The sequence below is a fragment of the Pristis pectinata genome, chromosome 25 (assembly GCF_009764475.1).
Source record: "Pristis pectinata isolate sPriPec2 chromosome 25, sPriPec2.1.pri, whole genome shotgun sequence".
In the NCBI taxonomy this organism is placed as follows: domain Eukaryota; kingdom Metazoa; phylum Chordata; class Chondrichthyes; order Rhinopristiformes; family Pristidae; genus Pristis; species Pristis pectinata.
The window spans coordinates 13418893-13563071 of NC_067429.1; the positions used below are offsets into that span (position 1 = coordinate 13418893).

Consider the following 144179-nt stretch of genomic DNA (forward strand, 5'->3'; position numbering starts at 1 on the left):
CACAGACTAAGACTAAACAGCTATTAAAAGGATTGTTTCTTCATAATGATTTAGAAAGAGGCCATTTGGTCCATTAATTCTATGCTGGCTCTTCGAGCAACCCCATCAATTCCATTCCCCTCCCCTCCATTCTATCACGTGACTGCACTAGAGGTAATTTACATTGGCCAACTAACTGACCAATCAGCACATCATTAGGATGGGGCTGGAAACTGGAGGAAGCCAATATGATTAAAGGGAGAACATGCAAACTCCGCACAGATGGTACTGGAGGTCAGGATTGAATCCGAGTCTCTGGAGCTATAAGGCAGCAGCATATCTACTGCAGCACTGTGCCATCCTCCCGTTCCCCTTTATTGAAGATACTGGGGCAGATTTTCATCATCCTTTGAGCATCAAGCCAATATTGTCGATTGGTTGCCTTTTCCAGAACCAGTTTGATGGTTAACTTGAGATCGTCTCAGTGTAAATTAAATTTTGGCTGTTTCTACCAATCTGCCACACCAGGCACTCCAGGCAGAAGGAATGCTACCCAATAAGTCTTTCTGGGCTCTTGCTGGAAATACTCAGCAGGTTGGGAACTCGTCTGAAACATTAGCTCTGCTTCTGTCTCCACAGATGCGGCATGATCTGCAGAGAATTTTGAATATTTTCTAATCTATTTCAGATATCTAGCATCTTCACTGTTTTGCTTTTGAACTCTTGCTGTGTATTGTTTTGGCAGGTGATGGGCCATTCTTCAGCAAAGCCCTCCAGTTACCATTTGTGAGGTGGGCACCTAGGGAATGAGCTTTGACAGGAAATTCCACCTCAGGGGTTATCACATCTTAACTCAATCCAGTCCACTATGATGCCTACAAGCTCGCTCTTTCCTTTTTTATAGGTTGGCTGACAGCAGCAGTCTAAAACAACAATTTCAACCAATGTTCTCTCACTTAGCTTGTGGATGTTCACATCAACTGTAACATTCAAGTGGTGTCACAGCAGTGATTGGATAATTCAGCACCATCTTGAACCTTCTATCTAAAGGAATTGAGTCCTGGGGCAGATCAGCCATGAATGAAGAGGCAGACTTGATAGGCCAGGTGCACTGTGATCTATGTCACTCAATACCTATTCAACTGAATGACTCCTGTGAGCTGTCACAGAATGAGTTCAAGTAAGGCCCAAATCTGTTGTGTCTCTACCACTATTTTACTGTGGCTATATATCACCAGAAGTTAGGCAAATGTTTTGCCTCTCTACACCCTTTCCCAGGCTGAGATCAAAACTGACAGGGTGTTCACTTTCAGAAATCCTGCCTATTCTACCTCCTTACTAAGCATGATTCGCTCGATAGCGCTCTTGCCCCTGAAAGTTGTGCATTCAAACTCCTCCCTGGAGGGCTGAGCATGTTTTCCAAGCTGACACTTCAGTGAAGTACTGAGGGTGCACTGCACTGCACAGTAGTCCTTCAATGAGATGTTAAACTAGAGGCCTGAGATCCCTCTCATATCGGTGGCGAGGATGCCATGGTGCTACATAACGCAGGTTTTCACATGCCAACATTTCTTTCTCAAGCATCAACACCAAACGAAAGTGTCTGCTGTTTCTTCCATCACCATGTTTTTGTGGGATCTTGTTGTGCATAAATTATCTGCCATATTCCGTACATCACTTCAGTGACCTGACCTCAAACCTTGCTAAATGACTCAAAACCTGATGCAGGGTCTTGACCCGAAACGTCGACTATTCCTCTGCCTCCACAGATGCTGCCTGACCTACTGAGTTCCTCCAGCAGTTTGTGTTTTGCTCCAGATTCCAGTGCCTGCAGTCTCTTGTGTCTCCATCCCTAAATGACTGTAATGTTCTCTGTCTTATCTCAAGTGTGTGATGGACATTGCGTTAATTCAATGACAGGATTGCTTGCATCCCATTGCAATATCTGGTGGAAGTATTCCCCAAAATATTGGGTTCCCAATGGAATTGCAAAAAATGGCAAGGGCAACTTAGAAATTCATGAATAGCTCCATAAGTATGGAAGGTGTGTGAGCATTGTAAAGGGTACGGACACCCACTCCTGACATGTACATGGTCAATCTCCAGGAACTGGGATGAAGTCAAGGCCAGGATTGGCTGGCCAGCTGATAGTCTGGACCTTTGCCTTCAGTGAATCAACATTGGTATTGGTATTGGTTTATTATTGTCACTTGTACTGAGGTACAGTGAAAAACTTGTCTTGCATACTGTTCATACAGATCAATTCATTACACAGTGCACTTAGGTCGTACAGGGTAAAAACAATAACAGAATACAGAGTAAAGTGCCACAGCTACAGGGAAGTGCATTGCAGGTAGACAATAAGGTGCAAGGTCATAACAAGGTAGATTGTGAGATCAAGGGTCCATCTCATCGTATAAGGGAACTGTTCAATAGTCTTATCACTGTGGGATAGAAGCTGTCCTTGATCCTGGTGGTATGTACCCTCAGGCTCCTGTATCTTCTGCCTGATGGGAAAGGAGAGAAGAGAGAATGACCCGGGTGGGTTGGGTCTTTGATTATGCTGGCTGCTTCACCAAGGCAGCGAGAGGTATAAACAGAGTCCATGGAGGGGAGGCTGGTGTCCGTGATGTGCTGGGCTGTGTCCACAATAGGAATTACAGGTCAGATACGTGGATTTCTTTCTTTATATTGAGTGGATTGGACTGTGAGTAAATACAAGCTTTCTTCATTAAAAATAAACTGGAAAATGTATAATCAAAAAACTCAGCATTTAGTTAGTGAAATGTTATTGGAAAAAGTAATTAAATGAATAAATAGTTATAGAAACATAGAAACTTACAGTATAGGAGGAGCAAATTGTGCCCATGTTGGCTCTCCTTAGTTGCACTTTTGGTCCATAATTCCATAAATTCCTTTTCCTGAAGTATCTGTCCAACTCCTTTATAAAATAAATCCTGGAATTGCCTTCCACATTTCAGAACCTGATGACCTACAGGATGAAAAAGCCTCCTCATCTCCTCTCCTGAGCTGTTGCCAAGGGTACTGATTCCATGTCCTTTATATACCAACCTGTTCATCAGAAGGAATAATTTTACATGGTCTATGTTACTAAAGTTTCTTATCATTTTGAAAAGTTTTATTGGATCATTTCTTATCCTTCTCCTAGAATTTCAGACTTAACTTTTCCAATATCTCCTCATTACTCAGGTCCCTTGTTCCCGGTAAAATTCTGGTAAATGAAAAGCAAAAAGCTGCAGATGCTGAAAATCAGAAATAGAAACCAAAAATGCTGGAAATTCTCAGCAGATCAGGCAGCATCTGTGGAAGGAGAAGCAGTTTCAGGTTGATGATCTTTTCCCAAATCTGATGAAAGATCATTGACCTATAATTTTTACTCTACTTCTCTTGTCACTGATGACATCTGACCAGCTGAGTATTTCTAACATTCTCTGTTTTGTTTTATCTTTCAATCTTCTTGGCTAACTGTCTGTGCACCTTTACTAGGTGATGTTGAATTGAATTGTGATGGCTTCAACAGTCCACAGTCCTACAGCTAAGGTGTAACTAATGATTTATATCATTTTGACAAGATTGCTTTGCCTTTTTTTCGATCAAAATGGAATATCCTTTATATTGTTGACCCACTGTACTCCTGCCTTTTTTGTTTAAATGAAAATCAAGGTACTTCTGTGTATCTATGCTTTTCAAAATAATGTGATTTACCATGTATTGAGCTATAAATGCTATTGTGTTGCACATTTTTTATGCACTACTCAATGGATTGGAAGCTGGAATCTAATCAGTAAATGTGATTAGCATCTCTGTGGTTCTTCATACAAGTGTCAAGCTTACAGTTAAACAATACTGAGCATCAGCAGAAACATTAATCAATGTGCAATACATGTTTGATGTTGCTGCTGCAACAAATGAGATTGCACACAATGTTTGAAAATCACATGGACTTCAGCTGGAAGTGCAGTCATTAATGGTAGGGGGGATGCACACTTGAGCATCAACTTAGAGGGCTCCCTTATCTGAGTCATTGTCGGGGCATTTTCCACCAAGATAACTATCCAAATGTATCTAATGTTCAATGTAGGGCTTACTTCCTGTGGTGGGGAGTGGGCAGCACCCTCAGCCTTCTAATGTTTTTTTCTTTCAATCCCATAGTGTCCCATCATCCATCAGAGACACTTGGTGACTGCTTCAATCCCCAGCTCGCCATTCCAAACAAGAACTGAAGTAAATGCAAGCCACTACTTGGAGCAGTTGTTTTCAGTGAGGACAGAACAGCCACTTTAAATACTTCTGCCATGGAAGAACATTGGTGTTTTAAGTTCGTGCTTCTTGCTCAACTGTTCATAACCGCATGGAAGACTTGGGATTCACAATGCCTCTCAACTGAGGAAATTGCTCCCTCATGACACCAAAAGAAACTGGAGAGGGTCACTTGTGTAGTGCTGGTGTGCATTTCAATGACCATTAGAACCTATGGCTCAATGTCTTTCTGTAATAGTCCTCTCAAAGAACTTCACAATTTCCATATTAAACACCATTTGCCATGTTTCTGACCACTTAACCACCCTCTTTTCTCCTCAGTGATATTGGGTCCATGCTTAGTCCATGTGTGTGGCACTTCAATCATTATCATGAGATTTATTAGGCAATTGGTCAGGTGGCTTCCAATTCACTTCTTCACTGTGTAAGGTACAGTGGAGCAGTTCCCTCCTGTCTGAGTCCTGCTGCTGAAGGGGTCCTGCCTTGTTGGAGGTGCCAAATGGAAATTCCTACCCTCACTGCCCTACCCCATCCAATCATAGAGGCCCTGCACACACATGATGTCCAGAATAATCAGATACAGGGAATTCGGACAGGGTCAGTGGGCACAATAGAAGTCCTGATTCTTTTTTTAGCCCCTCCCCCCCACCCCCCCATCCAAATATTTCACGTCCTTTGCCAAGTTGAGCAATGTCTGGAGAGAGCTCTTTGCACTATTTACATTGGTGGTATGAGCAGTTTTGTATGAAAAATAAACAGGAGGCTTTACCTATTGATATAATATTAAAACACACACTAATACATGTATTGAATTTCTTAATTCCCAGAATCATTTGTTATTCATCTCTATACTCTCTCAAGACAATAATATTTTTGCTATTTTTGGAAATGACAAAGAAATCAACTTCAAAAAATAATTAATGTGGAAACAAAGCAAGTTATTACATTAGGTGAATTAATGCAGAAATGAGGCAACTTATTACATTATATAAAGGTCACCTGCAGTACTTGTGTGTTTACTGCTAGTGAGTGTGCAACAGATTATTATTTTTGCTTATGATCACAATGTGAATGATAAATCTCTGACAGTTGTTTAATATAAATAATGAAAAAAAACAGTCTCTTTTATGACTTTATGTGTTTTAGACTAGTAGGTTTCAGTTTTATGAAGAAATCTCTACCACTACTGTTGCTTGTGTGACTTGGGAATAATTCATAATATTCTTGCTTATTTCTTCAGATTTATTAAAAACAAGTATTTACAATAATAAGAAAGATAAATTGGATTGAGCTTTGAAATACTGAAATATGGAATTGTGCAAAATTATAAAAGAGTAAAATCTATCTGATTCGTGGAGTAAAATCTATCTGATATGTTGCAACCCTCTTTCATATTTTCCTTAGTACTTCCTTAAGCTTGTCTGGCAGACTATAATTGCTTAACATTAACTATTTACTGAAAATGAAATTGAAAAGCTGCAATAATGAACACCAGTGCCTTACTTTACTGGTTTCACGGTGCTGACTGCCTTTAGTTTAGAGTGAGTACTGCTTGTAGTAAATACTCCACCATAAAGTGGGGAAAAAAATTTTGGGGCACACATGTGATGAATAATCCCTGGTACCAAAGCCAGTATTTATCCCCCAACCAATACTTCGAAGCTGATGATCTGGTTGATATCGGATTGCTATCTGTGGCTGCTTTCTGTGTGCAATTGTCCTGCTTTGTTTCCTTCATTACGATAGTAACTATATTTCCAATGTACTTTACTAGTTGCAAAGAGCTTTGGGATATCCTATGGTTGTTAAGGATACTATTTAAAAGCAACACTCTCTTTCTGTTGTACCTAGGGACAAAGTCCACTCTTAATACCTCCCTAGGTGTTAATCCCATTTATCCACACCCTTCCATGTAAAACAGTTAAATCTAAAATGTATTAACCCTCTAAATGCACAACTTGTAGCAGCCTTCTGAAGTCTGCCAAGAAGAAGGAGTTAGATATTATTCTTAAGACCAGAAGGATCAAGGGATATGGGAAGAAAACTGGAGCAGGATACTGAATTTGAAAGATCAGCCATGATCATATTGAATGGCAGAGCAGACTCAAGGAGTTGAATAGCCTACTCCTGCTCCTATTTTATGTTTCTGTGTATCTAGCATACATCCATAAGATGCTGACTGCATCTGTAGGATAGCCCTGTATCTTCAGCTTTGCATTGTAAGGATTCACCGCCTCAACATTCAGTCCTTCTAATTCAGGATCCTTTTGCCAGTTATTATTTAGTATTTGCTTCATAAATTTACATGTTGGGATCTGCACCAGCTCACCATTTGAAACCCAGGTTAGTGATAACGTAAGCCACAGGTTTACACTATTGCTACTTTCCCCTTTGATTTGCATGAAATGGTCAGAATTGGATCAGTATATTCTGACCTTGCATTGGTCATTTCCAAAAGATACACACTGATACTTTCAGCATGCTATGTTGGCACCAGAGCGTGGCGACACTTGCGGGCTGCCCCCAGAACATTCTACACAAAGATGTACTTCACTGTGTGTTTCGATGTACATGTGACTAATAAAGATATCTTATCTGGAGCAGGGAGATAAAAGAAAGCATGGACATCCCAGCAGTGCAGTTGAGGGTGTACACAGGGATATTGCATATACCCACTTTCAAGGTGTGCAGATGTTTACTTGGCCTTTTTTAGTGTAATGCAAATAATAGCCTTATGCAGGTCATAGAGAATTACAACATCATGGATTGGCTGCAGTATCAAAGAAGGCCAATTGGCAATTTTGTGTCTGCACTAGTTCTATGTGAGAGCAACCCAGTCACTCCTACTTCCCACCCTCTTCCAATAGTCCTGCTTCCCCACCCTCTCCCCGTAGTCCCCCTGATTTATCCACTTCCTGTGCAGTTAGCTTTACTGGTACATTTTCTTTATTAATTTTAAGTCATTTCATTTCCATAAGACCATAAGATAAAGGAGCAGAATTAGGCCATTTGGCCCATCGAATTTGCTCTGCCATTCAATAACGGCTGATTTTTTTTTCAACCCAATTCTCCTGCCTTCTCCCTGTAACCCTTAAGCCCCCTTACCAATCATGAACCTATCAATCTCTGCCTTAAATACACCCAATGACTTGGCCTCCACTGCCCTCTGTGACAAGAAATTCCATAGATTCACTACCTTCTGGCTGAAGAAGTTCCTTCTCTTCTCAATTTTAAAGCTATGCCCTTGGACCCTAGACTCTCCTAGTAATGGAAACATCCTCTTCATATCCACTCTATCCAGGCATTTTGGTATCCGGTAAGTTTCAATGAGATCTCCCCTCAATCTTCTGAACTCCATCAAGTACAGGCCCAGAGCCATCAAAGCTCCTTATACATTAAGCCTTTCATTCCTGAGATCATTCTTGTGAACCTCCTCTGGACCCTCTCCAGGGCCAGCACATCTTTCCTTAGATACAGGGCCCAAAATTGCTCACAATGGTCCAAATTCCACTCTGGAAGGTCAAACTGAAGCTTTCGGGCATATCAGATTTGCATCTCTGATGTGATTTCCACTTCCTAGTTACATAGGAAGTCATCATTACTCCTACTGGAGAATAGCAGGAGAACCTGGGCCCTGGATCCATGACTCCACCCCAATGAAAACCGCTGTCTCCAGGGGCACGACTTAATAGAAGAATGTTCATCCCCTTTCCAGTCTCTCAATCCAATCCCCAACTATTGGCTTAACACCCCCTCTTCACCCTGCCACTCTGGAACCCTCCAATCTCTAGAACTTTCACAGGCTTGACTGGGCCTATTTCCAATGAGCCCTGGATCCTATCCACCAAAAGAACACTGAGCAACACATTCTCAGTGCCAAAAATGTGCAATGTCCAGTTCCCTGGGGCTTAAGCACAAATGAAGTTCTCAGCAAAGGACCAACAACCAAACTGGTGACAGGCATCCTCGTCAAGTTGACCTTGCTTCTCCATATTAGACCAAATGCATCTCCTGGATTTGCTAACTTGAGCATATCAGTGTTCATCCGATTTGGTCTGGCTTCACACTGATGCTACGGTTATAATTTAAGCACACAACAATCTTGGTACCAAAAACAGAAGAACTCAGCCAGTCAAGCAGCATCTGTAGAAAGAGGAACCAGTTAACGCTTCAGGTCAGTGACTCTCTCTTCTGTTTCTGTTTCAAATTCCATCATCCGCAGTTTCATTTGTTGTCCACAATTTTGGTACCAACTATGTGACCAATTTTTGGCATCAGTAAATACCAGAGTGGATTTTCTACCTACTGAAGTTCACCACAGCTTGAGAAGGAAAAGAGTGACTGGATGTCAAAGGGGTGAAGAACATTGACAGAGGTGCACAACATGGGTGTGAGGCACAGGTAAGTTATTCTACAAACTATGTTGTATTCTATCTCTTTTACCTATAATTTTCGATATTCTCTCCAGTGATCTGTTCCAGAGCTGTATTGCCACCTGGCATTGCATCTTGTGCTGATTTTGCCTCCCTCACACCTGGTCTCCCACTCCTGTCAACGTCTAGCAGCAGATTCAGATGTTGCTCTTCCCACTACTCTGGTGCTGCCTCCCTTAGCCCTGCCTCCTCACCTCCACCTTCTGCCTCCTTCAAGACATTCTGCATGTAACCTGGGAGAGCCTCACTTAATCTTTGCGTTCTGGGAAGTCCAAGAAAAACAGGAAAGACGTTCACACATGCTGGTATAGCCAGGTGCTCCCAATTAACACACTTATACCAGTCTGAGCTGGGCTGCCAACAATGGAGATTAAAAAGCTTATTAATGTGGTCTTGAAACCAGATAATGAGATATTGGAACAGAACTGATACCATAAAGTATGTCTCCTTATCAAGGCTTAAGTGATTATAAAGAAGAAACAGAAAAAATGTTTAAAATCAGGATCTCCTGTCCATCAGACTAATTAAAATGTGGCAATTATTGGCCTAGTAATATGACCTTGCATTGCTGTTTATTTCAGTCCCACATGGTTAAGAATGTACCCTTCCTAGAGTGAAATTCAATAATGACCTTTTCTGGATTGTTTGGTATGACTCTGAAATTTGCTGGCACTCGTTGTGATGGCACAAGCTAATTGACGCCATTTCCTGTGTGGTGCTCCATTTGGAATATTGCACGGAAAATTAGCCCAGGTTGTCCTATGAATGATCATTATTAGTCATTGCCAGGACAATTGTGTTTTCTTAGAACACCACCAGACTGGGACCTTACTTCAGTCATTCTGCTATCTGTCTTCTATACTTCAGGTCTTACCCTTGTGATACTAACCTCCGCCCAAACCATTAATCTCACCCTACCATTATCCCCAGTGTCAATCCATCCTACTGCCTGATTCCCCAGTGTCCTAGTTTTCCACACTGTTGAACACATTGATGGTCCAATTGCCCCAACACTTTGTTTGTCCCACGGAGGTCCCAATCTCCACCCTCTAGCTCCTCTCTTGAAAATTAGTCATGTACCTTAATTTAATTCATTGTGGTAATTGTTTGGGTCCTTTGGATGATGATACAGTGACCCAATTCAGAAACCTTTCAGCAAGGCCAGAAGGTTTTGCTACATGGTGGTATCAGAAAGAATTATAATATGAGGAGATGGTTTTAGGACCCTGTCATCAAAAGCTGAGAAGGCATTTCACAACAAATATTGGAACATTTATGATAAGTTATATGTTTAATTAAAAGGACATGCTGAGATCTCTGGGTGTATCTTAACATTTGGTTTATTAGCCTCAGTTTCAAACAGGAAGAGTATATGCATCACCACAGGGAAAGGTTGTACAGTGAAAGCTAGGAAGAAGAAGAAGCTGAGTGAAGAAAAAAGGCAATGATCACACATAGCAGCTCGTAACTGGAGTTTGCCCGGATGAGCATCCCAGAGGGAAGTAGAGCTGTCTGGTGCCATGGCAACCAGCCTACGTTAAGGGAAAGGTTGATCAAGTGCTCACAAATGGCAAATTTTAAGACTAAGAAATATCTTTAAAGCAAACCATTCTAAATCTATACTGCAGTCTCTGTGTACTGCAATGACTGTGTTGAATGGAGTTTCATTATCCACTTAAAGGATGGCTATAGTAGTTATCCACAAATTGAATATGGTGATGATCTGTGGACTGTCTGTTATTTTTATTTATTTTTGGAATGTGGGTGTCACTGGCAAGGGCAACACTTATTGTCCCAGTTTAATTGCCCCCAAAAAGATTGTAGTAAGCCACTTCCTGAACTGCTGCGGTTACAGTGAACATGCTGTCCAATATTTAAATCCAATGACAATAAAGAAAAGGCAATATACTTCTAAATTGTGTGTAAATTGGAGGCAAATTTGAAGATGGGGGTGTTCCCATACTTCTGTGCCTTTAGGCTTCCAGATGGTACAAATAGATTTGGAAGATGCTTTTAAGAATGCCATGGCAAGTTGTGCATTCTGTAGGTAGAACACTCTTGAGAAGTGGTGTGTAAGTGGTGGATGGGGTATCACTTGGCTTGGAGGACTGAGTGCCTAACACACTCGAGGCTTTATTCTAAGTGATGTCAAGCTTCTCCAGTTCTCTTGGAGCTGAACTACATCAAACAAGAGGAGACTATTCCATTACACTTGTATGAATCTGATGGAAGTGAGTCCTACCCTGATCTTCTCTTGAAGACATAATATTTAAGTAGGTGGTTGGTTAAGCTCCTGCTCAATGATGATAGTTAGAACGTCATTTTTTAATGGACATATTGGGGAACTTCTGTCAAGGGAGAGTAGTAGAGTTTCTCTTATTGGAGGTTGCCAGACTACCATTTGTATGGCAGATAATCTGCCAATTATCAGTGCTGTGTGCTAACTGTGATCTGACTTGGACTCACTGCATGCTGTCTGTGGAGCAACTGGAAGCTTCCTATAGATTGAGTGTAGGCAAATTGACAGTGGGATGACTGTGGACTAATGGTAGGTTGTCTGCAGATTGACTGTAAATTGACCGTGAGCTGACCATAGACCAACCATAAGCTGACTGTGGACAGTCTGTGGCTGACTGTAAGTTGACTTTGATCAGACTGAGGACTGACTTACATTGATCGTCGACCATCAGTGGGCTGATTGTGAACCAACAATAGATCAATTGTGAGCTGACCATAGTCTGACTGTGATTTGACTGGAGTTTGCCTGGATGAGCATCCTAGATTTGACGATCTTCTGACCAAGAATTGACTGCCCTTCCTTGTATATATGATTCAGCTCATCCATACATGCACAGGCCATCAGGGAAAATGAGTTAGTGCATTTTGCTTTGCACAACGTAAGTTGGTTATATTGTCATTAAACAGTTTGGTATCAGCCTACTCTAAGTCATTAGCAATACATCAAATCCACTGTAAATCCATCATATTTTTCACTTCCATAGATTCTCCCTACCATTCATCAGCCTGGAAATAAAATCTTCGACATCATTTACACCATTTTTATTTCTCAGTTGTCACACTATAGTGGTCACTGCTCACTGCTAATTATCCGTGCAACATCTGTAGGAAGAGAAACAGAGTTAATGCTTCAGGTTGAAGACCCTTTGTTGCTGCTGGGAAGGAGAGAAGACAAGTGGTTCTAAATTGCAGAGAGGATGGGACTCATTATTCACCTCAGGACCCACAGAACTGGAGTCATCCTTAATCCTGTGTGTGTGTGTGTGTGTGTGTGTGTGTGTGTGTGTGTGTGTGTGTGTGTGTGTGTGTGTGTGTGTGTGTGTGTGTGTGTGTGTGTGTGTGTGATATGTGTCCGTGTGTGTGCCTGCATGTGTATGAGTTGATGCATCTACATTTGTCATTGTGTCTTGTGAATGTATTTGTCTCTATGTGTTTCCTATCTCTGTTGTAGTTAAAACTGCTATTTTCTTTTGCAGCTCTCTGCAGAATTCAGTGAAGTAAAAGAAAAATAAACCAATGTAAGGTTATGAAGCAGCTGCAATGAGTTAGGGAGGCGGCAACCATGTCTCCAGGGGCATGAGATGTGACAGCACAATCGCATCTTCTTTTAAGCAGGCAACGAACTCCCAAACTCCAGGTTGCTTTAATGATTTTGGCATCGGTTTGCTTTATTTTTACTGCTATCATCACCCATATGGTACCCCCCAGTGCAGATGGCATCAGACAGTGCAGAGCAAACAAACTCGACGCCTGTGAGATAATCCAACACATGAATTTTCATGTCTGCTGAGATGTGCCGTTAAGCTACCGTGTTTATTGGTCCTGCAAAGGGACTGCTGCATTATGTGAGCAAAACCAGAGAGAATAACAGTCATAGGTCAGGATCTCCATCTGAGAGCTGTAACCACAGCACAGAAGTAAATGAAACTATGAACAATGATTGAGATGAAGCACAGTGGTTAGGATCAGATTGTTTAGAATTCAAAAGGATGTTTGATTCAGCAGATTAACATATGAATCTGATTGTCTTTTGGAATAATAAATGAACTGTTGGCTTCTTTAAGTTGGCCTTTTGTGCAAATGGACCAATGCACTCCTGCTGCTCTTATCTGCATGCTTTCGATGCGTATAATGGCTAACGTCAGCTATGTTAGTGATGTGCCCACCACCCATAGATTTCCAGCACTTGAATCTGAGCTTTGAAGGTAAACAGAGAGGAAAGTTTTATTTAATGCAAATGTGATTGCCTAATTAATTTATTTTTACTATTGTGTTTTGCTCAGATTTAAAGTTTAAGCCTATTAATATTTAAAACATCAGACTAAAGGAAAGAAAGCCATGTACTTGGTTATAAATAGATTGCAAGCTATTAGTGGGGAATAGGACAGCTCATTTTACAGACCCATTACGAAGGTAGGTGAAGAGTGTCTGCTTCAGACAAAATCAAGAAATTGCACCCAAAGAGCACCCAAAATTGCTGCTGCTTTGGATACAATTCCACTTTCTGCTGAAAAATAGATTTGCATAATAATTAACATAAGTAAATAGAAATTGGGTTCATTTGCACAAGTCTTTACGCATAAATCACATACTAAAGCTGTTTGTGTATATTAAATTGTGCTAGCAATCATTTCTGAGTCAATTAGTGACCATAGAGAATTAGCCTGTGCACTTCTGGACTCGTAGCATGTCTGACATTTGCCTGGTGTCAGATGCATATCTAATAGCGTCATTGGTGCATTCATTCCTGCAGCAACATCCATGCCCGTATTCACCGACAGAAATTATAAAGTGCAATCTAACAACCTGCATTTATAACACACAACAAAACATGGAGTGAACCTGCATCAGATCAGCAAGGAGATGTGATACAAAGGATCTCCGCTGTTCCATCGACATACTGCTCTCTGCATCTGCCTGCTTTAGTTTTTATTCATTAGCTTATCTCTAACAGCATCGCAGGGTGTGCCACAGCTCCCTTTCCACATAATTCACTGCACAGATACAAGCTGTGATCTCTGCCAGCACGATGGGCACATGCTTCGCACTGGCATGGGGCCACTCTTGGCACAGGATTCAATCTGTCTGCACAATCATGTGGTAGAGGGGGAGGGGCTTGGCCAGACACACTGGAGTCACGTGTGGCCCTTTCCCCTTGGTTTTCCTCATCTCTTCCTCTGCACCCCTTTTGTGGCTGTCATAGGGAGAGGTTCTTTAAGGCTCTGATTACCTATGCATGCTTCATAAGGACAATGATATGGCAGCTGCAAACAGCTGCTCTTGGGAGCCAAGCAGGTGAAGTTTTGTACATGAATCTGAGTGAAAAACCACCCTTATTATTTTATAACTGGGTTTTATATCCTGTTGTATTGGTGAATCAGTTCACCAAAGAAGAATGAATTGCAGTTTCTAGGCAAAACTCTTGTATACACACACACACACACACACACACACACACACACACACACACACACACACACACACACACACACACACACACACACACACACACACACACAGACACACACACACACACACAGACACACACACACACACACACACCCCCAGATAATGAGCTGGTTCTGATTTTCCAGATGTTCATAAGTTGGAAAATACACAGAAATCTCTCATATCTCCACAGTATTGTAAGGAATGTCATCAAAAGCACACAAGACTGATAAGAAAGAACAAACTGGAAAGAGAGGGGAAACTAGTACTGCCATTTGTAGGAAGGAATATACATACATACAGTATGTCAGACTTTTGAATTTAATATCATGGGAGCTTGCTTGTATGTAGAGGGGTCCATAAATTGCACGTTCATAACCTGGGGATGGCCTGTAATCAGGAAAATAATACCTAATTATTTTTGCTTCCTTTTAAAAGTCATCCCCGATACATGGGAGGGTTGTAAGAAATCCAGTTTTGTTGAGATGGAACAAATGACTCTATAAACAAATATTAGCTTTGTTAATAAAGTTGTCCAGTCCTCCACAAATGTGCCACCTTCTTGAAATTACTCAGTGATTTTATAAAAACTGTGATAAGCCATTTAATACTGGAGGTCACTGGCAAAGGCCAGAGGTCTCTAACTTCTCTTCTGCACCATCCCACATCAGAGAGATTTGTTTTGTCTGCGCCCCTCTCCCCAATTCAACTCACCTCCATTCTTCTCTCTGTTAAAAACATTCTTGATAATGTTACGGACTCGGTGAATGTCCCTTTAAGATAGAATTAGGTGTGTGTGTGTGTGTGTGTGTGTGTGTGTGTGTGTGTGTGTGTGTGTGTGTGTGTGTGTGTGTGTGTGTGTGTGTGTGTGTGTGTGTGTGGTGTGTTTACGTCACCCAAAGATAAAGGACGTAATGATGTTGTTGAAGAAGTCAGTCGAAGTCAGTCAGAGGAGAGAGAGAGAGAGAAAAGGGAGAGAGACACCAGCCTGCTAGTTTCTCTACTGATGGATGAGAAACAATAACTGTGTCTGTTACTACAATCCACGTATGGAAATTGGAAGTAATCCGGTGGAGTTCGCTTTGTTGCTGACCTGTAGAAGGAAACAGGTATTTGTGTGGACGGCCACGATTCGGATGCTTTTTGGGGTGAGGGAGTCACTACCGAGTAAACACTGAGGTGTCGTTTGGGTTCCATCGTGGAACATTTGGATTTCGTAATTACTCTCTCTATGTTCTCTACATCTACATCTTATCTTCAGACAACGGTGGTTGTTGAAGAAGCCTTTGTTCATGTTTTACCTTACGGCTTGCTGAACTGAACTTTAAGATTCCTGGACTTGGAGTTTGGGACTTTGCCACACACACACGACGAGTTTAGTTTTTGGGGTTAATGTTCAAGGTTTAACATTTTTACTTCTAACATACTAACATTTTTACTTTTATTTTTCTTATTATCATAAATAGTTATTAATAACGTAGTTTTTAACACTGAATCATGACTCAGTGTGTTTCTTTTGTTGCTGGTTCGTGACAATAACGATTGTGATCCCATAGTGACGGTCAGTGGTGGTGTACTGCACAGCTTGAAAATCAAGGATGTACGTTTGTCGTGTTCATTTTAATATGACAATGAGACGAAATGAGTGGTTTAATGAGCCATTTTGGACCAGCACAATCTCATAATTTCAACCTGGACATTTGGTTAGCTTGGCTGCCCAGAGACGATGTAGGCTTACAACAGTGTGTAAAAAAAAATCACCAAACATAGAAAGTTCTAGGCATGACTTGCATTTAAATTCCCCAGTCTTGTGCACTTGTTTAGTTGATTGAGCTGTAATCATTAGTGTCCACACTAGAAGTGAGACTCTGCCTTTCACGGTTCCTCCCTGCAGTGCAATATTAGTCTTACAGCCATTGTGCCTGTCTCTTAACAGCACCCTCTGCAGCAGAAGTGTGAAGTTGCTATTTTCTACCAACATCAGTTCTCCCTGGCCAAGTGGTGTCAAACTACGAGCCATGAGAATTTCTAATGATAAGAAAATGCTAACATTTCTTAGACTGGCATTAGAGTCAATAGCAATAATTAGAGATTATTTTCTTTAATTGAAGAAACCATCTCTAAAGCACCTTTCATGACATATCAAACCACTTACAAACAATGGAGTACTTTTGAAGTGTAGTTGCTGTTGTAAATGCAGGAAAGACAGCAGCCAATCTGCACACAGCAAGATCCCACACAAATAATCAGGTTTACAGTTAATATTGAGGGATAATATTGAGTAGATTATTGGGGATATGTCCCTTGCTCTTCTTTGAAATAGTGCAGAGGATCTTTTATTTTCACCTTGAAAGGGTAATGAGGCTTCAGTTTAACATGAGTACAAATAGGAACAGGAATAACCATTTGGTCTCTTGAGCCTCCTCCCTAGTTTAATAAGGTGATGGGTGATTGAATCTTTGGCTTCAATTTCATCCTTTTGACCAAACCCCATGAGCCTTGATTCACCTGCAGTCCAGAAGTGTCCTACCTGAAAGACAGCATCTTCAGCAGCGCTGCACTGTAGGGTCAGCCAAGATTTTTGGGTGTATAACAGAGTTATAGAGTTGTACAGCACAGAAACAGGCCCTTTGGCCCACCAGGTCCATGCCCGACTTTTCTGCCCATTTACACTAATCCCGTTTACCTGCATTAAGTCTGTATCCTTCGATGTCTTGCTTATTTCAGTGCCAGTCTAGATGTCTAAATGGACTCCACACTTCCCTGACTAGAAAAGCTAATGGTTCTGTTATAATTCCATTGCATTTCTTCTTCTTAGGCAGTGCCTCTGAATCAAGGGTGACTTGTTTCCATGTCAGCTCTGAGGAGCAGAAAATGCCGATGTGTGAATTCTTTGACCACGAGATGACTGTTGCACACCAATCACCACACAGTTTTAACAGAGCAGGATCTTGGTCCAAAGACAAGGAGGTCCATACCCCCTAATACTGTTCAATGGTTCTCTCAAACTATATCATGTTTAAACTTGGAAAAAATTAAGAGTGGTACTGTTGATCCTTCGCTTAAATTTAAAGATATTTGGAGTCCAGTTATTCAATATTTTCACATGATATAGATCCCTTTTCAATAACTTTCCAATTTAGAGGAACGGAGTTGACGACATAATATTGCTCTGTTTCTACTGAGAAATTTCAGTCCAGTCTTTTTTTTTCTTTTTTTTGTCTTTTTAAAATTTTTTTTTCAGTTTGGTTTGATATATTGTTTATAATTTTTCTTATTGATTTAGGGATTTTGTTTTCCTTTCTTTTATATACACAATAAATCCTTTTCTTTCCTTTCTTTTATATTATATTCATTTACTAAGAGATCGTTGGATCTACAGATTTTTTTTATATTTTATTGTTCTTTAGGATTATCTATGCCATGATTGTTCTCCTGATCTCTTCGTATTACATGTACAAACATTGATGTTTTGTATTTAATCTGTATTAATTTGGAAACTAATAAAAAGATTGAAAAAGAAAGATAAGGAGGTCCAAGTCAAATGCACGTCAGGCTCTATTGCTCAGGCTTTACTACGTACTCACGCATTTTAAATATACATAGATGACTCTGACCAAACACACACAAATACAGACAAATGATCTAACCCGCACACTTTTCTTCAAAACCCCCTCCCTCTGTTTCCCCACCTCTGACCCTCTTTCTCAAACTGCCTACCTCAGTCTCCCCTTTCCTTTCAAGTCAAGTCGAGTTTATTGCCAGAGGTCCTCACCTCCTTCACTCACATCCTTCCGTCTTAGACCTTTCCTTTACTCCATTGTTCACCGTGGTCCCACTTCTATACCCTGTGTTTTCCTTGCTATGCTCTCACAGTTTGCACTTCCAGAAAATTTCTGGGTCCACCTTTTTTTTCCTGAAGCTTCAGACCTGCATGAACAACATCGACTATTCCAGTAAACCACAAGATGTCTTGTTCCAGAATAATCAGGCCTATCATATTCCATTGGAACCTTGTTCAAATCAGTCAATTTCCAGACATAAAGAACTGTCAGAATTCCACAAATGTTTGCATCAGATATTTTCAGTCTTTGAAAGCTCTCCACTTTTTAAGCTTTCCACTTTTTAAGCTCTCGACATGGTCCAAGTAATATTTTCATAGAGTCATAGAGAGATACAGCACAGAAACAAGGCCTTTGGCTCATTGAGTCTGCTCCAATTTTTACTCTAATCCTCCCCAGCCATTTTATCTCCCCACATTCCCGACACTCCTCCCAGATTCACTCACTACACACTAGGGGCCATTTAGAATAGGCAATTAACCTTCCAACCTCACATTTTTGGGATGTGGGAGAAAGCTGAACCACCTGGAGGAAACCCACGTGGTCACAGGGAGAACGTACAAATTTAAAATTTTAGTTTTAAATTGTAGTGCATGCATTTGGCATGGGGTTTATGCTAATTAGTGGCCTTCAATGAATCTCAATTGGTCAATTGTACTATGAAATGAACAGAAAATGGCCAATTCCCCACTGAACAGATCATATAATGTGTTACAACACAAAAGGCACTGGAGGAACTCAGCGAGCTAGGCAGCACCTATGGAGGGAAGTGGACAGCCTGAGCTGCTGAGTTCCTCCAGCGCCTTTTGTGATGCTCCAGATTCCAGCATCTGCAGTTTCTTGTGTCTCCATGTAATGTGTTACAATGGATTGCTTATCCTAACATCACACATGTTGCTTAACCCTTGTCACCACCTTACAAATAGCTGTATGCCATCCAGAAGCAAAACTGTTGTATTTACAGATCCTTATTCTGGACATCTCAACTGTTGGAAATGGTCAATTTCTATATTAAATAAATAAAGAAAATACTCGAAACACTCAGCAGGTTAGACATTATCCATGGAAAGAGAAACAGGGTTAACATCTCGCGTCTGAGCCCCTTCGCCTGAGTTCAGATTTCCAGCACCGACAATTGTCTTGATCTTCAGTTATTGCTTCTCATTAACCTGTCATAAACATTCAGAATTTCTAACACGTCACTCCATATTTGTATTTCTTTTCAAAAAAACATAAGTCTTTCAAATCTTTCCTATGTTGTTTCTTCCATTACACCAAGGGGAACATTGGAAAATCTGCAACATATCACTTGCTGAGGGTAATTTCAGCCTGGCTCTGTGTAGAGACAATGCCATTCACAGAAAGATTGGGTAATTCCACTGTCAGTTAGTGGATGGTGACTGCAGTGCTGTGAGTGACTGAATTTGATGTTGTGCATGTCACTCGCATGTAACTATCCAGAGTTTTTCTTATCAGCCTGCGTGCTATCTTTAATGTCCTGTGAACACTTTATAACAAATAGTAGTATCATATTCCTATCTCTGATCTAAAAGCAAGCTTGAAGCCACATGTGTTTGGTTAAAACAGTTACTACTCCACAGTTTAGAAATGATTTAAGTACAATTATTTAACACACAGCGATTACAACTGTAGAATATTCAGGTGCATTGATCAAACTATGGGGCTGAATTTAGGAAGAAAAATTAACCCCCACAATTGTAGATCTACTACCAGATTTGATCAGCTAGACCTATGCAAACATGCATTAGAATTGACATAAATACAACACCATTATAATTTGGTTTTAACACTGAAACATGGATTTTCTGACACAGAATTTAAAAGAAAAGAAGAATAATGTGAAAGTTTGGAAGCTGGATAATAACATATCTATTATTTAATGTTGATTGCTCTATAAGCCGTTAATTACTCCAAAACATGAAAAATTGGAAAAGGACAATGAATGACTCATGAGTCTACAAACCCATCTAGTTTGTTCTTGCCAACATAAACCCACGCACACTCCAACCAGGCAATGTCCAGATAAGAAAAAAAGGGAAAAATGTATGGGCCAGAGAAAAGGGGGGTAGGAAGCATAAAGAATTTAGAAACAGCAAACACTGGAGAGTTATTCTATAGCTCACAGAGGTGATTAAGCAGATTCCAGGTGACTTCAGTAATTTATACAGTACACTAATCATATCTAGCTTCTCCTACTTTTTATATTCATGCAGATGTTGCTGGCAAGGCCAACATTAATTGTCCATCTCTACTTGGCTTTGATGTTAAATGGTTGCTCCATAGTACACCAACTGCTTTGGTCATAACCCCATTACTTTGAAAGTCAATAGCACCTGAGGTCCAAGGTGTAGGTTGCCACTAAACTGACTTCATGTGAGGCAAGGCATTTCTCATACAGCCTGCCCCAGTTCAAAGTATCTGAAGGATATCGTGTGATTGTGACCAGGGGTGGGGGTTAGGTCAAGGATAAGAAGTGGAGGGAAGCTTGATTGTCAGTGACCCGTAGTGGTGGGGGCAGGAGGGGCAGCCTGTGATCAGTAGTAGGAGATGTGTGTGTGTGTGTGTGTGTGTGTGTGTGTGTGTGTGTTTGGGGGGGGGGGGGGGTGTTAGGTGGTCAAAGGATGGAGACCATTAATCAGTGTGCCAGTGTTGGTTCATAGATGAGAGGTACAGTAGCTTGAGGATCTCATATCTGGGGGCTGGCAGTCTGCTACCAAAACTTTGGAGCTGCTAAGTATCTTGAAGGGAACCTAGCTGAGTTGGGTTCCCAGTACTAGGCTAGGATCTGCTCAAGGAGGCCTTCCTTAAGCCACACAGAAACATGCCTGAATGCATCACAAGCCTGCTCCTGCAGGAATGACCTTGGATGGCATGAGTCACTCAAGCAAGAATGAAAATCCTGAAGTGACAATGATGTGTGAAAGCCATTGCACATGTTCAGTGTGCTTCAGGCATTTGACACAGAACAATAAGCAATGAAAGTCGCAGACCTCACAATAAGGCCATAATGTCCATTCACAATTTATTTTTCATAGATACATGTCACTATGCATCTGATTTCTAGACAAACCACTTTGCAATGAGTATGGAGTCACAAGGGACCAGACTGATTAAGGATGATAGAATTCCTTTCCTGAGGACCATTCCACATCTCATAAAGTCCTCTCCTTGCATAAAGCCACAAAGCCTTCAGGATGGCAGAGTCTGTATTTGCTAACAGGTCCTTATAGGTCTGCATTTTTATGACATCTTTCAGTATACCCCAAAGTACCTTATAGCCAATGAAGCACTTACTGATGAGTGGATGATGTTTTGGGAAATATAACAGCGAAATTTTATAAGACAAGTTCCAACAGGTAACAATGTTGTTATGACCTAATAATCTGATTTCATTAATTTGATTGTGGGATAAATATTAACCAAGAAGCCAGGATAACTAATCTGCTCTATTTCAGAACAGCACCGTGGAATCACATGTGCTCATTGACAAAGTCAACGGTTTAATCTCTCACTCGGAACATTGATTAATGCAATGATCAACTAGATTATTATGCTAACCTAGATTTTTATGCTAAAGTCTCTTAAACCCTGAACCTAGTCAATAAAGACAAGAGCAATTGTCTTTAGGGTTGGACTCAATTGGCTGGACTCAGTGCAACAGAAGTGTCCCAACAGAAGACTGGAGGGACACTTCTGTTGCACTGAGTCCAGCTATGACTCAGTTGGGACCCAGTGCAACAGAAGTGGCCACCAGCCCACACTTAAAACCACATAAGGCTAACAGAAACATGAAGAAGTGTTGCCATAATACAAACACCTAAAAGCTTGAGGATAAACATTATCTGGGATAAAAACTCAATTCATTTTAAATGAATGGTGTCAGCAAGTGCTAATTTTGCATTAGTTTCTGCAGAGACCATTTTGACATCAAACATATCTATCAGCTCCAAAAAATCCAGCAGTGAAAACAGATGTAAAGTAATCACTCAGCAATAACACCAGATGTTGAGACTCTGTGCAAGTATTTCCTGCAGAGTCGCTCCAAAACCTTTCTGTGGTCTATGTTTCCCCTCTGACTCCCGACACAAACAGAAAAAATCAAAATAATTACTCCCAGAATACCTTAGCCAAATACTCTTTGGACTGACCTGATGGTAGAATTTGTTAAACTCAGCCAACCTCTATACCCCTATTAGTTTGATTAAAAAAAGCTTCCTTGAATCTGATACAACATATGCAGTGATTTAACTTATCTCCAAATATCTCCCTTAGATTGTATTGATTTAATATTACCAATTTCATCCTTTTAATCTGAGGGACATATGTGGATTTCTTAACAAAATATAAACCCTAAGAACCCTTATTTTATCGTCTGCATCAAAATTATTGATTGATATTAGTCACATTCTTTCCAATATCGCCTTTGGGAAACTAAGACCTTTGCTCTGTTGACAAACTAATATATTCATTGGAATTTGTAAGTTTAATGAGATGAACTATATATTTTAGAAAATGGCACATACGATAGCTAACTTCCTGTAATTTTATAGAAAGATTCTTGTTTTCCTTTGTTCAGCCAATACCTAGACTAGATCAACCTTTAAATAAGTAAACGTAGAATGGGTTTAAATTGAGATTAACAAAATGAAACCATTTTTATCTTCACCCATTGTTTTAAGCATTCTATCCAATTATCTCTTGCTAATTGACTGCTTTGTTTGGGTCAGATTTTTAATTGAGACCATGTAACCCATCAAATTACACAAGTGCCTTTCTCTTCATGCACCATACAACACAAACTCACTTGTGAAATTAGACCAAATACCCAGGGTAACATGAAACTAATACAGAACGTTGTTTCATCCTATCTTCTGCTGCACTGGAGAAACTTTCCATTGTACACAAAAACAGTAAGAAATTGTACTTCATAAAATTCCACAAATTCTTTTGTTCCATTTTGAATGAGAAGTATTTTCTAGGAATTTCACTAATCACAGGAAGAGCATTACAATGACAATATAATTTTTGGTTGAAGGACAGAACTATGTTATTCCTACTGGAATCCATTTCATATTCTCACACAAGTTAAAGCCAAGAAATGATAAGAAATTTTGGACTAAAAAGTCATGTGCTCAAAACAAATAAGTTAACATTGGCTTTTCCTCAAACTTTTAAACTATGTTTACAGCAACACACCAGTTTACATAAAGCTATACAGATGATCTCATTGCTAAATTGAAATGCATTACCCATTTTATGTAGAAAGTAGGGAAATTTCTACCCCAGTATTCCTGAATTAAATCATTCTCCGAGGGAATTATACCTCAAGATGGAATATTTACAAGGGTCTGGTTTCTGCAATAGGACGTGAGTGCATAACCTAGGCAGATACATTAGTGTAACTCTGAGGGAGTGCAGGAGAGTTTAAAGAGCTATATTTCAATTGAGACCCTTACATTAAGCTAAAGGAACACATAGCACTTTTTGAAAAAGTAAAGGAAGTTCTATGCCCCATCCAAAACTAATTCTGCAACAGGACGTGAGCGCATAAACCTAGGCGGATTAGTAAATTTGCAGATGACACGAAAATTGGTGGAGCTGTGGATAGTCAGGAAGGTTGTCAAGGTTACAGCAGGATATAGATCAGTTGGAAATTTGGATGGAGAAGTGGCAGATGGAGTTTAATCAGGGCAAGTGTGAGGTGATGCATTTTAGGAGGTCAAATGCAAGAGGAAAATATACAGTAAATGGCAGGACCCTTTGGAGCATTGATGTACAGAAGGATGTTGGGGTGCAAGTTTATAACTCCCTGAAAGTGGCAATGCAAGTGAATAGGTGGGTAAAAAAGGCACACGACATGGTTGCCTTCATCGGTCAGGATGTTGAGTGTAAAAGTTGAGAACTTCGTGTTGCAGCTGTGCAAAACTTTGATTAGGCCACATTTGGAGTATTGTGTGCAGTTCTGGTTGCCAAGGGTGTGGAGGCTTTGGAGAGGGTGCAGACAAAGTTCACCAGGATGTTGACTGGATTGGAGTGTATTAGCTATAAGGAGAATTTGAACAAACTTGGATTGTTTTCTCTGGAGCATCAGAGGCTGAGTAGTGTATAAAATTATGAGAGCCGTAGGTAGGGAATATAGTCAGAGTTTTTTCCCAGGTGGAAATGTCAAATACTAGAAGGCATAGGTTTAAGGGGAAAGTTTGCAAAGCTTTTGTTTTACACAGAGAGTGGTAGGTCTCAGGGGAGGTGGTGGCTGCTGATGCGATAGCAACACTTAAGAGGTAGTTACACAGGCACATGAAGAGGTAGGGAATGGGGGGGATACGAACCATGTGCAGGCTGATGGGATTAGTTGGATTGGTATCATGGTCAGCACAGATACAGTGGGCCAAAGGGCCTGTTCCTGTGCTGTAGTGTTCTATGTCCTGCGTTCTATGCCGCCTCACAGAAAGCTGTCATTGAACATGGACCATGGACTCTGCAACTGATCCGCAATTGGCTGCCTAGAGGTCCTGATCAGGCAGGTTGGTGATGAAGGTGCTGGATTGAGAGTCCTGCAACTAACTGCACCCAAATGCTTGTCTTCAGCACCTTGCTGCAGGGTAGGCAACAAACTGACCGTGGGCAGGGGATCCAGATGCTCCCAACCTGGAGTGGACTCGAAATGCAGCGCTGGAAATCTGAAGTAAAAACAGAAAACGCTGGAAATACTCAGCAGGTCAAGCGGCATCCATGGAGAGAGATGATCAGAGTGCAGCGCTTCTGTTTGCTGACTGGGTAGAAGGGGCCCAAGAAGCTAACTTGCTACCTAATTGCTCATTTCAATGACCATTTCCAGAAAGTTGCCCTATATTGACTGCCCTTCAAAATTAAGTAATTGACTGCAATGTACTTTGAGGCATCCTTAGGAAGCAGTAAAAGCTGGCCAAATACAATGCCCCTCTTTCTAGTTTTTCACTCAGCAAATGATTAAAAATAAAACATTCTGCATTGAATTGCTCTGCCACCAACTTTTGAAATGCCATTAAAGTGCATAGAATTAAGGAGCAAATTGCATTCTGTCTGCTACATATTCTAATTGAAAGAACATCATCTAACTCCAATCATTACAAGCAAACAATGTTCAGTTCAAATGTAGGGGTCAAGATGAAAGGTCTTCAACCTGGCATCTTAACTCTGTTTCACATCTTCAAAGATGCTGCCTAACCTGCTGGATATTTCCAATGTTTAGCATCAGCAAAATTTTGCCCACTAACCAGTTAATCAGATCCAAATTCTTGTCAAACTGAAATATAAGATAAGGTATTAGTCACATGTACATTGAAACACACAGTAATATGCATATTTTGTGTAGAGTGTTCTGGGGGCAGCCCGCAAGTGTTGCCACGCTTCCAGCTCCAAGATAACAAGCCCACAACTTCCTAACTGTATGTCTTTGGAATGTGGGAGGAAACCGGAGCACCCAGATGAAACCCATGAAGACATGGGGAGAATGTACAAACTCCTTACAGATAGCGGCCGGAATTGAACCCGGGTTGCTGGCACTGTAATAGCGTTATGCTAACCGCTACACTACCATGCCTGCCCTACACTACTGTGCCTGCCCTAATCTAAATAATATAGTTAGAGTATGTGTACTAGACTCAACAAAAATGACAAACTTTCTAACTTTTTAATGTTTTTTTCCTTCCAGATTAAGCTCACTGATCTAATTTGCAGCTTTGCATTTGTAATTATCTTCATTGCAGGCACCATGTCTTGCAGGCTTTTATATTTTTTGGCATTTCTAATTATAATCGTCAGTTTCATCTATAGTTTTTTTGTCAGCATTGTGCTTTTTTTCTGTCATCTTGCATATCTGAATCATTCCTGGTGTAACACAGAAGAGAAAAAGCTATTCCCTCTTATTCTTCTTATCAGTTACTGATTAACCTTGCCCACTTGACAGAGGTCCTGTCTTGTGTTTTCTCCCTATGACATTTCTGTACTAGGATTCAGGATTTTTTTCCAACACATTTTTTGTTAGCCTTCCTCCCTTTATTTCAATGTCATTGCACAATCCTCTTGAACTCTTGATTACTTATGTTCCCCTTTAGATCATTTCACTCATCTTTCTCTTCACTTCTGTCTTTCCAAGATCTCTGCACTGTAGTCTCCGTTCTAGAACTCCATTCTTATCCTGGCTGCTTGCTCATTCTGGTCCTCATGGAGTCCCAGTCACTTTGTTCTGCTGGATGTTGAGCTGACCATCAAATCCATCACAATTGCCATTACCAAGATCAGCTCTTTCTAGCACTGTATCATCACTTGCCTCCTCCTCAACCACTGCTGATGAAAACCTCACTCTTGTCTTCATCACCTGCAGACGCATTTAGTCCAATGTCTCCTTTGACAGCCTGTCACCCTTCTGTCTGACACCTCCCTTCCTGCCCCTCTACCTTTATCCACTGGTCCTAAGTCTTGGCCCTCCCTGACCAAGGTTATATCTCTTTCCACCTTACACCCCACCCCATTGCTTCTCATCTGTAACCCCGTCATTTCTCTTTGTCCAGCTGGCTATGGATTCTTTTTATATTACAATGGGTAAGTGGCTTGGAAATGACCAATCAGCTCAACCAAACAATGTAAGTTGTTGCTCTCTCCTATATATATCCAATGAAGATCAAAAGAGATACAAGTGAGAAATGTTTCACCCAAATAAGAAATGTAAGATACACAAGGACTGCTTCCAAACTCTGTATAGAGTCCTGATGCAGGATCTCCACTTGAAACATTGACAATTCCTTCTCCCCCTACAGATGCTGTTCGAGATCCTCCAGCAGTTGTTATTTTTCGCTCCATATTCCATTATCTACAGTCTTGTGTATAAAGATTGTTAGCTCCCTAGTATCAACCGCCTCTGGTCTCTTCTTCCTCTGTGAAACACTGAGGGACAATTCTCCAATTACAGATGACATAAAAATGTAAATAATTAATGCAGCATTTTTTATTAAGCTGAAATTGATATGTATTTTCCCCTTACTCAAAAGCATAGGAGACATGTGTCAGCACCAGTTTAACAGAACGGTGATCGTACATACATATTTTCCCTGGATGGAGGACAGGTAGTTTTCACTGTGACTGAAAGTGATGAATTACTACCCTACCTTTAATTTTCACTTTCTGGCTTTGTTCTCATCCTGTGGGCAGAACTTGGCCATTGGCACTGAAGCGGGAACAAAAGATGTAAGTCCACCTTCCACCACTTTGGGGCACTGTATGTTGGTGTCGAAACACTCACGGTTCTGCTGGTTCCTTTCCAATGTATATAGCTAGTAGGGGTGCCTTATAATACCATGATTTTATGCCATATTGTTTATATTTGCATTTCGCTTTACACTAAAGTTTCAAAAATTGACGGCAGATCATTCATATAAATTCCAGACCAGGTTTTCTGTCACGATCTATCCTGGTTCTGAAACATTTCTCATCAAAATTACTACTTTGCAGTCTGCCGTTTACAGTTTTTCGAGTAAAGTTGGAGACTTGATTCAGTTTGTCTTAATCGATTCATTTTAATCTAGTGATGTTGCAATTTAAGGCCACGCCCAGATGTCGCTCTTTATTTGCATATCAGTGGAACCCTGGCACTGATTGGTGATTCGCATCTGAATGAGGCGCTCCCGGCTCATAGTCTGAGAGCCCCGAGAGAGCAAGTCAGTCAGGTTGAAGCAGGGAAGTATAGGGAACCACGGTAAAGGGAGCTCCTCTACCGCAGTCTGGATTCTGCTGGATAGCTATTTGTTGATAAAAGGAGGCTCCGGCCACCAGGGCCAGAATCAAACCATGGAGAGTCAGATCGCTCGCTGCAAGATTGTTGTGGTTGGTGATGCACAGTGTGGAAAAACTACTTTATTGCACGTTTTTGCCAAGGATTGTTATCCAGAGGTTGGTATTTTTTTTACACGGGAGTAAAGGGGATTTAAGAAGGGGAGTAAAGAACATAATTCTTTACACGGGAGTAAAGGGGATTTGAACGCGCAATCTGGTTCATTGAGTAACCAGTTCACATTACGCAAGAAGGGGAACTCACGAAGTAAATGCGTCCCAAACTGGTATACAGATGCTGCAATATTACGTTCTCGGTGCACGAGCCCCTTCTATTTTAATTCACTAATGATAGTTGCACCAAAGAACTTTAAAAAAAATACGGAACTGTGAGGGATATATAAAATATGGAAATTTAGATTGAAGAATTACCTAACTTGCATTTTGCAAGTGGTGATCTTCCAATTGCACGGTAGCGCTCTATAGCAAGTTTTTAATACACTTGAGTGTTCTGGAATTAAGTCCTATCTTCACGTTAAATGAATTTGCTACAGATAGCTGTTAAATATTTAACTGCTTTTTTTAGAGTCACTTTATATGTTCTTTAATCTCATTTTTAATGCCATGTGTTGCGTCTTTCATTCCAGAATTATGTCCCCACTGTGTTTGAGAACTATACGGCGAGTTTTGAAATTGACAAGCAAAGGATCGAACTAAACATGTGGGATACTTCAGGTCAGTGAACTGTTTAGTTGATAGGTAGTCCTGTTTTAATAAGGACCAGTGCCTCTCTAGCCCAGTGTCTCTGCGCTGCTGTAACCTAGTTCCTGAGTGACTACTTGTCTCCGTGCTGACTTGTATTGGTTCAGCTAAGCTGAACGCAGACCCTGTGCGCCACTGCGCAAATTCAGCGCAACTCCCGTACCCTTTCAGAGGCAGATGCTGCAAATCAGTTCACTCTCCGCTTATTCCAACTGATTGGGGATCGTGTATCTCAAGACTTTTCTTTTGATGACATTAGGCAGAGTTAAACCATCTGACACAGTCACCGACAGGGCGTGCAACCGGCTCCCTTGTGGAGTACATCTGAACCCTTCCATTAATTTGATTGTGGTTTACATTAATCTGACGGGTGGGCAGATTGGCATTAAAGAGTCAATGCAGATGTGCAATGAATATTTTAGTAGATGATCATTGATAATCAAGAGGGATATTACTTAATTCATTAAAACAATCCCTGGGCATTTTGGATAGTAGAGAGTGATAAACGTCTCTCAATGATCCAGCAGGTTGCTTCAGTTCGGTTGTACAGACCGGGGTTGCGTTTAGCGGTGTCCTTGCCAGTGGGCTGGTGTTTGGTCTGTTCGACCAGACTCTGGGCTTTGCCGGAATGGGACTTGGGACAAAACGTGTAACAAAATGATTTCGCTTTTTTCATCCCAAGGCTTAGGATGGGGGAGATGTTGAGGGAGCGGGTTGGTAGTGAACGAGTAGAGACTGAGATCTATTGAAAGATTCACAGTGGAGACAGGAGGCAAACGTTGCTCTTGTGGCACGGTGTCCGCTCCATTCTCTCCCCAAACAGTAAAGACATTTCCCGAGACACAAGGGACTGCAGATGCTGGAATCTGGACATATCCCGAGCTCATTTCATGAAAACTTGAAGAGGACAATAATTTACGAAAACGAACTATTAAACCATTAGGCGCACCAAAGGTATTTTTGGTGTACTCTGCAATGGTGCAACCGGTTTTGTTTCCCAAGCGTCAGCAGTACAGCTCCGAAACTGGCCACAGAGAGGCGGTCGAGTGACTGTGAGGGGCATTTGGTGATGCATAGCCCTACTGGCACTGGATGGGAGCGTGACTTGGCGTGGCTGAGATTAGGGAAAGAGCTCCTCGTGGTTCTCCTTCAAAAATTATTAATGTTTCCTGCAACTCTTGGGGTATTCCAAAAGGAAGTCTTCTGGATTTGTGGGCTACATCCTTTATTGCCCCTCCTAAACTTCCCACGAGTTAGGCATTGAAGGAAGCTGTGAATAAATCCGACTGACCAGCATTGTCTTTGGACAGTGGGGCTGTTTAATTGTCAAACTCTTCCTGTTATTACATCAAATATATCGCACAACGATAACTTGTAACACAAAACGTGCAGTATAAGAGAAGAAAGTCCCAAACAGCATCATTTAAAAAAAACTTCAAATCACCTAGGGTGACATAAAATGGATGACAAGCCAGCAGGTTCGAAGGGGTGTCTTAAAGGAAGAAAGGGAGGCTGAGAGGATTAGGGAGGGGCCCTATAAGGTGCCTTGGTAGCTGACAATCTGGAGTGACTAAATCTGGGAGTTTACAAAAACCTGAGACTAAAGGAGTTTAGTGACCTCAGAGTTCTGTTGAACTGGAGGGAGTTACCCAGAAGCAAGCCAGTGCAGGTATTCAAAAACAAGAATGAGGATTTTGAAAGTTGTGGTGGTGCCAATCAGGGATCCGATGGTGCAGAGGTTTTTGACTTTAGGAGACTGGCCAGAAGAGAATTGCAATAGTCGGATTGAGCAGTGGAAAACTCACAGCAGCAGATGAGCTGAGACAGGAGTCTCCTTTAGCCCATAATCTGGTGTCATATGGAAGCCTTTTGGTAATATCCATCATTTAAACCACAAAGTATACGATTTAATTCTTTTGTATTCTCATAAAGGCCATGGGCTGTCCAACTTGCCCTTCATTCAACAGCTACTTCAAGGCCCAATCTCAACATTTTTTATTGTAACTCTCTATCCCTCTAGTCTAGAAAGTGAGCTTGGTTTGATTATTTGCCCCACTGTAGATGTTGATTCAAGTGTCCAGACAGATCTTGGGTAAAATAAATTTCTGGCACTCTGATAACCTGACTAAATAGTCACAAAGCCAGTACCTTTAACATTGCATGTATTTTTTTGGTTTGATGGTCAATTGCAAATGATATAAATGTTCCCATGCATTACAATAACCTTGCCATTCAGTTGGACTTCCTGCCCTCTGTGGCCTTCAACTCAATGACCTGCTGGCTAGAACCTGTCAATGGCTGCACTCCACAATGATTTAGAAAACAGGAGCAGGCTCCTATGGGCTGATAACTTGCAGCTGAGTATTCCCAGTCTAGAGTAAAATGGAAAAGGTGGTACTGAGAGAGCAGTTGATGGCCTCTGTTCCCAAAGGGGAAACAGAATCCTCCCTCTGCGAATTCTAAAGCTTGGTGTCTCCTAAAGACAATGTATTGATTTGCTTAATGTTTTCAACCTTGAGGATCCCTTTCCTGTGGCCAGTTGTCCTTCATCCTGGATGTTCAATAAATTATTTGAAAGAGCATTTTTAATTTTGGGGGAAACATAATGAATTTTGGGTCAGTGGCAAAATTATTAGTGTGTTCTTATCCTGAAAACTCATTTGCTGTACTTTTTATTATAAGCAAAGATACAATTGTGATTTTACGGTTAATGATTATTTTCATGCAGTATGATCTAGTGAATGATTTTCACCTCTAGTGGCTGCTATTTAGAGCATCTCTCTATAAAAAGAGACCTGCAATCAGGAATTAGGACCCAACAGAGGTCTCTTCCAGTGTAGCTGCTCCCTGCTGTCTCTTTCAGTGCTCTTTCATATGAGGAGTATTGTCTGAAGCTACAATGAGCCTTTCCAAAGATGAATTCCTGCATCAATAGCCTAAAGAGAGCTTGAAACCACTGCTTTTGCCCTTGAAGATCATCTTTCATGTTTAAAGTGCCTGATGTGTGTCATGCTGAAAGCAAAGGCTGCACTTTTCCATGTTTTTCTTCTCTGTCACTAGGGATTTATTTTGCAGGAAATATGAACTGCAAGGATTTGCATTGATTTACTTGGATTCAATGACCATAAAACCTGTTAGACCATAAGAGGGGAAATACTCTGTTACCCAGCCATGTTTAATAGGGTGAATTAGAGCAGTTGTAATTGATTTATAAAACAAGGTCCTAATTAAATTTAATAGATTTATAAAGGAGCTCTACAGCCTTTTTTTTCCCCACTAGGAGTTTTCAGTTAAACCAAATGCAACTCGATGTTTTACCTGTTCCTGTGACCGTTAGTGTAGCACTTACTAGGGATGGGTTACTCAGTTTCAGAGCTTTCCTTTCTAAAATGTTTACTCATTGATTAAATCAAGGTTAACTTCTAAAAACAGAAATAATCAGAATCAAATGATTATAACTACTCACTTTAAACTGGAAAAAAACATTTATTTATTAAATAAATATAATCTGACAATGCTGAAAATACACAACTGGTGAATAGGTGATTGAAAGGAGTAAAATTGGTCTGTTCTAACTGTGTCTGTGGTCAATATGCTAGACTGTCTTTTCTCATTACTTTACTGTTGAAAGAGCCATCAGTTTTTTGCTATTAATATTGCAGTTTCATCCTATGGTAGATTTCAATGAAACCCTTTTAATACATCAATGGCTTCCAATTAAATACAATGAATTTTGTACAAATGAACTATTAATTGCTTCATTGCCTAACATTCCAAATTATATAAGTACATTTGTTGTTTTAGTCTGTCTGCTACATCTAATTGCTTTTGTGTAATGTAACCACACAAATTACTTTTTTAAATTCTCTAAACACTGCAATAAATTAAACCTAGCTGCTATTTTCATTCATATAATGTTTTAAAAGCCCAAGTAAAACAGCTGAATTAAAAGTGTGCTACTATAATTTAAAAGTTCCATAAGGGAATTTGGTAGCACATGTGAGTGCACTGCATCATTTTCAGTGAAATGGGAAAATAATTGAATGTGTTTTCATCTTTCTGTAAACAAGGAGATTATTTTGGGACAGGCCCTCGCCTCACACAGGATTCTATAGTGTGGGAACCTGTGGTTTCTGATAACAAATTTCCTCGCTTTCTCTGCAGCTTGAGGAATGTTGATGAGATTTGGTACATGAATAGACTAGGGCTTAATTCTGACCTCTTGTTAGTTCCCAGAGCTATAGGCACCCAGTGTTGATAGAAGATTGATTGAAAGGGGATGCTAATAAACACAACTTCCATTTTAACTGCATTCCTCCCAACTTGCATTTTCATTAATCCAAAATCATACTGTAACTTCTTTGGAATGATTACTTTTAATCTTGAAAGAGTTTGGCAGGTACATGATGCAGCAATTTATTTGGGAATTGCACTAGCTTTTGTCACTTTTACTAACTCCTGTTTCTCATCATAGATGCAATGCAATGTTTTTTTCTAATGACCTTAGATTTCAAAATGCACTGAACTTACATTGCTATAGTTTTTACTTAATATAATTCTGGAATGTTGCCTAGATTTGTCAGAGAGTTAATGTTAATCAAATTCAGTTTGCAAAGGACCTAGAATTCTAATTTTAATGAGGTCACCCTGTACGTCCCTGATGCAGAAATCAAGTTGGGGGCACTAAGGGTGATTTGCACATAGAAATAACAGGGTGAATTTCCGGAGTGACACAAAATGACCCAGAAATAGTGTCTCACTTTGGAAAATATTGAGCTTTCAACTCATAATGTCAATAAAAGCAGCTTTATGCAATTGAATTTCCAGGGAATACTCATAGAGAGAAGTAGCATGGAAACAGGCCTTTCGGCCTATCGAGTCCATGCTGATCATTAACTGCCCATTTACACTAATAAGATAAGACTAGTCACATGTACATCGAAACACACAGTGAAATGCATCTTTTGCGTAGAGTGTTCTGGGGGCAGCCCACAAGTGTCACCACGCTTCCGGTGCCAACACAGCATGCCCACAACTTCCTAACTCGTAGGTCTTTGGAATGTGGGAGGAAACCGGAGAATGTGGAGGAAACCCACGCGGACACAGGGAGGACGTACAAATTCCTTACAGACAGCGGCCGGAATTGAACCCGGGTCACTGGCGCTGTAAAGTGTTATGCTAACTGCTACACTACCGTGCCTGCCCTACACTGCTGTGCCTGCCCACATAATCCTGCATTAACCTCGTTGTTTTTATTCTCCCCACATTCACATCTGCTCCCTCCAGCTTCTATCATTCACCTACATACTAGGGGCAATTACAGTGGCCAATCATCCAACCAACATGCACATCCTTCAGATGAAAATGGCAAAGCCAGAGGAAATCCAAGCGATCACAGGGAAAACATGCAAATTCCACACAGACAGCACCCGAGGTCAGGATTGAACCCAGGCCTTCTACACTGTGAGGCAGTGGCTCTACAGCTGTACCACGGTTCCACTAGTTGGCTGGAATTAACTAGCTGGTGATCTGCATCTCTCTGTTGCCAGTCACTTCAACTCCCCCTCCCACACTATCACTGATACGTCAGTCCTCGGCCTTCTCCACTGCCAGGAGAATTCCAAGCACAAACTAGAGGAACAGCACCTCATTTTCCATCTTGGAACCTTGCAGCCTAATGACATGAACATTGAATTCTCCCACTTTAAGTAATCCCCCCCCTTCCCCACAACCCCACCCCCCCCCCCCCACCATACTTCTTCCCTTTCCTAGCCTCTTTTATTTCTACCTCTTTTTCCCTTCTCTCCTTACCTTTGACCCATCCCCAGTGGATCTGCTCTCCCCTCCTCTCCCGCACCTGCCTATCACTATCCCTTAACTACATCTACCTATCACCACCCTGTGCCCACCCCGCCTCCCCTCTTTTGCCCACCTATCACTGCTCTGCTTTTCCCTCTTATATATTGGGTCTCCCCTTTTCCTATCTTCAGTCCTGAAGAAGAGTCCTGACCCAAAACGTTGACTGTCTGCTTTTCTCCACGGATGCTGCCTGGCCTCCTGAGTTCCTCCAGCATCATTGTGTTTTTCATCTAGATTCCAGCATCTGCCGTCCTTTGTCTCCCTAGTTGGCTAGAATTAGCTAGGATCATACTAACACATTGTAATGAGTTGATGCAGGCCTGAGCATGTGTTGTATCCTTCTCAGCATGTGTCTGGATGTTGGGACTAGGACTTGCTGGGGTGTCATAGAATTCCTTGGCTTCCAAATATGTATGCAGTAGGCCTTCCCATGAAGAATATGGGTTAGGCCCTGAAGAGCACTACATCCTATAGAACCACATTGCAGCACAACTTGTGCACAGAAGAGGAAAAGGTGGAAATAAAAGGTGTCAGAAAAATCAAACAAAAATACTATTTGGGTGTTTTAAATTACGATAATTACAAATGGTGCATTTCTCCCAACAAACCCACTTTCCCCTCTCTCCTGGCCCTTTTCCTGCTGCCTTCTCTCCACATGATGGGTCTCGTATTACGCCCCATGTCACATCTGGGCTGCTTCAGGAATTGATTGATTTGCTTTGGCCAAAACAGTGAGAAATCTTAACCTCGGAGAGTGGGTGGGTTTTGTGATGGCAGGAGATTAAATTCAGGAAAGCAGGCAGTAATTCAGATCTGCTTTATGGGTTTACTAACTTCCAAATTTAACTTGAGTATATCTGACAGCAATTGGGAAATCCCTGCCAGGGAGGTGTGTTGTTAATTTAAATATATTAATCCCTTATTAGGAGCAGCCCTGCTCCCCAAGCTCTATGAAACTCATGAGAAACAGAATGACGTTAGATGGGGGTTGAGAAGCTGAAAATATAATCTTACAATAAATTCCCTAGCTTCACATCTACTCTCCTAAGTGACTGTGAAAGATTTTCTTCAGAGGCATTGTGTTGGTTTTTTCCCTTGGTAAACTTTGGTGAAAGCATTGTTGTTCAGCGTCCACATTTTTGAGATGGCTTTGGAACTTGCCTACTGCAGTTGGCTGGTCTCCAACAAGATTGGAAGGTGGTGCTGCTCAGATTGTAATATTGCCCGACCCTGAGGAAGAATGGACCAAGTTATCACAGGAGCCTTAGGGTCGGCAGGAGTCACCTGCTGACCCAGCTGCGGCTGTAACAAAGAGCTTGTGTCAGAGAAGAGCTCAAAGGAAGTGACGCCCTACACATGGTATATTCAGAACAAGGCTCACTTTCCCCTATGTGCTGCAACAATAATATCCCAGGAGGCTTAGACCAGAGACTGGCAGATCTCCACACTGGCCTACTGCCATCCAGTTTTGGTGTTGACTGCAGTCTTTTCCTTCCCATGAACAGGGAAGATTATGGGCCTGTCCCTGTGAATCCATATGGCGTAACATCAAGCAGCAGAAGTCAACAACAGAGGAAATGGATTTAAGTTCATCGGTGGATGGATTAGAGGTGTGGGGGGGGGGGGATGTTGAGGAAATGTTTTTCACTTGAAGACTATCTGGTCTGGTGCTCTCCCTGGAAGTCTGAAAGATGCCGAAACCTTTAACACATTTAAAAGGTATGTGGATGAACAGTTGAAGAGCCATGTCTTTACCAATATTGTTTATCAGTTAGCATTGATGGTTCACCTTAGAAATACTTCAATTCTTCTGATCTTCGTCTCCCACTCCACATAAAGTCATAGAATTGTTATTGCAAAGTAGGAGGCCATTTGATCCACTGACTTCATGCTGTCTCCATTTACAGCAAAATCACCATTCTAGTTCCCTGGCACTATCCTGATTGTCCTAGAACTTATTCGCTATCAAGTGCCTTTCCAATTCCCTTTCAGAGGCACTGATTGATTCTGTCCCCACCATCCTTGCAGGCAGTGAATTTCATAACTACATCCTGCTTTTTTTTTAATTTATTTTTTTTCTCCCACTGTACATTTTGCTAAAAATTTAAATTGTGCCCTTTGGTTTATGAACCAGTTGGTAATGGGAGCAACTTCCCTCCATTTATCCTGTCTAAACCAGTCCTAATCTTTCACCCTTTTGTCAAATCCCTTTCAACTTTCTTTGCCCCATGGAGAAAGACCACAGCTTCTCCCGAAAACTGAAATCCCTCATCCCTGGACCCATTCCAGTGAATGTTTTCTGTTCTCTTACTGGAACCTTCACATGCTCCTTAAAGTTAGGTGACCAGAATTGGATGCAAAACTCCAATTTAGCTTAACCAATGTTTTATTCTGGTTTGACCTAACTTCCCCAACTATTGTGCTCTAAGCTTGTAGTTATGAATGCCAGAATGCTACATAATCTCACTTTTGGGGCAGTCAATAGACAGAATTGGGAAGTATATGTTGGCGCCGGAAGCGTGGCAACACTTGTGGGCTGCCCCCAGAACATTTTATGCAAGGACACATTTCACTGTGTCTCTCACTGTATATGTGACTAATAAAGAAATCTTATCTTGTATAAAAAGTAATTCCATCATTTTAGACAAATGTACAGTTCTGTTCTTTCCATCTATCATAAGTTGCTGCCATATCACTTTCTTTTAAGAATATAACCAAATGCTGATAGCTATGCAGGGACATAAAATCTGTTCCATTAACAGTATCTGTTGATGCCTTTTTAAACTATTTTTTTTCTAAACATTAATGACAAGCCTAACCCTGATTCTACTATGAATTACACTTGGGAGGCTGAGGGAGGTGGGTGAAGGGGGCCACAGAGAGGGAAGTCAATTGGGAGCTTACATAAGCAAGACAAGATAGGCATCCCCTCCACAGAGCACCCGGTGACGGCAAAAGCAGCACTTTGACCTGCTGCTAAGGTGCCCTAATGCTCCCATTGATGCATTTGTTTAAATGAGCTTCTCTGTTATCTCTAGTGGACAGGCAGTTACTTAATTTTTATCGAGGCACTCTCCACAGCCCAATCCAACCAAGGCATGGTCTGGCTCAGTTTTTTCCATAATAAACCAAACCAACTCCCACATGATTTCTGTGCTGTTTCATTCTGGGCTAACTGTCTGAACGTAACATCAGAACATGTGGAGTGAATTCCATTGACTATTGCAGTTATCACTTTGTTTTTTCCAACCGTTTTTTCCAACCATTTTTTCATTCACTTGATCAAGATAGTCACTTCCAGACTGCCGGGGTCCCAGAGCTGAGTGTGAGCAGCTTGCTATCAGAGCAGCTTTATCCAGGATTTTGTACACAAGCTGCTTATGTGTCCTGTCAGTTTGAGAACCTACAAAGGTCACAACCCCTTGATCCCTCCATGTGGCCTGTGTCATTCTGAAGCCAGATAACAGACTGAGCTTTTGCGCTCTTGATGAGCAATCCCGATTAATTGATCAAGGGCTTGGAATGCAGATTAATAAAGAGGAGCCAAACCCAAGAACAGTGGCTCAATTATTAGTGCATTGGAAGCAGCATAAACCACTTTAGCCCACACACAATCAATGCTCCACTTACTGAAAAAGATTGAATTGTGCTTTAATAAATCATAATCCTGCGGCAGAACCAAATGACACTAATGTCAATTTAACAGCAATGACCCTCTCCAGACTCTGACCCACACAGGAAATGTTACGAGGACAATACAACCCCTATTATGGTTTTCATTGGTCTCATTATTTTCACATGGAGTTTAAAAATCCTCTTGGCATTCTTAGTTGCTCACAGATTCTATAGCTTAAGACTTGAGCCTGGGACATAAAAAATAAGGGAATTCCTATGGTTAACTATATGACTGTGGCAATATTTGCAGATGGGTACTTAATATAATGTTCTTCTATATGATATTTTAGTGAGGTATTTAGTAATAGATTGTTGGATGTGAACACCTTCAGGTGTGAGTCAGTGGGTAGCTCTTTCTCAGAAGGTTGTGGGTTCAAATCCCTTTGCAGTTCCACTTAGAAATCTAGACTAATGTTCCTGTGCAATACTGAGAGGGTTCTGCACTGTCAGAATTGCTGCTCCCTGACAATAAAAAGAGGATCTGTCTGCTCTCTGGAGTGGATATAAAAGATATGAAGAAGAGAATGGGGTGTATTACTGATGTCCTGGGCAGTATTTATCCCTAAATCAAAATGATAAAAATGTCACTTAGTCCTTATTGCTATGCTGTTTCTGGGAGCTTGCTGTGCACAAATTGATGTGTTCCCTATGTAACAAGTGTTACTATACTTCGAAACTACTTCATGGGCTCTAAGGCAGTTTGGGATAACTTGAGGCCATGAAATGTGCAGCATCTCTGACGCTGCTGTACTTTCAGTACTGCACTGGCCTAGATTTCTAAATGAGACTGGAGAAGGATTTGAGCCCACAACCTTTGGAGAAAGAAAGTTTTTTACATATTACAAGTCCATCTACTAATGTAGTTATTGATTATTTCCAGCCTGATAAACTGCAAAGACATAAGTACATCTGTAGAGAATAATCTTGCTGAATGTGCCAAAGCAAGGAAGCTTTCACAAATGTATTTAGAGTGCTGCCCTACTCAACAACCACAGTATTTTTTAATCCTAAAATACAAGACCAAATCTGTAATGATGTGCATGTCAGAACATTGTGGAGATGCTACTACAATGTAATCACAGGTATTGGCTGTCGGTGAGATGTCATGCAAAGTCTTACTTTTTACAATGTAATCAAAAAGTTAAACAAAATCAGATTTTCCTATCCCATGGTGATGGTAGCAACTTATTTATTGATGTCCAAACTTTGGAGCCAGATTATGGTATTTGGTGTGCCTGCGTGATTGGCCATGTATCCTTTAACAGATTGGAGGGGGCAGTCTTTACAATGTGTTCCATTGTTTGGCTTTCATTGCTGCAGTGACAACTAGGATTGGATTTGGGTTTCCATCAGTGTATAAGGTGACCATATTTTCTTTGTCTGGTTCATATTTGGCTCTCCACATGCTGTGTAGAGGATAAAAAAGGAAATTATGAGTGGTGTAAATCTGTAATAAAAATAGAAAATTCTCTGAATGTTCAAGAGGTTGTTCAGTTTATGAAAGTGAATATGAGACAGTAGGTTAACATTTGGAATGGAATCTGCCTTGTTGCTTGCTGTCTGACCTGCTGTACATATATAGCACATTCTGTGTTGATTTAATTTACACCTGCTGAATTCCACATTTCATTATTTTGTTGAACTGGCTGTCTGTACAAAAGATGTTATGATGTTGAATACACCAATTTATTCATTCATAAGAAGCTTGCTGTGGATACAATTTACAATCACATTAAAACTAACTGCAAATAATTCAAATGGATTGCATGTTTTTACTTCGGGGAGTTTTGAAATAGCCTTCATTTCTGGGAGTACCAGACAGTTTGTTTTCTAAAATAAAAATTAAAGATGTAAATATAATAAGGGAATTCTTTCTGTCTAATCTTTACAGCTCAATGTTGCTTCAGCCTATGGCTGGATCAGCTGGAGTAATACATACACTAAGAAGCCTTTTACATCTGTCACTGTCATTGTGTAATGTGGTGTCTGGGAACTGGGGTGTGAGTTGCAGGTGGGCAGTAAGATACAGCTGCAGAGGACTGTGCACAGCTTGGCCCCATTCAATGTTCCAGTCCTAGTGAGTTATCAAATGCTATTCCACGGCAAGTTAATCTAAAGGGACTTTGCCACTAACCAAGTTGAATTAATGCATGTGTTCCCTTCAACTTAGAAAATTTTCTCTCCCCTCTCTTGCTATAAAGCAACCCCCTAACTTTTTTTAAAAAATTAATCATTGTCAGTGTGTGATGGAGGGAGAGTGAAGCTGATGGGGGGGAAAGGTGTTATGTTGTAGTACCAATCTTTTTTTTTATCCAAAGGATTTTACCTTTGATCCATAATCCCACTCAACGTGGCTGTAGGCCACAAATGGCTTTGAGTTTATCTCAAGAGTGCTGAGCAAAATCACAGTATTTATTACAAGAAGAGGAAGGCACACCCTAAAAATACAGTGTCCCTCAAAGATGTCTGCTTCAATTTTCTAATAAATCATCACCAAAGTGAGGGAATTATTTTCAGAGTACCTCATTTTTGCTTTTCTGTTCCTTTCCTCTTTGTCTTCATCTAAACAGGAGCATAAACTGTGGAAATTACCATAATATCTATGGTGGTGAGAGGATTTGTGATATCGGTGAAATACAACAACTTCAGGTTATATAGCACCTTTAACGTGGTACGACAACACCAAGGTGTTTCATTAATCAAAAATTGATGTGGAACTGCAGGGTTCACGGCAGATGTTCCAAAACTCAATCAAACATGTAGCTTTACGGAGTATACTGGAGGAGGAGGGAGAGTTAGAGTGGGTTGGAGGCCTAACTCCAGAGTCTTGGCAGCGATGGCATGGCTACCAGTGGTGGGGCAACTAAATTTGTCGATGATCAAGTAGCTAGAATTGAAAGAGGTCCGATATCTCAGTGGGTTATTGGACTGGAGTAGAATTACTGAGGTAGGGAGGTAGAATGTCAGCTGCAATCCTCCTTTATCTGGCCTCACCCCACAAAAGTTACTCATGAGTGAATTTTGTCTGTAATTAATTTGGCAACAGATCTTCTGTAAATAGGCTGTCTGTCTGTCTGTTTACACTGTCAGATCCTAATTAACGTTAACTGAAAACGTGCAGCATGAGTCCTCATTTAAGTTGTGCAGAGTTTGTCACTGTGGAGTGATAATACTAATTTGTGGAAATGCTTTGAAAAGCAATCAGCAGTGTGGATACTTGCTTCAGACTGAGTTTGAATGAATCTATTGTTTTTGGTTTAAAATAATGGGGAAAACCTTGCTTGCTGGAGTTGACAGATTTTTGCCATAGAAACTTTAGTAATTCTTGGGATTTTCATTCATGCACTGTTGTATGTGAAAGACTGAGACTTGCTGTGTAACAGATGGTATTGCATCTATCGCTATGATCGACTGCTAGACTCTCCGTGGAGTCTAGCAGAGGAGATCAGTCTTGTTGGGATTCCCCAGTTTAATGCTGCAAAATCACCTCTCCAATCCTTTGCCAGGCCATAGATTAGAGGCATAGGGGTAGGTATACTATTTTTAAAAGATATTTTATTTCAGTTTATTTTTTTAAAATTATTTAACTTTTTTATTTACCTCAATTTTAATAATTATTTAATGTCTCTAAGTGTTGGGGTGAGGCATCAGCAGTAGGCCACCTAAGGCCTGGTCATCACTGAGATCTCACCGTCAGTCTCCAGGATATGGAAAGCCACCAACGTTGGCTGTCCATATCTGGAACTGGTGAGTACAGGAGCACAGGGATTGCAGGCTGTTATTCCAGGCTCCTGGATGGACCAATGCATTACATACCAATGCCACAGAATAGGAACTGACTTTGAGCCAGAATACTGGCAAATATTATTGTAAATAACCACTGCACTACGTTCTCAGTGATAAGTTGCATAGAATTCTGGTTTAAATCCTACCATGGTAGATTGTGAATTTGTTTTAAGATTTAAAAAGAAATTGGACAAATCCAAGTTGATGTTATCATTGTTGTTGTAACTGTTGGCATAACTATGTCTTGAAGGGAAAATCTCATTATTAAAGCAACAAATTATTGAGATCCTATTGAGCCCTTGTTGGTTATAATTGAGTTTCTGCCAAGGTTTAAAAGGTTAAAATCACAAGATTGGACTACATAAACCAACTTTTTCACTACCATATTAATGGAAAAAAATTTTTTTAATTGTCAAGTATATGATAAACTGTCATTGCATCTGAATGTTTATGGGTACAGGAGAACTAATCAGTTTATAGAAAATTGTGCAAAAGCCAAAAAGCTACACTGTGATGCTAAAATGTGTGACAGAGTAATACATGCAAAAGGAAAAATAAAATCTCTTTGGAGATAGCAACTTAATTTCCTTGTGCCAGTGGAGATCTTGAGTTATGTAGCTCAGCACTATTCTTCAATTTCTTTTCCCAATCTATCACTGTCAGCTATTTACACTCAATTTTTAAAAAATGCTGCACTGGAATTTTAGAATGCTTGAGTATTCTAGAATACCATGAGAATAAAGTAGGCAGTGCTGTAAATAGCTCTCTATATATAGTTGGACTGGGAAAAGTGAAAAGCTCAGTCTGGTATTTTACTGAAGTCATCCAGTAAAGATTTAATAATGTTCTGACATGGCCTTTCCTCCTTCGGACTAAATTTGGAAAATGCATCTATTGGCTGCAGATATGCACTGTAAAGATTTTACATCTAAAATCTTTCTCCCACCCATTTAGGTTGTTTAGCCTGTTAAGAACATTATGACATTCATGAAGCCATAGGACTTTGGGAAAAGAATATTGTGTTTCCTCATGTTGAAAGCATTCTGTTCACTAAATGATTGATTCCCTACTTCCCAAGCTCGTAGACATTAAAAATCAATAAAGAAATTGTAATGAAGCACAACCATTTGTGTTTTTTTTCTGCAGATCTCATTTGTTATGTTTTAATTATGTATAAATGTGAAGTTGATGGTAACATATTCAGTGACTTAATGACTCGTGTGCTGTGGAGTCTCCGTTCCACCAAATCAGAAGGGCTCAAAACATTGGCCTAAATCTGCAGCTTCAGTCAAGCCGAACCCCCTGACGGTTTCAGTAAGGTTTACTGCATTTTTCGCTATGTCTAATTTCACACTTACAATTGTATGAAGAACATCAAATGCTAAGAAGCTACATGGTTGAAATGATTCTTGGGACAAAGCCCTTTATAAGTAGCCCCTTCGTATATGCTTACAGGGATATTAATCTTTTGTCATAGTACCTGCGTAGGTGTGTTGGGTGGAGCTAGAAGTAACCTCTTCAAAAAGCAACTGCTGGATTATGTCTTAACTAATTAAGTATTATAGATTCTGCAATGCAATGTGTTTTTCATGAGAACTGTAGGAGAGTGCAGAGGATGTGAAGGAAGATTAATTGACTGACCTCTACCAATGACAGCAGGTGCATGGACCACAACACAGTAAAGTCCATACAGCAGAGCAGCATTTTCACCAATGCCAAGTTAGAGGGAAGCCATCAGCACACAGTAGGATATGGGAGAGTTTGGAGAGAAAAAGATCTCGGTGTTAAAAAGTATCATTAACGTAGCCCGCCACATATGAAGATTCTCACTTACTAAACAGGCTCTAATTATAACTATATTATAGATGTCAGGAATAGTTGCTTTAGTGCATCATTGTACTTAACTCAAATTAATTAGTTATATTCTCTGAATACAACACAAATGGAATTAACAATTAGGAGACAATATCAGAGAATCTAGAATGATGGAGCTAAGAACAATTGAAGCCTATTCTGACCATTTCAGGTACTCAGCCAAATCTCAAATGTTCCCATTAACTCTCTGTGTGCTTGGGGTGTGGCTTGCCTCACAATCAAAAGGTAGTTATGGAACGAGCAAGCCTAGTGACTCACCCACCTGGAAAGATTCTTAAATTCACCCGATTTGGCACCCAATTGTTTTCGATGTGTTATCTTCACCCTATCTTCAGATCTCCTTTGCCTGAAGGCAGCAGACCTAAACTGATGTTTTACTAGCCTGAAGCTAAATAACGTTCTAAATGTGTCTCATCCATTCTCTTGACGATCTATGTATCTTTGTAAGATCACCTTTTCAGACATTTCTCTTCCAGTTCAGTAAGATTTGTCAATCTTGCCTCTTCACCCTAACTTCTGATGCTCTGGATTAGTTGTTGTCTATTTATCTCCGCAAACAGATCTGCCCAAAATAAAAACAGTCTTGCATTTGAAAAACATGTTTCCTATTCTTTTCAAACATTCCAGAGGAATACTTCAAAACTGTAGTCACTGCTGTAAAGTAGGGAACATGGCAACCAATTTGTGTTTTGCAAGATTTTGCAGTCAGTATGGAATTGCTAAAGGACAACATGAGGCCATTCAGCCCATCAAAACCATGCAAGCTTCTTGAAGAGCAATCTGTTCATTCCCATGCTCTCTCCATGTAGCCTTTCTAGTTATTTTCTCATGAATGTGATAATGACCAGTTAATCTGTTTAAGTGATGTTAGTTCATGGATTAAATATAGTCCAGGACACAACGAATCCTCCCTACTGCTTCTTTGAAATACTAGCTAAAGGATCATTTAAGTCCACCAAGGGAGCAGATTGGTTTAACATCTCATCCAAAAGATAGTATCTCCAACAGTGCAGTAGTCCCTCAGCACTGGACTAGATGATCAACCCAGATTCTGTAATTTATTCCGTTGCCAAAATATTTGCCAGTTCAGTATGATTTTCTTTGCCTTGTATAGGAAGGAGATGAGTGGAAGAACCAAGCAACCTTGACAGTTTGCGTGTATATCAGCTGGAACAGAAATTATATCTGTGCCAATTGTTCCTAAAATAGTTAAATTTCTGGACTGAGCATTGGGATTAATGAATTTATTAACACGCAACAACAATGTTACATTGTGCGGTGGAGTGAAGCTCAGCTACCTCAGTTTGTCAACTTCACCACAACATCATGATGCAAGTCTGCTCCAGATATTAGATTAGCATGGATAATATCCAAGGAACCTGATCACTTTGACCTTCCCAGTGACTAATTTACACATTTACTGTATGATTGGATGCCTCTTGCTCTTAATTGCTGGGACAAGATCAGAGATTTCTTGCAAGTAAGAACAAAGACTAGAATAGTTCTATATTTTAAAATATTTCATTATGACTTTGAAATAAACAGAGTTGATAATAAATATACATTCTGAAATTCTTGGCTGAAATCTCGCCTCCAGTTGCAGAATTGGATGAATACTGTGTGACTTAATACTAATGTATCAAACACTTAAACATGTGAACATTATGCTGCTGGTTTGAACAAATGTTAATCTCCCTTCCCTCGTAGTCTTCACCCCACCTCACGATTTTGCCTGCGGCGCACACCTGTCTGTTTTGCTTTTGTTCATTTCTGGGATGTAGTTGTTGCTGGCACAGCCAACTTTGATGGCCCATCCCAAATTACCCTTAAGTAATTGGTGGTGAGCCATCTTATTAGAACTGCTACTGTCCTTCTGATAATTGTTGTTGGGTGCAAGGTTCCTGGGCCCAGCAAAGGTGAAAGTCAAGCAATATATTTTAAAATTAGAATTGGTGAGGAATCTGGAATGGTGGTGTTCCAGTGCCTCTGCTGCCATTGTACTCCTTGGTGATAAAGTTATTATTTAAGAGTAGAATAATATCTGTTGTGCGGTCTGTAGATGCAAAATAAATGACATCCCAAATACTCCGCTAATAAGAGGGCTTAGTGCAATGCAACTATTGATTCTACACTTTCTTAGATTAAAATATTCAGCATCAAATCCGAACACTAGTGGGTAAGTACATGATTTTCTTTTAGAAAAAGATGCATGTGCTAACTAATATGATAATAAATCAGATTGGTGTTTTTATCTTTCTGTTTACTTGTCAAATGCTGGATTAGTATTTTTGTACCAGTGCCATTTGGCAATTGTTTCAGTTAGCTAATGTTAAAAAAATTGTTCCCAGAAAGGATGGTAGTTTGTGGTTTACTTTATGCTGTCATGCTGATTAGTTAAATATTAATTTATGAAAGAGCTTATGTCTGTACTTCAGCTTGAAAAGGAGTGGATCTTTCAGAATTTACTAAAATACTGTTTTTTTTTGTTTGAAGTATGCAGGCAGAATGTAAATGTTCACACTTGCAACTTTTTAAATAATGTTACAGAAAGTGAATGCTCTGCAGATTTGGGAATTATGCTGTAAGATAAATGGGAGAGAATCTCAGTCCTTTTGTCCATCTTGAGTGGTTCTAAATTGAACAGAATTAGTTTAATAACATGTTCTGTTACGATAGCTATCCCATTAAATTGGCTTGGATCTCCTTGTCATTGGATTAGACCTCATTCTGTCAAGACTGTGTGGTAGCTGGTGTGCACAACCATCCCATGTTAATAGTATTCACATTTTCTACATAGTGGATGAAAGCCATCCTTACCTGAGGGACTGCCAAAGAAGGAGAAAAGGATTGAAAGCTAAATCCCAATTACGTTTTTTAAATTCCAAAATCATTGGCTAAATCACTTGAAAGTTCTTTGATATTCAAAGTAAGTTGTTGCGTCCGTCAGTAACATTCCAACCGACAGATTAAAGAAGAGTTAGAGAAAGCCACGTGCTTAAATGTGTAGGCTCAAGAATATTCATTTCGGGTGCAATTGATTATCCAGGTGCAAATTGCATTCTAGCTGCACCAATCTTGAGGAGTGTTAGGAGGAAGGATTGTCACTAGCACATTGAGGCTTGTAAATCCATTACTGCGTAGCATGTCAATGACTCTGCCGGTTGTGGGCCAACTGCATAAAGAGTCAATATCTCCTGAGGCTGGGCCTGAGATGCTTTTCCTTTACTGCACCATTAAAAGACTGTGCAAAAAATAACAGATTAGCCCAGGATCACGGGGTGGTGAAAGGAGGAGGCCTGGCATTTGTGCATCAAATCTTCCACTGGGGGTTTGGTGTCATGAAGGACCTGATCTGGGGAAATTGGCATTTTGGCTGAGAGTCTTGAGTTGGAGTGTGGGAGACCTGGACAGTGGGAGTGGGATGGTGAGGGAGTGAGGGTTGAAGTTCAGCTTGATAAATAAAGAGGACCATTCAGAGTCTGATTCTTAGAGTGAGGCTAAGGTCTGTTCAGGAAGCCTCCTTTTAAATGGCGCTGATGCAAAGCAAATAGCTCTATAAAACCCTGGCTGTTCTCTGGTTTGCTTGAATTAAAGTAACACTCTGGGGCAGAAACCTTGCCCTTCCCACCAGCATAACGTGGGATTGGAAATGCCCTCCCGAATTTCCAGAATGGTACAATTGGACTTTGAATCATGTCTATTCCAGGAGAAAAATGATTTTCATATATGCAGTGCTGCAATCAAAAGCAGCCCTGGGCCTCTGAATTTCTAGGCTGTTACATTTCAGGTTTTTACTAAAGCTTCAAAACGAAACTGTCAAAAATAAAATCTGCCATGAACAAGCAACATTGAGTACTGTTTTAAAACAAATGGTTTAATAAGTGTCTATTTGCTTTAAAAATATTTCTTGATATAGTTGAGAATGGAACCTGGTGCAGTTTAACTAATACAGCTGATAAGGGGCTTATCACAAAGAAAATTTAGGCCTTTGAATTGGAGGGTCTAGTTCACAACCTGTGAATAACTGGGACTCAAGTGCTGAAAATATCTCCAAAAACATCTTCAAAATCAGTTGCTAGTCACATTGGCGTTTTGTATTCAATTTTTTTAAAATGTTAAATTAAAAAGACATTTTAAAGTACTCTGCTACAGCTTTAAAACAAAAGCTCTTTATGCCTGCAAATGGGCACAGTTGACAGAAATATGCAAAGGTGATTTACCTGATCTGAAATCAAAAGGAGCTTGTGGGCTTTCAATTGTGATATTTCTTAAACTAATGCACAGAAATAGTGTCATCTATTGTATCAATGATTTAGTCTATGAAATGTATGAACTGTGCATAAAAATGTAAGATGTAGGAGCTGCTGTCAGCATCTGCAATTTTGTCTGCAAGTCTGGACTCCCTATCCAAGCAAGGAAAGCCTTGCGAGAGAGGGACTGCAGCAAAAAGGTTCAGCATATTGATCCATGGGATGGAAAATTTGTCATATGAAGAGAGATTAAGCAGACTGGGTCTTTATTGTCTTGAGTTTAAAGAATGAGAGGTGCTCTCATTGAAAGGTACAAAGCTCATACAGGACTTGATGTAGTAGATGCGGAATCAATATTTCCCCTGTCTGGTGTGTCCAGAACCAAGGGCTAGACTCAAAATGGGTGGTAGGCCATCCAGGGCTATGAAGAAAAGAAACTTCTTCACTCAGATGGGGTGAATCTCTGGAATTCTGTACCCAAGAGATTCAGTCACTGAGTATATTCAGGAAAGAGTTCGATAGATATTAAGGGATAGTGAGGTTAGTGTAGGAACGTGACAAAATCAGTCATGATCTTATTGAATGCCAAAGCTGGCATGAAAGGTCAAGTGGCCAACTCCTGCTTCTATTTCTTATGTTCTCACTTGGCCTATTGAGCCTACTCCTCCAGTCAATAAGATTCTTGCTGATCTCATCTGCCCCAGCTCCACTTCTCTGCTGTTCCTCACAACCCCTGATTCCACTATAGTCAAAATTCAGCCTCGCCCTTGATAATATTGAGTGACTCTGCCTCGACATCTCTCTGGGGTAGAGAAATCCAATAAGTCACAGCCGTTTCAGAAAATAAATTTCTCTTCATTTCAGTTTTAAGTGAGTGATCCATTATCCTGAGGCTTGCCCCCTACATTTTCCCACTATTCTCTTATAATATTGCAAATAATGACAAACTATCTGAATGGATATTGTATTAGTAAGCAGAATATTAAGGTTGATAACTGTTGCCCACTGTTACATCATAAGAAATAGGTTTAACACAGTTTTATAAAAGTTATTTGAATTAATTCAACTTAATGAAACTTTGAAGTCAATCCAAAATCCTTCTGGCATGAAATTGCATTGAGATGATTCATTGTAAATGCAGGTGTATATGTGCCAGATTGCACACCTGTTCTAACCTTGCATCTGAATCATTTTGTTCGTCTTGGGCTTAATCAGATAGTAACTTCATTGTGATAAACTGAATGCATGGACTTTTCCTTGGGTTCTTCCATTACTGAGATTTATCTCTCCAAAGGCCATTACACCCATACATTGTGAAAAAAAATTCTCAGCTTTTTAAAAAATATATGATGGTAATACTTTGAAATCCTTTGGTTTGGAAAACTTGGTTATAGCAAATCTGACATTCAACCAAATGGTCAAGCCTAGAAACTAATGTATTAAGGTGGCGTTCAGTGGGGAGCCTGTGCCACTTTTGTGACAAGTCCCTCTGAAGCATTCAGCTATTGTGCTCCATAGAGTCAGCTTCATCTGCTAAAAAGCCTTTCATCTGAGAGCTTCTACTATTGGGAAAAGAGGATATAGCAGAGGAGGTTGACTTCTGGAGTGAGGCTGATGAAAAAGGGGGAGAGAGGTAATGTTGGGGGTAGGGTTTGGAGTAAATCCAACAGTTAGGTGCAGCTTAGTTGGGGAGAGGGCTGGAAGATGCCAGAGCTAGGTACCTAAGAATGTTGTCAGTGAGGTGGGCTGGCAGCTAGCGCCAAGAAAGAATGCTGAAAGAAGAATGCATCAGCAAAATGGACATCATAGTGTAATGCCATGTGCCAGTGATGCTGCTGCAAGTAAGTTTTTCATTGCACCTGTGTATACATGTACTTGTGCAGATGACAGTGAGCTTGACTGTGACGTTGACTTTGACATCTCACATACGCCAACAGTGGGCCAGTTATGGTCAGGTCCCCTTTGATAACATTGAAATGAGTCTCAACTCTCTGATTGTAAGAACTTCACTGAATCTGCCAGCTGCCTACCCATGGATGCACGTCATTGGCATGGAAGGCAGGAGGGCTTTTGAAGAAACTCTGCCTTGTAGTGTGTAATGATATTACAGTACATCAAAGAATACCTTGTAGTGCATTATATATGGTGCATAATGGAATTTCTAGGTCTCTCTATTTTGGAGCAGAGGAGTTTGATGGGATTGTTAATAATCAGGAGGGGTTTTGGTAAATGGAGAGAAACTGTTTCTATCGGCGGGAGAGTTGGTGCACAATGGACATAATAGGCAGAAGAATCCACAGGGAGGTGAGAACTTTTTTCTTTGCACTCACTGTGATGTGGAATGTGATGTGTGAAAGGTTAAACAGCAAGTTTCAAAAAGGGAATTGGATAAATACTTAAAAAGGAAAAAAAAATGCAGGACTTTCAGACGCTAATTGGATAGTTTGTTCAAGCCACTGCAGGGATGATGGGGATAACGGCCACCTCCTGCTTTGTGGTTCATCATGAATGAGATTATACTACAAAAATCAAATTTTGCTGTTGGTTTCAAATCCATTGTTGCACAAACCTTGTGGTCCTATTGTGCTTACTACTGATGTAACATTTCTCACTGATTTGAACTTTAATGCTTGCGTGATTTCTGGACTCCAGATCAAACAGGGGCCCAACTGCATCTAGGCAAGGCATATTAAACAGGGGAAACAAATAAAAGAGAAAAAATTCACAAATTGCAAATTTGAGAAAGCCAAATATTAATGCACCACCCCCCCCCCCCCCCCCAACCTCCTGGCCCCCTCTATTTCTCACAATCCCTCACCCTGACACAAGTCAGCTGCACTGAGGATAATTCCAGCAAACAAATGTCGCATCATTGATTTACTTTATAGCTTGGATGACCCTTGCCTGTTTACTGTTTAGTTGGAAAGCTGAGAAGTCCCTGTTTCTAAGTAGTAATTCCAAAATTCAGCTTGTAAGTATATGCTTCAAAACTTTCCCCACCAACCCCTCAAAAAACCAGGGTTTGTGATCCTTTAAGCAAAACCTAAAGCAGTTCATCATTGGGAATAGCATCAAATCATCTGACACCAAAACTGTACCGATGTCCCCTAGCTCTCCGCTGAGTGAGTGAAATAGGGTCTTTCCCTTTTCAGTCTATCTAGGCCCCTCATAATTTAATGCACTTTGATTTAAGTCTGTCCTCAGCCTCCTTCTCTCCAATAACAACTCCAGCCTAGTCAGTCTCACCTCACAGCAACATCTGGCAGCATCTTTTCAAATCTCTGCTCCCCCACACCCCCCCCCCCCCCCCCAATCACATCTTTTCTGTATTGTGTTGCCCAGAACTGTGCACAGTAACTCAGCATGGCTTCCCTGCTCCTATTATCTATGTGTCAACCAATTAAAGCACTTATCCTGTGTGCCTTTTTAACCACCTTTACGTGGACATGCACTCCAAAGTCCCTCTACACTGCTGTATCAAATCTCATCCCTTTCTTCACATTACTGATTTTGAAAGCTTGTTTCTGGGCACACACAGACTCACTCTTTTGTTCTTCCCGCTGTGCGTAAACTTCAACTCTGTGTGTATTTCTAAGGAATTGTATGCTGGGCCAGAACATGGTTATTTTTTCTCTCAGGAGCTAAGTGCTGCTTTCAGATGTCAGATCTAAACCTTCACATGCCGATCTAAAGTAATAAGATCTGTGTTGATGTTGGCAGCCGGAAAGATAGAGATGATTGTGAAAGAAATTCTGAGTGAAACTCAGCTTGGGACTCTGATTCAAATGGAGTATTTATACTGACATTTAAGAGGGACAACGATGGCTGTTATTGTTGGGGGATATTGGGATGATTGCCAGGTGCTTTAATCCATCTGTCTGTAATCCAAGATTGAACAGTGGCTTTCTTTTCTAACATTCAGACGATACAAACACATTAGGTGTTATTCATGCGCATATCATTCTTAGTTTCATCAACGGGTTATGTATGCTCTCTAGTTTTAACATATCCCATTTTGTGATTTGGTTTGCTTGCACTGATATATATTTTAAGCTTGTTACTTTTATGGGATTTTTACTGAGTTTGGGAAACAAATAGAAAGACTAAGAGAATTAAAAGAACATGTAGATCAGTGTGTGGCTGAGTACAGTAAACCAGCAAGTTAAATTATTGGACCAGTAGGAAGGGCCTGGATCATTGATTTTGGAGATGAGCATGGGAATTTAAATTCAAGTAATTGATTAAAACTAGAATTAAAAGACTATCTATAATTGTCGTCATAAATCTATTGGATTGTCATTGAAAACTTACCTGGTTTGCTATCTCTTCCAGGGAAGGAAATCTACCATTCTTATCTGGTCTGGCCACATGTGACTCCATATTCCCATTTCTCTTGACAATTGGCAACGCTGGCCTTGTGTATCAGGTTCTCAAAGATTTGTTCAGTAATGGATTTGAAACACAAAGTAACAACAAGTAGTTAGGAAGGCAAATACAGTACGTGTTGACTTTATTTCAAGGGGTGGTGTCAAAAGTAGGGAAGTCTTGACTCAGTGGAATATTTTGTACAATTTAGACTTTTTTAAGAAAGGATATACTTGCCTTGGAGGCAGTGCAGAGAAGACTCACTAGGTTCATTCCTGGCATGAAGGAGTTGTCTAATGACGAAACATATACCAGATTAAGCCTACGTTCTCTGCAGTTTAGAAAGATGAGAGACAATCTGACTGAAATATACAAGATCCTGAGGTGGTGAATGGGCTAAACAGGGTGGATGCTGAGGGAAGGTTTCCTTTGGTGGGTGATCTAGAAAGAGGTTTAATTTCAGAAGGAAGGATTGGCCATTTAATGGTGATGAGGAGGAATAGCTTCTCCGAGGGTTGGGGAGTCTTTAGAATTCTCTACGCCAGAGAGCTGTGGAGTCCAAGTCATTGAATACTTTGAAGTCATTGAATACAGTGAAGGTTATGGTGACCAGGAAGGAAACTGGAGTTGGGGGCCAAGCCACTGTCAGTCATTTGGCCTATTCTGCTCCTATTTTCTTACGTTTCTAGCTATGGACATTCCAAATCCTGTAAGTGAATAATAAATTTTAAAAACTGATTTGAAGAGATTATACAAGGAATGGAAGAGGCAGTTATGAGGTGACTCCAATGAGTTTATTGCAGAAGATAAACTTTATGACCAGCAACCTCAGGAAAGAGGACATGCCAGGAGATTGGTGTAGGGGCTTCTGTGCCTCACACATTTGGCAGAAAGGGCAATTGCGTGATTTACACTGGATTGTAGAGGACGGACCTCCCATATGGTAAGAGGTGAACTCTTGATCTCCAATCTACCTCATCATGGCCCTTGCACTTTATTTGTCTAATTGCACTGCACTTTCTCTGTAACTGTAATGCTATATTCTGCATCTTGTTTTCCTTTTTACTACCTCACTGTAATTCTGTATGGTATGATCTGTGTGGATGCCACACAACAAAAGCTTTTCACTGTACCTTAGTACATGTGACAATAATAAACCAATTCCATTTCCAATTTCTTGCATGTCCTGATCTGTGCTCCCATGATGTGATGTTCAACTTGGACATCACCAAAGACTGAACACCTATTCTCCTATGGTCAAAGCAATGATCATACTTGTGCTTTATGGAAGCTTGAATGAAATCTTCTCAGTGATTTAAGTGAGGGTATAAATTGAATGGTGTATCACAGGGAATTTCCTGTTTTACCACATACACTTCTATTGAAGGTAAACGGAATTTACACATTTCCATCAAAACAGAATGGTAAAATAATGAAACTGCACTTAGTTAAGTTTTCACAACTTCAAGCTATTCCAAAGGATTACACCAACAATGAAGTACTTTTTGAAGGGTAATCATTGTTGCAAAGCAAAGTCTCTCATTTGGCATCAAGATTAAGATCAGATAATCTATTTCAGGCATTTGTTGAAGAAATGAATGTTGGCCAGGAAATCAGAGGAAACTCTCCAATCTTTGAATAGATTTTTAGAGTATCATATGTCCATGTGAGAGGACAGGCAAAGCTTCAGTTTGATGCTGCTTGCAAGACAAGGGATCTGTGACAGTGTAGCATAGCTCCAGCATTGAAGTGCTCGTCCACATGAGTGGGAATTGAACTTCTGAGCCTTCAGTGTGAGAGATAAGACTGCTACTATTGTGTGATAGCTGCCAAACTATAAAAGCTAATGCAGCCAGTCAGGAAAGTCTGCAAGGAGATCTCCACCAATGTTCCTGGACAGCAAAAGAAGGTGGGAAAGAATATTTTGATATAATTTCTGCAGTGCCATCAAATGAATAATTTGTAAAGTGGTGTAGGTCTGTCTTTTGATTTTTTTTCAAATCTAAATCAATCTGGATCCAGGAACAATAAAGGAATGGTAAAATATTTCCAAGTTAAGATGGTGATTGATTTGGAAGGGAATGCGTAGATGGTGACTTTCCATGTGCTTTTGCCCATGAACTTTGAAGTGGTGGAGATGTGCAATTGAAGAAGACTTGGCAAGTGTAATTTGTAGATGGTATACAGTGGAGAGAGTGATTGCTTAGGGGGAACTGGGTGCCAATCAAGTGAACTACTTTATCCTAGATAGTGTTGAGCTTTGGGAGCAGTAAAAATCCTTTCACATTATATTTTCTTTTCACATTATGCACCATGCATTGTGATCAAATTTCTCTTTCCTGCAAATTGCTTCTCTCCAAAGGCAAACTTCCAGTTAAAGAAGAGAGACACAATTATGGTAATCACAACAATCTTAATAGGTTATTGAAAGGCAGATATTGGGAATTTCTATATTAGAAACAGTCCAATGTGACAGATGATACTTCCCTGTGCCATAGTCAAAGCCACTTGTAATTCTCATTATTGTGTCTCTGAGTACACCATTTGTAAGACACTAGGCATGACCAGCAGCGAAAGAGTGGAAACAGTTTGCCCCAAACTGTAGCCTCTCGGTGTCAATAACATCAGCCGAACATCACAAAAAAAAATCAACCCAACAAGAGAAGGCTATTCAAAACACCACCTGCAATTACAGTGACTGAATACAACTTGATTCATGTTGAGATATATCCTTGGCATTTTGTCAGTTTTTAATCTTTTAATAGCAGGATGTTGGTGGCAATCATGTGAATTACCAAGGAATTATAAATATCTGAGGGTAAAATCTCTTCACTCAGTTTCTCATGCTCATTGTTGAGTTTGGTCAACAGTTGGTTTGGGAGGACTTTTCTCAAGGCTGACCCTCCCCAACATCATACTTTCTCTCCACCAACCCTGCCTATTTTCCCCAGCATCCCCCAAATGTAAATTGTACATGTGTGGGAGTGGGGTACAACCCTGAGGGCTGTTTGGACAAGTTGCTGGAAGGTTGCCAGTGCTCTGGTAATGCACTACCAGAATGCAAAGCCTGAACAGCCATTGCCTTCAGAAAAGCGTGATAAACAATGAGTGGATTGTCTTTTACTGACCTTCTGGAAAACTTGTGAGGGGACAGTGGACAATGTTTTGCATTCTCAGTGTGTGAGTTCACTATAAACCCAATTCTGCCTAAAGTCTCTTTGATGCATGGTGGGATCCTCATCAGAAATATATTAATCATCTTCTATTGTAAGCCGGATTTTTCAGACTTGCAGAGACTGCTCTTGTTAGGTGCACTGGTCAGAATATTCTAACTGGTCCAAGCTCCTTGAAACTCAAGACACCAATATATATACCACCTTCCTTTGACCTACCACTGTCATTGAATGATGATCAAAGTGGCTATTTGGCTCATCATGGCTGTAATGGCTTTTGATTTTTTTGAAAAGTTAAACAGTGTCCATTTACAAAAGGCACATGGTGCCGTATGTACTTACATACAGTCATGTTCAAGGTCCCCCCACCCCCTGATCCATGGGGATCCTGCATCTGTAACAAGTTACATTGACAGAGCACCTTTAAGAAAAGGTCCTAAAACTCTTCATGGGGTTAGGAAAGAGAAATAGTAGGAAACCATGAAGAGAGAGATTAGAGGGCATGTAAATTTGGATTCTGTGAGGTTAAAATGAGACCCATAGAAATGAACCATTATGACTAAAGATGCTGCCACCAATCGTGGAGTGGATAGCAGAGTAAACCTTCTGTTAAAAATGGTGTAATGTTTGAGGTCGCAATTTTAGCCAACATGCACTCTTGTAATGAGGGTATCATCTGTAAATTTGTCTCTTGATGACAGGATAGCATGAATGTTGGCAGCTGTTCATTAGAAGAACATTGAAATGAAGAGAAAAAGAGACATATGTATTTGTATTATGAAAATTAGCTTTAATGAGATTTGATTGCCAACTGCTTTGACAGTCGCATTCCACACATGAAAGGCTAAAACTTCTTAAAAGAACCATGATTAAACTGGCACCTGCCTTCTGTGGTAAACTTCAGTCAATCTATCACTGAGAAGTCTGCATTCAGTCACACGAGGCAATACCATATTACTGTGTACCACTGTATGAAAAAGCATGCACATCACTTCCTTCTCATGCATATTTCATAAGAAAGATCATTGGTATCTGTACATTGGTATCTGTATCTGATTTGGAGAGTGACCCAAGATTGGAGACATAGAACTATATTTTTCAGCAAATTGAGCTATGTTTTATTTATTTTCAAATACCCCTCCAATTCCTAACTGGTTGTTTGTTAACCTCTGGAAACCAATCAATAAATGCACGGTAGATTTACTGTGTGAATTCCTTAAAACATATCTACTGCTTTGTTAAACTTCCTAGTTTTACAACACATTTATAGAACAGTACAGCACAGAAATGGGCCCTTCAGCCCACAATGTCTGTGCCGACCATGATGCCAATTTAAACAATGTCTGCATATACATGGTCTATGTCCCTCCATTCTCTGCTTGTTCTTATGCTTGTCTAAATGCCTTTTAAATGTTGCTATCATATCTGCTTCCATCACCTTCCCTGACAGTGCATTCCAGGCACCTACCACTGTCTGTGTCCTCCTCTCACCTTAAAGCTATACCCTCTAGTATTTGACATTTCCACCCTGGGAAAAAGACCCTGACTATCTATGCCTCTCATAATTTTACATACTTATTGAGTAAACTTATTGTTAATACACTCAGGAAGTACTGCAGTTTGCTTTTAATAAAATTCTCATCATAGTAATTGCTAAAAGGTATCTCATCGCTCATTTAAGATTCTTTTACCAGCTCAGCTGATTTAGTATTAAAAGTACATTCAAAGGTATTACCAGTCTTACTGTTTGGAATGGCTTTGTCTGTTATAGATCTTTCATCTCTACAGTCTGTCCATGGCTTTCTTCATTAAGACTGTGCTTTCTCATAATGTTCAGGTGCTAGATGTAACAGTCTCACACTCCCAGCACACTCCAATCCCATTAGGCACTGATAATGAGAGCCAAATTAAATCATGTTTTTGGACAGTTGCCAAATTAAAAGATTATTTGGATGTATCATGCGCTTTAATTATTTCTTGCCCACACAAAAACACATATGTGCATGCACGTGCAGTCACACGTGCATACACCCACACATGTAGTTCTAAGACTAGTTCTGGTTTGACTGTTCAATCATATTGTAACTAATCTCAGATTTCTATTTGTCATCTATTTGTTTGCAAGCCAGTCAGACAGGCCTGTCAGTCAGTGCAATCTTTAACGTTGCCAAGTGACAGATATGACTGTCCTTTCTGCCAAGTCATGTAATTATCAGATTTGTTGGGAATAAGGTTTTTTCCTCGTTATTCACTGGGTGTTGTGGGGGGTTGGTTTTAGCAGTAATGACCCAGTAGGCTTTTATTTCAATCAGCTGTGAAATCATCAAAAACAGGAGGTAATTTCTATTGTTTGCACTTATTGTATTTCACAGCTCTGAAATCCTTTTTAATATTTATTTCTTTCAAGAAATACCTTTGTTGATGGTGTATAAAATCATGTCTCTCAGCTGTGACTGCCTCATTTGAAGAAAACTGACACACTGCGACAAGCTTTTTGTTTTAATGAGTGATTTAAGGGAAATGTTTTAACATTAGCTGAATTTTGCAATGAATGTATCAGCATGAGTCATTCGGTTGGTGCTGAGTTGGTTGGTCTTAGCAAGTGGTGACAGAAAGAGACCCTGCAGTTGGTGTTAAGTGTATACAGCTTCCCCTCTAGGATATAGTGGGAGTAACAGCATCTTTGATTCTTGCTGGATAATGCCTGAAGCACTCATCATTCTCAGCTGGAACACCACATGGGATGAAATTGCCTTCCAAGACTCATTTTCAATCACTGTCTATGGTTACTGGTCCATACATTTAGTGAAGATAGCAATGAGTGTCCAGAAACCATGGAATTGCAGGGCAGAATTAATGCATTCAGGAAAGGAGAAATATTGTATTTTTGGTTTCAGTACACTTACAGCAAAGAATAATCATTTGTCCCAGTTGATACATGTTTATGCCACAGAAGCCTTCTCCCACTCTACCTCATTCTAACCTGGCAGTTTGTCTTTCCATTCCTTTTTCCCTCATGTACTTATCCAGCTTTCTCTGAAATGCAGGTATGTGCAGGGCGGTTTAAGTTTGCTGGGTTTTTATTGAGGACCATTTTGTGTGTTCTGTAATGTTAATGTTTGTGCACTTCATGTATAGCTCATGTTATTTGGATCATTTAGGGTGGGGTGGATTTCCATGCCCTTGATAACCTCATCCTTGTACCTGAACTGGCATTGATGGCATTTGCCTTGTTACAGTTCACTGGATAAAAAAAAAATGGATACATGAGGTAAGGCAATGGTAAAATTGGCATTCATAGTCTTTAGACACCACTGGTACCCCAGGCTTCTGAGATCTGTTCAATGGTTTAAATAATTTTAAATGTTTGGTAACATGATAATGCCAATGTATGTTGGATGCCACAAATACCAATGGTGCCAGTAACACTCCAGGTGCTCATTGCTGTCTGCCACTTCAAGCAAAATAGTAAAGGAGATTGCAGATGCTGAAGTCTGGAGCAACCAACTGCTGGAGGAACTCAGAAGTTTGAGCAGTGTCTCGACTGAAAACGTCCACGACTCCTTCCCTTCCACAGATGCTGCTCGACCCGTTGAGTTCCTCCAGCAAATTGTTTGTTGCTTTATTGCAACAACAGGATTAAACGTTTGTTATAAATTAAGTTTATTTTTTCTTGACCATGCTCTTTAACGGGCATTTAACATACAAGACTAATCCAGAGTTTATTGAAGTTCCCCTTTCTGCAAGAAAAAGTGCCCTTTGCGGTGTAGTGTCCAAATCAATGAAGAAACAAATGCAGAAATAAATACTACCTACAGGGGGCAGGTGTGAACTCAGAAGTCCATCTGCCATCATATAGGGTTGCCCTGTGGTCTGGATGTGTTCCTCGTCTTACAAAGTGTCTCTGCAGTTCTGGCTGATAAAATTCAGCTGTGCTGCAGCTTTACATCTGCAAAGGCTCTGTGGTGAAGGACCACAGTTTAGCGTTCGTCAGCTACTGGACATCGAGGAGCTGAGTCCGGCCAGGAAGCCCCTCAAACAGTGGAAGGGTGTATCACGCCAGGGAGCCACGTGAGTGGCAATGGTGCTATGTAAACGGGAGACACAGGAGGGACTGCAGACGCTGGAAATCTGGAGCAACGCATACAAATCGCTGGGGGAACTCAGCAGGTCGGGCGGAGACCTTTAGTTTGATATTTCGGGCTGAGACCCTTGATCAGGACAGGAAACAGAAGGGTCTCGGCCCGAAACGTCGACTGTTCATTTCCCTCCATAGATGCTGCCTGACCTGCTGACTTCCTCCAGTAATTTGTGTGATGCTATGTAAAAATATGATTTAACACTACTGAATGCATTGACCAAACTACACGAAGAATGTTAAGAGTTTTGCATTGTTTATTCTTTTGTATATATTTTTTATTACGAATAAAATTTAATTTTGGAAATAAAAATATTTGCATCTGCCACACTATCTCGAGCAGTCACTATGGAGGTTCTCTGAGTCAGCCGGAGATTGGGGGTCTGAGCAGAGGAAGAGGGGCCCGTTACTGGCTGCTTGTCCCTCCAACCCTAGAACCACCCGCTTCCAGCTGCAGGACCTCAGCGGGCCCAGCAGCATCTGTGGGGCGGAAGGAATTGGCGACGCTTGGAGTCGAGACCCTGATTTTTTTTTCTTTACTCCCAGATTATAGCATCTGCAGTCTCTTGTGTCTCTGTGCCAGAGTCCCTGAGGGAGCAGCGACAGTCGATCCAAGAGGCAACAGAATTGGCCCAGTTTCCCAGGCCCCGATCCCCTGATGGTTTTAAAAGCAGAACAGGCGAGGGTAGCAGGTCAAACTTCCTGCCGGGGGTGGGAGAGGAAAATTCTCTGCCTCTTTGCTTGAGGGAGCAGGCGTTGCCTCCGTATGCTATTTCCATATCTCAAACTCTTGATTTTGGGTCGTACCACGAAGGAAAATCCAGCCCCAAGCAGTGACATTCCCATGGGATGCGCTACTGCTGTCTGCGTGTGGGAACCAGTCCGCCTTTGTTTCACCCCAGTCACTGGGACCACCGCAGCTACAGCTCGCATTTACAATGCGAGTTTGTTGTATCAAAGTCTCACGCCAGTCCCAAGACAAGCTTTAGCAAAATCTTAATATTAGGAAAGATCATCAAAAAAATTGTTACAAGGGGTAGATTTTAAGGCAATTGAAGGTAGTGTGTTAAGGGAGGAGGGAGAGGTTCTGAGTCTGCAGGTTGAGGTGAGGAAGTCCGGAGTTTCAGCCACGGAATGATCCTCGGGAAAATCAGCAGAATGTAAAACTATTGTGAAGTTCTGTTCAAATCCGCAGTGTCTGCAGAAGCACAGAGACTTCGTGTAGGGTTGGAGTACACCGAGCGGTAATGGGATCTAAACACAACGGTGAAAGTTTTAAAACTAAACACCAGACTAGAAATGGGGAAACTAAAGTACCTTATTTCTTAAATGAAACGCCTTATGACATAATTTTCGTCAGTAATCCAAAGCGGTAATAATTGACAGTGTCTGGTATTATTGCGCTTGTTTCGGTTCAGTGGTGCCCCAACACTGTGAGGTATACTGTGCCATTGTTGCTCCTGGCCCCCGATACTCTGCGGAGATGCAGCCGGGGGCACCCAGTCTCACAGGAGTTCCAGGCTTCAGCAGAATGGTTTCACTGGTTGTGCGTCTATTTTCCATTCTGCCGGGCCTCCTCGCGCTATTCACTCCACCTTCCCACAAAGGAACAATTTTATACATTATTATCCGGTAGAAAGAGTGTTGCTATGGCACGCCGCGGAAGAAATCCAGCAACTCAAAGCGGTCCAACTCTCTCTTTAACAATGATGACGGGTCACATGCGCTTAATTGAATTACTGGAAGTTGGAAAACTAATGAATTTGCAGAGACGTTAAATATTCAGTTAATTGAAAAAAAATCCTTTCCCTCACCGTTGTTACTGCCCTCCCTTCTCCCCTCTTACACTCACACGCTCTCTCTCTCTCTCCCTCCCTCCATTTCCAGTTGTCAGTTCTACTTTAACATTGGCAAGGAACTGCTGGGAAGATAAATGCATTGGTTTGTGTCCTCGGACCGCGAGTGGGGTGTTGGCCTTTTGTTCAACTGCAGCAGCTGGAGCTGCTTCAGTTTCAGCGCTCACTGAATAGTTTAGTTATAACTGGTATGGCAGATTAAAATGATCCCACTCAATCACTGTTTTGTGAAGGATTACTTGGATCTGCAGTGCGTCACTGGCACGGCTCCACTTTCTTTACAAAGTGTTGCACGTTCCCAAATAACACTGTTACAATACTTTCAGAAATTTCTCATGCGTAGCGGTGGAACAATTGCCATTCCTCTTACTCCGAGGGAAATGAAAACAGTTTCATTATTGTAAAGATAAATTTCAGTGAGATACGGCTCGGTAAATGGAATCGTTTAAAATCAAGTTTGGTTCCTCATGAGGGTCAAACGATTTTACAAGGGTCGACCTGCTTGGTATAAGCCTGTTTCATTACTGAGGACAATAGTTTTCCAAAAGTATGTTTTATGTAATAAAAGCAATTGGAAATGCTTGTTCAGAGATTTTAAACATTTGAAGACTCAACAGGACAAATCATTGTGTGCAGTTATGGCAAGCCATCCAAACTGAAGTTGCTTGCTTTTCAAGGAATATTTTATTTGTTGTCTGAAATCTGTAGGCCAGGATTGGGAAATTTTGCTGCTGTTTGGACATTATATTTCTGAGTGGGAAAGGTGGGCCTGGCTCAATGATTGGGTCCACAGAATGTTGATTCTGCTACTCCTGTTTTTTTTATTCTGTTTCCTTTGATGTTATGTGGTTTAACACCACTGAGATACTTGTTGTAGCACTAGTCAATGTGAGGTGGACCTGGGCAACAGCTTCCCAGGAATTAGTGTTGAAATTGCAAATCTTAACGTTTGGCTTAAGGACAACCTGAATGATGTGCTGATTCGGATCCTGATGTAGGGTCTTCACCTGAAACATCGACCACAGGTGCTGCTTGACCCACTGAGTTCTTTCAGCGTTCTGTTTCTTGTTCCAGATTCCAGCATCTGAATTCTCTTTTGTCTTCACAGTATGCTGATTATTGTGTGATGCTTGGAGCTGTGATGTGTGCTGTTACATTGCATCAGGATTCCTGTTTCTGCTATTTACAGGTCCCCCTTAGAAAAGGACATGGTTCCAGACATTTTTTTAAATTTTATTTACAGCGTGGTAATAGGCCCTTCCGGCCCAACAAGTCCGCGCCGCCCATTTTAAACCCAAATTAACCTACCCGTACGTCTTTTGGAATGTGGGAGGAAACTGGAGCACCCGGAGGAAACCCACGCAGACACGGGAGAACGTACAAACTCCTTACAGATAGCGACGGGAATCGAACCCCGATCACTGGCGCTGTAATAGTGTCGCGCTAACTGCCACGCTACCGTGCCACCCCTAACAAGCATGTAGGAAAATTGATATTTGTCACAGGCCCCTTCCCCCCCCATCACCCTTACTGATCTGCTATATCCCCGCCTGCCCCATCTCCTCTCCCACCAACCTCACATCCCTTCTCTCCCTCATATCTCTGCCTCCACCCCCCCTTCCCCCCACCTCATCAGCCATCAGATTCTACCCTGGCCCCTGCCTGTTTCCTTCATGTGCTTTGTACAGGCACAGCGCACAGAGGATAGGACTTCTCTCCGGATGCTGTGTGCTCAGGCAATACTGAAATTACAAGTGGCAGACCCCAAGCAAAGCAGTCACTGGGGTGCCACATGGTGACTGATTAATGCATCATTACAATGTATTCCTGGGCAACGCTTAATAAGTTCAGAGCTGGAATCTGCTGACTGACAGAATCTTTATGTTTGCACCTCAGTACTTTAAGGCGAGGTGACATGGGTTTTCCTATATCTGTAGCATTCCAATATAAAGTGGCATCTTCAATTCTGGACTAAGAAGGAAGGAAGTTTCATTATTAAGAAATGCAGTGGAACAGCTATTCAACTCTGTGAATTTGTTCACCATTTGGTTGGATCATGACTAATCTGCAGCTGAGTCCTATTTACCTTTGCTGTATATCTCTGTAAATATACTTAAACATTTTTGAATTTTTTAAAGAACTCAGCTCCTACAGCCCTTTGAAGGAGAATGTTCTAGCTTGACATTAGCCTTGGTGGTTCCTAATTTCAATCCTGAATGGGTCTATCTAATTTTAAGATCATGGTCTCTTGTTCTAAATCACTGTCAGAGGAAGCAATTGTTCTCTATCCACCGGATTCTGTCTTACCATTTAAATACAACTCCACTAAGTTGGAGTTCACTAACTCCACTAATACTCAATCCACTAAACTCAAGGGAATACATCCAGGCCTCATAATTTAACCCTTAGTGTTCCAGTGTAATTCTTTTGCAGTACATCTTTTCCAAGGCCAAGGCATCCAATCCAAAATTCCAAGCCCAGACCAAACACACTACTTCAAAGCTGTCTGACCATGTTTCTATAGAACTGAAGCGTCACTTCATTGGTTTTATAATCCAAACCCCTTGAGATAAAGGGCAACATTCCATTAGTCTTTTTGATTACTTTATGTACCAGTGCACTAGCTTGTAGTAATTTGTGTCCATGGATACCTAAATCCCTTGATCCTGTTTCCAACAACTCTAATATATGTTCCCTGTTCCAAAGTCCATGACCTCACATTTTCTCATGTTGAATTCTGTTTGCCCTAGATTTGCCCATGTTCAATGTCTAATCAAAGACAACTAAATGCATGGAAATTAAATATTAACAGAATTAATTTTCTGTGTAATTGAAGCTCTTAAATTTTATTTTACACGTTTTGTATTTATAGACTGTTTGTCATGAAATTTTGTTGATCTTTTCCCACATTCAAAGTCAGCCCAGTGAAAGATGAGGAAGAAATTCATTCCTGGTTACTTGTTCTACATGTACAACATGGTAGTAGCTGCACATTGTACTTAGCTTTGAAAATTCTTTTCCATTGAAATCAATAGAATTGTATTTCCATGCAAAAAGAATGTTTTACCATATTGTGCATTTGGCACAAGTGACTGAGAACAGGTTTCTATCGAACCGATCCTACATGTAGGTGTAAACCATCAATAAAAATTTCTTGTCTGCAGCCATTTGCACATAAAAATATGTACAGTTGGACCCATTCAACAAAACCAGGGGAACAATAAAAATACACAATACATCAGCAATATAACTGCCAACCCACAAGTGTTTTGCTGGAGTGTGCAGTATTTCTCCCATCCTTTAGCTTTCAAGTTCTAACATTTATTTTGTTTCGTGGACAATAATAAATGCCACAAGGAAAGGTCTACCTGGTGCTGACTGGCTTTTTCTGTAGCCAGGGTAAAGACTATAAATTCATCATACAATGAGTGAGAAATGGCTCTCTTTAAAGTGCTGACCACTGAAGAATGAAAAGACTATTAACATTCCAATCAAGCCTTTCCAGACCTCCAGCATTGCCGTGCAGGATGGTTGATGCTGCGGAGAGAGCAAATAAAGGTGAACTTCAAGCATCTCCCCAGCAAGCCAGAGTGTTTGTGTGTGAGCCTTTCAGGAAAGACTAGTTGACTTCTTGAGGTACTGCAGGTAATCTGTGGCTTGCTGATGTTTAACTGATAACCTGGTCTGTTCCTTTGAGACCACCTCTCAGGTACCCACTGTGAAGAATTGTGCAAATAGATTGTGAGGTCAGCCAGAGTTTAATTTCTGGTCGGTGGAGCAAGATATAAAGAAAACAATTAGAGAGAAGTTCAGGGGAAAGATAGTTGCCCAAAGAGTTGTGTGGCAGATAGAACTCCCTCATCACATTTCCATCTGGATTTTATGTTGCCAGTGATCCAGCAGATTATGGAATTAAGTCCCACTCTAGCCACTTGTGCACATTAGATAGAGTGAGAGTAGTGCGTACTGAAGGAGTATTGCCCTGGCAGTGGTGTGTTGGAGTTGGATTTCACGCTTAACTGAATCCTTGTGTACTCTGTCAGATGGATGTAAAAATCACATGGTGGCATTTTGAAAGAGAGCAGTGGGATTATCCCTGGTGTCCTAACCAATATTTATCCCTTAATCAACACCACCAAAAATAGATTATCTGGTAATGTTGCTGTTTGTGCGTGTACTTCATTGGTTATAAAGTGTTTTCAGCTGTGCTGAGGTTATGAGGGGTGCTATAGAAATGCCAGTCATTGTTTCTTTATTTCTTTCCATCCAGTGACTATGAATGAGTGGTATTCAGCGATGATTCCTTCTGTAAGAAGATTAAGAATAGAATAAAAGCCCTGAGGCTGATACTGCAATATGGCTGCCATTAGCATCTTTCTTGATTAGCACATTATGAATATTTAAATTAATAATCTATTGAAATCTCAAATTTTATATTTACAGAATTGTGCATTTGTTTATTCATTGATGGTATAGGAAAAAATAACTCTCAGCAATACCACATTATGAATTCTTGTGTTTGCCTAACTTTCTCAGTCCAGTCCTTTAACAGAGACTTTTGTAGCTCCAGTTAAGAAAGGAATATGATACAGGATTAGCACTGATGGCAGTCATTTCACTGACAGTCATTTATATAATTATTTTTTTTTGTACTTGATTGATGTTGGAATGGTTTAGTAAAGTTTTGTTAACAGCTCTCATTTTTTTTTATAATAATTAAATGTGCACATAACATCTCAAGGCCCTGAAATAAAAAATCTGCAGATCCTGGAATCTGGAGCAATACACAAAAAGTTCTAGAGGAACTCAGCAGGTCAGGCAGCATCCATGGAGGGGAAAAAAGTTGACATTTCAGGCCGAGACCCTTCATCAGGACCCTTCTCAAGGCTCTGCATTCCTCTAAAATACTGATGTTGCTCATTAAAGAAAACTTGACTTAAAAATGCCTAGAATTGGACAGCATTTCTTTATCACTGCACTCCTAACAGTCATGGAAATCTCTTGTTTTTTAAATGTATGAAATACAAACTCATCCTATATGAATTATTTCACTGAGCTAATTAAATTGAATTTAGCTCTTCTTGCATATGCTTACTGATGCAGAAGAGCGGAGTGTTTAAAGGGTTAATTGAAATTGGATCTACATTGAAGTTTTTTTAGTTTGTAAACAACCAATGGAAATATATTTACCTGCAAAATTATTTTATTTTACCTGCCACTATCTTGGTGTCAGAATTAATTCATTGTCCCATGCATACATATATTTTCTTCAGCCTCTCAAACAAGATTTCCTTTATGTGTAGCTGCCACACATATATAGCTTAGAACTCATTAGTTTTTAAGTTTTATGGCGTGGTCCCAAGATCTCATTCCACTGAAACCACTACAAATAGCTAAGGTTGTGTTTATTGGACTAAGGTATTCTGTATGAAGTTTTAAAATTTATTTTAGACAAAGACAACTTTGATCTTTGATGCAGTCATAAAATATTCTGATGTTATCTCTGTCTTTAAAAAGCAAATTATTGAATTTTCAAAGAACCAGTTCCTCTAAAATGTAGATTTGAAACTCTAACAATTGGGTATCCAATATGTATATTTTAGCGGCTGCTGTGAAATTAATCATTGTTCTATTCCGCCCTGCACCCGAAATCCTGGCCTATTGCCCAGTACCCTCCCATGTTAGTGTACAGACTTCAGTTATAGTGAAATTAAGTAAATGAATGATTTATGATGCCACTCTGATTGCTCTTGCCTGATATGTGTTCTGGCACTCCACAAACTTACCTTTGTACTTGTCTTGCATTTAGCTTTGTGTTAGCACTCTCATCTTTAACCTGATTAGTTCTAGATACCACAGTTAGGTATTGCAGTGTTTTTGCTGGATTTAGGGTTCTGTACTGAGGAACCATAGTTTCCAGCAGTCTGATCTCAGACTTGAGAAGTAGACTTTTGTCTCTATCCTGATGACACTGTAGAAAATAAATTCTTGGAAAGCAAAGGTTTGGAATCTCCAACAGCAGCTGTAGTATGTTCCTTGCATTTAATGTAGTCTGCACTGCTAATTCGCTTTTTCCAACCAAGCAATGCTTAAGACTTGGGCAGTAAAAGCAAAAATCTTTCCCCAGAAGTCAAAGTACATAATAAATCAATACTGCCTTAACTGCATTGTGCAAATTGTGTGATGCTATCAGTTTTACCAAATATACTTAAGGAAGACCATCTATATATAATGAACCAAAAGCAGTTCTGTTGAAACATTAACCTGAAACATTAACTATGTTTCCCTCTCCAGAGATATGGCCTGATCTGGTGACTGTTTCCAGTATTTTCTGTTTTTATCACGTATTATGAGTCTTCTCTATCCTTCCTGCAATGGAGCTGTTCAAATAATTTCCCTAAATTCCACAATTCACCATCCATTGGATTTTTGGATTACATGACTAGATCTAAAATCTCCTTAGACTTTGCAATCCAGCTGGTCAGACAGCTCAGACAGATATATCTAAAGTTACCTAAAGATAGACAACACATGTCAAAGATGGATTTTTCTCTCTCCAGTGCTGCCTATTTAGTTGCCCAACCCCAGTCTCCTATTGAATGAATCTCATAAAATATGATGTATTTTTGTACCAAAATCACTCGTATGTCAGTTTACTCAGCAAAGTTGCTGTCAGAGTTAAATCCATAATAGATTTGTTTTGAGAAGATTTCCAATATCCAGTAATTCTGTGTAAATAGCAAGTTATCTAGAACTGGCCTTTTTGCTGCAGTCTTCCCTGGAGGTTGTCAAAAATGACCTTGACGAAGAATAATGCAGCCTGTTTTTCACTTCCAAGTGAAAATAAATGCTTCATTTAATGGTTTCAAGGAAAGTACTCTTCATCGCGTAGGGTAATATATTGGGGGAAAAAAATCTCCTTTTCTAATTTCATGAGTTTGTTAGAAAACTAGATTTTTTGGTTATCTGTTATTTGAAATTGCAAAGTTATTTTAATCCACGGGTATTAATAAGAGAGATGGAGTGTAATATTTAGTTCACTAAGGCATCATGTTAGTTCTGATAACATTGTCTTCATCTTTTCAATATCATCTTCAGCTTCTCTGCATTTATTGGAGTTAGCTTTGGATCAGTGGTAGCATTCTGAGCAGCTTGATAGGCTATTTACATTACAACACATTCATCTCCCATTCCTTAGTCTATTTGCATCCAATTCCACTGAATGCCAATTTCTGAATTATATGAACTAGAGGACACCAAGGAATGATAAGGGCTCTGAACCACAGATCTGGACTCATCCTGATGAGAGAGGAGCAGTAAATGCTGTCATCTAAAGTGAATGGCTTTTCTTTTAGTTCTTAGGCCCTTCAGCCCATGAAAGTCCGTGCCGACTATCAACCACCCATTTACACTAATCCTACTCTATCCTATTTTATTCTCCCCACATTCCCATCCACTCTCCCAGGTTCTACCACTCACCCACACATAACTTACACTAGCCGAATTCACCTACTAACCCTCTCTTTAAAGGAATGAAGGTCCTATTCACCTTCAGAACATAAAATAATTCAAACTGGATCAATATTTTGTGACAGGTCTTTGCACTCCTTAATCAATAATATTATTTTCCACATTGATTGCTTCAGTTTATCTGAAATAAGAGAAAACTAGCCTCTCTGTCGGAAGAACATAAACTAACCAATACCAATAGACCTGATGTGGTAGTGCTGGCTGGTAGACCTTTGTGGTTTTTTGATTATAATCCAGTTTATACTTTGAAGGCTGTGGTCCGTATTCCAAATAGGCAAGTTGTCAAAATAGACTCTCTTAAGTAAAGTATTATTGGTAGAATTTTTGTGAATGGTTTTACTTCTCTTTTTCTGAGGGTGGTGAATCTCTGGAATTGTCTACCCTAGAGGGCTGTGGAGGCTAGATCAGTGGGGATTTATTTAAAGAGGAAATAAATAAAGATTTGAAAGATCAGGTAATAGAGAGCTCTGGGGAACTGGAAAAGAAAAGGAACTGAGGCCTGGGACAGATCAACCATGAACATCTGAATGACTGGACAGACATGAAGGGTGAGAATGACCTACTCCTGCTCCTATTTTCTTGTGTTCTTATGTTCTCTGGAGGGATAGACCAGATTCCTCAGGATCAGAAAAAAGTCTCCCATAAATGCCTGGCTTTAGTTTGCAATTTTTGCACAAGTCCTAAGCATGCCGGTTGTGATTTACTGCCTTACACAGAGTGACATCTGGAGTGTGATGCCCATCATGAAAATCTTCAGATGACTGGATTGTTGATGACTTTGATTGTAGTTTGACAACCTTCAGCAATCATTTACATTGGCCAGAATCTAGTAGTGAAATGGTAGTGAAAACAAAAATGGCTTTGATATAAATGGAAAAACTTTGTTAATAAACAGCTGCCCAGCTAGATGTAAAATGGTGGTTAGTTACAGCACCTTGTCTAAACTCTATATGCCTCATTGTGCATTGTACAAAGTATGGTACTGGGAAGGTCTAGATGCAATGTTGCAATAACAGAATTTGGTTGCACCTCAGGCCTCTGTCACACCATTGGATGATGCACGTTTTCACATTTGAATGGAGACGCGAGACTGCAGATGCTGGAATCTAGAGCAAAAAACAAGCAACCACCGATCCTGCTCTGCCAATGCTGAGTTTTGGTTTGGTCAGGCAAGGGGGCTGGGGGAGTTGGTGGGAAGCAAATTCATTGGAGACAGCAAGAAGAACAAGTAGTGTTCTTCTTGCTGAAATGTTCTGACATTCTCCTGTGTGCGGGTAGTTGGGGTGGGGAGGGACTAGTAATACTGCAGATGAGTGTTTGAGGGAGGTGGGAATGAAGGTCCAGGAGATCAGCTTGGTTTGGGAGGGGAAAAAAAATTGGGGATTTTGCAGGTTGCAGAGTCCGGGGCTTGCTGGAGACCAGACTGGTGGGAGGGGGTGGGTGATGATGAGGTATGCAGTTGAATTTAATGCAGGGAAGGATCAAAGGTTTGGGTAGACATTCCACTTACCTGGTAGTCATTCCCATCCAGTTTTGTGCTGCAAGACCATGGTATCCCAGGGGCATCCAGTGATGGCACTTTGCAGGAAATGTACTCGGCTTTCCTTGCACTGCTCCAAAAACAAAATGATGTCATCGCATGCACTCCTGATGGAGAAATCTTATCACCACTGGAAGGGTGACTCACTGGGATGTGGCTGGTCAGATTCTTCAAGTGTAAAAAGCAACCTGGACACATTCGATGTCGTGCTTCACTCATAAGTTTTCCCATTAGATGACATGTCAACAAAGGCCATCTTAGTGTTTACCAAATGCCTGTTAATGTGGGTGGCAAACTTGGAAACTGTCATCTTGGCTGGAGATTGCTGATGGCAGATCTTAACTACCCTTGGCATGTAAAAGGTGAGGTGCACTGTTCATTTGAATTTGATTCTGGTCTTCCTAAGCTCCAAAACATTACGGTTTCCAGCAGCAATTATTAAAATGTCTTGGCTACTGGATCATTGGCTGTGGTCGCCATATTTAATTTTGTTTGCCTGGAACTGGATTACGTAATGCCATGTCTTCCTACACAAGAGGTTCAATTTCAATGAAAGGTCAGGTATAAAGAAAAGGTTGACTTTTCTTTCCATGTCGTTCCTGCTTCAGACATGCCGGAAATTGGAGGAGGGGAGGAGGCTGGATATGATAAGATAGATAAGATATATCTTTATTCATCACATGTACATCGAAGCACACAGTGAAATGCATCTTTTGCGAAGTGTTCTGGAGGCAGCCCGCAAGCGTCGCCACGCTTTCCGGGTGCTCCAGTTTCCTCCCACATTCCAAAAGATATATGGGTTAGGAAGTTGTGGGCATGCTATATTGCAGTAACATCCAGAGGTATACAAGGCATTCTCCAACATCACTTCTGTGATCTTGGATTTTTAGATCACTGATGTCCAGCTTTGTGCAGTGTCTGATCTATCCCATTCCCCGGTTCTCTCTCCTGAGCCACATTCCCCCTCCCACAGTCCTTCCCCCAACTTGAACCAGTATTTAATTTCCTTGGTCTGCTTCACATTGGGTTTCAAGTGCCTCTGAATCTAAGGTGATGGTCCTCTGAGCAGAACATTAGCATGTTTTCATTAGCATACCTTCTTTACTGGAGCTTTTAAAGGCATCCAGGATGCCTTTACTGGAGCTGTTATGGTGAATGGTAGAAAAAAGAAAACCTATGATTTGATAAAGTGGATTTTATTTCACTTTCTTATTTTTCAAACTCTCTTCCTCATTATAAACAATTGCATCTATTAGCCAGCCAATATAATCGTGTAATTTGATGTGCCATTCACTTGCTGTTTTACAGGTGTACTCATCCAAGCATAAAGCTTTCTGACAAATGATATGCTCAGCAGTTTTCTGTTTTGCTGATGTCTACATCCTGCTGTGGAAAATTTCTGTTTAGTGCATTTGTTTTATTAATAAACTATATATCGCTTAGTCATGACAGGGCCTGCATAAAATAACTCACCTTCTACATCCCATTTTGACATCTTTGCTTTTTTTGTCCCCTCCAGGATCAGCATATTATGACAACGTTCGCCCGCTGGCCTATCCTGACTCAGATGCAGTGCTAATCTGTTTTGACATCAGTCGTCCGGAGACTCTAGACAGTGTTTTAAAGAAGGTTGGTGTCTGCCTCTGGTTGTTTGAAGGAAGTAGTCCAGTTGAGTTGCACTTGTATTTTAAAGGAGTTTAAAGGAAAAGTATTAGCACTGCTGGAAGGCAGAAGTTACCTTCTGTATATGTTTTAGCAACATTGATTTGCACAATTGGGTGAAACTTCTGTCTGTGCTATTTTTATCTAGATTTTACTCCGAGGAATTTGTGTTCAAGCAATGTTAAAGTAGTGAACCTAGATACCTAATCAAACCAGATAACCAATTCATTTCTACAGAGTAATCTTTAAGGTATTGCTTTTGAACATCCTAGTAATTTGAAGCATTAAAAATACAAAGCTTCAGGAAAGAAAAGCATTTAGAATTAATATTGGAATACTTTCGTAAAGTCCAGCTCAGAAGCACAGACATAATGGACCAAATGATAAGTGAAAAGTCTGATATTAAACAGAATGTATTTTTCCTTCCAGGTCCTCTCTGAGTCAGACATGCTAGTGAATGGAAGTGGTCAGATATTGTTACTTCCATAATTCTGCAGCTAAAATTTAGTTTTTTCTTTTAAACAAGATCTTAAAACTGGAAAAATGTCCTCTTTCCAGAGGATGGTTGCATGTGTGAACCTGCAAGAATAAATTTTACAATATAATCTTGGAACCCATCACGAATAAGGTTCAAAGGTAATGATAAATACCCTTGAACTATATGCTTGAAGCCCAAGCAGATTTTGAGGTCCAAACTTCAATTTGTAATTGAAAGTTGTGTTGGCCTGAGAGAACGCAGCACTGTCAGAACTGCTGTCATTCAAATGAGATGATAAAATTAGATTTTATGAAAATTAATGTTTGAATGTAATTCACAAGAGGGGACAGATAAAAATTGATAATTGGGGAAAGGAGTGAGTCAGAAAGCAAATTTCAAGCTATAATATCTCAGTGACATGTTTTATAGGGTCATGTTTTGAACTTTTTGTAATACCCACTGATTCAAATCGATGGTTTCCTTGGCATTCAAATGTGTCAGTCACAGCTTTAATAAGGGTAAAAACTCTAAGGCTAGAAACCAGAAAATGTTGCATTCTGGCAAAAGGTCAGATCTTAAATGTTAATTTCTCTTTTTGCATCTGTGTTTTTCTGGGACTTCTTGTTTTTGTCACAGTTGTGATGGTGGTCACTAGGCATATATTTTTTTACCCTCTTGTTCAGGACTCAAATCCTGAACTCATGAAAGCTCCCCACAGGGAGGGAGCAATATTTGAAGTTGAGAGTTTCATGCTATTTTAACCCTACATAAGAGCAGCATAGTCTGGTAGAAAGTTATCTGAACTCTTGATAAAGGAATAAATGTGTGATGTGGGAAGTGGCAACAGGTCTTAAAGGATGAGAAATTCATCCTTGGTCGCATGCATCAAACATGCAGCTTGTAGCATTAACCTGTAGAATCACATCTCTGCAGTTTGGTTCTATTGTTTTCAATGGAACCAAATTTTTAGAAGCAGAGTGAAGATTGAGAACAGTATTGCATCATGTATCCAAGGGCAACTTTTTACCTTAGACGTTTTCTTTAAACATGGAAGTGATTACAGTGGCTAAATACCTTGTCATTTTGGAATAGAAAGACTTCATCTTTAAATTGTTGCTGTTTTTATATTTTAGAAGACTTTGCTGATTCATGTTGCTGAGGAAATACCTTGCCTTAAACTGTAAATCATGGAATCAAAATCAACCCAAATTTTGCTTTTCAGTAATGCAGGCAGGAGAATCTCTGGCCTATTGATCCAGTTAATCCCGCCAACTGAATCTGTAGAAAATCCTTCTTGCCCAATCATTCCCACTATACTGCAATTTACAATAAAAAGTGTGATACTAAGCAGCAGACAAAGAGTGTTCAGATCAATGGTGCATGTTTCAAACATGAGTGAATATAACTCCCTTGTGACAGGCATTTTAGGATTAGTAGTTTGAGTTGTGGTAGTCTCCCTGACACAACTAACATCTGAGAACACTTTTTTTTCTTGCAAGATTGTCTCATTATCTCATGTCTAGCATGTCTCTCTGCTTTTTATGAGATTCATTTTTCCCTGAAGATTATCCTGCTCTTTAGTAGAATTTTGATAGCATGGTAAAATCATACCATGTTAGCGTTTGATGCTCTTACAACCTGCATAAATCTAATGTAAAATTGCAGTAAATGACACAGCACTGACAGCATTTGTGAGCATTCTAAAAAAAATGGATATTGAAATGTGTTTTTAAAAAATGATATTTTAAGACCAACTTATTTTCTAATTGGCGTTGTTAGAATAGTAAGATTATAACATTTTCCAGTCTTTCAAGAAAAAGAACACTGAAGTTAAACTAATTCACATAACTGATCAGGAAGTCCTGCTAATTTGAGTATACCTGCATTGTACAGTTGCTTTGGAAAGCCAAATCTTTGGGGAAAAAATGATTGAAGTCAGCCACAAATGAGTGTGAAGTGAGCCTCTATCTTAAGGTGAAAGTAGGCACCTCACATGTGGTTATTCTTCTGTGCAATCTCTTGCAGATTGTACATTCCTCTACCCAGTATATTTATGTGTGCTGTCCAAATTGGTATATGAGCAGATGGCCATATTTTGAAAGGATATGTTGATGATATTATACCACAGTTACTATAGCTGCCTCTTGTCACTAATGATGAGTTACTGTATATTATTGAGACATTTGGAAGTTATGTACTTTCAATGCTGGGGCTGTGTGTGGTGGGGGAGACAAGGGGATGGTGTTTGAGTGTGTGTACATGTGCAAAATCAAATCTGTCAGCTTTCCAGCAAATAAACCAAACCACCTCCCTCAGCTCGCCTTTGAAAATGGTGCCAGTGTTTACTAAGAATTTCCATTGTAAATGCCAGCTGCACTGATGATCAGGATGGTCTTAATCTGAAAGGGCTTTTGCTCCTATTGAAATTGATGAGAAAAGAAGTCTTGGCAGTTTTTGCATGTACCACTGTGATGTTAGCACTGGCATACTAAAAACGTATGCCACCATTTCTTCTTGCAGTAATTCTAATTAAATTTTTATTTAAATTTTTCAGAAGAGTACTAATGTATTAAATTTGCTAAACTTGTCGAAATATAAAGTTGCTCAAAAGCTAATCAACTTTTTCATTCATGCAATTGAAAATTTACTGCATATGCATTATGGGGAATATATTCTGGTAGGTGGCATATCCAGGACACACATCAACTCTGATCTCATACTTGAGATCTGTCAAGATGTCTAACCGAGCTAGTTAGACATCCTGACATAGCAATAAAATGCCAATAATCCACTATCTGACTATTCAGAAATCCCATCTGGCTCACTGGATGATATTTCCCTTGCTCCCTTTCCACTTGCCAGAGCCTCAGGTCACCTATATAAAAACGAGAAATACTCAGCGGGCCAGGCTGCATCTGTGGGAAGGGAAACAGAGCTAATATTTTAGGTTGAAGACCCTTTGTCAGTTCCCTTGCTCCCTTTCCACACACACAGACCCCAGTTTCTGCACTCCCTTTACTTTTACCTGGTTCATTGGAAAATTTTTTGTAATACTGTGTAACATCTAAAATGAAAGTGAAGGTGTGTTGGGGTATTAAGAAAAACAACGTACAATAGAGCAGAAAGTCTGCTAGTCCAGCATCGCAAATTCCCAAATGTGCCTGATCATCAGAGTTGCACTTTACTGTTAGTGTTATACTATTCACTACCTAAAGTTTTTCATGTATTGGAGAAGGGGATGGGGGTGCAGTGGGAGGATGGTGGGGAAAATTAGCTGGGTTTCCTGACCTTGCTAGCTGTCCAGGAACCCCAAATATAAAATGTCAGAAGTAGATGGCATTTCACCCCAGATCCCACCAGCGGTGGGCAAATCGCTGGTGCTCTCTTTCATTGGTTGAATTAAAATTGTAGCCTGTGGATGACCTATTGAAGGGCAATAGGCAATGTAAATCTGTAGCATAGCAAGGGGCTATTTCTTAAAGATGGGAGGGAGATGGATAAACTTAACTGCAGACAATTGATGCCAGTTGCAAATAACATACAATTTAATGAAATTCTGCTGTGTGATTAAAATGGAGTTTTGGAGGGACTAGAGAGAAGCAAACTGTGGAGAATCTCCTTACTGGCCAACACTTAAAGAAAGAATTGCACTCTGTATGAACTTGGGATGTGCTAAACGCATTGGATTATCACTGGCGTAATATAAGTTCTTTGCAATTTAGCTCTGTGCGAATCATTGTTTCAGTCCCACTGTTTGAATTTTTCAGCTTTTAAAACTCAGAAAAGTTGGCCTTGTATTGATCCAGCCCTAGTGGTCTGCTGCATTGGTTTTGACTGGTTAAAGGAGTCGGAGTGGAGTTTTTAAATCTACCCCCTTACCCTCCACCTCTGGTATCCCCACTAATTAGCCATGGGGTTCTGTTTCTTGCCAGGATATCCCATTGCTTTTGTGCGGAATGAGGAGTGTAGGTATTGTGATGCTCAAAGCATTACAATTATGTGGGACATGCTGGATGGGGCACAGGACCTTTTCCTGCCTGTCAATTCTTGCGTGATTTCAGACCTGTTGTTTGTGTCTAGAAACGTGGAAACCAGTATTGTGAACTTGAAATTCCCAGGTTGGGGTGGGCGGTGCTGCATCTCGAGTGTTTAAAGGCTTTCTATTTAAGTTTTGTTGGTAATGGAATTGGGTGCCTCCATCCTGTGCAGATGTTGTTTGGAGATGCAGATAGTCTTGGCTGGTGGGAATGATTCCTGGTGAAGTTGCCATCAATTCAAGTTTTCCAAGTATCAGTTTCTTCCACAGTTGCTGCTTCAGTCAAAAGTTCCTATACCATGTCAGCAATACACCATCCTAAGATTCCTGAGTCCCACCATCACTACCATCATTGAAGTGGACAATCCAAATAACATGGCAAATAATGAGTAGGACCACATCCCCATCAAAACATATGATATAGAGCTGACAAGTTCTCCTCAAAGGCATTTCCAATAGTGAAGCTAAGGCCCAGGATATTCCAACCCCATATTTTTTATATTTCAATCCAAGCGTATTATCTGTGCTTGTACGTGTGCTAAACGTATTCAGTAAGTGTTGGTCAGCTCATGCAAGGATGTTGCTCATGCACTGAGAAAAGACCAGCTTTCTCCAAGACCACCTATTTCACCCTCCTTGACACTTGGCCCTTTTCCAGTTCTGCCTTATTCCTTGTCATCTTCTGAATCCCTCACCTGCCTTCAGATTAGATTAATCTAATGATTACCTGGTGAGCCTCAAATTTTCCTTTATAAACAAAATGTCGTCAAAAGCTCTGCCTCTCTCTGAATTCACATCATGCCCTGTTCAACAATCATCCCTTTACTTTCTGCTTTCCATTGTCTCTTGGCCAGGAATGTCTTCATTTTAAAATTCTCATTTCCGTTTTTAAATCCCTCGTCACTATCTTTCCTCTATCTTTGTAACCTCCTCCAAATCTACAACCCTCTGAGATCTCTATACTTGCATCTGCAGTATTTTGAGCATTCCTGATATTAATTGTTCTGCTGTCAGCGAACATGCTTTCAGTGGTCGTCTTCTGTAATTCCTACATTTAATCTCTTTGTCTTGCTACCTTGCTTTTCTCCTCATGCCACCCCTTAAAACCTAACCCTTTGATCAAGTTTTTGGTTGTCTGTCATAATTGTTTATATCTGGGTCACTATCAAAGTTTTGTTTCCTAATACTTTTGTGAAGCACTTTGGGATGGTTTGCTGTAATAAGGACATTGTGTAAATGTAAGTTGTTGTGAGTCTGGACTTCTTGGACTGACAAGAAGACTGTTGACTCAAAGAAGTAAATGATCTGTCAGAGTAGGGAAGAAATATCCAAATTACATTAGCTGTACAGTCAGCTGCAGGCAAGTTCAGAGCTATTTATGTAAAAAGGGCAGGCACATTGGGACAATATTTAATAGTTCTGCTATATTCCAATAAGCACAGAGCATCTATCACACCACAGATAAGTCTTCCCTACCCTGAAATGAAGTCTTAAAGCACATTGTAAAGTTAGCACGCAGGCTGCTCTAGATTACTCCTGCCTACACAACTTCGCTTATACTCAGTGTATTACTGGCTGGAGACCCTTCAGTGATGTAGGCTCCACTTTAAGTCTTCGATCTCACAAAGTTTTGTTTTACCACTTCTTCCAATTTTCATTGCTGATATCTAAAACCAAATGCACTGGCCAGCTGTTATAAAATGAACATTTTTTGTAGATCTTCGAGTTGTTTTGATTTTGCTTTTCACTTGTGAAGTTAACTAAACTTCTTTACTTCATGGTCACTTACAGATCATTCATTGGCTTCAGCTCATTGGAGTAATTATACCCCAGAAATCTATAAGTATCCTTGACACCTCTATTCATTTGTGCCAAAACTTAACACTGAAAACATAATAAGGGCTTACTCCAAATAATATTCCTCATTCAAAGTCCAGCGTATCTCTGACAGGCTTTGCATATCCCCATAAGGCTCAGCAAAGGCAATACATAAACATGGGCTTAAACTGTTGCTTAGGCAACTGTGAGCAAACCTTAGTTCCCACCAGCAGTTCGATTCAGTGTGGGGCCAGTAAGTTGCTTTTCCCATGGCTGAGTTGGTTTGCTGGGGTCTCCCAAGATCTGGTTAGATTAGAAGCTTCGACGATGTTGAGGCAAGGGAAACAGGTGAATAATGAGCAGTGGGCCAGTGTGGAGAGGAGGAGGTGGGCATTTATTTCCTCTATTCTCTTGTTGGTAATCATGAATTACCTTTCCCTCTGTGTTAATCTCCTTTAACAGCTGGTGTTGCTTTCTGGATTTAGCCTGAGCTCTGTTTTTCTGTAATGAGGCTTCTGCTCAGCTTCCCTGTGTGATAAAACATACCAGAAACAGACAATGGTTGGATCTGTTCTCCACATCCTTTTTCTCTGATCCGTAAATCACTTTAGTTCAACCTTTTGGTTGCAAGTAAATGAGCCTTGTCTCATCTGACATCAGTCAGCATAAAAACTGTACTGTAGACTAGACATTAACATTTGACCTGGTTTTTCAGTGCAACTATGAACAGTCCTCTTAACCATTCTGGCTTGATTCTCTGAAATTGCAAATGTGCTGCAGGCTGTTTCTCAAACTCACTTTGACACACAGTCTCCTGTTCCAACTCTATCCTTACTAGGCCCTCAGCACTTTGGAGTTCCTTATTTTTTTCCATGATTTGAAACCAAAGTGTGTCAGCTAAAGACTGCTTCCTGATTTATCATGTCTTTTGTCTTTTGATGCCTTTAAGTCATCCTTTTACCTAGGATCTTCAGTGTCAAAGAATGACTAACCACTTGAAGGCTTGAAGTGAATGCCTAGGTAGAGGCTCATTTAACAAATGAGAGAGGTTTTCAATCCCAGTCAAGACCAAGATAACAGTGGTGCAGCAGTTAGGTCTGCTGCCTCGCAGCTCCAGATACCCAGTTCCCGAGTTCTGGCACTCTCCTTGCAGGGTTTGCATTTTCTACCTGTGACTACATGGGTTTCCTTTAGGTGCTCCAGTTTCCTCCTTCATCCTGAAGACATGCTGATAGTTTCTGTAAATTGCCCCTGGTGTAGGTGTGTGACAGGAGAATTGGGAGGAGTTGATGGGTACATTACAAAAAGTAGGTTACAGGGAGGTAAGTGCCGCAGTGGGACTGATGGAAATGTTCTGAGAGCTAGCATAGACTTCATGGGCGGAATGGCTCCTTCTATGTTGTCAGAAAGTATAGAAATAAGGGTGCTGCAAGTTGGCCTCAGTACCATATATTACTCAGAATTCCTCTTATTCTCCCACCTCGCCTACCACCTTTACTGGAAATGCATGGACGTCTGGCTGTCTGATGCCCTCTGCAGTCAAATAGACTGATGATGTCATTTTATTTCCAAATAATGGCTACATGTGAAACACAAGAAGATCAGTCCCAAGAAACCTGTAACTCGCTTTAGCACAAGAGGTTTATCTGTGCAGAACAGTTGACTGGTCAAGATAATTAGCAATGTCTATGAAATTCCATAGTTAAAATCTTGTAATGGAGTGACCGGGTGGATGATGAGCTTTCAGAAGCAGGGGTCATAGTCTCAGGATAAGCAGAAAACTTTTAGAACTGAGATGAAAATAGAGTTCTTTGTGCAAAGGGTTGTTACTGTTAGGAATTCTCTACTTCCAAGTACCGTGGATCCTCGACCACTGGTTATATTCATGGCTGACATGAATGGATTTCCAGACAATAAGAGTATCAGAAAATACATAGATTTACTTTCCCAGGACAAATGAAGATCCTTTATGAACGTTTGAATTCTGATCTGTCACAGGCCTTCACTGGCAGGCATTCCAAAGCCTTACATCATTTACTTATAACCAGTAGATGTCATAATAATTAGTGTTGATGGAATAAATCAAATTATGAGCTTTAATCATGTGGGATTCTGGCCATTGTATGAAAGCAGTAAATTAATGACCTAGATAACAGCCTAGCAACAGTTACAGAGAAGAGCAATCTGTCGGACGCTAAGCTGGGAAAGAGCGTTTGTATAAATTGCACCTTTCTAATACAAAAGACAAAACATTCTGAATCTGGTGTTTAAATGTGGAAGGTTAATCAAAATGGCTTCAGTGGTTTGTGAATGGATGGCCTTGTTGTCCCACACATGAAAGAAACTGCCTGCTCCAGTTGATATATTTTACAACCATTTTTACTGTTCTGTTACAAGTCCATTCCACAAAGGCAGTCTGCACCCAGCCAGCCTGTGGATACCATAGAAAAAGTCAGGAATTCGATAGTGGTGGTCAAGGATCACGTATAGTGGGGTTGGTTTGTCATTGATGTATGTCTGACCTCTTCTGCACACCCCTCATTTTCTTTTACTTCCTTGGGATTCAAACAGATTCCTGGAGATTGTCACTTTATTGTTGGATTGGCTTGAGCACAATTTGCTTATATTCATTGAGTTTAGAAATAAGGAGGTTGAGCTCATTTGATGTGCAAGATTGAGAAGGAATTAAAATGGATAATTCTAAGATGGATGTTGAGAGACTCTACCCTATAGCTGGAAAGGGTTAAAGATTATAATCTCAGGGTAAGGGGGTCAGACATTAGGACTGAGATGAAAAGATGTGAGTAAGTACAAAGGGTTCTAAAACTTTGATATAAAAACAAAAAAGCTGGTGACACTCAAAGGGGCAGGCAGCATCGGTAGAGGGAAAAGCAGAATTAATGTTTCAGGTCAATGATCCATCATCAGAACTGTAAATCTTTGGCATTTTCTACCAGAAGGAACTGTGGATACTCAGATTCAGTATATTCAAGGCTGAGATTGGTAGATTCAAGGAAATCAGAGGATATGAGGATCAGGTGGCAAACTGGACTTGATCATCCACAAGCTTACTGAATGGTGAAGCAGACTCGAGGTGTCTTTTGGATTTTCTTGATCGTGTTCTTACCTGCTTCATTGTGGGTGTTACTTTGGGATTGAGGATGACTTGCTTTCTCTCCAGTTCTGAGGTGATTGATGAGGCAAATCTGGGGCTTGCAGGTTCTGCCGCATGTGGAGTTGGAAGTCTTTGACCAGGCAGGTGGTGAGCATTTTGTGAGGTGGTGGACTCTTTACGCCAAGCTTCTGTGTGTTCCTGACGCATGAGCTCAAGGTTCTCCATTCCATCCTGAATGCTCCTCCTTGCCATCTGTTCTTACCAATGAAAGTAACAACAGCAACGTGACTGGCAAGAGTTAATACATGTTCCAGATGAGCTTGGTGATATTGGTCTCAGCCTTTGTTGTTCATTTTGATCTTCTCTTCTCCCACTCTACTTTATATTTCTTGCCAGCTTGGCTGGGAACAATCAGCGAACCATAGCAGGAGTATTTGACTGACAGGCTGGACTTTGAATCAAACTCAATAAATCTGAGCCTGTTGCTGATTGGTTTAATTAATGTTTGGCAATTTTCATTGAGCCTCGGTTGCAATTACCAGGAAAATATTTAGATTTCTAATATTTCAGTTGTGGTTTTGAACGCAATTCAGCAGTTATGTTCCTGTAAGTTGGAATTGGTTGAAGCTGTGTAAACTGAACTTTTAGTCAGCGCAAGGTGGCTGTCCTTAATTGTCTGTTCATCTGTGTGCGGGAAAATGCATCAAGGCAGTGTGCGATGAACTTCAGATTCAACAATGGTTCAGTGAAGTGACAGCCTCCGAGAATGTGTCTGAAGCCCAAGGTATTTGGGAGTAAAGGAAAATGATGAGGAGTGTGTGGAAAGGGTCAGGCACACAGTGATAACAAATCAACCCCACTATACATGATCCGTGACCCATCATTGGCAAATTCCTGACTCAAATGCCCCTCTCTACAGGGGTCACAGTAACTCTAATCCTTATCCAACTTCCCGAACTGTCAACACTTATGGGAACCAACATCAGGAAAACTGAGGGCTTGGATCATTTATACAGGTCACAGTTCACATGGTAGGGTGTCCTTTGGGGCCACACCATGCAAACTACATTTAGTGGTATGAGAAAGTAGAGCTGCAGAAAATGGTAGGGACATGTTCATTACCAGTGAGCGAGTTGATTTACATTCATCCTCTAACAGGGTAAAACCAAAGCAAATTATGTTAAATAACATTATCTAATAACTGATAAAGCAACAAAGACATTGTCCCTTATTAATTTTATCAGAGTGAGGGCAGGATTCTTTTAACAACAGAAAGAAGGCTCTCCTGTTTTGTATGCGTCTATTCTACTTTCAAAACACATGCTTTGTAGGAAACGTAATTATAACACTATTAGATTATAAAGACACAAAGTTCTTTCAGTTAAAAGGGGAGGGTTTGGGGGCACACGTGTGGATCATTAAAATAGTTGATGTGGCGCACCTACACTGATACCAGTGTCATCCTGTTGTTTCCAGTTTGACCTGCTCTTCTGGGTAAAGAGCATTTGTTGGAAAGTAATGGGGCTGCCATTTTAAATATGAAAATTGGATCTTCATGATGTCATTGAGTTGACTGTAACGCTCAGAGTAAGGACTTGAATTGGAAGCTAATTTGAGCCCTTCCTTGACCCATTGACACCCGTGGTTTCCACATCCCAAGTTTTTCTCCCTTACGTGAAGCCCACCCCACTTCACCCCTCCACTTTGCTGAGTGTCAGAGACCACTTCTTTGATGCCTCACCAGTCACACAAACCTCAATGTTGCCCCAAGCAGGTGTTGGGGTGGGGTGGCAAAGGGTTAAAATCCCTGCCTCACACTGGGTAGGGCCACTCTGTGTGCTGTTGGCCTCCTTCTGCAGTGTCTGTTTTACTGTTCTTTCACCTTTGTGGTAGTGTTGTATGGTATGTAGCAACTTGCATTCATAGAGTCATAGAGCAATACAGCACGGATACAGGCCCTTCAGTCCAACCAGTCCATGCTGACCATGGCGTCCACCCAGCTAGTTCCAACTTCCTGCATTCGGCCCATATCCCTCTAAGCCCTGCCCCTCCATGTACCTATCTTAAATGATACCATTGTACCTGCCTCAACCACTTCCTCTAGCAGCTCGTTCCATATACTTGCCACCCTCTGTGTGAAAAAGTTGCCCCTCAGGTCCCTTTTAAATCTTTCCCCTCTCACCCTGAACCTATGCCCCCTAGTTTTGGACTCCCCTACCCTGGGGAAAAGACTGTTACCATCCACCTTATCTATGCCTCTCATAAGGTCACCCCCATTCTCCTATGTTCCAAAAAATAAAGACCTAGCCTGGTCAACTTCTCCCTATGACTCAGGCCCTCGAATCCTGGCAACATTCTCGTAAATCTTTTCTGCACTCTTTCCAGTTTAACCATGTCTTTTCCATAACAGAATGACCAAAACCTTACACAGTAATTCAAGTGCGGCCTCACCAATGACTTGTGCATCTGCAACATAATGTCCCAACTCCTCTACTCAGTGCCCTGACGGATGGAAGGCCAACATGCTAAATGCCTTTTTCACCATCCTGTCTACCTGTGATGCCACTTTCAATGAACTATGCACTTGTACTCCCAGGTCCCTCTGTTCCATTACACTCCCTAGTGCACTACCATTCATAGTACAAGTCCTACGCTGGTTTGACTTTCCGAAATGCATCACCTCACACTTATCTGTATAGAAATCCATTTGCCACTCCTTGGTCCACTTCCCTAACTAGTCAAGATGTGTCATCTGCAAACTTACTGATCAAGCCTTGTGCATTAGCATCCAATTCATTTATATAACTAACAAATAACAAGGCTCTCAACACCGACCCCTGCAGCACACCAGAAGTAACCGGTCTCCATTCTGAGAACAACCCTCAACCGTCACACTCTACTTCCTAGCTCCGAGCCAATTTTGAACCTATCTAATTAGCTCTCCCTGGATTCCATGGAACCCAACTTTCCAGACCAGCCTACCATGCGGAACCTTCATTTACATTTCATATATAAATAAAATGCCTTTAGCTGCAATCCTTCAGATCTTTATTATCCTGTCATTTTAAGCAAATGATCACTTTAGAATAAAGTCTCTTTTTAAGCAACAAACAATCTGCTGGAGGAGCTCAGAGGTTTGAGTTGCATGAGGATTTCAGCTTGCAACATCGACAATTCCTTTCCTCCCACAGATGCTGCTCGTACCTCTGAGTTCCTCCAGCAGATTGTTTGTTGCTCCAGACTCCAGCATCTGCATTCTCTTGTGTCTTCATTTTTTTAAAGTCTTCATTTCTTGAAAATCCCATGGGTTAATTGGCTTGGTGTCTGTAATCCACAAATCTGATCAGCAGTAGTATACAAGTCTATTTTAAGAAAGTTGAAACACTGTTCACGTTAACTGAACCAGACAATGGAATATCTTTATCTAGTCTTGAGACTCCATATAAACACAAGCAACAGATAGGTAGTTGCTGGTTTAAATTATAGAATTTATTCTTCCAATTAGCGATTATGCCTCATGCTCAAAGTCAGGAGGACTGGGTGATCAAGACTTGACCTGGAATATGTGGCTCCTTCCCAGAACATTCCCTCAAAAGAGTCATTTTCAAAAAGATTAAAAATCACCAAATCATTATCGGAGCACTGCAACGTTTTTGCGGTTTGTGAACAATTTGGAGATTTGTTATTTCATTGCCCTCTCAAATGGTCTGATGCACATTTTGCTTCTTTTTCCTTTCAGTGGCAAAGTGAGACCCAGGAGTTCTGTCCCAGTGCCAAAGTGTTGGTGGTTGGGTGTAAGATTGACATGAGGACAGATCTGAATGTCCTGAGGGAACTCTCCAAGCAGAGGCTTATTCCAGTTACACATGAACAGGTACGTACATACTATGATAGAAGAGGAGGTTATTTGGCCCATTGGTTCCATGCTGTCTCTCAGCAGAGCAACCCTATCAGTCCCATATTTCCCTGTAACCTATTCCCTCTCACATGCCCATCATCTCCCCTTAGATTCTTTTGTTGCTTACCTACAGTCATTAATTAACCTCTCGGCACATCTTTGGGGTGTGGGTGAAATCTGGAGTATGGGCAAAAGTGCAACCATAGGGAGAATGTGGAAACTCCACACAGATAGCACCCAAGTCTCAATTGAGCCCAGGTCTCTGGAGCTGAGAGGCAGCAGCACAAACTGCTGTTCCGCACTAGATTATTTCTCTTTATGCACTTGAGGTGGCTGAACTTTGATGAGTATACCCGACCTTAAAAGTGAGTTTTATATAGAAAAGGTTGTACATTAAGTAAGACAACTGGAGAGCCAACAAAGACCATATGGGGCAGTGGGGGTGGAGGTCATCGTCTGCATTCCGTTGGAAATCAGGACCTATTCCAGAGAGATAGATGACATGAGCAAGTAAGAAGTAGTACTGACTACTGTATACACTTCAGTCCACTGAAGGTCCCATTGATTCTATAGACTTCAACACTGTTTGAAACATATTCTAAACCACTTAATTCAGTTGCTGAGGGAAACGCATACACCACTTGAAAGTTGTGAAGAACCTTGAGTACCTGAAGTTAATCCATAATGGGCAGATGTTTCTGTTACTGCTTTTAATTTTTTTTCTTTACAATGAACTCATGGTTGCCTGGTCACTGAAGTCACTTTTTCAATGGAGCAGAGTTTCTGAAGCTGAAATGGTTCAGGAAGCTTGAAGTGCTGCACATATTCTTTCATTAATCTGAGAAACCACAATGACATGGCTGGCTTCACAATCCCTGCAGGACAAGCCCTATGTGATCGTCTCACACACCAAATAACAAAAACCTTTGACTCTCTTCACCACCCACACCTCTCCCCTTGCAGCAAACAGATTTGTGGAAGGAACCACTCACTGCTCTGAAGTACATTACCTTGGCTTTGGTTAAACAAGATAGCTGTGGGATTTACCATCTGAATCACAAGAAGAGATTAGATTATGCATTTACTATAATTTCTGTCAGAGTGTTAAATAATCATAGACTCTTACAGGACAGAAAGGGTTACTTGACCCACTTGTGAAAGAGCTTTTTAATTAGTCCCACTTCCCTGCCCCACACAGATCCTGGAGTCTGGGCTATTCAGTATGCTCCGTATGTCAGTGAAAGGTGTTATTTTTGACATCAGCACTATCAATAAAAGATTTACCTGTTCTGATTTGATAACTGCAAATTTATTGTGTTAAACAGCACCTAGTTCCTGAAAAATAGGTGTATCAACCATATTAATTGCTGTCATTTTTAAAGTCCCAATCAGTGTGTAATGGTATCGATTGGGAATTCATTGGTTACCTCTTTTATCACACTGCTTTGTGTCTCTTTGTTTCCTGGTAAAGCTTCACAAAACAGCACAATTTACAGAACTGGTTCTATCATGTTCTACAATTAACAAAGCATGTGGCTGTATTACATTCCATCTACTTAACTCAAACAGCTGCAACAGTACCTGATAGTCCACAGGTGGCTGTTTGTCTTTAATTATACTAATATTGTTACACTGGGTACCAAATCTCTTTGCACAAAGGCTGGGCCTTATTTATATACCAGACTGCCTTTCACAACTCAATGCTTGGATTAAAGACTGTTCTGTCTTTTGCAGATCAGTATGAAATTAAATAGCTGTTCCCTTAACAGGCATGAGGTTGATTGAAAGGATTCAAACAATAATTTGATGTAACATGTCTAGAATACTTAGAACTTCAATGTAATCTATTGAAGAGCTAAGTTGTTCCTCTGTTTAAACATTAATTATTTTCTTCATTTGTCATGAGAGAATCCTTTCTGAGATGCAGCCTTTAAGAAACTACCCAATCGTATGCGAGATGAGATGTTTAGAGGTCTCTAATGAGGTGTTCAACCTCACAATGGCCTCTTCTCCCTTCCCCAATACCCTCACAACCCCCAAGCATTGAATTACATTCACACATGAAAGCCAAATGGTTCCTTAATGATGTTTATGTTTGCAGGGAGGTTTCTTGAAGGGGAAGGAGAAACAAGAGCAAGAGGCAGATTGGAGGGAAAGACTCAGTTTGACTTTATCTGAATTTTCACAGTAATACATTTCTCACAAATGAGCTTCTGTTCTCTTCAAAAAAAAACCCACAAAGGTCATCTAGTTCCAAAAGCAGCACTTAAAACACAGTGAAGCTAAGCCTTACTTTGGCTATTTTGACATGCTTTTGAATTAATGTTGTTTGGATGCCGTTTCATGCTGTGCTCAAGTTACTTGTATTGGACAACATAATGGATGAAGGTTAATTAAATGTGAAGCACACATTTCATGCTTTTCTTTATGCTGTGAAGGTTAATATTATGACTTCTATCCCCCTCCCTCCCTTTTGTAGGGCAGTACAGTGGCTCGGCAAATAGGAGCAACGGCCTATGTGGAATGTTCATCTAAAGCTTCTGAGAACAGTGTCCGTGATGTATTTCATGTTACAACCCTGGCTTCTGTAAATAAGATGCAAAAAAATCTGAAACGCAGTAATTCCAAGCGGGGGTTAAAGAGGGTATCGCAAATGCCTGCAAGGACAGACTTACTGGATGATTCGGAGATCAGAAAGGACCGTGCTAAAAGCTGCTCAGTAATGTGAAGAACGGACACAAAATTATTTGTATTTATTCTGCATTTTGTACAGTAACTGGCACAGGAACAACAGGATTGTTGCCAAGTCCAAGGTCGGTATCCAAGGCTTTTCCTGGAGCCTCGGCCTCAAAACTGGCGATTTCTGAATCCAGAGAGCTGTTGCTTATTTATGAGGCTTGCAGATTGACTGTTGCTGTGTTGGCTTCTTGTGGAAAGGAACTAATGAAGAGGAAGATTAACCAAGTGTTTGAATGTTTGTGAAGCTGTGTTGCTAAGGGAGATGTGGGCTGTTTGTATTGAGAACTGAATTTCTACAGGGACTGTAGGAAAGATTGATGGCAGTGATAGTTTTTGTGTTGTGAAGTAAAAATGTATGACAGTCACTTTGGATATTGCCTTTTAAAACAAACTCTATATAGGACTCTAACAAATGCACACCAAATATAATATTCCCATTTTTTCATTACCTTCAGAATTTTAGCATTACATCAGTGTTTGCACTAAACTTTCATAGACTCTGATAGGGAATGTTGTACACATTTGGAATTCTTATGGATTAGGAGACATTGCATTCCTCATCCATTATAAAGAAATTATGTAAAGAACTAAAATTCCCTCTTGTCAAATTGTGCCTTCATCCCCTGGTATTGGAGGATTTGCTGCTGATGCTGTTACACAGCTACCCAGAGCTACAGAGAAATGACATAGTGCTGGGGTTTCTAGTGTTTCCTAATGTGAAGCTGAAAAGCTCTCTTATGGAAAATTAAAGTACTTAATAGGAATTCATCCTTGGTTGTACGTGCTGAAAGGATTCTCTGGTATCATCTGTGCATTTAATTTACTTCTGAAATTCAATTCCATTGACTTCAAAGGAACCGAATGTTGGATACTGACTCCAAAATACACACATTACATTGCCTTTTACCACATCGGTTGTTTAGTACATACAACAGAGGATGAATTTCAGCTCCATGTAAAAATTTTAACGTGTGTAAATTAACACTCTTTCCAAATGGAAAGAGACCAGGACAGATTTTCTGTGATTGCGTGTCTCACCAAAATCATTACTGGTTCAGTCAGACAACAGCTGAGGGTCAATCTTCACCTTTCACCTTGTCCTTTCTCAAAATATTATGTTATGCTCCATACCACAGTTCAAATAGAATGAGTTTAACACTGTCCATTGATGGGTTTGCCCTTTGTACAATCCTTACAGAGAGTCTCCAATACTTTGAAGCAATTGGTTGGATTCCTCTCACCATCCAGCATTTGTGAATGGCCTTTTTGAATACTTCTGGAAGTGTCCAATTCATCATTTGTCAAAAATAGTTAATGAGCAGTTCGTAGTTAGATTCACCACATTTTTTATAACTCGCCTTAAGGCGCTTCTGTACTTCAACGGCAACTGAAGGAAAAATCAAAGTTGACCTTATAGGTAATCTAAGCTTCCTGTGACAGTCAATTCTAGGTTTGCTCCACTGGGATGAAGTTCTGTGATCATTTTATGATGTACTTGATCTGAGTATTGAACCACCTTGTCATTCTCCTAGGGGACATGTAGAGAGGCTCAAATGGTTGTATCCTCTGCTGCTATAAGTGGTTCAGCATAAAGGTGACAAAGTGCTGGAGATACTCAGCAGTTTGGGTACCTTCTGTGGAGTGAAAAATGCAGGGAAGGGGCAAGGGGGGAAGGAACAAAAGAGAAGGCGTGTGATAAAGTATCAGCAAAAGTGAGATTAATGATACAAAGTAAAAGGTGATAATGGGACGTAAAACACGCAATATAGTTCTAAAGGAAGTGTAGATGGAAATAGATGAATTGTATGTTTCATTTCCCACACTTTCATACTCGCCCCCTTCCCTTCCCTCCCAGAAACATAATAGGTTCCTTTGCCTTTCCATCCCATTGGCTTTTACATTCAGTGAATCATCCTCCACCGTTCCTGCCACTCCAGTTTTGTAACATTCTCCCTTCCTTCTACCTATTGCTCAACTTTCTCTCTCTCTCTTTTGTTTTTTCTTTTGCTTTCTCATTCTCTGGATGCTGTCTGATCTGCAGAAGGTTCCCAGAACTTCCTTCCTTTAATTTCAGGTTTCCAACTTCTGTGGTATTTTGTAAGAATTCTGACATTGGACCGAAATAGACAGCATTCCTTCGGTTTATCCCAAATTGCATTAATATTTTCCATTTTACAAGAAATTTATTATCTTATCAGTTACATGATCTTGGTCATAAACTAGAATGGCATTAACCAAGGAATTATTGCAATGGAATCGCTGGCCCTGTTATGAGAATGTGGCTTGACACAAATTCATATTCATGCATCTTCAATAAAATAACAATTGAGAATTTCCAGCATTTTCTGTCTTTATAACAAGTGACTGGAGTTATGAATCATTTCATCATACTAGATGGTGCTACCTTGGACTGGGAAATGGCTCCATGAGCAATAACGACCCTTGAATGCACTACCATAGCACTAAGTCTTGGCCTGCGAACCAAGATAGTGACTGTTGGTGGATAACTGGATATGAGAGGCTTCACAATTGCTTCTGGTTCCCACTTTTGTCCAACATTAACACTGTTGTCCTTTCCAACCCTGCCGCAAAAGAAGAAAAAGGAGGAAATACACATGGCACCTGACCCCACTTACATGTAAGTCTATCTTTAATTCACATGACATTCAAAAGCCACTCCCAGATATTCATTGTTCTTTCCATGCCTGAAAGTCCCCTGTAGCACAATCCTGATTATTCATGGCACATGACAGCTCGTCAACACATACATTCCATTGTAATCACTCTTCATGAGTTTACGAAACAATCACCTGTTAGCACTTGCTTTGTATGAGTAGACCTGCTCTGCTTTCCCACAGAATTGTGCTGTTAATTGGAGTGTATTGTAAATTTAGAAAAGCTATTAAGACTGCAAGCCCTTGCAATAAGTACAATTTGCAGGTGGGGATAGGTGTGCGTTATTATACGTCTATGCAATTTGAGTCAAACAAAGGCCATTTTAACTAGAGCAGGATTTTGGAAATGCCACTCCCACAGTTGGACAATGTGAATCGAGTTTTGCCTCAGTGGAGCAAGACTGAGGTCCATGGAAGAGCCAACTGAAAATCATAAGCACATTCATGCAGAACGAATTTAAGTTTCTACTATAGATAGGGACAGGAAACATTAAACCTCAAACAAGAGAGACTGCAGATGCAGGAAATCTGGAGCAACACACACAGTCCTGATGAAGGGTCTCGGCCCGAAACATCGACTGTTCATTTCCCTCCAATAGCTGCTGCCTGACCTGCTGAGTTCCTCCAGCATTTCGTGTGTGTAACCTCAAATATGTCACGGGGCCCAAACACTCAATTACAAGTCCCATCCAGTATGATGAAATATGTTCATTAAACTTGAGTGTTTTAAAAATCATTTTCATAAATGACAAAAATCACTCATCTTGTCCTAAGTTGTGGCTTTCTGATGAATGTTACCTTGACTTTGTTTAATGCTGCTCTGTCAACGCATGCTCTTAATTCTTAGGCAGTCCCTTGAGATTGAGGATGACTTGCTTCCACCATTGTTTAGGAATGACTAATAAGGCCAGATTGGGACCCACAGATTCTGCCAACATTTTGTGCAGGAGGTACGCCCATGGTCTCAAAGAAGATGCTTTTCAAAGCATTTCCTTTTCTCCAGTGACTAAAACATTCAGAACTACAATCACCACATTTCAATCATCTTAAAAGATTTCGTGCACATTGAAAGCTTTCCCTTTAACTTGGTCCGGAGCTACTGCCAATTCAAATTAGTTCAAATGGGAATGAGATCGCTCTCAAATGGAAGCAGATCAATTTGAGAGCACCATCCCTTCTGCTTCTGCACAGGCTCCATTTAATAATAGGCCAGTCTGAGTTGAAATCCCATTTTTTCACTCCCCACTTACAGAATCAATCAATCTTAACATTAATCTTTCAACAAAGTCTGATCTTTTGAGAGGGTTAAAGACCCCTTGTTCATTTTTGTAACTTTTTTTTCCCCTTTTACTTCAGAGTCACTTACAACATTGGTCTGATAATTTGATTTTCTTTTCGGATCATTTCATTACTTGGCTGTGTTATTTACATTACATAGTTACTGCACATTTCACTTTGTTCCAGTGCCAAAAGTCACTTGGTTTCCAGAAGTGATTTACTTTTTTCCTTTCATTCATGGGATGCAGAGATTACTGTCATTGCTAGAACTTATTATCCACCCCTTATTGTCCCATGAACCAAAGAGTTCATTAAGAGCTGTCCAGATTTGTGGGTCCAGAGGCACTTAATGGCCAGGACAGGTAAGGATGGCAGTTTTCTTTTACCAAAAGATATCAGTAAATTAATTGAAGTTAAAAACATCTAACATTACCTTGGTTCCTATCATTGTTATCCATTTTAATAAATCTTATTCAACTACTTGCTGAGCTGACACCATGAGATTTGAACTTGTGTCCCTGAATCATTAGTCTGGGCCTCTGGATGTTAGTCCTGTAACATAATCACTGTGCTACTTCTATGGTGAATTTGTATTCCACACATCTGCCTTTGGTGTGAAATTGAAAACTCTTTGCACTGCTGCTAAGCTTGACGGAGAGTAAAGCAGGTGTGAAAGCCTAATGTGAAGCACCCCGTAGTTCCTCTTTCGAAGAATTTTATTCTGGATTCTGGGGTTTTTATTTAGTGTTTAGGTGTACTGCTGGTGTGCCAGTGACAAGTAGAAGGTGGGGCTCTCACTTTAAATGTGCTCTGATGTCCCATTAAAGCCATCACCTGAAAGTATTTACCCTTTTTATGCTTTGAAGTGTCACCATATAATTCAGCATGAATCCTTCAATAACTGATGTCTGCCATTACTCCACCCACTATTTTAAAAAAGATATTAAGTTACTGAAAACAAAGAGATAAAAATAGTAGGCAGAGATATTTCAATACAAATTATTGAACTGTTACAACGCAGAAGGAGGTCTTTTGTCTCATTGGGTTTGTGCCAGGTCTTTGAGCAATTCATTCAGCTCATCTCTCACTCTTACATAGAAACATAGAAAACCTACCCCAAGCCTCTGCAATTTATTTTTCCTCAACTGCCTTTTGAAAGCTCAGAATCTGTCTCTACCACCCTTTTAGGCAGTGAATTCCCAATGGAACGTAGAATAGTACAGCACAGTACAGGTGCTTCGGCCCATGATGTTGTGCCAACCTATACAAACCTACCCCACGACTAATCTAACCCTTCCCTCCTACACAGCCCACAAGCCTCCTTTTTTCTTACATCCATGTGCCTATCCAAGAATCTTTTAAATGTCCCAATTGTATCAGCCTCTACCACCACTCCCGGCAGTGCGTTCTGCGCACCCACCACTCTCTGTGTGGGGGAAAAAAAACCTACCTCTGATATCTCTTAACCTTTATCCACTCACCTTAAACGGATGTCCTCTGGTATTGGCCATTACCGCCCTGGGAAAAAGGTGCTGGCTGTCCACTCTGTCTATACCTCTCATAATTTTATACATCTCTATCAAGTCGCCTCTCATCCTGCATTGCTCTAAAGAGAAAAGCCCTAGCTTGCTCAACCTTTCCTCATAGGACATGTTCTCTAATCCAAGAAACATCCTGGGAAATCTCCTCTGCACCATCTCTAAAGCTTCCACATCCTCAGAACAAGGTCATAAACACTCTTTTACAAAAAAAAATCACACCCTTTTTGTATCCTTTGCTCATCATTTTGAATTGGTGCTCTCTCCCCCCGCTCCCCTCAATCCACCTCTCTCCCCGACCTTCAACCATCATCTAAAGGGGACAGGTCTCCTCTACTTATTCTCTCCAAACTCATGGTTCTTAAACATTTCTGTTAAATTTCCTCTCAACCTTCACTCTGAAGAGGACAACCCTAGCTGTTCCAGTTTAACCATGTGGCTGAAATGCCTCCTCCCTAAACTACCCTATCAAATCTTTTCTGCAACTTTTCCAGGATCTTCACACCCTCTGTAAGGTGTTGGATGCAGTGCTCCAATTGTGGTCAAATCTGTGGTTTTTAAAGGTTTAACATAACCTCCCTGCTTATGTACTCTCTGCCTCTATTTAAGAGGCTCAGGATTCCATATATTTCACTGGCTGTTCTTTCAACACATCCTCCCACTTGCAAAGATTCGTGGACACGTACACACTGGTCTCTCTATTCCTGCACAGCTCAGGACAGTGCCATTTTCTCAGTATTATTTCATTCTACCAACATATATCACTTCACACTTCTCTGCATTAAATTTCACCTGCCACCTGTGTGTCCATCCTGCCAGCCTATTGCTTTCTTTTTGCAATCCATTACAAGCATCCAAATTTTCTGTCATTTGCAAATTACGAAATTTCATCCTGCACACCAGTTTCCAAGGCTTTCATATATTTCTTAAAACATAGTGGTATTGGCACTGATCTCTGGAGAACTCCACTGTCTGATATCATCCAGTCTGAGAAACAAAGGTTTACTCTGACTCTCCACCTTCTATCCTTAATCCACTTTCTTATCCATGCTGCCACTGACTCATAATTCCATGGGCTTCAATGCTGCTATCCAGAGATTCACCTAAAACCGTCTGAAAATCCACGTAACCCTCCTTTCTCTGTTCCCTCATCAAAAAATTTATTCTAGCTTGTCCAAAAAGAATTGCCTTTTCCCTGATCTAAGCCAGTTCTCCTTCAATAACACAGATTTCTCCAAGTGCTAATTAACTTTTTCTTCTTATTACCTCTAGATTAGGTTAAAAACTGAGGTTAAACTGGCTAGCCTGCAGATGCTGGACATGTACTTCATCCCTATTTGAAAAAGTGGATAACATTTACCATTTTCCAGTCCTCTGGCACCTCTCCTGAATGGGGAGGATCATTACCTTATGGCAAGTCTTTCTGCAATTTCCACCCTAGCTTCCCTCAGCAGCATAGAAGACATCTCATCAGGACCAGTATGCTTACTTTAAGAATACTCACCCCTTACTGTACCTCATCCTCATCAGTCTTCACCCCATTCATTATGTCTACTACCTGCTCTTCTGGGATTTTGACAGCATCCTCTTCCTCGATATAGATTGATACATTTTATACTCCAAGCGTGCACTCTGTCTCTATGCATAGATCAATTTATTGATCCCTGATTGACCCCACCACTTTCCTTATGACCTACTTATATTTACTTCCCCACAGAAAACGATTAGGTTCCCTTACATGTTAGCTGCCATTCCATTTACATACTTTGTTTTTGCCCTTCCTGTACTCATTTCACTTCCCCTCTCATGCTACATTCAGCTTGTTTCTCACTTGAATTTTTCATAGATTTGTGCTGCACAGAAACAACCCCTTCAGCCCACTATGTCCGTGCTGTTCCTTCAACCACCCATCTGAACTAATCCCACTCACAAGCACTTGGTCCATAGCCTTCCATGCCTTGGCTATTCACGTGCTTATCTCGTTCCTTCAATGTTATGAGAGTACCTGCGTCCATTACCCCTGTGAAGGCATTTTCACATGATACATCTTGTTTTCAATCCATCCTCTGTCTCCTTTCTGATCCAAGGAGCAATGGTTTTGCCTTCCTTACATTTCCTCCAATTGGGAATGTACCTCACCTGTACCTGAAACATCTATTTAAAGTCACCCATTGTTCAGTTGCTTTTTAATCTTTGGTTCCACTTTATCCTAGCTTTATCCCATTAAATTTAGTCCTTCTCCAAATGCAGCATTTAGATTACTTCTTGCCCTTCTCTGTTTGTAAACTAAACCTTTTCATAACCATCTCTCTTCAGCTGTTTACTCATTCTTTAGTGATTTCGGTGCAAAATCACGGCAGATGAGGGAACTTCTGCATGATGCCCACAGGCCACAAATCCAAACTCCCACTCACATTTGCTGCTTCTGCTTTAAGTGTCTTAGTTTCAGTTCTAATACCTACCAATAGTTACATCTTGCTCTCAGTTACAAGAGATAAAACCTGGAGATAAGATAGCAAAGTTAATGCATTATATTTTTGCACAGTTTTCGAAGGATGTGAGTTTTCTGGATTTATTAGAATTCCTTTCTAATATTTATCGTGATTGCAATATTGTAATACCCAATTTAAATTCTAGTGGTGAAATGAAGCAAATTTTAAGGGCCACAGAAATCAATCAGCTCCTTATCCAGTTATGACACTAAATGTCTGTGTTGGGAGCACTTGTCTTTGACAAGGATCTGCCCGAGATCATTTTATACTAGATTCCACTTTCTTATATGAACATGATAATTGCTGTAAATAGATATTCATCCCCATTTGATTAACTAGCTATTGAGATATGTGGTAATCACACTGGTGAGTGTGGTAATGTGGCTTGAAAGTTAAGATTGATTTGTTTGAATTAAGTGATTTGACTGGACCCGTAAAATATCTTGGCTGATTGCCAAATTTATTTAGGTGGCCAGCCCAGCTTCTGGTGGGGAAATCAGTAACCATTAGAAGTTTCTAACTTCTCCAGTATTGAGCTTCTCTGCAAAACAGTAGTATGATCTAAATTATGCAAGTTGAAAGTACCTCTAGTGTGGTAGGATTGGGAATTTGAGGAGGTGTGTCAGGTTTGTACACTTCTCAAGATGGTCCAAAGAGATGACATTTTTTTCTGCCCTCTATTGATGTCACTGGCATTTCATCCTGGTGTGTCCTCAGGAAATGGCTCAGATAATCCCATTGTAAATGAGCCCTCAATAGATTTCCAGTGTGGCCTGATTTTGGAAAGTGGAGCAGTATTCTATTGATAAAGGACTGACTGGTACACAGGAGCAACTTATTGTCCAAGGATAAATATCATCAGGGTCCATTCTCACAACTGCTTCTTACCCCCACCCCTGCTTGTTGGAAGAAATCCCATGTTGCTACACACTTAGTTAGATAATGGGATTGATCACCTATCTCATTCCCAGTATTTGACACATTGCTAGATTTAGAAGGGACTATGGGTAGGAACTCCACCCCATCACAATTTCCCACGGTGCTGTTGGAATCTTTACCCAAGTGGTTCATAAGACAGTTGAAGTGAAATGATCACTGTCAAACTTGGATTGCAGGATGTAGGAGCTTCAGGGTTTGAACACAGTTGAAGAGACACAAACTAAACACTTCATCTGCACTGGTAAATTATAAAATGGAAAAAAATTAATCAACTAGGGTTTGGATCCAAGGCTTGTCATTTCAGATTCATCCACGCCCACATATCCTCAAGACAGACATTACAATATCATGTTTCATCAAACACAATAAAATTAAATGGATACACACTCTTTGCTTCTTTGAGAACTAAAAAGTCAACGGGTTCCTCCAGTGAAAGCAGTTAACATTATGCTGCAACAATCACTTACAACAGTCACTGTTTTAAAGTCTGTGGATTCAGGCTCTACTCAGGCCTATATTCTAGAGAGACACTTCAGTGTATTACAAGGGAACGGAGGCCTTTGGATGAGTTGTTAATCCGTGAACTTCTCAGATAAACATAAAAATTCTAAGACACTATTTGAAAAAGAAAGACGGATCTCTTGGCATTCAGGACAGCACTTATTCTGCAAACAACATTACCAAAATATTACCTACTCATTTATCACATGCGGTGTGCAGTTGCCAACCATGCCACATTATAGGATAATGGTGGCCGTACTTCTAGAGTAATTCTTGGCCAGTAAAGCTCTCTGGGATATTATTCTTCCTTTTCTCAGCTCAAGTTCCTCATGAACTGGAGATTTCAACTAAGAAACCATAATGCCCCTATGGCATTTCACACATAATGTTGAAGCTGCATCATTTGAATTTCTTTTAAAACTTAACGTCCATTTAGGTTTTCAGCTGTGACTTCTCGTATAATACAGATTTACATAATAAGTTCATTTGGCTGTTACTCAGCACCATTTTGTCAATTGTAAAATTATTTTCATTAAGATTCCTGATTTAACAATTATAGCCATGCCATTGTGTAACATGTTGTGCAGTGAGTTAGCACATTAGCCATTAGCACCATAATCATTCTACAGGGTTATACTCATCTGATTCTTCTTCTGGAATTCAAATTGCCACTGGGCATGTACAGATCCTATGCACTGTTGTCATTTATATCTGCGGTTGTGCGGTAAATGCCCTAATTTTCAACAGAAACTAGAAATACGTGCCCTTTGTCTCTATTAGTAGCACACATTAGTAGTACCTACTTTGACATGAATTTATCAGACTGAAATGATAGAGTAGGGGAACTTGTCACATAATTACTTTGCCCAATTCTGTAGTGCTAGATTACCCATTTAGGCGAATCTCACTATCTAGTTTAGTCACTGGGATAAACCAATTCATAATGTAACAATGTAAAATTCAAAGGTGAAATCCCTTGCTATGGACTGCATGTTAGTTAGCTACAGGCCTTTTATGCAAGGGGTAACTTTTCCCACAAATGCTGTAATATTTGGTTTTAAATGTAATACAACCTCCATAACTAGTGATTTGCTAGCACTGAGAAGCTGACTATTATATTTCTGGCAGAGCCTGTAGTGCTTATCCAGTGCCTCTATGTCTTTTCAAGGCACAAGCAACAAAAGGTTAGGCAGTGGCCATTGATAATATCCTCACTTGTTTACGTCTAACCCATGACAAAGTTTAAAATTGCTGCTGTCTATGGTTGATACCGAGCTGTGAAATCTTTCTACTTGTACTGATGCTGACTGACAGGATTTAACTAAGAAGAGGCTCGGGAAATCAACTGCTTTTGTATGTTGTGCTAGTTCCAAAAATAAATGTTTGCTGAAAAACAAGTGAGCTTTTCTTGTGCCAAATAAAAATGCTAAAACGATTGCTGTTGTATTTCCTGTCTCCGGGAATTATCCTCATCTTCAATACGCTAGTCTTTATGTGGTGCCTCTTCCCTTACTGTTAAAATCAATGGCTATAGAAATTGTCACATTAATCATACAAGTGTATAAAAAACCCTCACCATCCCTCTGTCCCATCTCCTACCAATTTAGCAAACACCTTTCTTGGAATGAAATCTTTAGGTCAAAAACTTTAAAAATTAATTCCACTGGTAACATACTGAATTATGTTTTACAGTGTCACTGTTTCAAGTAAACTTTCATAAAATATGGTCAGACGTGAAAAAGCAGATATCAGCAAGAGCATGTTCTGCAAGAGCATGTTCTTCAAAATAGACGTTGAATTCTACCAAGCCTAATTTCATCAAACACAATGGTGTAGAAATCACCACCTGCTCTCTCCTCATCTTCTTTGACTCTCCAGTAATGCACAGAAAGTTGACATATACTAATTTTACAACAATTACACCATCTCCTACTCTCATTCATTCGCTCCAGAACTTCAAAACTGTGATTCTTATTTCATGTTTTCTACTGTTTCTCCCACCTCTGCCAGAAGCCAATTCTACTTGGAGCCTAAATTTGACATCACCTAATTGTTATTTTCTGATTTAAACTCCCTCCCCAAGCTTGATGGTCCCCTGTACCATCGGCATTTTGTTTTATACAAACTAAACATATTGGAACTTTGTGGCAGGTCAGGCAGCATCTGTAGAGACAGATATGGTTAATGTTTCAGATTGATGACTTTCCTCAGGACAGATGAAAAGTCATCAACCTGAAACATTAACTCTGTTTCTCTGTCCACAGATGCTGATTGACCTTGTGTGTTTACAATGTTTTCTGTTTTTAGTTTAGATTTCCAGCATCTGTGGGGTTTTGTTTTTGCTTTTCCTTTATCTGTTTCTCTCAATATTTTCTTTAAGTGTTGCTTTGGGCTCAGTGAATTCTGGTTGAGACAAACTGTACGTGAACGATTGAAACTGCTAAGTTTATATTCACTTATTGCAGTACAATCAATGACATAAGCACAGCTAACTTAATGATTTAAGAATGTGCTAATTTGGCTAAACTCCTCACACTTGTTTAAGCCCCATACAAGGAATTGTGGAACTGATTGACTGTGGCACTCCACAGATACGTTGCTCTGCCAATGATATGCGAAATCCGGTTGCTGTCCACACAGGCATTTGGTAAAAGCGCTAATAAAAAGTCACAGGGTAGTCTGGAAGAGTGAGATAAAATGGGCCAAATGGCATTTGAATCTGTCTTCTGATCGAAGGAAAGAAATACATCAATGTGCCATTCTAAAAGAACTTGACCGCTGATACAGCATGCATTAATTATAGCTGTTGTGTGTGAAGGCATTAAAGACTGCTGCAGCAGCTGCTGAACATTATGATGCAGAACACTCGATGAGGATCCTTTGCATAGGAAATCTCTGAGCGAAATGAGAGGACACCCACATGCACTGCATACTAACTCATTAGAAAACAGCATCAGTGAAGACCTAGGACCTGGTTCACTAGCCACCCACTCATATGATGTTGATGGATACTTCAAGAAAGAAAAGAAATACATTTAAAATTTAAAGGAAATGTTAACTGCTGTATTAGAACCCTCTATGTACTATCCATTGTCTTTAAAAGAAAGGAAATTATTACAACAAGCTCGTTCAGTTCTTTAAATTTGCAGTTCATTATGTATTAATGACATTTTAGGACATTAACATAACCACAAAAACAAACCTATTTTAATGACTTACATTAATGCAGAAATGAATTCCTCAGGGAAGTCAACATTAGCACAGTAAATTGAAACAGACTATCATACATCCTATTGAGATGTCTGATAATTAGTTATTTTACAAATTATTTCACAGAAGAGTTGGCTTCTTAAGATTCAGAATAGATTGATATGATTTATCAGTTTAAATTTAGGTTTGCAATGTTCACATTTCTTCAAAATGATTGAGCAGAGAGATATACTATATAACAATATTTTGTCAATGGGATCATTGTGGTGCTAAAGGTTGTTTGTCATAAATTTTACAGCAGTCCAATAAAATATTATAACATCCATTAGTCTATTCAAACTGCAATCATTTTCCAGTGCAACCTTTGAAAATGTTACCTGGCTGAGATATAACAACAGTGAAATGGAAACAGCGACTTGAAAGTAAACATTGTTAGAGCAATGGGAGGCATTCAAGGAGTGTGTTGTAAGAGTCTAGAGGATTTCCAAATCTAGGCACCTCCACCCTGTGCCCAGTTTCTTTGTGTCCATCTACCAAAGTCATGGATCCTTCCACTGGGAGGCTAAAAGATATTGATTGACACAGTAAATGGTGATAGCAGGATCACTAGTCAGGAAGACTCCCAGCGATGTAATCTGCACCTCTTAACAGCACTGCACGTTGAGTAACATATAGGGCAAGACAAAAAAAGAAGAAAAGCTTACATCAACCACCAAGAGCTCAGTACCGCAAAAAACTTAGAGGAGAATTGAAGGCACTAAGTCAAATTTAAAAAGGAAATTAACCAGCAAAGAGCACAAAGAAAATGCAGCAAGGTAAAATCAAAATGTTTTGTCAATACCTAAAGGGCACAATAATAAAGAAAAGGGCAGGGCTAACTAGGGACCAAAATGGCAACCTGTCTGTTGAGGTTAAAAACATGGGTGTGGTTGGAAATGAATACTTTCCATCCGTCTTCACAAAAAGGACAGCACAGACATTATTGTTAAGGATGAAGGTTATGAAATATTGGACGTGATTAAAATAATGGAGAGAAGAAATACTGAGAAGTTGAACATCTTTAAAAGCAGATAAATCACAGGCCTGGATAAATGTATCCCAGGCTGTGAAAGAGCAAAAGAATAAAATACAGTGTCTCTGACCATTATTTCCCAACCCTCACTGGCTGGGCATGTTTCTGGAGTACAGGCTGGCTGTTAACATGCTGTTCTTGTTTAAACAGAGAGAAAAGGGTAGACGATAATTACAGATCAGTCATCCTAATATTAGTGGCGAGCGAATTATTGGAAGAGGTTTTCCTTCTTCCCTTTCTTAGGCAGTCCATCCGGATGAAGATTTTCCACTCCAGATCTGTGGGTTCTGGAGTGGCCGATAAGACCAAGCTGGAAACCACAGAGTCTTCCCCAGAAGGGGCAGAAGGTACTGAATGGGTGGGTAACTTGTGAAGTGCTGGTCTCTTTCTACCATTTATTGGCATTGGTTTATTATTGTCACTTGTACTGAGGTACAGTGAAAAACTTGTCTTGCATACCGATCGTACAGATCAATTCATTACACAGTGCAGTTACATTGAGTTGGTACAGAGTGCATTGAGGTAGTACAGGTAAAAACAATAACAGTACAGAGTAAAGTGTCACAGCTACAGAGAAAGTTCAGTGCAATAAGGTGCAAGGTCACAACAAGGTAGATCGTGAGGTCAAAGTCCATCTCATTGTATAGCCTTCAGTGTGTTCCTGATACAATTGCTCCTTCTTCACCTTGAGTGATCTGGGAGTCACTTAATGCCCAGGAGTCACTGAGGATGTCAGGTTTTGAGAATATTCCTGGATTTTTTTCTTTATCTGTCTGGCAATCTCTACCTATGACAGAGTCACAGAGTCAACTCATGCAGCATGGACACAGGCCTTTCACCTGCTATGTCTGGTTGACCATCAAGCATCCATCTATAGTAGCCAACATGAATCCCATTTTCCTCTTGCATCCCTATCAACACCTCCACCCTGCTTATTCTCCTTACACTTACCTACACTAGGGGCAACTTAAGGAAGCCAATTAACCAACTGATTGACATAAGGACATTAAAACACAAGAAGTCGGAGCGGGATTTGGCCACCTTGCTCTTCAACCTGCTCCACCATTTGTCAAAATCATGGCTGACCTTCTACCTCAAAGCCACTTTCCTGCAGTATCCCCATATTCCTTATTATCAAGAGATAATAATCTCTTATTATCAACCCCTGTTTTGAATGAACTGTATGACTGAGCCTCCACAACCCTTTGGGTCAGAGAATTCTAAAGATGAAGTGAAGAATTTTCTCCTCACTTCAGTCAGCAGTCTACCCCTTATTCTGAGACTGTGACCCCTGGTCCTAGACTCCTCGTCTAGGGAAAACAACTTCCCTGTCAAAAAACAACTTGCTGGAGGAACTCAGCAGGTCAAACAACATCTGTGGAGGGAAATGGACAGTTGATGTTTCAGGTTGAGACCAGATGAAGGGTCTTGACCCAAAATGTTGACTGTCCATTTCCCTCCACAGATGCTGATTGCAACAAGATTATCAATTAACCCTTTCTGTTTGCTCAAAACAAGAGCTAAAATAATCTTTCCTTTGGTTCCTCAACATATTGATCTAGAAAAAAATCTTACACACTTTCCATGAGTTCATCCTTTTCCTTATTACTGCTAATTTGACTTGTCCAGTTGATATGTAGATTAAAGTCGTTTATGATAACTGTATTACCCTGATTTATGCTCTGCCTAATATTGCATCTACTATGGAGGCTTCTACATAATTCCCACCAACGTTTTCTATGTTAGGTTAACCTAAATTGATCCTGAGGCACAGCTTAATCAAGAAAAGTTAACAGGGATCTGTTAAGGGCAAGCCATAAATGAATAACATGAATGAAAATTTTGAGGAGGCAACAAGAAGAGCCAATGAGGATGTTGCGTCTCATGGACTTTAATAAGGTCTTTGTTAAAGTCCCACATGTCAGTCTAATTGGAAACAGAAAAGGCCATGGAGCAAAGTGAAAGAAGCAAGCTGGATCTACATCAGCAGTGCTATGTCATTTGATTTTTTTGTGATATTGATCAATTTAGATGTAGAAAGCATGATTATTTTTTTAATGACCACACAAAATTGTCAGTGTAGTTGATAATGAGGAAGAAAGCTGTCAGCTGTCCAAAGGCATCAATAGACAAATAGAAGTGTGGCTATTGAAATTCAACACAGAGAAATGTGCAGTGATGGTCTTCAAGAAGAATAAACTAAACAGAAGGATGAGCAATGAATGGTAGGATACTGAGAAGTATAAAGGAATGGAGGGATCTTGGAAGTCCACAGGTCCCTAAAGGTAGCAAAGCCTGCAGACAAGGTGATAAATAACATTAATGGAAAGATTGCCTTTGTTGGTCAATGCATAGAACATAGGAGGAAAGAGAGCATGATAGAATTGTATGAAACACTAGTTAAGTCACAGATATAGTACTATGTATGGTTCTCGTCATCACACTACAGGTTGGATTTTATGGCCACTGGAGAGGATATAGAGGAGATTTATGAAGATACTGCAAGGGATAGAGAGTTTAGTTATGAGAAAAGATAAGAAGGTTGGGATTGTTTACTTGTTCTAAGGGGATATTGAAGAGATTTATTCAAAAGGCAAAGAATTATATAAGGTCTAGAAACGGGGAATAAGAAGAGTCTATTTCTCTTAGCAGTGGGGCAGTTTTGAGAGGATGTAGATTTAAGGTAATAGGATTAGAGGGGAGTTGAGGAAAGAATTTTTCACCCAAAGGATGCTTCAAATCTGGAACTCACTGCCTTAAAGGGGGGAAGATGGGAGGTGCAGAAAACCTCCTCACATAAAAGGTACCTGAATGAACACTTAACAGACTGTAGCTACAGGGTCATCCTGAATAACTTTGTCAACCAGCATGGAGCTGAATAGCCAAATGGCCTCCACACAATTCTTAGACCTTTCAAAAGTAAAGTTGCAATTTTTGTTCTTTAGCCCAGATTTCTCCACTCCTCAAGGGAAGATACTGCCTCTTGCTGGAGTGAATCCATGGGAGCAAAGCTACCTCCATTACCTCACCAAATCCCCAAACGCCTTCAAATTGAGCTTCGATAGGCCACTGCAATGTGGAAGCATTGAGATACACATGATTTTCAGTAAGGTAACTGGATGGGAATCAAAAACAGAAAGCAAGTCTGACATGTACCAAGATACTGAGGCCAAAATGAACTGCCCTGGCTACAACACAGGTTGAAGTATCCAAGCTGAGAACTTCCAAACACTATCAAACTATGTTCCATAAGAAGCAGTGTGTGTACCAACAGAACCATCATGGACTGCTCCCTATTGTCTGTTTTGGAAGCTAAAACCTATTGTGTCTACACTGCATTTAGTTCCATTTCCACCTGAAATTGGATAAGTTAGCCCTTTGGTTTCAATCCGAAAGGGATTCAATACAACAGGTGACAGCACTTATATAGTAACTTTAGCATTGTAAACCATGCCAATGTGCTTTGTCGGAACATTTCATCATATTTTCCGGGAGATAAATGAAAGGCATCACACTGGATGAAAAACTGAGCATATTTAAACCTCAGAAATGAACACAGCTTAAAAGCCCATCTCACTTGGATATTTTTGCCTTGATTGTGTTTTTAGAAAGAGATGACTATACTCAAGGATGAACAGAGAGAGCATGAAGATTAATTCCAGAGTTACTAAGGAACATGCACCTCAATCTTTTCAAAATATATTCATTACTATCAATAATCTCTGCAATTCCTTAGTTATCACTCCTCCTTTCAAAGACAAATTACATTTTGTAAGTTTTATAACCTCCTGGTGAGATAATGGAGCTCTCCAAATATCATTTTCTGTTTACTGGAAGATAAAACGATCCTAGGGGTGAGATTTATTTAACAACTATACCTGAAAAAAAAAGGCAAATTAAAATGGATCAATTTTTGTTTGTTCCAGCTTCACGTCCGCCCTTCCCTTCTGAAAGCAGTGATAGACTGTGCTCCTGTTTCACATAAGGCAGCTCCTTTAGGTATCCATTACTCATACATGTTAGTCGCTAGCTAGGCCAGTTTGCAAAGGTGGTGGAGAGCCAGATTCTTGAACCACTTTGTGATGAGGATATTCCTACTCCACAGTGTCATTAGCTGGAAAGATGCAGGATTCTGAGTCAGAGGTAGTACAGAGTCAGCAATATATTTTTCAAGCAGGATGGTTTTCAACTTGGGGGTGGGGAGTAATGATTGGTGGGGTTGGTGTGGATGGGGAGTTCTCAACTGCCCGTTGCCTATTCCTTTCTTTTTGTCCCTTTGTAAGGGTAGAATTTGCAGGTTTTTAAGATCCTGTCCAAGAAACATTTGCAAATGCATTTTGTAGACGGTGCACATTCCAAATGCATGAGCAGGAGTTGGAAGTGGTGAGTTTTTATGGTGATAACTTGATAAATGAAAGTGCCAATGTAGTGGGCTGCTTCATCTCAGAACGTGTTGAGCTGCTTCACCTCCACTTGTTGACCATGTTTCCAACCAAGATTTGGGGGGGCATCTCTGTGATCCCACTTTTGAAAGGAATGCACCATGTACAACCACAGATGTGCGGCCAAAAAAATAATGGGCTAAAAATGAGAGGTTGAGCACCACCAATAAATTCTGTGGGAGTCCAACTGATTACTGAAGGCACAGTTAATGGAACTGGCCCCAGCGAGCCAGCATTTGTGAATACATCAGAACAGTAAATACATTTGAACTTAGCAGAAACTGTCACTGAAGAACAATCAGAATTAAGTGCCCTAGCTGATTCTCTTTAGCTCCCATGGATACTGATAACTGAGGACTAAGTATTCCAACTGTCACACCACAAAGCATGAAATAGAACGTAGAACAGTACAGCACAGGAACAGGCCCTTCAGCCCACAATGTTGTGCTGAACTAATTAAACTAGTAATTAAATGCCTAACTGAACTAATCCCTTCTGTCTAGACAATGCCCATATCCCTCCATTTTCTGCACATTCATGTGCCTATCTAAGAGCCTCTATCATATTTGCCTCCACTGCCACCCTTGGCAGTGCATTCCAGGCACCCACCCTCTCTGTGTAAAATACTTGCCCCACGCATCTCCTTTGAACTTACCCCCTCTCATCTTAAATGCATGCCCTCTAGTATTGGATATCTTGACCCTGGGTAAAGGATACGGCTATCTACTCTATCTATGCCTCTCATAATCTTATAAACTTCTATCAGGTCTCCCCTCAGCCTCTGCTGCTCCAGAGAAAATAACCCAAGCTTGTTCAACCTCTCCCCATAGCACATGCCTTCTAATCCAGGCAGTATCCTGGCAAACCTATTCTGAACCCTCCAAAGCCTCCACATCCTTCTTATAATGAGGTGACCAGAATTGAATGCAGTACTCCAGATGCAGCCTAACCAGAGTTTTGTAAAGCTGCAACATCACTCCGTGACTCTTCAGAATCAGAATCAGAATCAGATTTATTATCACTGACATATGACGTGAAATTTGTTGTTTTGTGGCAGCAGTACAGTGCAAGACATAAAATTACCATAAAATTACAGAAGTAAGTAAATAGTGCAAAAAAAGAGGAATAACGAGGTAGTGTATATTGGTTCATAGACCATTCAGAAATCTGACGGCAGAGGAAAAGAAGCTATTTCTGAATCATTGAATGTGGGTCTTCAGGCTCCTGTACCTCCTCCCTGATGGTATTAACGAGAAGAGGGCATGTCCTGGATGGTGAGGTCCTTAGTGATGGATGCTGCCTTCTTGAGGCACCACCTCTTGAAGTCAGTGCTTCGACTAATATAGGCAAACATGCCACATGCCTTCTTTACCACCCTGTCAACCTGTGCAGCCACTTTCAGGCAGCTATGGACTTGGTCCCCAAGATCCCTCTGTACATCAACAAAAATGGACAATATTTATCAGCATGTCTCTGCATTGCACATCAGCCACAAACTCATCACGGGCACAATTAAATTATTTAATTTTACAAAGTATAATGTTGCTATAGTTCCTATCTCCACAACTTCTGATTGTCATAAAATATATATTACTGGAAGAATGCAATGTAGCAATAGTGCAAATGCTCCCAGAATGAAACTTGCATCCACAAAGATTATACAATAGGAAGAAAGACACGTAACTGGAAGATATATGAGGAAAATGGTTTTAAATGGAAAATCTCATCTGGTAAAATTCCTTGCAAAGCAAGTCATTGACTTCCAGAAGCGACATGCTGGTATTTTGTGTTTCATGCTGCTGTTATGCATTTAATGTGCACTGATCCCAGACAGCAAAGATGACATCTGACTTCTCTTCCCCATCGTCAGTTTGGAAATATGTTGCCATTCCTGTCACTGGTCAAAATCTCAGAACTCCCCACCTGACAGGCACGGTAGTGTAGTGGTTAGCGTGACGCTATTACCGCACAAACGACCCGGGTTCAATGCCCGCCACTGTCTGTAAGGAGTTTGTATGTTCTCCCCGTGTCTGCGTGGGTTTCCTCCGGGTGCTCCGGTTTCCTCCCACATTCCAAAGACGTACAGGTTAGGAAGTTGTGGGCATGATATGTTGGAGCCGGAAACGTGACGACACTTGCGGGGTACCCCCCGAACACTCTACGCAAAAGATGTATTTCACTGTGTGTTTTGATGTACATGTGACTAATAAAGATATCTTAATGGTGCTTTGGGACACTTTCATCACGCACAGGACTGTGGCAGTTCAAGCAAGCAACTTGCCCACTTCTCAAGGGCAGTTAGGAACAGATAATAATGTTGGTTTTGCCAGTGGTGCTGTAGCTCATGTAAGAGTCATTAAGAAAAATATTTAAATCTGTCTTGTTAAACATTAATTTCCTGACTTCTCCAGGACCAGTTCATAGAAGGAGCTCATGGACTTTATCGTAAATACTGAGACCATGCTTTCAATGGTTTCAGCTGCTTCTACCTCCACCCCCCAAGTAAAACAAGAGCCCTTCTTCCCTATCCCTGATTCAGTGCCTTCCAATTGTTTATATTATACCTTTTCCAAGATTATGTTGATTTTGAGACACATATCCTTACCTCAATTTCCCACTAAGCTCTTGACTACCCAACCACCCCACCCAATTCTCCTGGTAGCTGATATTGAAAAAGTTTTTCACATTTCAGGTAAAATTCCTCTGTCCTTGAAACCTCTAACATCACTCGTCTTCAAAAATGAACCTCTTCTACACCATCCCACCTCAGCAACCCTGTCCTTTTAAGTATCCTATCACCTACCTCCCTATCGCTTTACCCCCTTCTCAAACCCATGCCCAACTTTTCCCTAGCTCCATGATTGACACTCTCCAATTAGCCTTATGTATTTCCTTACACATTGAAATAATCATATTCAAAGTTAAAAATTACACTCCCCACTTTCCTTCCCTGTGCCCATTAATATGTCTTCAACCTTTGACAGAATTGACCATTCTAATTTTCTTCATCTTCCATGTCAGTGGGATATTTGGCTCCACTCTTACCTGTCCACTACAGCCAGAGAGTCACAAGCAAAGCTCTTCTGTGAAATCATCAAAAGACAAAGGGATTAAGTTCCAGAGGGAGCTGACAATGTCCAAGTGTACCTCTTTCAAAGTGGTTATGTGCTGTCAAGATGTCTGTCGGATAACTTGTCTCTGATGAGATGACAATTTATTCAGTTAAGTACTGGAGTGAGTGAGTGAGTTAGTAAGTGAGTGAGTGACTGAGTGAGTGAGGGAGTGAGTGCCTTCATTGTGATATCAATAACTTGCACATAACATCTAGTTTTCCATGGTCAGCATTATAGGAAAATGAATCAGTGGTTCTCCCTTCTGGGATCACAGACACTTTGCAGAAATCACATCTGATTTTCATGCTGTAATCACTGTCCTTTATCAACTTCCACCTCACAGTGACTTGGGATCACTCTTAGCAAAAGGCTCAATCAGACCAGGCCAACATGTGGGATGCCAGACACAAACAATAGATTGCAGTCTATCTCCCCTTTGATTCCCTCACTTCCATGGAGCCTTTTCTGCAGCTGTTCTGCGGTTACCATGGAGGGAGCACTTTCTCTGACTCACTTCCCGGAGATCAGCGTGGAAATGATGCAGTGATTGCAAACTCTTCATCTAGCCCTGGACAGGAAGCCCTGTTTTAGCACATGATCCTGTAGGCAAAACGTTCTTTATTCTTGCAAGGAATACAAACATTACTTCCTTACTTCTCCAAAAGAGGGTGAAATCCAATATCTAGTCTGGGTTGTTTTACAGGACAGATAAATCTTAAAACCAAGAAATTAGCTTACATTGAACTATGTCAGAAAGTAATAGTTTAAGTTCATATATACCTTAAGAAACAATTTCTGTGAACTTCCAGGTGCTAATAACAACTAATGTGCATCATCAGGATATTGAACCACCCCTCCACCCCCAACATAGCAAGACCCAGTCCTCCCACGGCCACTGATACCCATACTACCAATCCCCTCCTTGTCCCTGACCTTATGATCCCCCCATCTCCACAGCCCCTGATCCTCCAGTGACTAAAGTAACTCCCCTCATGTCCCATCCAACCTCCAATTAGGTGTCCAGTCTCCAGCACAATCTCCTCAAAAAATTGAGCTTTGAGCATCACTAAAAGTTGAAGCACCAAGCCCATAGCCAAACAATGGCCATGTTGTGTTCTTTAATTACACACTACAATTCCTATGCCCACAAGTTTAGACATCTGCTAATACAATTGTGGTCATAGGACTTATATTGGGATAAAGTTGATGTGAAAGCCTCAAAAACATTAGTTCTTAAATGTGTAGAAAAATACATCTTTACATCCCTCTTTTCAATTCTCATATTCCTTTTTAACCTGTTTTTAAGAAATTCCAGAATGAAATGTTCTGCTATTTCTCGATGTGCATGTTATCCAATCACTTCACAGGACCAGCTCCCAAAATGAATCATTCCTTAGGATGCTTGTCAAATGGATTCATCACTTTGATTTAGTGCAGTAACTGGTCATCACAATAATGATATTTCATGATGAATTGAAAATGACTTGCAAATGGGAAAAATAATGTAGTATTTAACAATTCAAATGTCTCTGAAATCCACTTTACATGAAAACAGCAAACTTCCTGTTTCATTGAAACTACGAAAGTAAACTGACAGGTAAAGTTTAAACAATCAGTATAATAGGTCGCTGATTTATTACATTACATCACAATCCAAACAATTGCTTCCCGTCACAGCCAAAATCTGTTAAAATCATTTGGCTAATACCGAAACTGCTTTTTGTCACAGAGTTTAAATATCCAGCATTAATCCCAATCATTTTGGTTCATCAGGGCATTATCACAACTGCTATACAACAGTCGTATCTGAATCTTGAGAAATGGATTTGCAATTCCTAGGAACTCTTGGGCTGCAAACTTCCACTGCATATTGGGTGCTACAGATCCCAAGTTGCTTCTAATAAGACAACCGATTGGTGTGTTCACATTTGTGAAATTAGGCGGTACTAGCAAGAGATGTGGTGTTTAAATCACCAGAGATTCTGGAATAAAGAGGAAGTGGGAAGTGAGGAGGATTAGTTGTGAGTACACTATCATCTATTATCTCAAGTTCTTCACAAGCCACAGGCTCTGTAATGACTGCTCCAATGTTGCTGGGCACTTTATCCCCCAGTGACAGGTAAGGTGGGGGCTGTGAGATGCTACAGCCATGCCAATGTCCCATGGGTTAGCTGGTGATGGGTCTGGATGTGAGCTGTCATCTATTCCTGCAAGTGATGGGGATGTGTGTCAGTGAGTGTCGGGTAGTATGTTTGGATGATGTTCTATGGTTTGACAGTGAGATATGAGTTTGAGTCTTGCAACAATTCTGAGGAAACATGAGCTCTGTTTCTCTGATATAGTCCTGACTTATTGCATTTTACCAGATTTTACTCTTTCCTATTTCTCCTCCTCTCTACCACCTGGGATATAGATAGGGTGAATACACAGTCTTTTCCCCAGGGTTGGGGAATCAAGAACTGGAAGGCATAGGTTTAAAGTGAGAGGGGAGAGATTTAATAGAAACCTGAGGGGCAACTTTTTCACCCAAAGGCTGTTCTGTATATGGAATGAGCTGCCAGAGGAAGTGGTTGAGGTAGGTATATTAACAACATTTAAAAGACACTTGGACATGGATAGGAAAGGTTCAGAGGGATATGGGCTAAACGCAAGCAAATGGGACTAACTTAGATGGGTGTCTTGGTCAGCATGGACCAGTTGGGCTGAAGGGCTTGTTTCCATGCTGTATGACTCTACCCCTCTTGTCTGCCACAGTACCACAGTGCCTGCTCTGTGCCATGAAGCTCGACAAGTTATGATACCCTCCCCAATGACTTCCATGTCCTGTTGCAGTTACAATGCACCTCCTATCTAAGAAGAGCAGGTCAGCTTGAAGCAGCATAGGATAGCTTGAACTGAAACCTTGCTGAGTCAATAATACAAGCTAAAGTGCTAGCTGCCTGCTGAAATCATGAGAATGAGAAGGCATCACGGGTTTGGTACATTGCAATGGGCAGGTTAACTGTGCATCCCAATCCCAAAGCTGGCTTATGTGCATTAACTAATTTAGTCCACATTGTCTGACTGAAGATATATCTTCACTTGACTGCATGCAGTGATAAAATATCTGCTGCACTGTTACAGTATAATTAACTGACATAAATTACAACCTATTTAGCAATATTATTTTCATCTTAATTTACAATTGCATGGTGGAAAGTTAAATATTGGCACTGTGTCAGGGCTGTCTGCTGAAATATGAAAGAAGGCAGCTGTGAGTAAATATGGTCAAAGAAAGAACATTTTCACCGGGCAACAGAATGCATGGATTTAACAGAGATATCTGTCAATGGGTAAGTGTTTACTGTGCAGCAGTCTACACTGAGCTCTGCTAATTCTTGTTGGACTAGGTCATAAGGAGGCATGGAGCCAGGACAGATCAGTCATGATTTGATTGAACAGTGGGATAGGGTGAGAGGCTGAATGACCTCCTCCATCCTGTGTTTAATGATTGCATTCATGGAGTTAATACAAGGAACAAAAGTGTGGGAGTTTAATTTCTGTCCATTAAAGAAAATTATTCATAATCTTTATCAGTGAGAAACTTTTGACCTGCTCTTAGATTATTTTGTACTTCTGTATTTGGAACGCTCCACTTATATTTTAAAATCATAGAAAAGTTAAAGTCAAGAAAATGAAGGTTATTCGAAGACTGTTGAAATGACTATGGATACTTGCTTGCCTTATTTATAGCATCCAGCTGCGCTCCTGTTTAAATTAAAAAGCCTGTAAGGACTATGCTAACGTCAGATCACATGAGACCTTAAAGGACAACTTAAAACTTTTATGAGATTTGAGCTAGAGTTCTCCAGCCACTTGGCAAGGTTGCAAGCACTCTTTGTAAATATTCAGCTTAAATGGCACCATGAATACTTTATGGACCTCACAAATATACATGTCAAATACTTGCAGTTCATTTGCCTGGCATTTATAATGGCTTAATCCTCATTATTAAGGCTGGGATTCTCAAAGAAGGAAGCAACACAACACAGTTCAATATTGGTTGCTTTCAGTCTCAGCAGCCTCAGCACAAGGGAGACTATTGCCTCTCCCATTGGTTGATGAGCAACTTCCTTAAACAGATGGGATTCTCATCTCCATTACCAGGAGGAGATTCACTTGTAGTTGGCTCACCAGGATGGTAATTAATCTTCAGTTAATGAAAGCCCTGGGAATCAAAACGTCGTGAGAGCTTTCATGGATGCTTTCCATAAGACATATCACCTTGGAAGGTCCTGTACTTAGGAGAGTTAATGATGTTGTGAATGCCAATTGATAGTTTTTTTATCGATTTGGTAAATCCGGTAACAACATTTATACTGGCCAACCCAAATGTATCCTTCTTTATTGAACCTTCCTAAATATAGAGTAAGCCTATTAGAATTCAGTCTCATTTGTAAACAATATCCATAGACTCTTCTAGACTGATGCATTAGCTGAGTTTTGTTGTCTTGTCCAATGAACAGACATTGAGATTAATTTTCTGTGAATCTCCTGTTCCACAACACAAGGCATTTGGAAGGACGAGAGGTGGGAATGTTCAATGTTTGAATACAATTACGTAAGGAAGGTTACCGTGTACACATATTCAGCTACAAAGCTGTGTATTTATGCAAAGAAGATATATTAATTATTAACAAACTCATGTATTTTTCAATGAATATCCTCTATCATGTTGTGAAGAGGGTGAAGTTGGTGACAAAAGGGATAGGAAGAAACATTACGACGTTTCTACTTTCTATTGAAAAGACACCTGCTTCCAATAAATACTTTGCATTTTTGGGCTTAATTTATTATCTGTTTCATATGCAGGCACCTTCCTTGAAGAGAAACTGGAGTCATTGTTTTCAACTACACCTCATTCTCTACAATGTGGTTTATGAAAGGCAGTCCAACAGTATAGAAACTGAACTGGTTGTTTCCTTGAGTTAGTCATGGCTTTTAATAGTGAGGATACAGAACTCCAAAGGTGAAGAAAATATTCAAGTTCTGTTAATTGTTCACTTCTTGTCAAAGTAACTCATAAATTTTTAAATTGTTATTAAAGGTTCATGTGATCTGACCTTGGGAATATTAAAGAGACCTTGCTTATTTATATCTAAACACACTAATTTTATCCAGAACTCTACTTTTTACCATGGGACAGTCCAGTAAGGAGCTTTTGCCTTTAGGTTAACTTTCTTGCTGCCATTCTGGTTTACATGTTATTACTCTGAAATATACAGAGAGACGGAAATAAAAAAATTCACACAATCTAATTACTTACCACATCTTCTGTGGGTTGAGAGGGTGGAGGTGCTAGTTGCTGGTGAGCAGACAATATCTTTGCTGTGTCCCTCCATGTCCCAAGGATATGGGACAGGTCCAACATCTTGTAGAATCTATAGATGAAAGTCCAACTCCAACTCAGTTCTTCAGAAAACTGGGATCTTAGAACTTACAACACACAAGTAGATAGTCCTAGAAAAGCCCATATTTAGTTTTTCCTTAATTTTCCATTGTTCTTATTTAGTTCCCCTTTAATTAACCTACATGGGCAGCCTCAATTCTCATCTTTTGTTTTTATTCTTAGCTGCTCAAAAAAAAGGAGGCAATGAGCTGCCTTTTCCGAGCAATCTCATGATCAATGGATCACATTGAAGCTCCACAGTCCTAGCACACCTGGTTGTCAGTGGTGATGAGCATCCTGTCCAGATGCATCACGGCTTGGTACGGCAACTGCTCTGCCCGAGACTGCAAGAAACTGCAGAGAGTTGTGGACGCAGCTCAGCACATCGCGGAAACCAGTCTTCTCTCCATGGACGCCATGGTCTACATTTCTCGCTGCCTCAGTAAAGCAGCCAACATAACCAAAGACCCCTCCCACCCCAGATATACTCTTTTCTCCCCCCTCCCATCAGGCAAAAGAAACAAAAGCCTGAAAGCACGTACCACTAGGCACTTGGACAGCTTCTATCCCGCTATTATAAGACTATTGAATGGGCCTCTTGTACAATAAACTGGACTCTTGACCTCATAACCTACCTCGTTATGACCTTGCACCTTATTGTCTGCCTGCACTGCACTTTGTCTGTAACTGTTAACATTATATTCTGCATTCTGTTATTGTTTTCCCTTGTACTACCTTGATGTACTAATACGGTGAAATGATCCAAATGCATGACATGCAAAACAAAGCTTTTCACTGTACCATGGTACATGCAACAAAAATAAACCAATTTAACATGTAAACAATGAAGAGTGGTGAAAGCACGCCCATGCTCCTACTAAGGAGTTGGTCATTCAGCATGGAAGCAGAGTCTTAACAGACTGCACTAATCCCACTTCTTCCCCTCGCACTCCAATCAATCTCTCTCTTCGGATTCTCCTGCCAACCCACTGGGGACAATTCTCATTTTCCAATGAACCTACTAACCAGCGCATGTGAGAGGAAGCTGGAACGGTCACAGGGTGAATGTGCAGACTCCACACGGACAGCACCGGAGGTCAGGATTAAACCTGCATTGCTGGAGCAGTAAGTAGCAGTGCTAACCATAGAACCACTGCGCTGCCCATGCTGGATTTGCTAGATTTGGCTCAGTGATGATGAATTTGAAGTAAACCATTCCATGTTCTTATCACTTGTTAAATGATAAGATATCTTTATTAGTCACATGTACATCAAAACACACAGTGAAATGCATCTTTTTGCGTAGAGTGTTCTGGAGGCAGCCCGCAAGTGTCGCCACACTTCCGTCTCTAAAATAGCATGCCCACAACTTCCTAACCCATATGTCTTTGGAATGTGGGAGGAAACTGGAGCACCCGGAGGAAACCCACGCAGTCATGGGGAGAACGTACCAACTCCTTACAGACAGCAGCAGGAATTGAACCTGGGTCACTGGCTCCGTAATAGCATTCTGCTAACCACTACACTACCATGCCTGCCCTATAAGGGACATCATCACCAATCTACTGTGGCATATGCATAAGTCCATGATGGTAACAGTAGAAATCCTTGTGGAGACAAAGGACAACACACCGAGAAAACCCTCTGGTGTGCTGTGTGATGCCAGAAATATGCTAAATAGGGTAATCTCAGAAGAGATGCGACAGCTCAAAACTGGGTATCATGAAACACTATGGACCATTAGCAGCAGCAGAAGTCTACCCCACCAGAATGGCCCAGCACATCCCTCACCCTACCTTTACTGTCAAGCCAGACAATCAACCCTGGTCTCCAGACATACCTAATCTGACTTGGTGGCAGCCTATTGAAGCTGCAATACATGCATGCTAAACAATAAAACATCTGGCAATAGGCAGAGCCAAGGGACCTCATAATCAACAGGTCAGATCAATGCCTAGCGATGAATCATGGACAATTAAACAGCAAACCAAGGAGAAGGTTCCAAGAACATTCCCAACATATGAGTGCTGTCATGTTCAGCCAAAAGGTCAGTTGATCCAATTCAGCCTCCTCCTGAGATCGCTGCCATTGCAGAAGGCAATCTTGAGCCAATTTGATTTACTCCATGTGATATCAAGAAACAGCTGAGAGCACTGAACACAGCAAGGGTTATATCATCAGGGAACATCCCAGCTGAGGTTCTGAAGAGCTGCACTCCAGAACTAGCTACATCTCTAGCCAAATTGTTCTGGTGCAATTACAATGCTGGAATCTTCCATATTCTACAATATGGAAGATACTTCCTGTTCAGGAAAATAGGACAAATCCAATCTAGCTACTTCCAGTGAATAAACACTTGGTTCCAATAGTTACCTTGCATTTCTGGGGTTAGTTTATTACTCAAGCATCAAGCTCAGGGACCTCTCTCAACTGGAAGAAGGAGTCATTAAGGCGTGGTTGAAACCTATACTTATGTGGTTTCATGAAAAGCAGGCCAATAGTATGGAAGCCAGATGCGTTGTTTCATTGAGTTAGAATTGGCTTTAAATATTAACAAACTAAAACCCTAAACTATTGAATATCTATATAAAGGAGGACAAAGCAGGCCACTTGACTGACACTCCCTCCACCTCTGTAAACATTTATTCCTGTGGCCGCCGATTCACCATGCGCAAAGTGAACAATCCACAAAATGCACTGCAATAACTCAACAGCATCACTCAACCCCACAACCTCAACTACCAAAATTGGCAAGGGCAGTCGGTGCATGGGAACATTGCTTCCTGCAAGATCCCCTCCAAGTTACACACCATCCTGACTTGGAAATACACCATTATTCTTTCAACACCACTGCATCTAAATCCTAGAGTTCCCTCCTCATATCTATCCTGATAGCACCTTCAAGCGAAGATTCAGAGACCCAAGAAGGTGGCTCAGCACCACCTTCTGAAGGGCATTTAAGAATGGACAATATATATCGCATTGCCAGCAATTCCTGCATCCCAAAAAGTGAATAAATGAAAAAAAACAGATACAAAACTGTTCTGCTTGATGGTAGGTTTGATTTTAAAATTCATTTAAGAACACAATATGTGGTGATTATGTTGAGAATCCGGCTTTTGAATTAGTGAAACCAATCATGGAAAACCTGAAATTCCTTTGAACCTTGTTGTTATATTAAGGATAAAAATAGTGAGTTGTTGATGCCAGCACTGGAATGTGGTTCAACAGTTATGGGAAATCGTTATGACTTTTCTCAAACAACCTGTTTTCATTCTGACCACGAGTATGAGTAGGCTGATGAAAGATCATTGACCTGAAATGTTAACTGTTTATTTCTCTTCAGATGCGATCTGACCCGCTGAGTACTTAAAGGACTTTTTTGTTTTTATTTCCACTTTCTGGCAGTCTTTTCTTTTTGCAACTGAGCTCTGCATTTTTGAGGTGAACTGGCAGTCAGAAGTCCTATTCTTCAATCCCTTGGCAATGAATGTAGAATTAGAGTTTTTGGCTCAGGAACAAATAAGGTAGCAGTGAGGAAAGGGGCCCTAAATAACCTCTACTAAAGCATGGCAATCCCCTGTGAAATTTCAGTCATGTCCTTCAGAGGAGATAGAGTCATAGGGTCATACAGCACGGAAGCAGGCCCTTCGGCCCAACTGATTCATGCAGACCAAGATTCCCATCTAAGCTAGTCCCATTTGATCGCGTTTGCCCCACATCACTTTAAACCTTTCCTATCCATGTACTTGCCCAAGTATCTCTTAAATGTTGTTAATGTAACTGCCTCAACCACTTCCTGTGTCAGCTCATTCCATACATGAGCCACACTCTGGGTGAAAAAGTTGCCTCTCAGGTTCCTATTAAATCTCTCCCTTCTCACCGTAAACCTGTGCCCTTTAGTTCTTGATTCCCCAACACTGGGAAAAAAGCTGTGTACATTCACCCTATCGAAGCTTCTCATGACTTTATATTCCTCTATAATATCACCCCTTATTATCCTAAGCTCCAATGAATAAAGTCCTAGCCTACTCAACCTCTCTCTATAAGTCCCTCGAGTCCCAACAACATCCTTCTAATTCTCCTCTGCACTCTTTCCAGCTTAATGGTATCTTTCCTATAGCAGGGTGACCAAAACTGAACACAATATTCCAACTGTGGCCTCACCAATGTCTTGTACAACTAGATAGTGAAAGGAGATCAAGTCCTTGCTCCAGGGAGGCAAGGAAAAGAATTGGCAGGCTGGTCAATGTGTTTACAGCTTTGGATAGAGAGAAGGACTGGTAACTCTCTGAGAGTATAAAAAGGGAGAAAGATGAAGGATAAAATAACTAGGGAGAGGTTAGTCAAAATGATTAGATGGAAAGCTTGGCTTTGAGTTTCTGCTTAATGTGGAGATGAAGTTAGGATTAGAAGTGGCAGATTTGGCTAAAGGAGTGAATGATAATGTGATGTGCAGTTGATACTCCCTCTGTTACTCCAGGATAGTCAGATCGTATAAAAAATCTTCCTTGCAAACTACAGTCGACTTCTCATGCTGGATCTCAGTATAGAAATGTCTTACAGAATGATTTGTGTTTACGTAGCACCTCATACTTCTACTTCTATATTTTCAAACATATTTTTACAGCCAGTGAAATGTTTCTTAAGTATAGTCACTGCTGTAATGCAAGAAATGTACATAGAACATAAAACATTACGGCACAGTCCAAGACCTCAATGGTGGAACAGGCGGATGAAGTTATTTCAAACTCAATGGCTGTGAAGGCAGATGAAGCCTGCAACAAATCCATCAGCTCCAATCGTCGTGGTTTCCATGCTATTGGAATCAGTTGGTTGATTTGTGAAGTATCGTGTGCTTTTTGCAGTGCAACATCAAGTACACGTTAAACAAATACACGCGCAGGCATCTTCGCTCTGTGGGCTACTTCTGATCAACGGAACGAAGACCATCATCCTCGACCTCGAGGGATAGCCACGATGACGACGATGACGACAGTACAGTACAGGCCTTTTGGCCCACAATGTTGATCCGAGAAATGTACAAGCTACGTTGCACACAGCAAGCTCCCCCAAAGAGCAATGTGATAATGTTCAGGTAATTGGATGTAGAAATATTGAGTGAAAGATTAATATTGATCAGGACACAGGGGATAAGTAAACCCCACCTCCTCTGCTCTCCACATCTTCTTTGTAGGATGCACAATCGGTGTCGATTTACTACTCCCAATGGAAATCATTCACCTTCTTCTCCTTTGTTTCTCTTTTCTAAGACACAAAAAGCCTAGAAATTCTGGTTAAGTGAAGCATCTATGAGGCCAAGCTTATAGAAATCACTTCACATTTGGGCACATCAATTACCTCAGTATAAATGCAGTCTCCACAAATTTCTGGTCTTGGTGGCTTAACCCAGGCTCGACCATTGAATTTATGATATTGAAGTGGAGCTGCTTCATTTTAGAAACACCTCCAGTAACTTTGACACTAGACATTTATCAGGAACTCAGTTGTGATAAGTACAGTTCTGGCAAGTCAATTTGTATTCAGGGCCACACACACAGGAAAGTTTCTCATTTATGATTTTATTGTTGTTTCCTCTCTCCTTTTCATTCACATTTGCTCAGACACATTATGATCATCTTCTTTAAATAGGAGATGACACATTCCTCAAATTTCCATCAAAATGTCATTGCAATGCTTACGCCCTTGCTGCAGGGTAGGACAGAAGAAAAGTCAGTGGGAAATCTCAGCTAAGTATGATAGCTTAGAAATCTTCATAGTTATAACTCACACATGTCAACAGACAGGGTGAACTCAGGTTGCCTCCAGGTTGTAATGAATTCATTGAATCCTCTTCATGCCTCAAAGGCACTTTAGACTTCCAACAGAGAGCACTATTGTTGCTGCTCTGTGGTCTGTGATGATAGTGTCCCACACCAGGTTGTCCACTTTCATCTCTTTCCCTACAGTTATCCACCATGTATCCTTGGATGATTCCTTTCCTAATTCCTATTTGGCATCCAGAATAGGCTGTTCTAAGCAGTGTGCCTTGTTGCCATTCAACACCTGTGTCCAAACCTTCTCCTCCTTTTCACTGCTTCTTAACTTAGGTTTCACATTTATCCTCCAATGCAGCTCTCGGTTTGAGATTCATCAGGCTCACAGAACTTTGAGGTAAAGGAAATATGTGGAGCTGAGTTAAGGTCATGGCACCCTTTGCAATCAATATTGAAGAGTGTTATGTGGATTAACTAAAAATATAGTTTGCAGGAGTAAACAAGGTCATTTTAACCCACCTGACAATGCACTGCACAACATAAAATATCGAAATCCATCATGATTCTTTCAGTTTTACTCAGAGTCTAAGAAGTGGGCACAATTATGAAAATGTCAAAGTAGAAGCAGAAAAAAATCTACATGCAGACCCAATTTCACAAAACATCAAATTCAACTAACTGAATGAATTTATTTCTCCCTGTGGAAACCATTCAGATTCATGTCTTTCAGTTCTCCACTCTTAAATAAGAAATGCTCACACACCGAGGCTCAGCTTGATACATGTTGATTCCTCTTTCCCAGTGCTTTTCCCCTTTTGTCTTCACTAAAGATGCAGCCTCAACCTGACTTATTGTTTTCCCATAACAGCTCCAAACAGGAAATCTTCATTCCCAGCCTATGGTCTTATTTCCTAAGCTTGAAAATAAAAGTGAAGACTTCTCGATTGCTTGCAGAAAGAGCTGGGGACAATTAAATACAGCAGGTGCAAAATGTGATCAAACTTCTGCTCTCAAGAGACTGAGGTTTGCCTTGTGACTTTATGTCTGGTCAGTGCAGACTCGGTGGGTGGAAGGGCCTGTTCTATGCTGTCTCTCTCTATGACACTTTGACTCAACGGGCTCACAAGAAACATCAAGAAAATATTGACCAGTCTATTACATTAAATAAAAGGCCTTGTTCAATGTAAAATACTTCACTAACCCTTCCATTCTCTTCAATGAAAATGAATTTGTGTTATTTTAAAATTTCCTAAAGTTTCACAATTAAGGTAAGTTAAATTTTGAAATTATATCTTCTAAAGAGCAGATAGAGAAACTGTAAATGTTCCTGTTTGGTTATACAGCAAAGTTACACCAGGGACTTTTCAAACTTTCACCCTTAAGATTAGCCCAAATTAGAAGTGACAAGATGTCCTACCCAAACTGCCAATCAAACTTCCTCTTCCAAGTGCAGAAAGTTTCTGCACTTAAAATATAAAAATAACGTTCATGTACTATCCCTCTAAATAACATTCTTGAAAACCTCCGCTATGTAATAATTCAATGAAAAAAATTTGCTGTTCCTATTCCCGGTACCGAAGAGAAGCAAGGTAATGTGCCTCAGTGACTACCGACCAGTGGCTCTGACACCCACCATCATGAAGTGCTTTGAGAGGCTGGTCATGGCACGCATCAACTCCAGCCTCCCAGACAATCTCAACCCAGTGCAATTCACCTATCGGCGAAACAGGTCTACAGTGGACACCATCTCCCTGGCCCTACACTCATCTCTGGAGCATCTGGACAGTAAAGGCATCTACGTTAGACTATTGTTTATTGACTACAGCTCCACCTTCAATACTATAATTCCAAGCAAACTCGTCACCAAAGTCCAAGACCTAAGACTCAACACCTCCCTCTGTAACTGGATTCTTGACTTTCTAACAAACAGACCGCAATCAGTGAGGATAGGCAGCAATACCTCTGGCATGATTATTCTCAACACTGGTGCCCCACAAGGCTGCATCCTCAGCCCTCTACTCTACTCCCTATACACTCACGACTGTGTGGCCAGATTCTGCTCTAACTCCATCTACAAGTTTGCAGATGATATCACTGTTGTAGGCTGTATCTCAAACAGCGATGAGTCGGAGTACAGGAAGGAGATAGAGAGCTTAGTGGAATGGTGTCATGACAACAACCTTTCCCTCAATGTCAACAAAACAAAAGAGCTGGTCATTGACTTCAGGAAAGGGGACGGTGTACATGCACCTGTCTACATCAACGGTGCTGAGGTTGAGAGGGTTAAGAGCTTCAAGTTCCTGAGAGTGAACATTACCAGTAGCCTGTCCTGGTCAAATCACGTAGATGCCATGGCCAAGAAAGCTCACCAGAGCCTCTACTTCCTCAGGAGGCTAAAGAAATTCAGTTTGTCCCCTTTGACACTCACCAACTTTCATCAATGCACCATAGAAAGCATCCTATCTGGATGCATCACGGCTTGGTACGGCAACTGCTCTGCCCAGGACCTCAAGAAACTGCAGAGAGCTGTGGACACAGCCCAGCGCGTCACAGACACCAGCCTCCCCTCCTTGGACTCCATCTTTACCTCTCCCTGCCTTGGTGAAGTAGCCAGCATAATCAAAGACCCCATCCACCCAGGACATTCTCTCTTCTCTCCTCTTCCATCAGGTAGAAGATACAGGAGCCTAAAGGCACGTACCACCAGACTTAAGGACAGCTTCTACCCCACTGCGATAAAACTATTGAACGGTTCCCTTATATGATGAGATGGACTCTGACCTCATGATCTACCTCGTTGTGACATTGCACCTTATTGCATTGCACTTTCTCTGTAGCTGTGACACTTTACTCTGTACTGTTATTGTTTTGTACTGCATCAATGCACTCTGTACTAACTCAATGTAACTGCACTGTGTAATGAATTGACCTGTATGATTGGTATGCAAGACAAGTTTTTCAGTGTACCTCGGTACAAGTGACAATAATGAACCAATACCAATACCAATATTTGGTGATCAATAAACTGATGTCTCATGCATAATAAAATTAGAAACAAGTGTTTTGAATAATGGGCAGGTAGTTGAAGCAGTTGGTCAGTACAGTGGATTATTGTTAGTTAAAAAGCAGCTGCTTCCTGGCAACTATTCCAATAACTTATTAGTAATCAACCTTTTTTAGAGAATCAGAAACATATTGGATACTTCTGTATCCTTGGGCTAAAAAAATGGTGAAATACATATTGAGAAAGAAATGGGGGCACCTATGGAGGTGAACACTAGGAGTGCAACCAACAGGAAGTTTACCTCATGGGTTAAATGATCTACCAAATGTTGTGGCCTATTGACTGATGCATTAAGTAGAAAATCAGCTTTTGACTTTCTTCATTTCCTTCATTTTATGGTGGATGTTGTGTTTTTTTTCTCCTTGCAATGTAATCTGGCTAAGTGATAACATCATGTCTGGGTGTAACAGTATCGCACTACTTTTGAAAATATCTTTGTGGACCTTGTTGGAAAAATAATGGTTTGCTTAATGAGGCAAGCTGCTATTTATCTGTCAATTGCTCAGCAAATTCTAGGGATTAGAAATTGAGATTCACCAGATTATGTTCAGTAGTTATGCCATTCTGAAGCTTGCTTCGTCCAAACAACATCTCGAACTTAACTTTCCTGTAGTATTTAGGAACTTGCATGATTCACACATTAGTTGCTCACTGAAATAGTTGGACAGAGAGCGGCATCATGTTACAGCTCATTGAGCAGCTCCCTCATAGCTCCAGCGATTAGAGTTCGGTCCTGACCTCCAATGCTGTCTGTGAGAAGTCTGGCTGCTCTCTCTGTGACCACATGGGTTTCCCCTGGGTGGTCTGGTTTCCTCCCACATCTCAAGGATATGCGGATTGGGAGGTGAATTTGTCACTGTCGGTGACCCCAAGTGGCAGGAGCATCAATTGATGGGAATGTGGGAAGAATAGATTGCAGAGAAAGTTATTTGGGAAATGGCATTGCTCTGTGGACTGGCCTCCTATACTGTAAGGAAGTATGGAAAAGATGTAACCAGTAATTTACATCTTTCTAATGACAAGTACTAAATAATCCTTCTAAACCAGAGAAATAAAGGACTGCAGATGCTGGAATCAGGATGAAAAACACAATGATGCTGGAGGAACTCAGCAGGCCAGGTAACATCCGTGGAAAACAGAAAGTGGTGAATGTTTCGGATCAGTACCCTTCTTCAGGCCAGAAAGTAAACAATTTCAACTAAGGAGACTTAGTCCTTCAAGTGATAAATCTTTCACAGAGACTTTAAAAATGTCATATTTTAAATGTCAGTTTATTTTCGTTCATTACCTCTCCATTTCTTTGAGCTCTTTCCCTTTTAATCCAATATTTCTTTACCTTCCTTTATTTTATTTTCTGTATCTATTCTGACTCTGATTTACTCCTTCTCAATCCACTTTTGTTTTTTTTTCCCCAGTCCTCAGTCTCATTGGTTATATCTGGTCAGGGTAGGTTGGCTGATGAGGAAAAGTTGGACCGCTTTCCATCCGCTGGAGAGGGGACTTGATTTTAACATATAAAATCCTGAAGGGTCTTGATGGGAGGAATGTGGAGAAGTTGCTTCCTCTTGTGGGGGAACTAAGGGTCACAGTTTAAACATTTAAGACAGAGATGAGGTGTGTTTTTTCTCTTGGAAGGTTGAGAGACCTTGGAAATCTCTTCCTCAAAGGGTGGTGGATGCAGTCTTTGAATATTTTTAAGGAAAAGTTGGATAGGATTTTGATAGGCGGGGGGGGTGAAAGGTTACCATGAGAAGGCAAGAAGGTAGAGCTGAGGTTATAATCATATCAGCCATGATCTTATTAAATGACGGAGCAGACTTGTGGTGCTGGTTGGCCCATTTTGCACTAATATGTATATTTATATTTAGAATGCTGATCCAACTATTCTGGCTGCTCATACTTCAAATTATGGCTCAAAAATATTTTCAATCAAATGGTGCAGGGAAGTTTAATGGGCATGGTACTTGGCAAGATCATACCAATACAGGAACCAAAATCATACAGAAGTCTTGTACTCCAGAAACTGTGAAATGTTGCCCTGATCATGCAAAGTGCATGGCAAAGAAAGGAAGTGTCATTCTCAAATGAGTCCTGAGTGCTGCTGTCAAGTAGGTTTATAACAACACTGCGTTCCTTTTCACATTATCCAGACTAACAAACAAATCACTGCATTCCTGCAACACAAAATGTTCACATTCCTTTTTTCATCTACTTTGTTTGCGAGCTGCAAATTGGCATATTTTCCTTTTTTGTTACCTTTTCAGGAGAAAGCCTTCTTTAAGATCCTGAACAATCAATGCTATTCACCTGGAGGAAGCCATTTACTATTAGGTTTCTCTCTCCCTCAACAGTTGAAAGCTTCACTGTTATTGACCTTGAGTTAGCTTTTTTATGGTTAACTCTGGAATTTGAAAGGGTTGCAGGGTGTGTCTGGCAGCCTTGGGACTTGAACCCATGACCTTCTGGCTAGTAGTCATGCACTTAACTCCTTCAGATACTTGGCTAGTCTTGGGTCAGGATTTTATCAATCTCAAATCATCAGACACCACGGACAGAGACTTTGAATGATTCAGAAAAAATGTTCCATGATCAGAACACTCAGGGCTGTCAGCTTTGTCCCCCATGAATAAATACAAGATGGTTGTTGGAAAGGGCTGAACATTTTTAATAATCTGTTCCTGAAGTTTCAAGTCATAAATCTGAATATGTGAGAATGTAGTTTAAAGTATTGGGGTATTTTGTATCAGAATATTTATGACTGAAGTAAAAAACAGACTGCTGGAGGAACTCACTAGGTTGAGCAGCACCTGTGGGGGGGTGGGGGGGAGGAATTGTCGACGTTTTGGGTCAGGAGTCTGCATCAAGCATTTGACTCAAAGACCCTGAGTTCCTTCAGCAGGTCTTTTTTGCTCCAGATTCCTGCATCTGCAGCCTTTTATATCTCCTTTATGACTGAAATAACTTTTGAAGCTTAGTAAACAACTCTCTCAGATACTGTGGGTTACTGGGAGGGTTACTGACTGTGACAATTCAATGATCCCAAAATGCACCATTTAGAAATGCATTATATCAGAACAAATAGCAAAATTCCGATGAGTCACAGGCAAGCATTGAGGAGCAATTTGTTTTTTTTCTACCATTGCCTGAATAAATGACCTGCCAAGAAAATATCTTTGGCAGTTGTGAATGAATATGATCTTTTTTTGTTAACTAGGCCAAAAGCACATTTACACACAATGGAGGATTAATAATGATGCCAAGGTGATGAGGAAATGAAGAACAGCTAGCAGGGAACAATACTGAATCCCAATCTTATATCACAGGGGCCATCAGAGGGCTAATGTAGTGACATTCCCAGCCTGTTCTATCAGCATCTAATTACTGCCATGAATGTCGGCAACTTCTACAGCCTGCAATACAAAAATAGCTTTTCCACTCAACCCTTTGTCAGGTATTTGGTTATGATAAAAAAAATACTTTCATGGTGATGCCCTAAGCCTTGTTTTGTCAACCTTGGGGTCATCGAGCCCACCCTCTGTAGACACTCCATCCAGTATGCAGAGCCACCTGAATAATGTGTAGTGATATTTTTCCTTTTGATTCCAACCTGAAGGTTAATAAACATATTGCTCATAGGCTAAGCATAATCCTAATAGGATCTCTCTTTTGTACCATTTATAATGGTTACTGATTGTTTTTTCCCTTCACAGGGGTCATTGGGTGTCAGTGTAAGATATCTTTATCGATCACATGTACATCAAAACACACAGTGAAATGCATCTTTCGCGTAGAATGCTCTGGGGGCAGCCCACAAATGTCGCCACGCTTCCAGCGTCAACATAGCATGCCCACAACTTCCTAACCCGTGCGTCTTTGGAATGTGGGAGGAAACCAGAGCACCCGGAGGACACCCACGCAGATGTGGGGAGAACGTACAAACTCCTTACAGACAGTAGCCGGAATTGAACCTGGGTCGCTGGCACTTGAGAAGGTGATGGTGATCTGCCTTCTTGAATGGCCGCAGTCTTTCCAGTGGAGATAGTCCCAAGATGCTGCTGAGATAGGATTATAAGATAGTGACAATGAAGAAATGCCTTATATTTCCAAATCAGAATGATGTGTGATCTAGAACACCCAGTGGTGTTCTTACATGACTGCTACCCTTGTGGTAGGAATAGCAGGTTATGTCAGCCTAAAAGAATAATAATGGTGCATTTTGTGGATGGTATAAACTGCAGCCACAATGTGAAATATCAGAAGGTGTGGACATTTACGGTGGTGAATAGAGTGCCAATCAAGCACTGGTGGATTGGTGGACTTTCCTGAAAATGTATGATGCTCAGTGATGGGTGGGAGAGTGATGAGGGGAGGGAGAGCATCTTTTAACCCAATCCTGTAGGCAGGTTTAAGTAGATACCTGTTTAAAATCCTGCCTGACTTTCCTTCAGGATATTGGCATCTGGGGTAGAAAATAAAATTTCTGACTCAAACCAGTTTTTCGCTGGATGATTTGGTTAACATTATCCCTCCAGTGGCCTGAAAAAGTCTAGCTCAGCTTTCAGAAATCCCTGATGTGCAAGTTATTGCTTTACAATTTTTACCTAGTAATTTCTACAAAGAAGCTTATCCCACTTCATTTTATACAAGTCTATACAACAGGATGTGCAGTTATTTCCCTTGTGACTCATCAAACAGCAAGCAACTTTACATACAATTTCCAGGAGTATTCAAGGCTCACTTGGTGATTTTACAGGAGGTAGGAGTCCAACAGAATAAAATGTCGGATGTAATGTGGATATAGGGTCCCAGAAAGTATTTTTAGTAAAAGGATTAAGAAGATTGAAGCACGCTTTTTTAAATTCTCTCTCTGTTTAATCACTGTCTTCCTTGGTCTTCAATTTCCACCATCAAATTTCATGTTGGGAGCTGATTTATAATATTCTGTTCTTAAATTACTCAAGTTAAGCAACCAGTGTATAAGTAACTGTGAGACAGATCACACTTCAGTCAGACACCTTTATGATTAAAACCTCATGTATAGTTAAAACTATAATTTTTCTGTGTCACAATTAGGAATGAAACAATTCATCAGTCAAAAACCATAAAAAATAGTCACTCCTTCAAGAAGAAAATGATCTTAAAGGATCATTTATTCCCATGAGATAGGATTTGTGAAATACATTTTTGATCATTTACTTGCTGCAGGGCATTATGGTACAAATAAAATATTATCACACTTTGGAAACATTACAATATTATTTTAACATTGATAATTTCACTTTCCTGAAAATGATGATTAAAGTTTTAGCAATTTTTAACAAAGATTCCCTAAGAATTTACTTTGCACATTTATTTAAATAATACCCCTACTGTACTCAGAAAAGACAGGTGGTTTTACTAAATTTTATTTGAATGTACATAGACCCTGCAGATGTAGATAATAATTGTACACAATAAGAAAGTCAGCAGTTTGATCACTGGCTTATTGTGTGTTAACAAATCTCAGAGGACTGGTGCTAAAATTGCCTCTAGGTTAAGAAATCACCTTACATAAGTCTTACTGGAAACATGTATGTCAAATGAAAACATGATCAATTTTGACGGCAGTTCTTCACAAAATTAAATAACTTGCTGGAACCTGGTGCTTGAGTATTTAAGTATGAGGAAGACCAAAGCAATTGCCTTTGTTCCCACAAGAGCTGTTCCGTGCTGACCCCATGTCCCTTCCCGCTAATGCCTAAGGCTGAACCAGACCGTTTGCAGCCTTGACAATGTGTTTGACGCTGAGCTGAATTTCCAAGCCTATATTCTCTCCGGCACCAAGACTACCTGCTTCCACCTTCCTGAAGTTGACATTTTCTGCCCCAGTTACTGCAGCTGAAGTTCTTAGCCATGGCTTTATTATTCCCTTACCCGACTACAATGCCCTCCTGGCCGACTTCTCATTTTCATCCTCTGTAAACAACACATCCAAAACTGTACTGGGTGTATCCTAATTTACACCATTCCTTTACCCAGCACCCCTGTGCCCAATGACTTTTCAAATCTCTCCATGGCCTTGTCCGTTTTTCACTAACCTCAAGCACTGCACTTCTCTACTGTCAATGTTCCAAATCTGCCCTTTTGTGTATCCCTGATTTCCTTCACTTCATCTTTGGCTTCAACACCTCAGCTTTGAAACTTCCTACCTAATGGACTCCTTGTGTGAGAAGATGGACTCTTGATCTCATAATCTACCTCGTTATGGCTTTGCACCTTACTGTCTGCCTGTGCTGTACTTTCTCTGTAACTGTAATGCTTTATTTTGCATTCTGTTATTGCTTTTCCCTTGTACTACCTTGATGCACAGATGTGATGAAATGATCTGTATGGATGGCATGCAAAACAAAGTTTTTCACTGTACCTCGGTACATGTGACAATAATAAACCAATTTACCAATTTCCTTTAAGATACTCCTTAAAACCTCACTCCATGTCCAAACTTTTGGTCTCCTGTCCTGGTTATGCTGTCAATTTTTGTTTGCTATTTGCTGCTATGTGGAAATCTCTGCTTGGCTTCATTAAGAGTGCTTTGCAAATGCAAATTGTTGTTGTTAACGTACGAATTTCAGTATCTGGGTCTATATCTGTGTAAAGGAATGCCTTATTCCTGTTAATCAATATTCAAAGTACACATACATTACGTTTGGTCTTGTGTGAGATTATGTTCAATCTTTGGATGTGTTGAATTCACCTCTTTCTTTGAGTACTTCAAGCATATTGACAGAATAACTAGTGTTACTCAATGAAATCCTCCCTTCAATCCTTCCAAATTATTAAATTACATTATATAGGAGTAAAATGTATTTACTTTACAAATCACTGTTACTGTAGAGGCTAAATCATAGAAATGCTTAGTAGTACAAGAAGCTAGAGAAATAATTACAAAGTGAAAGGAGATATTTGCTGAGGATTGTGTATTTTGAATTATTGTACTTTCTCTCTAATAGAGTTGATTGAGGGTGAAGGACAATCCACATTTATAAATGAAAACTGAACGTTTGAAAGAATAACAAGTAAAAATATGAAACAAATCAATTTTATGCAAACTCAGCAGAGTGTTTAATTTGAGAGTCTGGCCCTGTACAATTCAAGTTGAGCAACACAGTCCTTCCTGCTGCTCTGAACTCTGAGTTTTGAAGCAGGCTACTCCTAACATTGTTGTTTTACTGATGACTAAATTATAGGTTAGATAGCTAGATCAGTTAATGTGATAAATGCAACTCATTTTGAAGCTCATATGTGGCACTGAAAGAGTGAAGAAAAAAGAAACACACAAAAAACTGGAAGAAGTCAGCAGGTCAGGCAGCATCTGTGGAGGGAAATGAACAATCGACGTTTCGGGTCGAGTCCAGGTAAAGGATTTTGACCCAAAATGTTGACTGTCCATTTCCCTCCACAGACGCTGCCTGACCCATTGGGTTCCTCCAGCTTTTTGTGTGTTGCTCCAGATTCCAACACCTGCAGTCTCTTGTGTCCCAAAGAAAAGAGAAAGATTTGCTTTTATATGGTACGTCGCAACATCAGGATATGTGTCAGCTGTGCAGTACTTTTGAGATACAAGAATAGTTTACATCAATGGAGCAGGCAGGGGTACAATTTGGATGCCCCCAAGCTTGAGTCTCAGCAAGACTGTCTGATCTACTGTGATTCATTCCAAAATACTTGTGACTAAAACAAAAGATGGATTTAAATATCAGGCAATCACACTCAGATTATCATCACAGAACTGTTTCATTCCAATGTATGAGCAGTGAAAAAGAGGTAGGATGAGGGACTTGCATCATACTGGAGGAAGAAACTTGTTCTTTAACTTTTTGGCCCTGCACTGAAATGGAATGAAAGTTATTTCCTTTTGTGAGCAAAAAGTTTCCCCAAAGGTTTCATCTTGTTAAAACCTGTCTTCAAAACAATTTGTACTGCTGAGTCTGATTGAGATGACATTGCATTTCTGCAGCCAAATGTTTACAGCTACCTCCCTGACCAAATCCAACTATTTAGATGGAAGAAGGAATCTATACTGTGTATTCATAACCTTGGGTCATATACAAAAGAACCAAAACCCATAAGGCACTTTTAAAATGTAGTTAGTGTTCTTATGTAGGGAAGCACAGCATTCGGTTTGTACATAGTGTTGTGTCACAATCAAGTAGATTTTCAACCAGGTAATGTGTTTTGGTGATGTTGGTTGAGAGATGAATGTTGGCCAGGACACCAGACCTACTTCACTTCTCAATTTTGGTGCCATAATGTATTTTACATCTATACGAGAGGGCAAATAGGGCCTAAGTTAACCACTCATACAAAAAATGGCACCTCCAACACTGCAGTTCTTCACACTACTGCTAAGGCATTAACTAAGTCGTGGCTTCAAGTTGGATTTGAATCTACAAACTTTTGATCCAGAGGGCAAGGTGATATTGACTGAACCAGTTAGGTACACATGGAACTACAAAGAAGTCTAGAAATAAATATTTAATTGCAACTTTCCTGAAACCTATCAGGAATAAATCTAATTCAATATGAATTTTACTTATACATGTTTGCTTTCAGCAGTGTGAGGTACAGAAAAAGATTAGCCCAGCCTTAAACAAACATCAGAGTAAAGACTACCAATTGATTGGACCGTTGCTTAGCAGCATATGTAGTCGCAAAATGGAATGTAATGAATATCAAACATGCACTCAAAAATATGACATACAGAATGCACTAACTAAATTAAATGCAAACAAATACAACAGATGCTGAGGTACTCATTACCTTTGCACATTGCTTCACTGAATTATTGAATTAGAAGTAAAGAGTGTAGCAGGATGAGAAAGGCTTGTTTGTCTGAAGAACCTCTGCTATTATAGAGCAAAGTAGGCAAACTATTGTTTATGATGGAAATAAAGGTGGAAAATGTGGGAGCTGACACAGAGAAACTGCTGCTAGATCCAAAGCTGCCTGTTAACAGAAGTGTATGTAATCATTAGACAAGTGACGGCCAAGCAAACATAAATGAAAAGCAAAAAACTGCAGATGATGGAAATCTAAAATAAAACCTGAAAGTGATGAACACCTTTTACCTGAAATGTTAACTCTGCTTCCTTTACCACAGATGGTGCCTGACCTGCTGAGTGTCTCCAGCATGTTCTTACTTTATGTTAAGTCAATGCATTTCATTTGTGTCTGTAAAGTCATGCTCAGTAACTAGGAAAATAAATGCCGGTAAATTTCTCCATGGTTTCTTGACTTCAATGCTGTGCTGCAGGTTGTTTTTTTATGTTGTTTTTTCGAAGTCAGACTGAGTGAGAACTTCAATTGTGATGGGCACAGAACAGTGCTGTCAGGTTTCCTTGTGTAACCATGTCAATAGCTCAGCAATCCCTACTGAGGCATTGCAATTCCTTGCAGTTGGCAGCATGCAGCACAGCAGATGCAATCCTGGCAGCCAATTCTAAAACGTGCACACTACAGAACAAAGCAACATGCTTCTAGCTTCAGGGATTGGTGCTACTGAATGAAAGGATAACACACTGGTGGGAGGGGCTGGCCAAGCTGCTGAAGAATTGTGACTGCAGGAGGCAAACTATTTGTATAATGGGGCCACAGAAACCCTCAGAGTTACAGAGGTGTCTGTAGGGAGGACTGTGGGGAGAAGGTGGGAGAGTAGGACTAACTGGATTGCTATTAAAATTGGGCTGATTGCCCTACATGCTGTAACCTATCTGTGATTGAATGATTCTTTAAGAACCTGTTTGAAGGGCTATTTAGTTCCTTAAAGCTGAGTAAATAGTGCCTGTCACTTCTCAGTCCAGTGGGGTTGAAAATCTCACTGTGCATTGCACTACAATTGGTGTCACTTGGGGAAGTTTTCACCAGAAAAAGGTGCTGGGGACAACGAAAATCCCACAGAAATATTAAAAGATATGTTTCCCAATGGGGATACCACACACAGCAAAGGAAGCAAAATTCATCTATGGATGTTAAACTAATTTTCAACAGCATAGTATTTTTTTCCAAGTTGTGTTTATGAATTGCTAGTCTATGATAATTCTTTTAAATGACAGACTTCTTGGTTCTTGCAGAAGGAGTTGATGACAATTAAATCTAGCAGGGGCAAAATATGCAACAGCACACACAAAATGCTGGAGGAACTCAGCACGTCAGGCAGCATCTATGAAGGGAAATAAACAGTCGACTTTTCGGGTCAAGACCCTTCATCAGGACTCAATATATGCAAAATATATTTGATATAAAAATGTATAGAAGTATATTTTACAGGCAAAATATGGTCAAATTTTTGCTCCCAGCCTTGTGTTGTCAAGTTTAAATCTTAGAAAAGTACTGCACATATGTTAATCCCATTGTCTGGGGTCGTTTCCTCAAGGAGTGGTAAAATAATTCACAGAGCTGCTTGAAGTTGCAAAGGGGAGTCATTCTGGTCTCCTGTTCAACAGTTCTCCTGATTCAACGTCACTGAAACAGGTTATCTAGCAGTTAACCCCTTATCTATCCGCAGGGTACTGCTGTCTGCAAATTGGTTCTCCTCTTTCCTTCATCAGAACACTGGCTAAAGTTTAAAAATACTGGGTATGAAGTTATTTTGGAGCATTCCAAGGTTGTAAAGTATACTTTATAAATTCAAAAAGTAAAAACAGGCAATGCAGGAATGGTCAGCATGTCAGGGAGCATCCGCAGAGGGAGAAACAAACTGACCCTCAACACAAATGGTTCAAGGTACTTTCTTTCTTTCTGGTTAGATTAGGAAGTGAGTTTCATGTCCGCGACTCAATCATGACCTCAAAGTGTAACGAAACTGTTCCTACACAATTTATTCTTCTGAATCAAACTACCAATAAAAAGGTTGTTTGCACCCTGTACAGAATTACAGAAATCTGAAAGGTTCGCATAGGATGTGAAATAAAAGATTGTTTTCACTGTATGTTAAATTAGTAACAAGGGGTCATGGGGTTATCAGTAGAAGGATAACGAGTGGCTCTTGTCACACACAGAGCTGCTGGTGCAGAGCTGCTTACCACAGTGGCTACTGAAGCAGACCACGTTAGCATTAGAAATGAAATTACATAAACATGTGAAAAGCAGCATTATACAGCAATACAGCAATACAGGGTAGTGATTTTAAACGCTGAAGTCCAATACACGATTGGCTTCCTTCTGTGCTGTTGTTTCTGTAATAGCACTTCATTAAATTGTCGAAACATCTTACAGAGAGTCACGCAATGAAATTTTAATGGCTGGTGATTGTTATTCTGCCATGTACTGTTCACCATTTTGCTCCAGGCAGCAGCTCATAAACAGCACACTGCTGGAGTTGCAAAGCAAAAAAACTGCAGATGCTGGAACCCTGAAATAAAAGCAGAAAAATACTTGAAATACTCAACAGGTTCACAGAAAACCAAACAGAATTAATGCTTCAGGTCAAAACCTTTCATCAGAATCAGGAAATATTAGAAACTGAATGTGTTTTAAGTTGCAGAGAAGGGTAGAGATACTGAGTGACACAAGTGGTAGTGATACCAACTGAGTGAAGCTCATGAAGTCTTGTTAATCAGCTGATCTGTGTGGAGGAGGTGTAAATAGAAGGAAAGAGAGAGAAAACAAAGTGCTGGAATTGTGGAACACAAATCTGTGGACTTTCTGGAAATCTGAAATATAGGAGAATGTTGGAAATACCCAGCAGGTCAGGCAGCATTTGGGGAGAAAGAAAAATAGAGTTATTGATGCATGTTTATGACCTTTCATCAGAACTGGCCAGTTCTACAAACTGGAAACTTTTGCTATCTGAAATTGTTGATTTCAGTGTTGGGTTGTGAGGGCTGTAACATGCCTAATCAGAAGAGATGCTTTTCCTCAAGCTTATGTTGAATTTCATTGGAACAGTGTAAGAGGCCAAAGGCAGAGAGGGGGATGGAGAAGGAAAGTGGTAAAGAACTGAAAGCTCAGGATCACTGTTGTGGATTGAATGGAGTTGTTCTGCAAAGTGTTACTCAATTGGCTTTTGGACTTTTCAGTGTAGAGAAGATCACATAATGAGCACCAAATGGAATACACTAAATTGAAGGAGTGCCAGTGATTTTCTGCTTCATCTGGAATGACCTTGCATGGTGGGAAGGGAAGAGGTAAAAGAGCAGATGTTACAATGAGAAGGTGCTACAAGGATGACCCTGATCTCCCAGTTACCTGTCACTTTAATTCTCTATCCCATTCCCACTCTGATCTCTGTCTTTGGAATCTTATACTTTCCCAATGAAGTCCAACACGTGCTTGAGGAATGATTCCCATCTTCAGACAAGGCACAATCAAACCTTCAGGAATTAGCCTTACAATCAACTATTTCAGATAACCAGCATCCAATTTTTTGTTGTTGTCAGAATTGGCTAGTTCTTGTTGAAAGATCATCAATCTGTAACATCAACTCAGTTTGTCTTTCTCCACTGATGCTGCCTGACAAAGATTGGATAGGCTGGGACTTCTTTCGCTAGTGTATAATTCCGGCATTCTCTTTATCTCAGATCTTCAAAAAATCCAGTCTTTTGTATTTCATGGTTCCAACATTGTTTTCTTTACTTTCTTCTCTGTTTTCATACATGTTATATTTTCATCTCCTTCAGACAGATCAGCTGCGCTTAACAACCTTTCACTATCTACTCTCAGCTGGCACTACCTGTATTTAGTCATTAACTCTCTCTTGTTCTCTGCTCTACCATGGATATTCATTTTTGTTTTCTCCACCCTCCTCCCTCTCTGAAGCTTAAAGCATGTTCAATGTCTAACCGCTCCTTGACCACATCATCAACCTGAAATGTTAGCTTTGATTCTCCCTCCACAGATACAGCGAAATAGTTCCAGTGATTCTGTTTTGATATTGATTTGGTTATCTTCAGTGGTATTTGACAGAATTATAGACATTTACTGCACAGAAAGAGGCCATTCATCCCATCATGTACCTGTTAGCTGAAAGACGGCTGTTCAACTAATCACACTTCCCATTCTGTTGTCTTGTAGGTTACTGTTCTTCAAGTGTTACCGGGACTGGAGGGCTTGAGTTTCAAGGAAAGATTGGATAGGCTGGGACTTCTTTTGCCAGTGTGTGGGAGGCTGAGGGATGATCTGATAGAGGTTTATAAAATCATAAGAGGCATAGATAAGATAGATTGTCACAGCCTTTTTCCCAGGGTAGGGTAGTCTAAGGAAGGCATAGATTTAAGGTGAGAGGGGAAAGATTTAACCCAAATATGAGGGGCAATTTTTTTTTAAATACACAGAGGAAAATGTATATGGGTATATGGAACAAACTGCTGGAGGAAGTGATAGAGGCAGGTACAATAACAGTGTTGAAAAGACGTTTAGAAAGGTACATGGGTAGGAAGGGTTCAGAGGAATAGGGGCCAAACATGGAGAAATGGGACTGGCTCAAGTAGACATCTTGGATGACATGGAGGAGTTGGGCAGCAGGGCCTGTTTCCGTGCTGTATAATTCTGTGACTCTATGACTAAGTGCTCATCCAGGTACTTCATAACTGCAGTGAAGCTTTCTGCCTCTACCACTCTTTCAGGCAGTGAGTTCCAGATCCCCATCAGTTTTCAGGTGAAAAATATCTTCCTCAACTCCCTCAGATCCTTCTGCCAATATCTTAAACCTGTCACCTGTTATTTATGTCTCTGCTAAGAGAAATTCTTCCTGCACCGTGACCCTATTTTTTTGGTGTATAATTTCCCCTCAGACTCCTTTGCTTTGAAGAAAACATGGAATTAGGGAAAAAGATTGTTCTTGGCTCCAGAAGAGATGCCTCATCTTCTTTGAATATAACTAAGATCTCTTAACAACAAATTCAACATCACCCTTGACAATTATTCCTGAATTATTTGTAGTTTGGTGCTGTGTGATCGCCTATTGAATGTTAAACTTAGACCTGCCAAATGCATTTTACTTAAGAGGCTTAATACAAAAAAACATCATTTGCTGTGATCCAAATAATATGCTTCACTTCCCTCTTCCAAATTTATTGTAGATTAGATCTTCTAACATAAATTGTAAAGTAAGAACAGAGTCCTTACTAATGTAAGTTTATTACATTTTATTTGATATACTGTTAAGTGTAGTGAAGTTAGACCAAGCATAAATTCAAAAATGTACAAATTATAAATATAAAAAAGTCACATGCCCTAATGGTCATCAATTTATTAACAAGTAAAATGGTGTTCCCCAGGAGTTAAAATACAGAATCCTTTTCTTCATTGCACTCAATATCAAAAGGAATGTTTCCTCAACTGGACTGAAAGACAGTTTTATGAGAGCTTCAGCAAAAAAAAAGGCTCTGTTGAAACTTGAATGCACAATCCTTTCATTCACCCACAAAATATACGTAGAGAGCTCTTCCTTCCAAATAAAGTTTTCCACCACTCAATCCCCTGGTGGCTGAATCACTAATTAGAATCACATTTGCAATTTTAAGCTTGATCAATAGTCACTCTTTGTTTATGTTACTAATAGCCTTCCACTCACAGACAACAAAGATCATCATTATCCCATCATCACTTTAAAATTCTGCTGGTAGCTTGAATTCAGAATGAAAGGAAATCTAATTCCTAGAAAAAGCATCGAGGCACAAAAGCATGGAAAGCAAGTTATTGTGTACTCTGTTTGGGGATGAGAGCTATGAATTTTAATTTGTCAGTGCCACCAAACAGTCCAGTGACAGAGAGGTAGGATGGAATCATACCACACGAGTTAGCAGCTTACTTTATAGAATAGAATAGCAGAATCTAACAAATACAAAAGCAAAACATTGTATATGCTGGAAATTGGAAATGAAAGCAGAAGATACTGGAAACAGTTAATAAGTCAGCCAGCATTTGTGGGGAGAGAAGCAATGTTTCAGGCTGACGTCTTTCATTAGAACAGGGAAGTATAAGAGATACAGGTTGTCCCCAGGTTACAATAGAGTTCCCTTCCTGACAATGGTCTGTAACCTGAACAGTCTGCAAGTCAGAAATACAACTGTGAGCGGAGTTCCCACAGGGAGAAGATGCTTGTAGCCCTGCAACCACTGGCAAATCCATCCCGTCGATCTGCCAAATGCTTGTCCATATGTACAGGCTGTACACAAATTGGGGAGGACCTATACATGGGTCTTAAGATGTAAAGAAAACAGGAAGCAGAGAGGAGAATAAAAATGAAAGTCTGTAATTGGGGTGGGAGGCAGGAGAGATTAAGCGATGAGGGGTGGTGAAAATGGGAAGTAACAACAATTTAGAGGAGGTGAAAATGTGAAAGGATTATCTGCAGTTACCAAAAAAGGTTTGGCAATCTGGAATAAACATGCCAAATGTGTTTGAAACTGGAAGGCTGCATTGTTCCTGTCGAAAGATGAGGTGCTGATCTTCGACTGGCAATTGGAAGCTCAGATTCATGGTTGTAGACTAAACAAGAGATATTCTACGAAACAGTCATCTACGCTCCTCAGTGCAGAGGACATGACATCACGAGCAACAGATACATAAAAGAAATTGAAAGTAGTACAAGTAACTTGCTGCTTCACTTGGAAGGGTTGTTTTGGGGCATTGGATGGGGAGAACAGAGAGGCAAATGGGCAGGTATTGCATCCACAGTGGTGCCTTGGGAAGAAGCTTGGCTATTGGTGGGAATGGAAGAGTGAATTAGAGCATCCCGGAGGAAAGTGTCCCTACAGAATAGTATAAAGGAAGGAGAGGGGAAGCTGTTTCTGGCTGGACATCCCATTGAAGAAGAAGAAATTACGGATGACGTACTGAATATGAAGGCTAGTGGGATTTGAAATGAGGACAAGGGGAATCCTACCCTAGTGCTGGGAATGGGGCAAAAGGGTGAGAGCAGAAGTGCAAGAAGTGGAATAGATACGGTCAAAGGTTCTGTTAACTATGAAAGAGAGCAACCTACAACGGAGGAAAGAGGAAACATTGGTATAAAAGGTGGCATCATCAGATCATACGTAATGGAGACAGAAAATCTGGGAGAATGGAATGCATTCCTTGCAGGAAGCAGGGCGCAATGAGGCTAAGGTTACTGTAGAATTCAAAAACTATTCAGACACAGGAAGTCTGAAATAAAACCAGAAAATCCTGGAAGCACTTAGCAGGTCTTCGACCTGAAACATTAAGTCTGTTTCTCTCTCCACAGATGCTGCCTGACCTGCTGTACAGTTCTAGAATTTTCTGTTTTTATTGCTGTAGAAATCAGTGGGCTTTTAATGAAATCTGATCAAAAGTCTGACCCCTGAAATATGGAAATGGTTGGAGATGGGCCATGTGAAGGTGAGAACAGGATGAAAGTTGGCAGTAAAGGTGATGGAATGTTCTAGTTTAGGAAGATGGTAAGGAACTGATTGTGAACTTCAGGAAGGAGAAGTCTGGAGACACACTCCAGTCCTAATTGAGGGGTCAGTGCTGCAAAAAGTGAGCAGCTTCAAGTTCCTGGGTGTCAACATCTCTGAGGATCTGTCCTGGGCCCAACACATTAATGCAATCATGAAGAAGGCATGCCAGTGGCTCTACTTCACTAGGAGTTTCAGGAGATTTGGTCTGTCACCAAAGACTCTTGCGAATTTCTACAGATGTATGGTGGAGAACATTCTGACTGGTTGCATCACTGCCTGGTATGGAGGCTCTAATGTACAGGATCGCAAAAGGCTGCAGAGGGTTGTAGACTCAGCCAGCTCCATATGGGGGCAACCCTCCCCACCATCAAGGACATCTTCAAGAGGCGGTGCCTCAAGAAGGTGCCATCCATCACTAAGAACCCTCACCATCTGGGACATGCCCTCTTCTCGTTACTACCATCAGTGAGGAGGTACAGGAGCCTGAAGACCCACACTCAATGATTCAGAAACAGCTTCTTCCCCTCTGTCATCTGAACAGTCCATGAACACTACCTCATTGTTCCTTTTTTTTGCACTATTTATTTTGTAATTTATAGTTTTTTATGTCTTTGCACTGTACTGCTGCTGCAAAACAACAAATTTCACATCTTATAATATAATAAACCTGATTCTGATTCTGAAGTGTCACTAATACAGAGGTAAGGGAAGGAACCTGAGTTGCTGCAAACTCAAGAATGTTCTACATATCCCACTAGAAGACAGGCATGGCTTGGATACATATGGGTTCCCATAGCAATACCTTTAGGAGAATTTGAGTTGACACCATGACTCCATGCAGCTCCACTTCCTAATCTCAACTGTGTCATCTGAGAGAAGCATTGAGAAGGCGAAGCGAGCTACAATTGCACTATTTTCATATTCTCTTAGCAGCTGATTCATAGCGGGAAACCACAAATATTTGATTGTAGTAGAGATTGCTTCAGGAAACCATGAAGGAAAATTTATCCCACGAGAGGAAATAATTTTTTTAAATTAAGGAGAGAAAATTATTGACCTATTAAAGGCTATACTATATTATATTTGATTGCTATGTGTATGGTCATGCATTTTACATCTCAAGCATCTGATTATTAGGGTACTATAACCTGTCCAAGCTGCAGTATCTTAGACTGAATGCATTATTCTAGAAGAGGTCTGACCAAGAATAATTTCCTCAGTTTTCTGTTTCAGCCACCATTCATCAAAGGTCAATATTCTATTAGTCTTTTTCACCGCTTTTTGTATCTGTGCATGAATTTATTGATTCCTTCGCTTGTCCGTAGACTCCTTCTATTAAAAAGTATTCTGTTTTTTTTCCCTCAGATCTAAAGTCAATGACTTCACACTTCCCCCAATGAACTCCGACACAATTGTCCACATATTTAGTCTACATCCCTTTGTAGTTCCTTTCTTGCTTTTGTATAACTTACTACGTTCCTTAATCTACATACTTAGGTATGCAGTTATTACTTCATTCAAATTACTCAAGTATGTGTCAAAAACTGGAAGCCCCATTACAGGGCTTCAGGGTCACCACTTGTTACAATTTGCTAATCAGAGAACACTTCTTTTATCCCCAGAACCTCATTACTACTTCACAACCAGTTATCAACCCATGTTACAATATCAGCTCCAATTCTGTGCTATCAATTTTGATTATAAATCTTGTACAGAGCCTTATTGAATACATACAGAGGGCATTCATTGAAACTCTTCATCATCCTTACCTGTAACTGCCTCAAAATATTTAACTAGACTAGATGTGCCCTACCTATTGTAAGTCCCTGCTCACTCTCTTTGATCAAGTGATACTTGTTCAGTGATTGTGTACTTGACTGCTAGGGGACTTTGAATAATTGAAAAAAACAACAAACCTCTTTCAGGTAATTGGGATGTTTATTTCTTTCAATTTAATAACTTAAAGATGAAAAACATACAGGTGGTGGAGACCACTAGAGTCCTTCAATAGGATTTTGTACCCTGAATGTCATTACTATCATGTATATGAGTGTGCTTTAGGACAACACCTACAATAAAGCTGGGACATAATCTCCTCACCAGCTAAAACATTGATGATACAACTAATATATTCAGTGGATGGGGGTGTGATAACAAGTTGTTAATTATTAGGTATTAAGCCATCTTTGAATTTTTGTCTCTGACTCTGATGGTCAATAGTTCAAGGCCCATTCCAGAGTTTGAGACCTTCAGTATGGTACAAAGGGCATCAGAGCTGGCACAGGTTGCCAGATAAGGGCCAACTCATCTCTAAAATGGATGTAATATATCCCAAAGCAGCTATGAAGGATACCTTCATGTTATTGCCAATATTCATCACTCAACCAACAACCAAAACTGTATCTAGCTATTTCTCTCATTGATGGTTACTGTATGTAAATTGTCTCCCCAGTTACACACCTTACACTGCAATAGCAGCTGATGCAGGTTGCTGGGACCATTTAATAGTCTCCTCACTGCCAATGAGATCAATCAACTTATCACAGACCAGACAAATCCCATGAGCCATCCTAATCTATCAAATAAATTCATTGAGCCAAGAAGGAAGCCTTTGTTTTCGTTAACCAGCAGCCCAGTGTCCTTATTAACTGGATCCTTTAGGGCTACTCTTAATCCTGCTCAGCATTTTGTGCCAAGTTATTATTTCTGCTAAAATGATCCATACATTGGCTTTTTGAGAGTTCAAATACTAGATTGTCTGCCAAACAAAAAAAGAGTAGAACAGCTCAGAATTATTTTTCCTGGAACATAATTCAGTGTTTGGTGAAACACTGTTGTTTATCACATCTAATATTAAACTCATCAAAGGATTTTTTCCAAATGAATTTGTGGAAAGGTCAATCAATCTGTACAGACTTAATTGAATGCACAGATACCTGCGTGCACATTATTCAATGCAATCAGCTCTCTGATGAGAAGAAGACCCTTCTGTTGATTGCTAAAGTACAGTACAGAAAGTCATGCTGTGCTGGTCTGAGGAGATAGATGAGCTTCTACGCGACTGCTTTGAGCCAGTGGACTGGTCTATGTTCAAAGACTCAGCTACCAGCCTTGATGGGTATGTCCTCACCATCACGGACTTTATCAGCAAGTGTGTTGAGGACTGTGTACCAAAGAGGAAAATACAGGTGTTCCCAAACTGGAAACCATGGATGAACCGGGAGATCCACTCCCTACTGAAGTTGAGGACTGCTGCATTCCAATCAGGTGACCCTGACCTTTACAAGAAATCAAGATACGACCTCCGAAAAGCTATCAGAGATGCCAAAAGACAACACCAGTTCAAAATAGAGTCCCAGACCAGCTGTCAGTTGTGGCAGGGCTTGCATGTTATAATGGGCTACAAAACGAAGTTGGACAGCATAGTCAACAACAGTGCATCTCTTCCTGATGAGTTTAACACATTCTATGCACGTTTTGAACAGAAGGGGATTGATTTGTCACCACCCACCCTGACAGCCTCCAATGCAACTGAACCTGTGGTCACCGTCGAGGACATAAGATCAGTCTTCCAGAAAGTGAACTCGAAGAAAGCATTTGGGCTGGATGGTGTGTCTGACCGTGTCCTCAGATATTGTGCTGATCAGCTGGTGGGAGTATTTGCAGACATATTTAACCTCTCCCTGCTTCAATCTGAGGTTCCCACCTGTTTTAAGAAGACCACTATCATCCCAGTACCAAAGAAAAACAAGGTAACATGCCTTAATGACTACCGACTGATGGCTCTGACATTCACCATCATGAAGTGCTTTGAGAGGCTGGTCATTGCACGCATCAACTCCAGCCTCCTGGAAAACCTCGACCCA

General features: G+C 40.4%; 1 protein-coding gene across 1 annotated transcript; it reads left to right on the forward strand.

Moving 5' to 3' along the window:
• Positions 1–27660: 27660 nt before the first annotated feature.
• rnd2 (Rho family GTPase 2) lies at positions 27661–99242 on the forward strand. Its single transcript, XM_052038491.1, has 5 exons — positions 27661–27949; positions 28477–28564; positions 72158–72267; positions 85487–85621; positions 88125–99242. The coding sequence occupies exons 1-5, from the start codon at positions 27848–27850 to the stop codon at positions 88371–88373; spliced, it is 684 nt and encodes a 227-aa protein (XP_051894451.1). The 5' UTR covers positions 27661–27847; the 3' UTR covers positions 88374–99242.
• The last annotated feature ends 44937 nt before the right edge of the window (positions 99243–144179 follow it).

Excerpts from the sequence above, each read along its gene's own strand:
- rnd2 (XM_052038491.1), top strand. The coding sequence starts at position 27,848 with ATGGAGAGTCAGATCGCTCGCTGCAAGATTGTTGTGGTTGGTGATGCA. Across the intron at positions 27,950-28,476 it reads CCAAGGATTGTTATCCAGAG|AATTATGTCCCCACTGTGTT; the intron begins GTTGGTATTTTT and ends CTTTCATTCCAG. Across the intron at positions 28,565-72,157 it reads AAACATGTGGGATACTTCAG|GATCAGCATATTATGACAAC; the intron begins GTCAGTGAACTG and ends TGTCCCCTCCAG.